The 125,619-nt window shown below is 40.1% G+C and overlaps 1 protein-coding gene and 1 pseudogene across 1 annotated transcript; one reads left to right on the top strand and one right to left on the bottom strand.

The window, feature by feature from the left end:
* The first annotated feature begins 4,091 nt into the window (after positions 1-4,091).
* On the top strand, positions 4,092-7,241 carry LOC110574992 (annotated as a pseudogene).
* A 10,522-nt stretch (positions 7,242-17,763) lies between these two features.
* SCML2 (Scm polycomb group protein like 2) lies at positions 17,764-83,777 on the bottom strand. Its single transcript, XM_021683691.1, has 11 exons — positions 83,564-83,777; positions 78,655-78,743; positions 66,952-67,195; positions 37,911-38,119; positions 33,499-33,622; positions 31,297-31,500; positions 30,411-30,593; positions 23,625-23,738; positions 22,711-22,962; positions 19,008-19,159; positions 17,764-17,933 (listed from the first exon to the last, which is right to left on the bottom strand). Exons 1-11 carry the CDS (start codon positions 83,760-83,762, stop codon positions 17,805-17,807), a joined length of 1,899 nt encoding a protein of 632 aa, XP_021539366.1. The 5' UTR covers positions 83,763-83,777; the 3' UTR covers positions 17,764-17,804.
* Positions 83,778-125,619: the final 41,842 nt, after the last annotated feature.

The following is a 125,619-nucleotide window of genomic DNA, read 5'->3' as shown; positions in this document are numbered from 1 at the left end:
CTCCTCCACCTCCCCCCCCCCCCCCCCCCCCCCCCCCCCCCCGGTAGGGTGAAGAAAGAGGCAGAAGCGAGTAGAACAGATTTGGGAAGGGCTCCTTACCCTCCTCTTCAGACATCGTGAGGCAGGGAGTCCCGCTCTGAGTGCCTTAGACTCGGCGTCTGCGCTGCGGCTGAATCGGCTGGATCACAACCGTACCCACGAGGCAACTGCAGCAGACAGAGGCGCCAAACGGAAGGCGCCCAAACCTCCCCTCCTAAGAGAAGTTTCTGCGACTGCGCAGTAGCGCCCAGAGCCCGCCGTAGGAGTACTACTGTTGGGGGGAGGGCAGAGGTGGCGCCAAGCGTGGCGCCTTGCTTCGCTCCGTTTCTATCTATATGTACACATTTTTAAGTCTGTTTCCCCCTCCCCCCAAAATGTGAACCGGTACCCACCATTGTAATTCTGCTCTTCTCAAAATGCTCCTCACACAATACTTCATAGAAAAAATGTACAGTGTCAGAATTCAGACTTTGTAATGTTTTCCGGGTTGTGTACTCATCGAGTCCAGCGCCAGCTTTGGGAACAAATCCAAAAACAATCCAACTTTTAAAATGTATCCGTAATAAGATCCACTAAATCCACGCCGCCCTGCGCTTCAGCTGTCCTACTCTCTACTTGCCGTTTTCCAAAAAGCCATGTCCTTCATCCCAACTTAAAATAATAATAGCTACAATTTACTAAGTGCTCACCACAAACCAGCCGTTTAGTATGGCTGACCTTATGTGGTCCTTAACGGCTATAACAAGTCAGTATTATTGTCCCATTTTATTTATTTATTTATTTTTTTTTTAAGACTTTATTTATTTATTTGCCAGAGAGAGATAGCGAGAGCAGGAACACAAGCAGGGGGAGTGGGAGAGGGAGAAGCAGGCTTCCCGCAGAGCAGGGAGCCCAGTGCGGGGCTCAGTCCCAGGACCCCGGGATCATGCCCTGAGCCGAAGGCAGCCGCTTAACAACTGAGCCACCCAGGCGCCCCTATTGGCCCATTTTAAAGATACAGAAACAGATGCTTAGAGAGTTCAACTTGCTCAAAACCACAAGGCTAGCAGCAGGGTTATGATTTGAACACACATACCCCACCCCACAAAGCACATGCTCACATCCCCTATATTCTTCCTCCTACTCAATTGCTTATGGAAATTTTCCACACCCTTCAAAGCTTGTTCCACACATCTATTCTTTTTTTTTTTTTAAGATTTTTTAAAACTTACTTATTTGAGAGAGAGCCCGAGTTGGGTGAGGGGCAAAAGGAGAAGCAGGCTCCAGGCTGAGCAGGGAGCCCAATTCCCACCGATTGTGGGGAGGGGGGGCTCCAGGATTATGACCTGAGCCAAAGGCAGAAGCTTTACTGACTGAGCCACCCAGGAGCCCCCCTACACACACATCTGTTCGAATAATATCTGCACCAAGACACTTTCATACAGCCCCCTGGTAAGAATGAGGAGCAGCACCATGCATTATTTATATTAAATAGCACTTCCATCACAAGGTTCTAAGAATTAAAAGTTATGAAATATAAAGCACCCAGCACAGTGCCTGGAATTCTAGTTCATTTCGCTGTGTCAGTTACACAATGACTCCTGGCACCGCATCTCCTCATCATAGGGGAAGGGTAAATTTCTTTGCTTTTGAGAAGGAAAGGTGCATTTTCTTAGGTGGAAATATACAGTTATTTCCCTGTTGTAAGGGAGTGTAAATGTGTGCAGGAGGGTGCATAAGGAAGCTGAAGACAAGAATGGATGCACTATACAGTTTATTGATATATTACCTCTCAGCCAAATTCAGCCCTTTCTCCTGCTCTGAGAAAATGGATATGGGCCCTTTAAATGTTTTCCTTTTCCCAGTAGCACAGTTGAATACTTTTCAGTAGGAAACATGGGAAAGAGAGTGTAGAAGAAACAAGTTGTGCTTCCTAGTCCCCGTTTGCTCTCTAGGCAGGCTGCTGCAGAGTGCAGCCTCCCAACCCAAACACCCACCAAACAGAGCATGTTTCCAGCACGTTCTAGAGGGTGGCTCTACAACAGGTCCCCTCAATGCTGCACCTAGTGACTTACCTCACTCAGTGAGTCAGAGTGGCGCTTTCTTGGGTGTGTCTACTCCTAGAGGTAGTAGCTCTTGTTGGTAGCTCTTATTACTATACTCTTTTGAGTTTCCTTTTTTTTCTTCCTAGCCAGTCCCGCATTACTCCAATCCTGATACACTTAATACTTCCTTATATTAAACATTCTCTGTTCAACTTACTGTGTGGTCTTTCTCTTCATCTTGGACCCAGACTGATCCACTCACCCTTTTGAGTTTCCTCTCATCAGCTACTGCTCAAGGGGAACACAAGGTCTGTTCCTACACTGTAATTAAGCATCCAACAAGATGTTCAACAACCACTTCAGTTTCATTTCCAGTCAGTCCTCTCCATTCATTCCTCTGACCCCTTTTCTCCATAGAGAGATGCAGAATGGAAGGATAGACTTTCCTACTGTCACTCCTAAGGCTAGCTCTTCTGGTCTACCTAGGCTGCATCAACCTGAGTAAGGCAAAATAGAGTGCCCAACAGGCAAGGGAGACCTGCCGGTGGTGGAGGACAAGCAATGGTGGTAGTGCCATCTACATCTTCTCACCTGACAGCTGAGTCCCACAAGCTATTGACACAGCAGTGTTTCTATCAAAACCCTGTTCAGCCATGGGAACCTGGGGTTCTTTTTTTTTTTTTTTTTTTTAACATTTATTTATTTGAGAGACAGAGCAGAGCGACAGACAGAACACAGGTTGCGGGGGGGGACAGAGGGAGAGGGACAAGCAGACGCCCCACTCAGCAAGAACCCTCATGCAGAGCTCAAGCCCAGGACTCCAAGATCATGATCTAAGCCAAAGGCAGACGCTTCAGCGACTGAGCCACCCAGGTGCCCCTGGAGTTCTAATTCTTGTAATGATGAACTGCATAATACAGAGCCACCAGGCCCCTGAGAAACAACTAAAAAAGCTGGATGAACTGTTCTTAAAATACTCTCAAGGACAACAAAAAGTTAAAACAATAAGCAGTTACTGAACTAAGAGCCCTGAAAGACCAGAAACCTAGAAAAATGTAAAAAGCTGGCAGGACTGCTTTTATTCTAAGACACTAATCTAGAAAAGTCTGAAAGAGGCCAGACTGTACTTCTGGTGACTTTGTAGGACCAGAGGCAAAAGTCAGAATCTGGGACCCACCAATGGCAGGGGGCTGGTAAAACACCCTCTCCTTGAACAGGGACCACAGTCACCCCGTCAGAGTAAAAGTGATCAAGGGGCGCCTGGGTCGCTCAGTTGGTTCAGCGACTGCCTTTGGTTCAGGTCATGATCCTGGAGTCCCGGGATCGAGCCCCACATTGAGCTCCCTGCTGAGCAAGGAGCCTACTTCTCCCTCATCCTTTGCCTGTCGCTCCTCCTGCTTGTGTTCTCTCTCTCTCAAATAAATAAATAAAACCGTTAATTTAAAAAAACAATTAAACAACAGTTAACTACACAGACTATGGTTCACTCTCATATTACCGAGGGATTTAACACACAGAGGTGCCTGGCATAAGCAAACAAAAATTCTTTGCTGTGAATATAAAATCAAGTTATTTCTACAAATGATATCTAAATAGAATATCCAGCACAAAGTAGAATATAACCAAGTTTAGGAGAAGAAAAGATGGAAGAAATAAGCAATAAAAACATCTATGCTGAGTGACAGCACCTCCTGCTGGCAGCCACTGCAACAACCACACGGCGCTCGCACACACGGTCGTCCTGACACCTGCACCTTGCTAATGACGTTGGTCCTCTGGAAGCAGCTAGTCCGTGAGCATCTTAGGACACCCGGGGGAAGGATCCAGATCGAAAGTCCCCAGGACCCCAAGTTTTCAGGAAGGCACCTCCTCACCCTTTAGGAATGGATGGAAAACCTTGTTTCAGCAAAGCCAGGGAGAGAGGCTGAACTACGAGCTGGAGGACGGACGGCAGACTCAGAGCACATGGAGCCCAAGCAACAACCGCCCCAACCGTGGTGGGGAGGAGAGAAATCCAGCAGGTGCAGGATGGTGGGGCTCTTGGAAGGCAAAAGAGAAGGATGGAAGGTGAGGTCTCAGAGAGCACGGGCCCCAGACTCGAGCCACTGCGCTCGAGGGGGGGTGGGCAAGGAGCCCCCCACGTTACAGCTGCCACGGGTCGCTCTTCTAAATGCCCGTTCTTCACCCTGGCCACACGTGGATCCACCAGGGGAGCTGCAAACACTGCTGGGGCCCACGCCTGGGCCCCAGACGTTCCCACGGCCCTGGTCAGGGGAGGCAGGGTGCTGAGCTTGACAGCGTCCAGGGGATTCCCACGGGCACCAGGCTGAGGGGCACTGCTCTGTACGCTTCGTGGGGCCAGTCCCAGGACGATTGCATTGAATTCTCGCGTCACCCGGGCAGGTTCATGTTACCAGCCTGGTTTATGGGCAGCAGGAGAGGGCAGGCCATGGCCACGGCGCAGCAAGAAGAGGGTGTGAAGTGACCGTAAATGCGACCGACGGGACCATGACCCACTCTGCCCACGAGACAGAAGGGATGCGACACTCACAGAGCAGCACTGAGCTGTGTGGTGCGCAGAACACTCTACCACTTTTATTCAGCTCTGTTAAAACGGGGGGATGGATCACAAAGCACGACTGATGACTGGATGCCACTTCAAGATGGGGACACACGGATGTGTCTGTGTGAGAGATGGAGTGTGTGCGTGTGTGCGCACGTGTGTGTGTGTGTGTGTGTGAGGGGGAGGGAGGAAGGTAAAGAAAGTGTGAGAGAGAGAGATGGAGGAGACACAGAGCTAGAGGGGGAGGTGGGGCTTCGGTGGGGGCAGAGAATAGGAAAGAGACTCGCAAGGAGTCCGTACATAGAAGCGGACACCTCCCCTTTGCTGTGTGAGTCTGACCACAGCCAGTGTGCCTTCCAGGCTGTCTGGGCCTCAGACCCCTGGGAGGCTCCTACCAGGGAGCCGTGGGGACAGCAGGGTGGCCCAGCTCCGGGGAGCAACGTGGCCACAAGCCCCCCTCTGCTCCAGGCTGACACCCTGTCCTGCCCATAGGCCACACGCTGGCCACCAGCTTCGCAAGTCAGAAGCTCTCCTCCCTTGCCTTTTTTCTGGTGGTGACGCCAGTCCCATGTTGTTTCCTGGCTGTGGTCCCAGAGTTCGGGCAACCTTGAACGTGATTCCTTCTTGCATTTTAAAGACAAAGGTGGTTGCGCTTGACTGTTTGCGGGCTATCATGAACCCAACAACTCGGGCCATCCTCAGAGGGACACCTCCTCTGACAACAGCCCGGAAAAAGGCAAAATGAAATTGCCGGAGTCGCCTCCCAAAAGAATACCTGAATGGGATTCCATCAAGGGCACTGTGCATACTGAATGATGGATTCTGTTCACTGAGAGCTCGCCCCCTACCCCCCAGTAGCTGCCAGAATGATCTGTCCAGAATGCTGGTTTGGCTGTGTGACGCCCACCCGCATTTATAATTCCTTAATTGCTTCCCACGGGCCTTAAGATACCATCCGTAGGAGACCCAAGGGCCTTCCTGTTCCAGGCCTTGTTCAGCTCCCCAAGTTCATAACGACTCCCCAGTATCCAGCCCATGTTTCAGTCTCTCAACACTTTGTGGTTTACCAGATGCCTCAAGATTACACAGCCTGGCAATGACCTGGATGGAATGAGGGAATCTGTCCCCCTTTAAGTGTGGCCCCAAGTGCTCCCGTGGTCGGCTGAGCAGGGGTTCTTGTGAAGATGGAGGATTTGAACGAGAACCAAGGCGGACAGAGGGAATGAACGCTCACAGGCAGAGCCGAGATTCTTCTTTAAAATGTGGGGTTAGCTTTACCTCACAGATAAATAAAAGGCCGGCCGCTCAAGAGCCCATGTCCCGCAGCCAGAGGGCTAAAGCCTTACGCCGATAACACGGAGGTCACATGAGGCCTGCGTGCACATTTTGCTTGGCCTGGGCTTTCATATACTTATGCCTACGTCTTACAGTTGGGAGACTTCACATGAAAATCTGCATTTCTACTTGCTTTGGAAAAGCGGGAAGATCTGTAGCATAAGACTCAAAACTTGGCATGTCCACCACTGCAAGGACCACTACTCTCCTTGGGGGCAACAGGCGGGCTCCAACCGGACACGGCCGCCTCCGTTCGCCTGTGAACACGTAGGCACTGCACCCAGCCAGCTTCTCGGTGAGGCCGCCAACCTGGCCCAGCCCCAAAGCCTGTCTGCCATCACTTTAGCCTGAAAAACAAGGTGCACAGCCTCGTGGTAGAAACGAGGCTACGTGTTGCCCGAGTCTTCCGTTTTCCTCTTCTTGGGAAAACCACCGTACCCAGCTCTCTCACCTACGGATGGTATCTTAAGGCCCGTGGGAAATGGAAAGGCCATCTCCATCTTCCAGGAGTGAGATCGCGCCAACATCAAATGGGGTGATACTGGTGCTGAGTGTGTTGTGGAGTCCACTGGGGTCTTCACCACCATGGAGAAAGCTGGGGCTCACTTGAAGGGCGGGGCCAAGAGGGTCATCATCTCTGCTACTTCTGCCGATGCCCCCATGTTTGTGATGGGTGTGAACCATGAGAAGTATGACAACTCCCTCAAGATTGTGAGCAATGCCTCCTGCACCACCACCTGCTTGGCTCCTCTGGCCAAGGTCATCCATGACAACTTCGGCATCGTGGAGGGACTCATGACCACCGTCCATGCCGTCACTGCCACCCAGAAGACCGTGGATGGCCCCTCTGGGAAGCTGTGGCGCGACGGCTGAGGGGCCGCCCAGAACATCATCCCTGCTTCCACTGGCGCTGCCAAGGCTGTGGGCAAGGTCATCCCTGAGCTGAACGGGAAGCTCACCGGCATGGCCTTCCGTGTCCGCACCCCCAGTGTGTCCGTCGTGGATCTGACCAGCCACCTGGAGAAAGCTGCCAAATACGACGACATCAAGAAGGTGGTGAAGCAGGCATCAGAGGGCCCCCTCCAGGGCATCCTGAGGTACACTGAGGACCAGGTTGTCTCCTGCGACTTTAACAGTGACACCCACTCCTCCACCTTCGATGCCGGGGCTGGCTTGCTCTCAATGACCACTTTGTCACGCTCATTTCCTGGTATGACAATAAATTTGGCTACAGCAACCGGGTGGTTGACCTTATGGTCCACATGGCCTCCAAGGAGTAAGAGCCCCCTGGACCACCAGCCCCAGCAAGAGCAAGAGGAAGAGAGGCCCTCAGCTGCTGGGGAATCCCTGCCCCAACTTATCCCCCAAAACACTGAGAATCTCACGACCTCCACTGTTTCCATCCCAGACCCCCTGAAGAAGGGGAGGGGCTTGGGGAGCCCTACCTTGTCATGTGCCATCAATAAAGTATACTGTACCCAGCCAAAAAAATAAAAAGAGGGGAACATTTGACAGAGCCAATGGAAACAGGTGTTTTATAGGAGATACCAACACCAAAAACAACTTTGACCTTCTATATTTTTATTTATTTTTAAAAGATTTATTTATTTATTTGGCAGAGCGAACACAAGCAGGGGGAGCGCAGGCAGAGGGAGAGGGAGAAGCAGGTTCCCCACTGTGCAGGGAGCCCCCTGCGGGGCTCGATCCCAGGATCCTGAGATCATGACCTGAGCTGAAGGTAGAAGCTTAACTGAGTCACCCAGGCGCCCCTATATTTTTCTTTTTAAATTCCAATTCCAAAGCATAAAACAGTGACCTCTAAATTGTAGAGAAAAATATTAGCCTGGTTCAAAAAAAAAAAAGGGCACCAGCCAGCAATCGGTTTGGAGATAAAAGATATAAATTGTCCGTAGGACATAGGACAAAGGTTAAGTGTTTACAGGTCATAGTTAGCTCTTTAAATGCTAGTTAAACACGCACACACACATGCACACAGACACGCACTCGTGCTCATGCGTGCACCCAAAACAGCAAGCCATTTCTTTAAAGCACTTGGTTTGTGTCTTAGACAAACCTTTCAGTATGTGCGTACAAGGTCAGGACTTCTTCAGTTCTCCTACAAGCCCTGTCTGCCTTTGCCCCGAGAATCCCCGGGATCACTCGTCTTTCATTACTATTCAGACATCTGTGAGATGTGTCATGGTAGTGGGGGGCGGGGGGGCATGCGTGGATTATTCAAGTACAACTATCAATAAAAATGAGTTTATTTTAAACTGGGAGATGTACTGGAAATGGGCATGTTTTTCAGAAGAAAGTTTGGTTTTGTGTTCTTTTGTTTATTCAGCCGACATTTATGTATCTCTTGTGTAGGTGATACTCTGCTAAACCCTGGGAACACAAAATAAATACGAGCGTCAGCCGTGGAAGTGCTCCCAGGGAAGAAATTTAGCGTTTCCGACATGGCCTCTGGCAGCCAGCTCTGGGAACGACAGACCGGGCGACCCAGAGGGCCAGAGAGTCGTGGGAGGTAGGAAGTGCGGGAGCTGGTGAGCTCAGAGCTGCGGGGCCGGTGGGCCAGGAGGCGGACAGTGGCCGCCACCCCGTCAGGGGCCTGGCTGCGAGGGCAGGTGACGTGCTGTCAACAACGCAGGACTGGAGAGGGCTAGATTGGCAAAGAGAAGATGGGAAGAGATTGTGTGATGAGTCGAAGATGTGCCTGGGAGCTAGCAGGTCGAGGCACCTTGAGACCACGGGATACGGAGCAGTCCCCCTTATCTGCAGCGGATACGTTCCGAGACACCCAACGGGCCCCAGAAACACTATGATTTTCCTACACATACATGTCTCTGATGAAGTTTACTTTATGAATGAGGCACAGTAAGAGATGAACAACAATAACTAATGATAAACTAGAACAATTACAACAATGTACTGTAATGACAGTTCTGTGAATGTGGTCTCTCTCTCGCTCAGAATGTCTTATCATACTGTACTCACCCTTCTCCTTCTTCCTGGGATGATGCGTCAGGATCGTCCGCTTCCAGAGCCGGGTTGACCTCGGGGACCCGAAGTCCGTGGATGTGGGGAGACGACGAGATAGATAGGCCTACTACTCAAGGAGAATGTTCAGGAAAGTAGCTGTAGCTAGAAAGGTAGGGACGATTATTGTTTTCATTGTTAGTGTCTCAGGACTATCCCCTTAACCTCTAATTTTGTGTCCCAGCCTGTAGCCTCTACTAACCTTGCTTTCTGTAATTCAGAGGGTACTTTGTACCTTAGGATGCACTCGATCTTGTTCCAGTTCCATAGATTCCTAAAAACACTGAATTCTCTTTTCCAATCTGATGTCTATCACTAATACCTTTTTCGTTATATCAGTATCTGCCCTTTAATTTTGCTTACTTATGTCAAAGGCTGAAAGATACAGTGAAGTCTTTTTTTTTCTATTGTATTTCTAGTAACTGATCCGTATGGTCTATCGGGTGTTGCTTTCTACTTGTTGATTCCGTGTCATTGGCCATCGATGCCAGGCCGTGATCTGTCGTCCCTGTACTCGAACCTCTCACCATGTAAGGACTCCTGATGCGTTGACTGCTTTTTGCCTGCAATTCTATGGTGCAGGGATCAATATTATCACTGGGCCCTACTTTTGGTTCATCTGCAGATTCCTTTCTCTCTAACCCTTTATTTTTAGTGTTGAAAGCAAATGACAAGGTGGGTAAAAGCATATACTTGTTTTGAGAATCCATCCTTGAATTTTTTTAATATGGGTGTTTAATCTGTTTATACATATCATTAAATTAAGGTGGCCTTCTGACAAGGTTATGCTTTTTTCTTATGCTTTTGCTGTTTCTGCCTTCCACTACATGGCAATGTGTTACTGCCTTTTATCTTCCACAGTGATTTGAACATGCTATGGCCTGTGTTTTTGTAATTAAACCATCATTATAAAAGCAATACGCTGCAGCCAGATCAGAAAGTAAAGATAAGCAAAATGAAATGAAACAGACCCGGCATCCCACCTACCCAGAGACGCCCACTGTAAACATGTTTGTATCTATCTTCCAAAAGGTCTTGTAGATCTGTAAACACATCTGTGTATAAACACCCAATAGACTCCTCCGGGGAAGTCATGCTACCCGTCCGCTTCTGTGACCTATTTGGATCGACATATACTGCATGCCTTTCCATGTGAATAGGTCTCCTCTACTTAATTCTGAAAATCCCCTTGTTGTGGACCCAGTCAGCCTTCTTACAGATACTTATTTTCAAACTGCCCTTTGGATATGTTTGTACCAAATTTACTTCTCATCAGCATGAATAATTAATACTGTTTTTCATCTTTGCTAATTTGATAAAAGAGGAGGAATAACATGCATCCTGTTTTCATTCGTGCTAGTTTCAACCCTAGGCAAGCTGCACGTTTCTAGGTTTTCTTAGCATTTCTCCTTAAGGATTTAATATACGATGAACTTGATTTTTTGGAACCAGTTGGGAAAGGAAGCAGTGTTCAGCAAATGATGTGGGAACCACTGATTCACCATGAGGACGAAAGGTTTTTGATAAAATGCTCACCAGATGTATTTATGATGTCTTCAAAAGAACCACAAATCTCCTAGAAGAGACACGGGTGTGCTTACAGCAGCTCAGCCCTGCTCGCTGTCGCTGGCCGCGAAAGCCCTCCGCCCTGCACACACACACACCCCCCACCCCGCCCCTCCGTCCTGCACACACACACACCCCCCACCCCGCCCCTCCGTCATCCTTCTGGTCTGGGCTAAAGCGACACCTCCTTGGGCCGTGGCTCATCCTCCGCTCCACCAGGAAAACATCATCTGGTGTATCTCCTGCCTACTTGAGTTTTGCCACACGTTGTACATTTATAAGTGACCCAGGCCTTTGGAGCTTTTTCCTGCTCTCTTCCCACATAGGCCGGAAGGTGCCTCAGGTCAGGGATCTCGCCTCTTGCCGTCCCTCTTCCCTGCCCAGGAGCCTTCCAATCATTTAGCCCCTTTCCGGGGGTGCTTCCTCCCACCTCCACTTTTTAAAGTACACGTTAGAAATACCATTGCCAGTGCGTGCTCCCTTCAGGGCTGTTCCTGCTTCGGCTTCCTCCTGCAAAGCTCTGCCTGGGGGGTCTCTGGCCCACCTCCCCGAAGAGTGGCGCTCCCCTCCGCCTCCTTCCCGACCAGGGCCGCAGTGTGCTGGCTGTTTGGGAACTGACGTAGGAGAGTGGGAAGGCAAGGGCTGGAGCGTGGCAGAAGCACGAAGGCCGCGCTTGGGGAAGTCTGAGGCCGCCCTGGGGTGTAATACACACCCAGACGTCAGAGCTGTGTGCGCGTCGGGGGCGGGGGAGGAAGTACCTGTGAACGTGGAAGTCACGGGCATTTTCTCACGGACCTCCCAGTGAGTAGAAATACTTCCCAGACTCTAGCAAACGCAGGCCTGCCCATCTTTGCTTCCAGGAGCGGTGTGCGTTTTCCTCATTTTCATTTCCTTCCAGATATTTCATCTGGAGAACAGGATATTTCATTTCCTATTCCAGATATTTAGTGGGAAGGCAAGAGCGAGGGACTCGGGGGCTGCTGGCGAAATGTCATGTTAAGCTAGATGACTGCTTGAGAATTCCAGTGTTTCACTCTCTTGGGAGCCACACTGTTCTCCAGTAACTTTCTCCCTACGGTTCCAGTGCTTGGCACTCTGTACGTAAAAACCAACCGGAAAATGACCTAAGGGCCAGGTGGCAAGTTATGGCGCTAGCTCTCATACTTGTGGAAAGGCTCAGGATGAATTTGGTACCAGGAAAAACTCAAGCTAAATTTGATTCCCGGGAGGAGGAGTCAGTGCACAAATAGGCGGGCCCTACTCCGGGTCAGGTGCCCATCCGGACACTGCTGGCCCAAGAAACGAGCTGGTGAGACTCACTGCCCTTAACGCAGAGTTCGCTCTAGTGGGGGAGACCTCCAAGGTGCCAAGGAACACGAGGTCAGCAAGGGCCTCAGCTACATTTCACCCTATTTTTGAGCTGCGCTGTCAAGTCCCCCAGACCCAGGAAGTTGCACCCATTGACCTCTTCGGACATTCTCTGTACGAGGCGCCAGGATGGCCTGGCCCAGCCGCACGCGCCTTCTTGCTCCAGAAGCCAGTCTGAAGGAGCAGCCCCTGGGGGGCACGCGCTGTGCTCGTAGCAGAGGGGAATGAGAGAGAGATGAGCAAGAAGCCACCGGGAAGCTTCTGCTGGGGCTTGATGTGCCGTAGGGCCACTTACGTCTCGGCCAAAGCAGGGTTCAGGGGCAACGGGGGCATGGACGAGCGGTTTTGCCTGTAAGAAGGAACTGCTAGCCCATGCCAGTGGATGGGACGCAAGATCCTCTGACAGGGAAAGGAGGAGGCGAGGACTAGGCGCAGTTGTGTAACCCACCCCAAGTGTGAGTGCTATGGAGAAGATCAAGCAGGGAGGGAGGGTCAGAGGAGCTGGGTGTGTGAGTGGAATGGGGGGAGGGGAGTATCCAGGAAATTGGCAGAATTCAAGGAGGTATGAATGCCTTACGTTGTGCTTTTAGGATCACGATGTATGCTTGAGACGGCTGGCTGTTTACCAAAGATCCACTTCCGGGTCTTCTTGGGCACAGACGTTGCTCATCACCATTTCAGTCTGGTGTGGCCCCGTTGTCCTAAATGAGTAACTCTTTACTGTCATCTCATATCCACTGGGTGCCCACCTCTCCTGGACTGTCGCATAGATGCCTTTTTACTGTTGGCTTCTCTTAGGCTGGATCTAAACAAGGTCCACGCGTGGCATCTGGATGACATGTCCTTAAGACTGTGTTACTCTACCATCATGGCAACTTCCTCTTTCTTCGGTGGACGCAAGGAAATTGTCAAATGACCTGCTAAATGTGATGGCTTCTGTCTAGCATCAGCTGATGCCCAAAGACAAAACAGACACTCATGGCAAGACCTTCTGCTTATGCTATCGGCTACACTTTCACATTTCAAAGGCTGGAGAACTGCGAATCTCCGGCCGATCTGATTAGATTGCTCTGTTTTAATTTGTGCTGTGGTTGTTACTAAGCTCAGACTAGCGCTGCCCTTTTCTTGCTGTCCACTGGGCTCACAGGATCAGTCTTTAGTTCTCCGTTTCTTTGCTTTATCCCTCTAAAAACGACCTGTTCAGCTTTTGAGTTAACATTTTATGTCTTAACCCACCCGCTTTTCCCCACCTCCTAACATCTATGAAATTGGCGGCATCGATGACCATGGCGTGTGATTTAAGAGGCGACCTTCCTCTCTCCTGTTTGGTCCATTAAACGATGGCTCATCTTACAGCCAGAGGCGTCTCAGATCTGATTACATAAAGGCCCCTCGCTGTGGACGTTCTACTCCTCCCTCCCAACAGTGGGCAGCTTCTCCGGGGCAGCCTTCTGAGGGAGGTAGACCCGTCAGGGTTTGAGAGGGCACACGTGACATTCTAGATCTTCCGAGTGGAAGTGGTTGGATACAGATCCAGAAGCCTCTGCAGCTGCTGGAGGGCAGGGGGCCAAGGCGAGGCAGGCAGTTCCCAGAGATCCAGGCACGCAAGGGTTGCGGGGAAGCCCCCCTCCATGGTTTCAGCCTCCTGCGTGCCTGACGTGGGGAAATCTCCAGACCACATCCAGTGGCCGCTGGCCAAATGCACGCCTGCCTTCTGCTCGGCCAAAGGCCTGTCCTGAGCAGCCACCAGAGGAAAACTGCTTCTGCTTACCTTCCACCTTCTCCCTCGCGGGGGACTCTAACCCCCACCGCTGGCAAGGGGGCCTGGGAAATGCCGCCTCCAGGCTGCACGGGGGAGAACTTAGAAAGGCTGGGGGCGGGCGGGGCGTGTCAACGCCACGCAGCGCTTCGGAACACGTCACGTGTGTCAGTCCATACATTCAACGTAAAGGAGCTTCATTTCTCTCATCTTCTCTGAATGTGAGAAGAGCGTGTAGTATATTCTTCGCCCCCCCCCCCCCCCCGCCACTGGATTGACTTCTTTCTGTGCCTCATGGAGTATATAGACCCCCACCCCCTGACATCGATGAACTTGAGCAGCGCAGGCCAGCCAAAGGCAGGTGCAAGAGTGAGGCCAAAGGTGGAGTGGGGCTTCCTGAGGCCACAGCCTGCCCCGCCTGCCCCTCGGCCCCGAGGGATTAGTTCCCCAAACGAACGAGCTTACGTAAGCGCTTTGGTTCTTCAGCTGAAGAGCGGGACACAGAATTACTGCAGTAGTAGGACACTTAGCGCTCACAGTCGCTCACACTGGCTCACGTGCTCTATCATGAGCTTCCCGAGGCTCTCCTTTCCATGAACGTTGGGTCACCTCAGTTATGGTCTAGGCAGCTGGAGGGGGGGGAGGTAGGTCGCTTATTCCTTAAAGCTCGTCTCCTGGGTTGCGAGCGCCCCTGGAGCCAGAGCAGGGGGTCCCACATGTCCAGAGTTACCTCGAGTATAGCAAGGAGAGTGGGGAAGCTCGAGCTGAGGACGTGCTCACCGTGGAGAGCTGCTTTCAAGGCGCAGTTCCAGCAACCTTCAGGAGGAAATTGGGGGAAATGGGAGGTAGAGGAAGGAACCCTGTCTGCCATGCATTGTGAACGTGGGCCCCGGGCGGCACATCCTCCATGCCCGAGAGCCCGCCCTCGTTCCCTGGATCAACGTCAGAGGACTGAGAGAGACGAGCGCGTCCCAGCATCTCACCCAGAGATGCTGTACAAACAGCCCCAGAATTCCAACCGTACTTCATTCACTCAGCCAACGGTGAATGCAACCCCTTCGTACTCGGAAGGCGGTGCTTTTCCTCGCCACGACATTGTTCCTAGTCACGAGGGTTAGCTCTTCATTTCTAGTCATATTACAGAAGGGCCTGGCTTTTTCATGCTTACAGAGGGGGCCTGGGTTTGAAAGTCTGGGAAGTCCTACTCTGGAACGCATACTCTGAAGACGTTGCAATGATCAGAAATCATGCAAAGACGAAAGCAAATGCTCCATGCGCCCGGAGGGCTGCCGGGGTCAGCTTGCAGAATTGCGCCAGCTGGTGTTGGAAGGAGGGACTGAGAGGCAAAACCCAGAGGAAAGATCATTTTAAAAGCCCGGAGAGTTCACAAGAGCCTAACGTGGCATGCTCTCTCTGGACTACAAGCTGACAAACCAGACGGGAAAGAGCAAGTGGGTCTGAATCCCCCAAGTCCCAGGCAAGCACAGTGACAGCCCCGTTCCAGCCACTAGAGCAGCAGCCCTGGAGCCTCGGCGAGGACCCTGTCGCCTCCGAATGAACTAGCAGACACGCTGCGGCAGCGGGAGGAGCTTCGGGGTTCAAAGGCATGGAGCAGAAGCTCCTGGCGTAGGGGAGAGGGGCAAGGGGTCAGATCCTGAAGGCGATGCAACCCCAATCCCGAGCCTCCGAGGCTTTTCCGCCCTGTAGGCCCGGAGAGCTGAAGGCGGCAAGGCGGTGTGGCTCCTGGCCCTCCGCCCGGGGCCCACGTTCACAATGCATGGCAGACAGGGTTCCTTCCTTCCTTTACCTCCCGACATTTCCCCCAATTTCCTCCTGAAGGTTGCTGGAACTGCGCCTTGAAAGCAGCTCTCCACGGTGAGCACGTCCTCAGCTCGAGCTTCCCCACTCTCCTTGCTATATTCGAGGTAACTCTGGACATGTGGGACCCCCTGCTCTGGCTCCAGGGGCGCTCGCAACCCAGGAGACGAGCTTTAAGGAATAAGCGACCTACGTCCCCCCCTCCACTGCCTAGACCATACCCCGGGGGTAAAAGGGCAGCCAGAACTGCGAGGCAGACGTAAGAGCTCGGGGACGGGGACGAGATATGTGGGGGGCCCTGGTCTTTTCCAGCGCGCTCGCGTCACCAATACCATTGCGAGCAACAGGTTTTGAGCACAAAGCTCACCGAACGACCTTCGTACTGCTCCCCTGGGGTCTCGTTTAGGCCCTACAAGAGATCGGCCCTTTGCTGCTAGCGATCTGCTTATCTGTAGAATGAGGGCAAGTGTTAATACTCAACTCTCTGGACGCAGAAAACCACAAACTTAGTAGAGCGTTTCTTTATCAACTCTAATAAATTCGTACATTAATGTCATGCGGTGAAAGCAAATAAAATCAAATCTGAGGCTCTGACATTATTGTGGTTTTAAAACTTTATTATATTTTAAAATCTGAAAACTGTAAAACATAGTATTCATACAAACACCTGAGGACTGTTCAACTGGGCACAGCATCTTCACACAAACAATTTGAAATAAGACCAGGCTTAAATTAGAATTTTGTCTTCTAACACAAAAGGAATAACATAGATAAAACCACCCTTTAAATAGTTGCATTCTTATATAAAGTACATTTGGTTTTCTGAGAAAGAAAATGTACATTCATGCCCCTGGTGTGTATTTTATTGGCATTTACAACAAATGGCTAAGACTTTTAGCACAGCTTCTCATAGCTTATAAACATTACACCAAACTTATACAATGTAATTACAACATATAGCACCATTTCCCCTTAAAAGTTCTAACTTTAAAAATAAAGCCCAAAATGATAAGTCAGAATTAATGCATCTTCCAAAATTTAGCAGAATAAATGGCTCAGAGCTAAGCAAATTAACTAGAAACATTGCATAGGACAGAGAGCTTCCCTGTATGAAAACCAACCTACGGATTGTTTCTTATCCCCTGAAGACAAAGCTGAGAGGTAATAGTCATAGCAATTGATGCACATATTTTTTACAGAATAAAAACCTCTAAGTATATAAATAGTTCACCATTACCTCTGTGGCGGTACAAAGTGCCATATTAAATTCAAAAAGAACAGATTTACTTGTTTGTATACCTACAGGTATAGAATAATATATAAATACAGTATAGTATCCATATGAGGAATAAACACAGACAATAAAATATCTATCTTTAAAAAATTTGGGCACAGGTGTCTTCATATAGAGATGTGAGAAATGAATGCCCAGTTAAATGTCTACACTTAGCAAAAATATGTAATGTTTTAAAATAACAGGTATATTATTGAAAAATATTTAATCAGACTCCATCCAAACCACCCTTGTAGTATAATATCTCCTGCATAAAACAACCATTCTATTTATCCTATAATTGTTCAAAAGTTATCAAAAACTGATTAAGAACACTTTATGAAAGTTTATAAGCTTGCTTTTTTTCTTTAAATATGAACAAATACAACATACAGAGAAATAATAACAAAAGGAAAATAACTTATATGGCTTTCCCTTTCTAGAGACTGGCAGGACAGGAACAGAACTTGTAGTAACAGACATAAAATATCTGGAGAAAGAGTATCTACAGCTGCATCTTTAAATTCTCTTCTAAGGATAACTCGTCACAGATTTCATTAGAGAACTTGTCAGTCCCTGATACTTCCCGCTTTGGGATTTAGCTGTTTTGGTTCTATATATAAACATTAACTTAGTGGATCCCTACATCAAAAACTAATGATGTATGGTGACTAACGTAATAAAATTAAATTAAAAAAAAACATTAACTGAAATCAAAGGTGTTTCTCTGTTTCCAGCATGAAAATACATTTGTAAATTGTACAAAGTGATAAACTGTAAACTGTAAAACAATAAAAAGACATAAAGAACTCCCAATTTGAATATGCTAATACTAACACGTAAATGGTTTTTTAAAGAAGTAGATTGGACTATCATGTTGTTCTGCAATTCTGGATATAACCTATTTTTAGAGGAACTGTCTACCAAACAAAAGCTGCTAGGGGAATTAAAATATTTTTAAATTAAAAGTTATCAGGATAACACAGAATGCTGTCCAATCTAAACTTACACATTTTTTTTTCAATTGTATTTTCCTTCTTTTAGTTTTTCAATGTAGTAACATAACTTTAATGCTGGCCCCAGCTTCAGCCCCATGTACTTCATCATCACATCACTTTTGAGTAGTAGCAGAGCCTTCCCATCAATTTCCTACAGAGAGAAAGAAATTACAATTAATAATGCATTCATATTTTGTCAAGTTATATATAAGAACATGTAAAATAGAGAGCAGTTGTACATTCTCGATATATATTCTCTGAATATGCATTTATTTCCTGAAAACTATTAAAAATATAATTTATATAGCAAGACATCATTTGATAATTTCTAAATTCACTTCAAATTTTAAGAAAAAGGAAATTTAACCCAGTATCTTTCAAAATTGGCCTAAGCACCAAACTATCTCCTTTTAAATACTGTGTGTTGAATAAAATACTACATATCTATGACAAAGGTTAGAAAGCTATGAATTGTAGAAATGAATTTCAGACGGTCATTAACTTTCTTAGAAAGGCTGGGAATATGAGGATGTCAGCATCAATGCAAACCGTAAATGTGTTATACAGTGTTGTCTTTATGTTGAAAGCTAATGAGTTAGTTGTCTGAAGCTAAACTAATTAAATGCTAAAACTAATTACCGATTTTCTTAGAATACTGAAAAGGACAGAAGATATTTGGTCACTGATTTGTTACAAAAGACTATAAACATTACTTAATAGACACAAGGCATCCTCCTAAAATTTTTTATTTCCTTAATTAACCAATTTATGTCGGAGAAGCATATTATTTGGTATTCATGAGCTCCTATTTAAAATAAAACTGCACTTAATCTTACACAGTTGCTGGATTCATTGGGCAGGACACCCTGTCACAGCTTGTGGTTACCCCCTCCTACTCACGGTCCTGGGGCCGAGCAGGGAGCAGGTGGGGAGGAGGATCCTTGTGGGAGAAGACATCTGAGAGTGGCCATGCTGAATCATCTTCTCTTGAGAACTTGAAGACTTGTAGTATTTTAGGTACTCGGGTACCCATTTAAAGCACAGATCCAGCCTCTACCATTTAAGAATCTAACTTTGGGCCAAGTAACCTTTCTCACATATGGAAAAATCAGTTGATAGGGTTCCCCCACCATCCACACTAATCAGCATCCATCCAACTGAAGGGCCTGCACAGAGGTCATTGAAAGGCATTACGGCAGGAAAACCGGATCAAAAGATACATTACATGTTGCCTGAAGAGGTCGGCGAGGGGGCCTGATATCTGAGGATCTTTATGTTTCATAAACTGTATCACTTCATCCACAGACCAGGTTGAAGGGTCCTTAGAGAAGCCTTGTTTCAGGACACTGGGGTCAGGTACAGCTATATAACTTGGAGCTTCAATGGGGGGAAAAAAGACAAATCATACTTGACCTGATCATTATCCTGAAAGAAGAGATGTTAGGTAGGGAGAAATGGTCCCATTCCTGGAACCTTCTATTAAGCACCCCAGCAAGGACCCAGGACTCCAAGTGTAGAATCCAGTGAAAGCCTAGATTAGGATGACCTGAGGATGGCTACCCAAGAGCACCCCATCTGACCTCCCCCAAACAACAAAAGCAGCTTCAGAATTTACCTTAAAGCCTCAAAAATCATAAAACAGACCGATCAATCTGAGGCCTTGTGGACCACAGGCAAAGACAGCAAAAGTTCTGGTGTTTGGGGTAAATGAGGTATCTAAGCTAACCTATTACTCTTGAATTTCTCTCAATCTCTCTCCTCTTGGTCTGTCTAGATTAGGTTTCTTTTACTAGCTAAATAGAATGGAAAGTCTCCAGATTTAGTTTTATAGTTGCTTAAATTTATTCACTTTAATCAAGGCATTTCAATAACCCCATTATGTTTGAGAACCAAATGAGTTTTACCGAATCTCTCCCATGTATTCAATATGGATAATTTTAGCATCACTTTACTCTTCAAATGCCTGTCTCTTAAGGCTTAAATGGTTATCTGAGTTTTGAAGAAAACAGGATTATTTTCTGCTTGGCTAGGTCAGAAGTAACTTTAACATTATACTGAATACCTCTCTCAAGTTTAATTGCATAGTAATAGATACTCTGGTTGAATGTTTATAGGTCAAAAAAAGAAATAATTGAGAAATAGAATTAAGCACTCATACCTCAAAAAGTTTTAGCTGTGCTGTTCACCAAGTTGTGCTGTAATTTCTTTGTGTCCAGACAAGTATTCATTTTATTCAACCAGAGCACTTGACTCTCTAAAGATAGTGTGTGATAACAGAAGTGAGTTTTGTAATTTGCCGGGAAGATCTGTTTCTTTAAACAAGGACCGTCAACACAAATTTGGTCTTTTTTGGGGTGATTTAACCAAAGATACACGTTTTCTTTCCTATCATTTGGGCTCCAGCCATTTTAGGGGCATTTTGAGTATTTACCCAGGTAAAGGGCAAAGAAAAACAGAAGATAAAAGAACTCAGAATGTAAGTTTTTTTGTGTGTAGCTCAAAAGTGTACTTATTTTCTCCTTCAATATGACAACTTTGATGTGAAACAAAAACTCTTTACTAAAACATATCTTCCCTTTCACTTGTCAGAGATAAAAATGTTGGTCATATCTACCAAGAAATGCTACTGCGCTATTTCAACCCAAATGGAAATGATGATGGTATAGACCATGCCGTGCCTAAGGCATTCTAACAATTTAGGCAGAAAAGTCTTCTCCTTTAGTTCTAAGAAAGACTTAATTTAAGATGAAAAAACTACTGGCAAAGCTAATCAAGCTAATCATACCTCTAAATAACTTTTTTGTGGGATTTCTGGTTTATGTCATCAGAATCCGGTACTGTTATATCTTAAATAACATGCAACCAGTTTTATAGATTACTACAGAAAAACTATATGCAAAGATATAATTTATGGTATAAAACTATAATTTTATATTAAAAATAAACCAACTATAAGATCATCTATGTTGGGTGCCTGGGTGGCTCAGTTGGTTAAGCGACTGCCTTCGGCTCAGGTCATGATCCTGGAGTCCCGGGATAGAGTCCCACATCGGGCTCCCTGCTCAGCGGGGATCTGCTTCTCCCTCTGGCCCTCCTCCCTCTCATGTGCTCTCTCTCATTCTCTCTCTCTCAAATAAATAAATAAAATCTTTAAAAAAAAAAAAATCATCTATGTTTAATTCATTATGGAGAAATCATTTAATTGGGCCCATACCTTCAAAACAATCAGAGAAGTTGTAAACATTAGTGTTATTCAAATAATTACATGAAATAAACTAACTATGTGAAAAATAATCGAAGTCCAGTCGTGCTTTTCTCCTGAATGGCTCTGTCTTACACTAGAGTATCAGTGTTTCTGAAATAAATAAAAGTGATTTGATTTTATCCACAACAATGTTATTGGATTTCTTTCCTATAATAAAAATGAACAATTTATTTCATTCAAATAATGGGGCAGGGCAGGAGGTTGTGAGAGCATCACCAGCCATCAGGGGTGGACTCAGCTTTAAGTAACAGTTCCAAGACCTTAAAGAAAACAATAGTAATGACACCTCTAGACAGTTTCCAAGGGAAATGCTTACCTATTCTCTGAAGATGGAAGCAGCCCAGCAGTTAAGCGTACAGCCTGGAGTCAGAGTGCCTGGATTCAAGGACTGACCCAGCCACTTTCTAGCTGGGGACCTTAGTCAAGTGACTTCTCAGATTTCTCACATGAAAATGTTTACCAGCACGTACGTCTTAAGGAATTGCTGTAAAGGCTATGTAAAATATTACATGCCTGGCACACGTCAGATAGTGATGAAGATGATGCTGATTTCTATTACCAATAAGTAATGTTATTACTATTAGTCTTTCCACTCATGGGAAGAGCAAAAGCTAGACTTCTCAAGCTCAAATACAGGCTACTTTGGCATAGTAGTATTAGTCATACATTTGAAAGTGAGGAATTCAGTATCAGGGGTAACCTTTTATAGCCTTTTGCTGAGAAGGCCTGTCTTCAAAGCTCTTATTTTGTGAAAATACCTAAAAATTCTGGGTATACTACCCCTTGATGGGATAAGCATCTACCATCAGACCCCTTGCAAATGTCATTCTGAAAGCAGAGACGATCGATCTACATGAGGTGGGAGATGGGGGGATGATATTAAACATGTCATAGCATGTATACAGCACAGTTGCCCATAGAAAACATCCACTAAGAAAAGCAATCAAGTTGGATGGCTCCTACTGCCTTCAATACTCACCTTGCCTAGATGCCTACCAGGAGAAAAAGGACAAAACACATTCCCACCCTTACCCCACCTCGGCCCACCCCTACCCCCACCCCATTCATCCTTAAAAGGGTAGAGGGTAACTATCTTTGCACATGGAAAACTATTCTGGCTCTTTCCAAATGGCAAAAGGATGCTGCCCTGTTTACACGTTATGTATTCCTGGTGGGTCTGAGGGAGTAACTGAAGATATGGAGAATGGGGAAATAGCTACCACAACAGAATACCAGAGCCCAGATCTGGGAGCCACACGCAGGCTGGAGTCAGGAAAGGTCTCAAAAGAGATAAGGAAGAGAGTACATCAGAAAGGAGAGGAAGTGCATCTTTCCCGGCCTCAGAGTCACATGAGGTTTCGGAGTCCAGACAGGATCCAGTGAAGTGATAAAGTACAATGGAACCATTAATAAGAAGTACTGATCTAAGAAGTCTATGAGAGACATGGCTGGGACCCAGATCCCCAGGGATACTTCTATGCCGCCATGAGGATCGGAGCATCTGTAGTGGCTTGACCCTGACAGTAACATAAACAGGGAGGACTCAAACTCCTCAATCTTGGCACTTTCTCCAATATGATACACTCTCAAGGGATGTTGTTGGGCAAAGAAACCTTAAAGAGAAAGAAACACGTTGGTTGAGAATCACTGTTTTTAAATATACCTTCACTTTTCCTCTGCATTTGGAATTTAACTTCATGGTGACTGCTCTTGGTAGATCTGGTCCCCACTAGTGCTGAACTTGAGGTGCCTGGCACACTTGGAGAAAAATTCCTGGAGACTGCAGTATGAGTGCTTACAGGATTTCTGCTGGTAGGGCTTAAAGAATTTGCTGGATTTAGTGATGAGTTTTTGGAATCTTCAGGAAGCTTTTCCTCTTTGGGCACGCCATTTCCCTCAGAAGACAATAGTTCTTCTACAAGAAAAAAAGACAAAGGCAATTATCTTCAGTAGACTTTATAGCTTAAACACTACTAAAAGGTCAAAACATCTCCTAATCTTCAACAGTTCACTTAAGCCATGCTATACTGAACCATAAACCTCTAACATAAAGTACGTGGCCACCCCCCTCCTTGGCATTTATAGTAATGGACACTGTCTTAAAATCCAAATTGATTCCACTATGTCACCTGTATTTCTCGTGGCAACTGTCCCCTCCCAGTCTTGCTACCAAGCCTGTGAACACCTCACTAAAGCATTCATTTTTAGGAATGCAGTTCTTCACAACCATTATAATATGATCACACAGTTGGCTTCTAACATTTGCTTACTACTTGGACACTTAAAACTTTCAGTGGAGAAAGGCACTAGGCACTAGGTTTTTCTATTCACTTTTTATCAGCTTTCAGTAATACAAAGCTGAATGGAAAATATTACTGTAATTATTTTACTTTTATCTAAGGAGAAATGACAACTGTATACTTCTGAAGGGAATGAAACTCTTGACAAAGCTGCCAAAGTAGTAGCCTAAATGCTCACCTGATTTGGGCAAATACACACCCCCACCCAAGAGCATATAGTTAAGTGGTAGTAGAGTGACTTTTCTTCCCATTCCAGGAACTTGTAAATACTATTTACCTTTGGGGGCATGCATCTTTGTTTTGGGGAGCTTAGGTGACACAGGAGCAACATAAGGTATAGGTTCCTGTGAAGACCGTTTGGGGCTTTTCTTTTCTGTTATGTCTTCTTTTACTGTTTAAAAAAAAGGTGTCTGTTATAACTAACATTCCTCAAGCATTTTCAGATCATCAGCATATAACACTTTTGTTTCTAAATCATTTGCCTACTGTAACTTCATCAGCAATTTATCAATTACTTGCTTATTTATGAATAATATGTGTTGATTTCATCCCATTAAATATTTCAGTGACATCATATTCAAGAGCTAAAAGAATTATATCCAGGCATCATTTATTCTAGGATCATCAGATATCTCTAAGTATCTCAGGAAGCAGTGAGGCAATCAATTATAATGTGTCTAAAAAGGCCTAGGAAAACTGTTCCCATGAACAAAAAAAGTTAAGAATTCAGAGAAGGAGAAGACAGTGTATAGTGGACATCTCACTTTATAGGCAACAGTCCTGGCCCAGAGCTACCCTTCCTATAACTCTACAGCTTATTATTAAACCAAATGCATTTTTACCTAAAGGACCACTCTTTAAGGCACGATCCTGAAAGTAACGACATCTCAAATTATTAATTAAACTCTAAATATCAATCAATATCTTGATTTAACCTCCAACTAAAAGGAAAAATTAAGTATAATAGAAATCTAAATAGTCTGATAATAGAACTTGCATGAGAAGATTGCAATGAGAATGTACCAAAGTCAAACTTCATCTGGTTCAAAATAGCTGTGGGCCTGGCATGCTTCTTAAGATCATCTGATAAGCAACTTTTAGCCATCTGGTTACTGATTACTAAAGAGTCTAAGAGAGCTCTTACCACTTGATTTTATTTTTAATCATGGACTACAAAAACCAATAGGCAAAACATATTTCTGTGAACGGCAAATATTTACATAATTAGGACATTTAAATTCCTATAAAGAAAAAATTGGCTTTTTTCATACTCATTTAATGATATGGAAAATTCAAATACTAATGTATAGTTTTCTACAGATGTATGTTACCTCAGAATCTTAGCAAGATCAGAAAATCTTTTACTTGTAATATTCTAATGCTTTCTTATAAAAAGTTAATGAAGCTAGTGTATGGTCTACTATCTGGGGCTGATAAAACATAAAAATGACTCTTGACTTCTGCTCCTGGGTATTGTAGTAAGCTCAGGCACGATAAACTTTTCCTGCAGAGATAACTAGAAAAAGCCAGATAATTTACAAAATACTTTAAAAGTCATCATAGAGAGGCACTGCCGGGATGACTGATTAAAGACCTGCAAAATCCACTTCTTCATAAAAATAACGAAGAGATTGGCAAAATTAATTTTTCAAAAACTCTGGACATTACAAAACCCAAAAAGCATTTGTTCAAGGAAAAAGTGGCTGAACCTCAGAAAGAACAGCAAATTCTGTGGCATTTTAGCTTCCCTACCATCATCCCCTTCACTGTTTTTGCAGCAGCTTTGCAAACCAACAGGTTCATAAGTACTGTAGCTGTGAAAGCCAGCAAATCCTAGCAGCCACTAGAGGGAACACAATGGGTTTGGAGCTCTCAAAAGGCCCTATCCCCAGAGAACCGGCACAATCTGACCAACCTTGAAACTCAATGGAAAGCTCTGATCTCAGGCCTTGTTTTATTGGACCTAAATCAGAGCCTGCTGTGTGTGAACAGTCCTATCTCTAAGGCACTGCTCAATCAAACAAGCAAACAAATCAAAAAAATCCACCGTAGTGCTTGTTTAACACTATAGCTGCCTGAGGCAGCATCATCATTTGGGGCTGATAGGAAACTGACCAAAAAGCTTTAAAAACAAACCTGGAGACTAAAATGTCCATTAGCAGACTTTGAAAACCAGAGAGATACTCCTGGGAATCTAGAAGGCCATATGCATGTGCAAGGCAGTATCCATGCCCAGGAAAGACCTAAGACCTTAATCTTTCATTTCTTGCTGACCCTGAAGCTCTGCACAAAGCAGACTTGTAAACTGCCTCCTGGGAATGTTCAAGGTAAATTCCAACACATACATGAACTCTGTGGCAAAGGATGGAGGCATTTATGGAAATCCCTGTCCAATCATTTGTTGAACACTAAGCTAAATGAGCAGACTTCAGTGTCCACATATAATAAATGAGCCCAGGAAGTCATTAGGTTAGTCCAGGTAAGTTACTATACAAAAGGACCAGCAACAACAAACCCTAGGGAAGAGGAGAAAATCTGATTTTCAGAGTTACTGCTTTACACTCTTTTAAAATGTCCAGTTTTCAATTAAAAATTAGGAGACATGCAAGAAACATAAAAGTATGGCCTATACAAAGCGGGGGAAAACAGTCAATAGAAACTGCCTCTGAGGAAGCCCAGATACTGGAGTTAGTAAACAAGGACTTTAAATCAGCAATTTTATTTATGTTCAAAAAACTAAAAAATAATAATCATGTCTAAGGAACTAAAGGAAAGTATGAGAACAAAGTCTCACCAAATAGAGACTATCAATAAAATGATAAAAAATTACAAATCGAAATTAGGACTTGAAAAGTAGTATAAATGAAATGAAAAATTCACTAGAAGGGCTCAACAGCAGAAGAAAGAATCAGCCAATTTAAAGAAAGGTCAATTGAGATTTTAAAGTCTAAGGAACAGAGAGAAAAAAGAATGAGGATAAATGAACAGACTCCAGAGACCTGCGGGATACCATCAACGACACCAAAATACACATAATGGAAGAGCTCCAGAAGGAGAAGTGACAGAGAGAAAGGGACAGAAAGAATATTTGAAAAAGTAATGGCTAAATGTTTCCCAAATTTGATAAAAAGCATTAATCTGAATATCCAAAAAACTCAACTATCTCCAACTACGTAGGGTAAATTCAAAGATAGCCACACCTAGGAAAAACACAGTCAAACTATCAAAAGCAAAAGACAAAGAGAATCTTGAAATTACCAAGCGAAAAGCAAATCATCATACAAGGGATCCTCAATAAGATTAACGACCGACTTCTCATCAGAAACTATAAAGGCTAGTAGGAAGTGGGATGATATATTCAAATTGCTAAAACAGTCAACTAAGAATTCTACATCCAACAAAACTAAACTTTAAAAAATGAAGGAGAAATAAGAAATTCTTCACAAACAAAAAGTGAGGGGCACCCTGGAGGGCTCAATTGGATGAGCCTTTGACTCTTGGTTTTGGCTCCCATCATGACCTCAGGGTTGTGGGGTCAGGCTCTGCCCTGTGGGGAGTCTGCTTGAGATTCTCTCTCTCCCTCTCCCTCTGCCCCTCCCCCTGCTCTCTCTCTCCCTAAAATAATCTTTTTTTAAAGAAGTGAGAAAATTTGGGGTGCCTGGGTGGCTCAGTCGGTTGACCATCTGCCTTCGGCTCAGGTCATGATCCTGGAGCCCTGGCACTAAGCCCCAAGTAGAGCTCTCTGCTCTGCGGGGAGCCTGCTTCTCCCTCTCCCTCTGCCTGCCGCTCCCCTGCTTGTGCTTGCTCTCTCTCTGTCAAATAAATAAAATCTTTAAAAAAAAAAAATTTTTTTTTAAAAAGGGAAAAAATTCCTCACTTGAACAGCTTACCTACAAGAAATGAAATTACATTCAATAGTAACTCAAATCCACATAAAAAAATTAAAGAGTACTGGGGTGCCTGGGTAGCTCAGTTGTTAAGCATCTGCCTTCAGCTCAGGTCATGATCCCAGGGTCCTGATTTTGAGGCCAGTGTTGGGCTCCCTGCTCAGCAGGGGAGTCTGCTTCTCCCTCTCCCTCCCTCTGCCCCTGCTCGTGTGCTCTCTCTCTCACTCACTCTTTCTCTCAAATAAATAAAACCCTTAAAAAAATTAGAGTACCAGTTAAAATATCTATGGTTAAATATTTATTATGAGAGAGAGTGTGCATGCAGGGGAGGGAGGGGTAGAGGGAGAGGGAGAAAGAAACCCAAGCAGACTCATGCTGACTGTGGAGTGTGGAACCCGACGAAGGGCTCAATCTCACAACCCTGACATCAGACCTGAGTGGAAACCAAAGTTGGATGCTTTACTGACTTTGCCACCCAGGTACCCCAAATATATTTGTCTTTATAACTCTTTTCTTCTTCTTCTTCCCTTAAAAAAACAAGTAGGGGCGCCGGGCTGGCTCAGTCAGTAGAGCATGTGACTCTTGATCTCAGGGTCATGAGTTCAAGACCCATGTTGGGAAGAAAGCTTACTTAAAATACAAAAAAATGATAATAATAAAAAAAAGGAAAAAATTACAAAATTGTATTTTGGGGCTTATAATGTATAAAATATAATTTGGCAATAAAAGAACAAAGAAGGGGGCAGGAAATAGAGCTGTAGTAGAGCAAGGTTTTTGCATAATATTAAAATTAAGTTGGTATTAATCCAAACGAGATTGTTTTAAATTAAGATATTAATTGTAATCCCCACGGCAGGCAACTACTATGAAAATAACCCCTGGACAGGAAAAAAAAAAAAAAAAAAAAACTCAAAAACTTTAGTAGAAGGAACAACAAAGGAATTAAGATAGTATACAAGAAAACATCTATTTAAAACTAGGATTCATATACAAATAAAAAAATAAAAATAGAAAAAAAAATCTATTTAAAACAAAAGAGGAAAGTTATCAAAGAAAAGAAGAAAAGACAAAAAGAAACAATAAGACCTAGAAAACAAATAACAAAATGGTAGATGTAAATCCAGCCTTATGAATGAATGAATAAATAAATACTTATTAGTAATTATATTAACTGTCCATGAGATAAACACTCCAGTAAAAAAATTAGCAGAATGGATTAAAAAAAAAAAAACCATGTTCCAATTACATAATTAACACAAAAGATACACTTTAAATTCAAATATACAAATAAGTTCAAAGGGAAAGGTGAGAAAAAATATACCATACAAACAGTACTTAAAACTGGACTGGTTTTAGTAACATCAGACGAAACAGACTAAGAAAATCCTAAGAAATTCACACATACAAAAACCCCAATGGTAAGTAACAAATTCAGCAAGATCACAGAATAAAGATTAATAATACAAAAATCAATTGCATTTCTACACACTTGCAATGAACAACCCAAAATTTAAGAAAATAATTCTATTTACAATAGTGTTAAGAACAATAAAATGTTTAGGAATGAATTTATCAAAAGAAGTGCCAGATGTGCTTTCTGAAAACTACAAAATATTATTGAAATAAATTAAGGAAGATCTAAATACATTGACATCCCATATTCATGAACTAGAAGACTCAATATTAATTTTTAAGAGATTTTATTAATTAATTAATTGATTAATTAATTTGAGGTGGGGACGGAGAGAGAACATGCAAGCAGGGGAGAAGCAGAGGGAGAAGGACAAGCAGACTCCACACTGAGCATGGAGCTGGATGCGAGGCTCAATCCCAAGACCCTGAGATCATGACCTGAGCTGAAATCAAGAGCCACTCAGATTCAATATTATTAGATGGCAATAATCCCCGAATTGATCTACAGATTGAACACAATCTCTACTAAAATTCCAGCAGAAAATGACAACTGAACTTAAAAATCATATGGAAACCCAGAATTGCCAAAACAATCTTGAAAAAGGAGAACAAAGTTGGAAAACTCATACTTCCTAATTTCAAAAGTTACTACAAAAAGCTACAGTAATCAAGATACTGTGGTACTGGGGTGCCTGGGTGGCTCAGTTGGCTAAGTGTCTGCCTTTGGCTCAGGTCATGATCCCAGGGTCCCATTCTCCCTGCTTGTGCTCTCTCTCTCTCTCTGTCAAATAAATAAATAAAATCTTAAAAAAAAAAAAAAAAAAAAGGATAGTGTGGTAGTGCCATGAGGATTGACATACAGATCAATGAAATACAAAGTCCAGAAATAAATCCATATATTTACAGCCAACTGATTTTTCACAAGGGTGCCAAGACAAGTCAATAGGGAAAGAGTAGTCTTTTCAACAAATGGTGCTGGGACAATTAGATATCCACATGTGTAAGAATGAAACTGGACCCTTATCTCACTGTATATAGAAAAATTCAAAATAGACCAATAACCTAAAATATAACAGCTAAAACTATAAAATTCTTAGGAGTAAACATAGGAGTAAATCTTTGTGAAACTGTATTAAGGAATATTTTCTTAGGTATGACACCAAAAGTACAAGAAACAAAAGAAAAAATAGGTAAACTGGACTTCACTGCAATTAAAAACTTTTGTGCTTCAAAGGACACCATCAAGAAAGTGAAAAGACAACCTACAGAATGGAAGAAAATATACGCAAAGGATATTTCTGATACGGAACTTGTATCCAGAATATACAAAGAACTCTTTATATGAACAAATATAAATATAATATATGAGGAACAAATATATTTCATTTCTATGTAATAAAAAGATGAAGAACCCAATTAAAAATAGACAAAGGATTTAGATAGACATTTCTCCAAAGAACATCTACAAATAGCCAATAAGCACATGAAAAGATGCTTAACAACCTCAGCCATTAGGGAAATGCACATCAAACCACAGGATACTTTCAGGTTTTGATTCTCAAGTTCATTATGAATATAAGAAATTACTTGCCCACTTTGAATGAACAAAAACAACTATATATTATACATGTCTAATTAGTTCATGGTGGCTAAAATGTTTACTTTGAGGAGAACATGAGGAAAAACTAAATTACACAAGATTCTCGCGTTAATTATAAAATATAAAATAGAAGCACAGTACAAAATTTTACATTTTCTCTCACCTGATTTATTTTTATCATGCTCTGCAGGATTAGGAGTAGTACCTTTGTAAGAGCTAAAAGGCTGGCTACTCAGAAGGTTATCACACTGCAAGCTGTGGCATAAAGTCTCAAGAAAGCGAAGAGCAAATGATGCACTATTCACTGGAGGGAGCTGGATAGAGTGAGTTTCCCCATCAAAGGAAGCTATTGGGGGGAAAAGAGATGTCAGTTAGCTCATAGAAAGATAAAACTACAACATCAAAAAAAGCCATCAATTTAGGAAATGTATTATAAATCTAAGTCGTAGTTTTTGTAATTTATAAAGGAATATTCTTAAATTATAAAGGCCCCTCTCAAACACAACAGCCTACATTGGTAAAGGCATTCTCATTTACAAAGTATTCCCAAGGCAAACAACAAGGGCAGCAGCAGCAACCCAGCAATCTCTACCACTTCCTGCTACTCCGAGCATTCTGTGGGTATAAACATAGTAACTGATCAATCATGAAAGCCAGTTGGATCTTATCTCATTAGCAGTTCTTGAGTCACATTTTCATTTAGAGCTTCCTATAGATCAGTCTGTTTTCTAAAAACATTAAAATATATTATCAACCAAGGTATTTTGTCTATAGTGAGCTTAATACAGCATGTAAAAAAATCTTTTACCTCAATTTACAGTATGACTCTGACCATTGTCTATTTTGAACGTAAAGTTAAACTTTCCCACAGTTAAAAATCTATAAATAGGTATTATTATAAATATTCTATTAATGTAAGTATGTCAGTATTATAAGTAGTTAATAGACTATAAATACTATAAAATAATCTATATATTATAAAATCCTTGCCGTTTTAAAATAAAATCAAATTTGTAAGAAGAGCTGAATAAAGGGTTAGTTGAGCATACCAGTTATCACTTCTCCTCCACGATGATCTGGCTTAAGAAATCCAAAAACAGTCTTACTTTGAATGGCACAATCCACACAGGCCTGCACGGTCCTCCGGAGCACCACATTCACGGGGCCCGGGCCAAAGTGGTCAGGCAGCTGCTGGATTTTCTTCTGATCCAGGTGAGGGCCACAGTTTCCATGTTTGTTTACATAGACACAGACTAGAGGAAACGTGTGTATATAAATACAACAATCAGATTGGTTAAAAGCAACATAAACATTACATAATTACTATATCCCACTAGCCACACTTTACTCAGAGACCCAAATATAGTTAATATCAACAATCACTTCTGCTACCTAAAAATATGTATGCAAATATATTTTCACATTTGTATAAAGACCTTAAATCTAGAAATAATCCAAATGCCTAGTCAGCTTTCTAGAATTTTGCCTAGAATAATTATAATAAAAACTATCCAACTTTTAGTAGCATCACAATTCTTCACACATTCCCACATCATGTAAAATGGTATAAAGATAAATATTTTCACCTTTTAACTGTACACACAGTGTAAGAATTTTCTTTCAAAACTGATCATGTGAATACACTTCTTGGACTGAATTTATTTTAAATCACCAACACTGCACCTTCATTGTATTTTCTAAAGTAACCAAGTAATTTAAGATACATGCCACACAGTAAGTTCTAATGACCTAATTTTTTTTCATTAACTTAAGGAAAATAAAAATGTTCTTTATATACATGCCAAGGTTCACTGAAGAAAATTAAAAAATAACGCTTTCCTTAGTATAATAAAAGCATATGACTTAGAAGCAAATCATCTATAATCACACAAATGTCATGTTTCCATAATATTTCTTCAGAGAATCAATAAATATAAATCAACATACAATGTAACAATATGAGAGTACATTATTACCAAGCATAAAATATACTGTTCCCCTAAATCAAGAAGCACGTTATTTTTATCCATTACCTAATTTATATTGCCAAATTTTACATATACATGGTCTATATTCAGTATAATAAAAACCCATTAATCTCACTTTCACTATGTTGAAATATATAATTCAACCTTGTGGCAATAGCCAAAGGAAGGATGGACTCTGTCACAGAAATGAAACAGCTATTAAAAACTCAACCGGGGGGTGCCTGGGTGGCATAGTCAGTTGGGCGTCCGACTCCTGGTTTCGGCTCAGGTTGTGATCTTGGGATCGTGAATTGGGCTCCGCACTAAGCGCAGAGTCTGCTTGAGAATCTCTCTCCCTCTCCCTCTGCCCCTCCTGCTCATGCTCTCTCTCTCTCTCTCTCTAAAATAAGTAATAAATCTTTTAAAAAAAATAAAAATCCATGGTGCTGATGGGATGGACAAAGTCCTACTGAACACAAGTGAAGCTAAACAAAGATTTCAATGTTTTATCTCCTTTGCGTTATACTTATTTAGCTAGTCTCTCCTGCCAACAGACTAAAAATCAGAAATAATAAACTGACAAAATGAAGTATGTTACAATAATCCTTTAAGTGATTTCTATTTCAAAAAAAATAATTTATTTTTAATCAGGAAAGGGAAATTGGGAAGAAAAGTCTAAGGAACAGAAGAGTATAAGAAAGACAAAACTAGGAGAAAAAGCAATGGTACATGCTTTAAAAAATAGGAAGGCAACAAGAAAACATAGAAGAGATGACAAATAAAAGGGGGATTTGTTCGGTCTAGGTTTGTGTCATTTCATACTCTTCACATAACAGAGAATAATTTAAAGTCATCACGCCCCTTGACAGGAAAGGATCTTTCAAGATTTTAAAAGACATTTTAAAAAGATTTGAAGTAGCTTTAAAAGTACATACAAGACAAAAAGACATTGTGAAATAAGATAAAGGGAAAACAAAATAGATTTGACAATGGTGTAAATTTTGTAAATCTTACTAAGCTGGATAAAATACTTTAAGAGTAGTGAATTTTCAAGTGACTTGTATATTTAAACAGTTTTTCCTTAACATCAAAATGAACAACCAGAATTTCAAAATACTTTAATATGAAAAATGCTAAGAAAAAACCAAAAACGTGTCTTATCATCTTTTTTCCTCTTATTTTATTGCTCAAATTTCAAAGACACTAAAATAACACAGAGTAAAAGATTAGTAATTTTATACCCTAATACCCTATACTATACCCTAATACCCTATACTAATTTACCTGTTGACATCACTATTTTAGATGTGCCAGGAGCAGCATCCTTATCATATGAAACACGACGGTCTCTGGCCAGAGATTTTATAGAAGCTGAAGATGTAGAACACAAAACAGGAAAATATTTTTCCTGTAAAAAAAAAAAAAAGCACAAGTATATATTACACATTTTTAAAAATTTTTAGATAAGGAGGTCAGAAAATTATCGGTCAGTGGTCACAAATGATCAGCTGTCAGAAGTCCTTGGGGTTGGAAGCCCCTGTGTGTGTCACAAATTACAGTACTTTACAAACTGCGCTCCTCAGAGGGGTCCATGAGCTGGTCAGGTGGGAGAAAAAGAGACCAAGAGTATGGGATTCCCAGCATTACCCCTCCTCCAACTGGTCACACCTTAGCCGAATGGCTCACTCTGTAAAACTTGTTTTTATTTTCTGAGGTTCCCTGCACGGCAAGTTTTTTTCACACTGCTAAAGTAAAGTCTGCAAATGCAATCCAGCAACACATCAAATGGGGGTGGGGAACCTCAACAAGGCAGAGGATGGACTTTGCCTTTACAAAGCAGTCACTCATCTGGCTTTTACTACATCTGGCCTGCATTTCTCCATATTATATACAATTTTGACAAAATTACATGTGCTTTGCTAAAGCCCATATAAAATTATGCCTACTGTATATAAGAACCAAATGTCTTCCGGGCATTGTTAAGTATCACTAGTGTTTTATTATTTTCTATCAATTCTTGGGATTTTCTTGGAGCTACCTTCAAACACAGCTCTCCAAAGTCAGAGAAGGGGGTCTTGTACCTAGAAAAGGTAATAATAGGGGATATTTTAAAAGCAGGGACAAAGGAGGATAAAATAGGATAACATTCATTGTTGTATTTCCTTATTTGTTTAATGACTGTCACTTGGGTTCACTGTATTCTAGTAAATCATGTTATTTTTTAAGTACTGAATTATAATTATTATGTTGATATATTCTCATTCTTTCAGTATTTTAAAAATCGGAAATCTGAATCCTTTGACTTAAAACATACCAAGATAGTATGCTTGTATTAACACTGTAAATCGAATAAAGGTACATTTATTTGAAAAATGTGCTTCTCTACCTCTAGAATCCTTAATGGGGGGGCATATGTGGACAGTTGACTCTAAGAATAATTCGTACTCTAGTTCAAAGACTTCCTAAATAATTAAACTATGGGGGCACCTGGGTGGCTCAGTCGGGTAAGTGTCTACCTTTGGCTCAGGTCATGATCCCGGGGTCCTGGAATCAAGCCCTGTGTCAGGCTCCCTGCTTCTCCCTCTCCCTCTCCTCTTCCCCCCTCCATGCCCCCCTCTGCTCCTGCTCACTCTCTCTCTCATATAAATAAAATCTTAAAAAAAATAATTAAACTATGGTGTGACAGTACTGAAAAAGGGATATAGGTAATTGCATGAGAATCTTCATCTTTTCATGATGAAATAATAAAGCTAATAAGATGGTAAATTAAAATTCTTCCTTTGAGGGGTGCCTGGGTGGCTCGGTCGTTGAGTGTCTGCCTTCGGCTCAGGTCATGATCCCAGGGTCCTGGGATCGAGCCCCGCATTGGGCTCCCTGCTCGGCGGGAAGCCTGCTTCTCCCTCTCCCACTCCCCCTGCTTGTGTTCCCTCTCTCGCTGTGTCTCTGTCAAATAAATAAATAAAATCTTTAAAAAAAAAGAAAATTCTTCCTTTGAAACAAAAAATAGTTTATTATCCAAAAAAAATTATAGAACCTGTCCCTTGCCCCACCCTACCACCTTATAAACAATATTTTCAAAAACACCTTTTTAAAATTGTCAAATTAGCACTGGAACTATTTGAAAATAAAGGAGTGAAGAGAAACTTTATGGAGTTATATCTTCATCATTATGCCAACTAATCACAAAGACTTTTTTCAGCAGCTGGAAAATACACATTAAAAATATGCATCAGGGGCACCTGGGTGGCAGAGTCAGTTGAGCCTCTGACTCTTGGCTTCAGCTCAGGTTGTGAGCTCAGGGTCATGAGATCAAGCCCCAAGTCCCGCTCCATGCTCAGCGCAGAGTCTGCCTTGGACTCTGTCCTTCTCCCTCTGCCCCTCCCCACTGTGCTCTCTCTCCCTCTCAAAGAAATAAACCTTAAAAAAAAAAAAAAATGCATCAATGACATCCTTGATACATTCTAGTTTTCAAAATGCTTATTTAAAATAAAGCACTATTTCCTCTTAAATATCACAACTTTCCTTAATTTTATGCAATTTATTTTGAATTTGAAAATTTTAATCTAATGATTTATATTAGAATAACCTGCTTATTTGATTTTTTCAATGTTTATGATTTTATATTTGAAATATATTCAGTTATTGACTTAATTTTTATTTAAAATTTTTGAATGCTTTTTGAAATAAAAATACCAACATTAATTTAAGCATTTTAAAATCAGGGGCGCCTGGGTGGCTCAGTCAGTGAGCGTCTGCCTTCGGCTCGGGTCATGATCCCGGAGTCCTGGGATCGAGCCCCACATCGGGCTCCCTGTTCGGCGGGGAGCCTGCTTCTCCTTCTCCCTCTGCCGCACCCTCTGCCACTTCCCCTGCTTGTGCTTTCTTGCTCTCTGTCTCAAATATTTGAGAGAGAGACATAGCGAGAGAGGGAACACAAGCAGGGGGGAGTGGGAGACGTTCAACGACTGAGCCACCCAGGCACCCCAATAAATAAGATCTTTTAAAAGAAAAAAAAAAGAATAAATAAATAAAAAATAAAATAAAAATGGCATTGTCATTTTGCTCCATTCTGTAAACATTAGTTGAAACGAAACAGAAATGTTATATATATTGATATCAGATGGCTGCACTCAGAAATGTTTATTACTGCTAAAATTTAATTTAGTTCTAATAAGATCTAAGAAGATTCTATGTCTTTATGTTAAGAATAAATCTCTTGTGGGGTCCCTGGGTGGTACAGTCGGTTAAGCATCTGACTCTTGGTTTCAGCTCAGGTCATGATCTCAGGGTTGGGCTCCAAGCTCAGTGAGGAGTCTGCTGAAGTTTCCTCTCTCCCTCTCCCTCCGCCCCTCCCCCTGCTTGCTCAGTTTCTCTCTCTCTTTCTCTGCCTCTAAAATAAATAAATAAATCTCAAAATATATATCTTTAAAAAAAAAAAAAAGAAAGAATACATCTCTTGTAGAACAGATACATTTGGGTCTTTTTAAAATCCATTTTTATAATCTCTGTCTTTTAATTGGAAAATTTAGTCCACCAACTTTTAAAGTAATTACTAATATATTTGGGTCTGGGTATACCCTTTATTATTTCTTTTCTATTTGTCTCCTCTGTGTTTTATTCCTCTATTCCTCCTTTCCTTTTTTTTTTTTTTTTTTGTTTTCAATTACTTGTTGAATATTCTTTAGAATTCCATTTTAGTTTTCCTACTGGCTTTTTAGCTATACTTCTCTGCATTTGTGTTTTTACAATATGCCCTGGGGATTACACTGTATAACCCACATAGTTAATATTGTACTACTTAACATAAAATGTTGAAATCTTGCAATGACAGAAATCCATATCCCCTACTCAAAGCCTTTATACTCTGTTATAATGTATTACATCATGTTATGTATTGATGTTATGTAATGATGTATTACATCATGCCATATATATTACATTACCCCACAAGACCATATTATAATTATTGCTTTAGTCACATTATTATAAAGAAATTAAGAAGAAAAAAAGCAAAAAACAAATCATTCACATTTACCCAGAGATAAACTTCCTTCAGCATTTCTTACAGTGCTTATCTGCCAGTGTGGAATTCTCTAAGTATGCTTTTATCTGAAAAAGTCCTTAGTTCACCCTCACCCTTGAAGAGTATTTTTGCCAGATATAGAATTTTGTGTAACATGCCTACCTCCTGTGCGTACTGCCCCCAACCACAGTGTGTCTGCTTCCATTCAAGCTCCAGTATCTTCAAGTAGTTGTTTTTTCTATTATTTCCAGGTTTTAAAGTTGTTTTCTTTGGGGGAGTCAGTTAGGTAGCCTAGCATCATTGAATTTATCCCTTTGATTCCCCTTTCCACCCGCTTTATTGAGGTATAATTTATGTACAGTAAAACTCACTTCACATTCATTTCTAAAATGTACTGACTTTTAAATAAATTGGCCTGAACATAAATATACCCAAACAGTATGTCCAATGTGGTTTTGAAAAAGTTGAACACTATTCAAAGTTTTAAGTTTACCCAAGAAAAGAAATACCAATCTTGATAGCTAGCTATGTGGACTTTAAAAAGCTTTATATATGCTCTTTGTACAGTACATTCCTAAAGGGCCTCATCATACTCTTAGTAAATCCTAAACTCTATGTTATAAATAAGGCATTGCAGAGACCTCTAATACAAATTAGGAAGAGATTAACTAACCTTTTTTGGGCCTTTTTTCCTTGGTGTAAGACTTTTAACAGCACTTCCCTTCTTAGGGACTGAAGTCTGTGCAGGTGGTTTAGTGCGACCTGATTTCCTGATCTGCTGTGTTGGTAGTATTACAGCAGTTTTCTGTGGAGACTGCATTGAACGTTGGGTTGCTTTGGAAAGAGAAGACTGTGTTTTTGCTATATTCTTTGTAACAGGCACTGAGGAAAAAAAAAACACAACACAAAAATAAAACTAAAGTAAATGACACTGGTATTCTCTTCTTAGGACTCTAAAGAAATTTAACTCAACCGTTAAAAATATTCCAAAGGTTATTAATTAAAAACCACTTAAAATAAAAGTACCATTTAAAATGAAGTTTCAGAGGGCACCTGAGTGGTTCAATCAGTTAAGTGTCTGACTCTTGATTTCAGCTCAGATCATGATCTGAGGGGTCATGAGATCAAGCCCCACATTGAGCTCCATGCTCAGCAAGAGTCTGCTTGAGATTCTCTCTCCCTCTGCCCCTCCCCCCACTCACACATGTGTGCCCTCTCCCTCTCCCACTAAATAAATAAAATCTAAATACATACATACATACATACATACATACATACATACATAAAATGAAGTTTTAGGTATTTAAGATTTCAGATTATCAGCAAGTAGTCGAATTCTCCAGAAAAAAATAAAGAGGTTTTTATAAGACAAACCAGTAACTTCAAACTTAGCATAGTGAAAATTTCTAGCAATTTACTTTTTGTCTGCTTCTCCTATTTTTAGTTCTTAGCACAGAAAAGAGTTTTCCCTTCAGAAAATACCATGCCAAAATATCTAACCATGCCATATGCAGGAATCACTTTACCCATCAATATAGAAAAACACAGCAAAACAGCTATCAACTCCTAGTTCATCTTTCAGAGGCCAGAGGAATTCCCTGCACTTGATTTTTAATGGCTCAAGCACATTACGTTACTATATGTATGTCTAGTAATAAAGCTTCATATACTACAATACAGACTCTACATTAACATTGTCATGGAAGGACCATTATCACACCCAAGTAAGCCCTATCCAGACAGTATGAGCATGTCAAATGAAGTTACCTGCCAGGTTACTTTTGTCTATGTTCACAGTCAAGTAAAAAGAGATGTTTTTAGTATTAATCTCTTAATAATTTTATTACAAAAACATGAATTTGACATAGTAAGAAGTACTAATTTCAAAAATTCTTTACAGGAAGAGCTGTGTAAGTAAAACATTTATACATTTATGCAAAACTCAACTGTTTTTATTTTGAGGGCTTCATTTTACAACTTGAAACTAATCTATCACTTTGCTCCTCCCATACTCCAGGACTATGTATAAATCTGACCTTCGACAGAGAATACCACATCTTCCCTGCAGCCTTTTTATCTACCTTCTGTCACTTGCCAAACCAAGAGGAGGGAACAGCCTTCTCTCGGCTGCCAGGGCAAAGGGAAGACCACTTAACTGCCACCATCACTTCCCCTGCTTATTTACAGTAATTCATGTACTTACCCCAGTCTCCTTACCTCTTTACCATCATCTACCTCATACTCCACACTCACTTCTGCTTTCTTCAGTAACTCCAGTGACCTAATTCACACTGTTTCTTCTTACACAGTCTCCCTGTCATCATCTTCAGTAATTTAAACATCATAATCTGATGCTTCATCATTCTGACCTCATCACCAAGAGTTCAGCCCCTCCCTAAAATGGTTATACTTAGCTATTTCTGGAATTCTTCTATCTCCAAGACAACCACTGTGCCACCTTTACCTCCAATTTTCTTACCTGTCATCTTTGCTTCATACAAAGATGAAGCAAAGATGACCATGCTTTTTATGCTCATTATGAGCTCTAGCCACAAACCCTCTCCATTTTCATTCAATCTATTAACTTTCTTCTGGCTTTGCTTTACTCCTTATCAACCTCCTATCCACTTCTACCAATACCCCTCTAACTAGTATCCCTTACTTTATCACCCCTTGATCTTTGATCATGTCTAGCATGTTGGCTCCCATCTTTGAGGCACACTATCATTTGCTTTCTTGGTCTTGAGCTACAGAACAAGGGTCAGCAATCTTTTTCTATAAGGGCCAGAGAGTAAGTATTTCAGGCTTTGAAGCCCGCATATAGTCTCCAACACACATTCTTCTTTGTTTGCTTGGTTTTCTTAAATCGTTTATGAATATAAAAACCATTCTTGGGCGCCTGGGTGGCTCAGTTGGTTAAGCGACTGTCTTCGGCTCAGGTCATGATCCTGGAGTCCCGGGATCGAGTCCCACATCGGGCTCCCTGCTCAGCAGGGGGTCTGCTTCTCCCTCTGACCCTCCTCCCTCTCATGTTCTCTGTCTCTCATTCTCTCTCTCGCAAATAAATAAAATCTTAAAAAAAAAAAAAAACATTCTTACCTCACAGGCTACATGGGCTGGATGTGGCTGGCCCTTGGATTGTAGTTTGCAACTCTTGCTTTGGAACATTAGAGTATTACTGATTGCTATAAAATCCACACTAACCTCAATTGGGGTGTCACTGCTGCAACTCACTAATTTCCAAGTATGTTCCACAGCAGAATGTTTTTCCCTGTTAAAAGTTTCCATCTCCTTCTCACTCTATTCCATTCAGCAAATGATTATGGGAAGATTAAAGGGTATCTTTGGGAGTGACCATAACCATACCATTTCTCCATTTTAAAATGCTGTTAGTTTCATTCATTTTCATCTCTTCCTCTTGCATCAAATGAAAAGTTTTGTCTCTACTCTTCTAAGTCCAATCAATCCCCTTTACTTACGTCCTAATAACTATCTTCTTTGGTTCCTCTGGGACATTATGGTTTCAATGTCCTCCTCTCTCTTCATGGTATTTAGTCACTTGATTCCCAACTCCTTGCTCTCTCTTACAACCCTCATAAACCCTTTATTTTGAAGTTAGCTCTCCTAGTTTCTGGTATACTTTCAAGCCCTTGCATGAATCTCCTTCTATTCACTACCAAAATACCAAGAAGAAGCACCTATACTTGATACTTCAATTTCCTTATTATTCTGTGTTTCCTTAGCCCCCTGTAATAAGCTTTTCTTCTTCCAAATATATTTTAAAGAAATTATTTCCCAGGTCAGTAATGACACTTTCCTAGTTATAAATCCAAATAAATCCTCACTGTCTTGACTAATCTATTCATCTCCACACTTCTGGTCTCCACCTCTGAATACATGGCATGAAGCAAAGGAAACAGATTGGGCTTTAGACCTGAGTTTAAATTCTTGCGCCAGGTTGGTTTAAGACAGAACCTAGGAGAATAGAAGGTCCTCAAAAAATACTTACTGAATGAACAAAAACTATTTTCAACCTGCAAGCCAATGTTATTCCTCTAAAACCAGTATATTCTATATATAATATGTAATTAAGTTATAACGAATAGAACAGTAACTTTGTGGAACATGGCAAATGTAATGAAATCATTATTTGATTTAAGAATTTTGGCGTTTTAAAATTTAAAATTTGGCATTTGAAATTAATAAACCATGGGACACAAACACTTGAGCTACAGCTTCAAATATTCCCCTAAAATGTAATATTGTATGACAATAAGAGCTCCTTAATTCATGGTATATACACATGTATGAGCAAAATAAGAAAAAAGCATTATAAAAAATTTTATGTATGAAAAGAAATTTTCACTTTAGAAAGCAAGCTTTTTTTTTTTAATTTTATTATGTTATGTTAGTCACCATACAATACATCATTAGTTTTTGAGAAAGCAAGCTTTTCAAAGGCAAATACTCAGTTTCATTTACTGCCATATCCCCAGCACCTAGAACAAAATACTTTTTCAACTATTTTAACTAAAGAGGAAAGAGTAATCATCCAATATATTAGACATCAAAATTAACGTATATACATTATACATGTATTTATCTCCATAAAGCAATCATATAACATATACACCATGTTGAAACTCAATATTAAGTATTAATTAAATTATTTCCAATACAAAATAAATTTGTTTAAATGTTAAGGTTCAGATTATATATAGCACTATAACCATGTGTTCATAGTGGCCATGAAGTGAGTAAAAACCTTTTTGAAAAAAGTATGTGAAATATATAGAAGGATATACTAACCATCTTTAATAAAAATTTTTATGTGAATACCTAACACAAAACCTACCTGGTTCTTCAGCTTATCTTCAGATAGAACAGAGAATGTTCAGCTAAGAAAAATATCCAGGAGATGAGAAGTTAGTGAATTGTGGAAATGCAAAAGAAATTAATAAATCTTGGGAAATGATCAGAAGGCAGTAAATAAAGTCAAGAGGAGGCCTGGAAGCCTGGAATGGGGGGAACTGAAGAAAGGAAACAGATGTCAATATTTATTGGCTACCCATTACGTGCTAGGCACTTATATATATCTGCTATCCCATGTAATCCACCCAAACGTCCTATGAGGTAGGTATCATTTCCCCCACTTCGTACATGAGGAGACTTAGGCTCTGTGAGGTTAGATAATTTAGCCAAGATCACCCATTTGGCTAAGAGAGTTTGGTCTCCTAAGTGCATGCTTTTTCTAATATGCTGCCTTGCTTTCTGTCCTCTAGCAAAAAAAGGCTATTAAAATTCACTCCCCTGAGTCAGAGTGCACATGTTTACAAAAAGGGGGTGAGGGGGACAAAAGACAACCTTGTGAATTCCTATGTGATATTTCACTAGAGAGTCTATAGGTGCTCTCTGACTTTGATTTTTTTAAAAAACCAGAAGTAGAGGCATACTTACAAAGACAAAACATTAACAGGTACAGACAAAAACATGCTGGTAAAACTTTTCATGCCTGGGGATTTAACCTTATTTAATATTTATTTCCAAATAGCACTCATTAAATATACATTTCTGCTGACACACGAAGATGCTTTATTATTGAAAGATAGTGCTTGCCTTCTCTGAATTGTGAAAAGACAGCTGCACATACAATTACCAAAGAAAAGGAAATACACTTAGAAATGAACAGCAACTTCCTAGTTCCAGCTATTGTTACACATGTGCTGGTTTAGCTTACACATGGCTGACTTGAACCTAAACAAAAACGGATCAGAGATATAAATTAATATGTATCTTGCTTTTGATCTAAAAAGACTTAAGAGGTATGGTTGCTTAGTGTTCTCCAGATTTTCCATCCACCAGTTACTCAATACTTAGTGTGTACTTTTTACCAGCCTAGGCAACTGAGGAAATCCAGAAGAAATAAATATGGTCCCAGTCATATAGTTCATGTTTCCCATGAGTATAATTGTGGATCCATAAAATTCCTATTTCCTTAAGTAGAAAGATGATACAGGATTTCCTTCTCCTCAAATAGACTGAATGCTATATGACAAGAAGAGCAGAAATTACTATAAAAACAGATTCCTTGAATTTGAGCCAGAAATAAAATCAAATTCTAAATAGCCAAAAACAGAAAAGTAAGATATGGTCTGGAGAAACCAAAGTCATAAAAAAGAAAAATCTGGCACTGTAAACATTTGACTTTGGACCTTTTTCAGGGTTAGAAATTCTTTGCAAGTCATCTTCCTTGTTCTTAAAACTACATGTACAATTAAACTATCATTTATACTAAAAGCTTTCATACTGCTAACTACAAACCCAAGGAAACAATATAAACCTCAACTGTAAAAAAAAAATACAGAGGTATCAATAGAGATAGTTACACTTACACTATCATTATCCAAGGTACTTGAGGCCTGGTATTCACAAAAGCTCAGTTGAGGTGCCCAGTACCTTTATCTGGAATTTTGCTCCCTGACTCACTGAGCTCACAATGCCACAAACTGACTGGTCATGGGCCACAGTAAGAGCAAAGGGGAGGTAAGTCAGCTGCAAACCCCCTGATCTTCCTTCATTCACTCCTGCTGCCATCCCAGGCCATCACCCTGGCCTCCCTGACCGGGGTTTCAGATTCTGCCACATTTGTTCTCTCTTCTCTCCCAACCTGTATCACAGGAGCCGCCCATCCCATCCCAGAAGCCCAACCTTGTTTCAGAAACTAAATGTTCATAACAGCCAGAGTCTGCTTTTCCTCTGAAATTTTGAATCCCCAAGGACTCTTCTTGTCACATTAAGAGTTACCTTTCCCTTTCCATAAGCATGCTGAGAGTCTTTTATTTTTTTTTAAACATTTAACATCAAATGGGTTTTTTGTTGTTTGTTTTTTAAAGATTTTATTCATTTATTTCAGAGAGAGAACATGAGTAGGGAGAGGGGAGAGAGACAGAAGGGGAGGGAGAGGGAAAGGGAGAGAGTCCCAAGCAGACTCCATGCCAAACTCAGAGCCCGACACGGGCCTTGATCCCACAACCCTGAGATCATGACCTGAGCAGAAACCAAGAGTCTGATGCTTAATCGACTGAGCCACCCAGGTATCCGTGAACCTCAATTAAGCTAAGAAAAACTCTTAAAGGAAACCACAGGGGGTAGTTCCTAGTGGAAAGGAAAACAAGGAAGCATGTTCCTGACAACACAGGAGGCATTTGGAAGCCAGAAGCCAGCTGAGGACTATGAATCTTCTCAGAAGAAGCAGGGTAAAGATCAGATGGACATGGGACTCTGGTACCAACTACTCATTATACCTATTCCTTTCTCTGCTTCTCATTATCTAGGGCAGGGACGCTGCTTCCAGATTAATTAGGTTCAAATCCAGATTTACCACATAATAACTATGAGACCTTAGGCAAATTCTTTAAATTCAGCATGTGGCACATGGTAAATACATTCAATAAATGTTAACTGTTAAGTAGCAGCAGCATCACCACCACCACCAGCCCTGTCGCTATTCTCACTCACCCTTCCCAGGCTCTGCGGGTGCTCCTGGCCCTCTTTTATCAATGGATAGGTTATTGGGGAAACCTTGTTGTCGATGCCTAACGAATGCAAGAAAAAATTTCCTCCAAGGAAGGAACTCCTGTTTACCTACATTCTATCTAGCTAATACCTTCACTCCTTCCTTTCACGACCAAACTTCTTGAAAGACTAGCACGTTCACTATTACGGCCATTTTCTTATTTTTCAACCCTCTGCAATTACACTTCCAGACAACTCTTTTTAGGGAACCTCTGGGTGCTAAGGTCACCCACAAACTCCTAACAGCACTAAACACTTTCGATAATGTCTTCTTTTTTAAATTCTTTATTGGCTCTCATACAGCCACTCTCTCCTGGTCTTCCTTCTACTTGTCACTTTTCCTGTGGTGTTCCCCGGGATTAGCCACCTTCTCCCTACCCCCACCTCAGTTTTGAGTGCTTTAAGTTTACTCCCTTCATTTTAGCTACTGCCTACATATAATAATGATTGCCAAACTGCTTGCTCTTACGTTCTGCTGCCCACTTAAGTATTCATAAGCCACCTCCCACTCATCATAAGCCTCTCTCAAGTTTCAGAGCTGTGTTTTCAATGGCCAACTAGATAATCTAAATAGGCATCTCTTGGGACACCTGGGGGGCTCAGTTGGTTAAGCATCTGACTCTTGGTTTCGGTTCAGGTCATGATCTCATGGGTCCTGGGACTGAGCCCTGCATTGAACTCTGCCCTCAGTGGGGAGTCTGCTTCAAGATTCTTTCCCTCTGCCCTTCCCCCAACTCATGGGTGCATGTTCTCCTTCTCTCAAATATATAAATAAACCTTTAAATAGGCATCTCTGACTCAACATGTCCAAAACCAAAATTCATCATGCTTATCCATGATATGCTCTATCTTGAACGACATTACCTTTTACACCCAATTATCAAAAGTCAGAAATCTTGAAGACATCTTCGTACTCTTCCTCCATCCACATGTCTAACCAAGGCTACCTAAGTATTTCCTAGGTGTATTCTTCTTTATGCCCATGAAATGACTTGGTTCAGATTCTCATGACTTCTCACATAAGCTATAACACTAGCCTCTAAATTGGCATTCCTGGCTGCCCTTTCCAATCCATACTCGATAGCACATAATCATGATCTTTCTTTTTTTTTTTTTTTAAAGATTTATTTATTTATTTATTTGAGAGAGAGAGAATGAGAGAGAGCAAGCACATGAGAGGGGGGAGGGTCAGAGGGAGAAGCAGACTCCCTGCCGAGCAGGGAGCCCAATGCGGGACTCGATCCAGGGACTCCAGGATCATGACCTGAGCCGAAGGCAGTCGCTTAACCAACTGAGCCACCCAGGCGCCCAATCATGATCTTTCTAAAATACAAACTATATGTGGGGCACCTGGCTGGCTCAGTCTGAAGAGCATGTGACTCTTGATCTCAGGGTTGTGAGTTTGAGCTCCATGTGGGGCATAGAGATTACTTAAATAAATAAAAAACTTAAAAAGAAATCCAAACTGTATGTCAGTTTTCCTCTTAAAAATCTTCAGGGACGCCTAAGTAGCTCAGTCAGTTAAGCATCCAACTCTTCGTTTTGGCTCAGGTCATGATCTCATGAGTTATGAGATCGAGCCCCGCATCAGGCTTCACTCTCAGCAGGGAGTCTGCTTGAAAATTCTCTCACTCTACCCCTCCTCCCACTTGCACATGGTCTCTCTCTCTCTCTCTCTCTCTCTCACTCACTCAAATAAATAAATCTTCAGTGATGCCACAATATCCATAGGCTAAAATCTAAACTCCTTGGCCTGGTGTCCAAGGCCCTCTACATATCTTCACAGCCTCATCTCCTCTATTCTCCAACTATCATTATAGATTCAGCCATAATCATCTGTTTCAGGTACCCTGGCTGGCTTTGCAGAAGTTGATCCAAGCCTTCCCTCCCTTGTCAATGGCTTACCTACTATACGTTTGAAACTCTGCTCAATTATCAGCACTGCAAAATTCTAGCACTAAATTCCCAGGCACGCCGTAGGACCTAAGGCTCATAAACTGCACATACTGCATGCATCTCTGGCAGCACAGATATTACAGCATCTTATCTTTACTTACGTATCTATCTGTCCCACCACACTGTGAATTCCTTTAGGGGAAGGAACTATGTAAGTTCGAACCGTTATTATACCTCCAATATCTGGTCTAATGCCTGCCACATAATGGGCATCCAATAAATGTTTGTTAAATGAATAAATGTTTAATATCCAAGTTTTGTCTGTGGTCATATATTCCCACAGAAACAGTGCAGGTAGTTTATGCATTAAATAGCCACCATGGCTTGATGACAACATTTCACAATTTTCTTGGAAAAATATGCTTCACCTCAACAAAGTAGGTTACAGAAGGAACACACCTCAACCTAATAAAGGCCATATATGAAAAACCCACAGCTAACATACACAATGGTGAAAAACTGAGAGCTTTTCCCTAAGATAAGGATGTCCACTCTTACCACTTTTATTCAACATAGTACTGGTAATCCTAGCTACAGCTATCACACAACAACAACAAAAAATAAAAGGCATCCAAATTGGTAAGGAAGTAGTAAAACTTTCACTGTTTGCATATGACATGATAGTATAAATAAAAACCCTAAAGACTCCACCAAAATACTACTAGAACTGACAAATGAATGCAGTAAGGTCATAGAATACACAATCAATGTACAGAAATCCATTGCATTTCTATACACTAAAAATGAAGTAGCAAAAAGAGAAATTAAGAAAACAATCCCAGGGCGCCTGGGTGGCTCAGTTGGTTAAGCGACTGCCTTCGGCTCAGGTCATGATCCTGGAGTCCCGGGATCGAGTCCCGCATCGGGCTCCCTGCTCGGCAGGGAGTCTGCTTCTCCCTCTGACCCTCCTCCCTCTCATGCTCTCTGTCTCTCATTCGCTCTGTCTCAAATAAATAAATAAAATCTTAAAAAAAAAAAAGATGGTTCACTTTAAAAAAAAAAAAGAAAACAATCCCATTTACAATTGCCCCCAAAATAATAAATTCCTAGGAATAAACTTAGCCAAGGAGGTGAAAAACCTGTACTCTGGAAACTATAAAATACTGATAAAAGAAACTGAAGATGACACAAACAAATAGAAAGACAGTCCACGCTCATGGATTGGGAAAACCAGTATTGTTAAAATATCCATACTACCCAAAGCAATCCACAGATTTAATACAATCCCTATCAAAATACCAACAGCATTTTCCACAAAACTAGACCAAATAATCCTAAAATTTATATGGAACCACAAAAGACCCCGAACAGCCAAAACAATTTTGAAAAAGAAGAACAGGGGCGCCTGGGTGGCTCAGTCGTTAAGCATCTGCCTTCGGCTCTGGTCATGATCCCAGGGTCCTGGGATCAAGCCCCACATCGGGCTCCCTGCTTGGCGGGAAGCCTGCTTCTCCCTCTCCCACTCCCCCTGCTTGTGTTCCTGCTCTCTCTCTGTCAAATAAATAAATAAAATCCTTAAAAGAAAAAGAACAGAACTAACTGGAAGTGTCACAACCACAGATTTCAAGATATACTACAAAGCTGTAGCAATCAAAATAGTATGGTACTGGCAAAAAAATAAACACATAAATCAATGGAACAGAGTAGAGAGCCCAGAAATAAAACCACAATTATGTGGTCAATTAATCTTCAGCAAAGAAGGCAAGAATATGCAATGGGAAAAAGACAGTCTCTTCTACAAATGGTGCTGGGAAAACTGGACAGCTACATGCAAAATAATGAAACTAAAAAAAAAAGAAGAATGAAACTAGACTGCTTTCTTATACAGTACACAAAAATAAACTCAAAATGGATTAAAGATCTAAATCTGACATTTAAAACCATAAAAATCCCAGAGGAGAGCACAGGCAGTAATTTCTCTGATACTGACCATAGCAAATATTTTTTAGATTTGTCTCCTGAGGCAAGAAAACAAAAGCAAAATTAAACTATTGGGACTACATCAAAATAAAAAGCTTCTACATAACAAAGGAAACAATCAACAAAACGAAAGGCAACTGAATGGGAGAAGATATATGTAAATGACATATCTGGTAAGGGGTTAGTATACAAAATATATAAAGAACTTACACAACTCAACACCCCCAAAAACACAAATAATCCAATTAAAAAATGGGCAGAAGATATGAACAGGCATTTCTCCAAAGAAGACATACAAATGGCCAACAGACACATGAAAAGATGCTCACCATCACTCACTATCAGGAAAATGCAAATCAAAACCACAACGAGATATCACCACACACCTGTCAGAATGGCTAAATACAAAAACACAAGAGACAACAAGTGTTGGTGAGGATATGGAGAAATAAAAACTGCTATGCACTGTTGGTGGTAATGCAAACTGGTACAGCCACTCTGGAAGACAGTATGGAGGTTCCTCAAAAAATTAAAAATATAATTACCATAGGATCCAATAATTCCACTATTGGGCATTTATTCAAAAAATACAAAAACACTAATTCAAAAAAATATATGCACCCTTATGTTTACTGCAGCATTATTTACAATAGCCAAATTATAGAACCAACTCAAGTGTCTACTGATAGATGAATGGATAAAGATGATGTGATACACACACACACACACACACACACACACACATATATATAATGGAATATTACTCAGCCATAAAAAAGAAAGAGATCTTGCCATCTGTGACAACATGGATGGATCTAGAGAGTATAAGGCTAAGTGAAATAAGTCAGTAAGAGAAAGACAAATACCATATGATTTCACACATGTGGAACTTAAGAAACAAAACAAACAAAAAAGAGACAAACCAAAAAACAGACTCTTAACTATAGAGAACAAATTGATGGTTACCAGAGAGGAGATGGGTGGGGGGATGGGTGAAATAGGTGAAGGGGATTAAGAGTTCACTTATGGTGGTGAGCACTGAGTAATGTACAGAATTGTTGAATCACTATATTGTACACCTGAAACTAATATAACATGGTATATGGTATAAAAAAAAAAGCTTCAAATACTAATCAACTTAAAAATCAACTTCGAGGATACACTCTATGAACCATGAGAGACTACGGACTCTGAGAAACAAACTGAGGGTTCTAGAGGGGAGGCGGGTGGGGGGATGGGTTAGCCTGGTGATGGGTATTAAAGAGGGCAAGTACTGAATGGAGCACTGGGTGTTATACGCCAACAATGAATCATGGAACACTACATCAAAAACTAATGATGTAATGTATGGTGATTAACATAATAATAATAAAAAATAAATAAATGAAGGATTTCAAATCAAAATCACAATTTGGGGGCACGTGGGTGGCTCAGTCAGTTAAGCATCTGCCTTCGGCTCAGGTCATGATCCCAAGGTCCTGGGATCAAGCCCTGCATCGGGCTCCCTGCTCAGCAGGGAGTCTACTTCTCCCTCTCCCTCTGCCCCTCCCTCTGCCACCTCAGGCTCTCTCTCGCTCTCACTCTCTCTCAAATAAATAAATAAATCTTAAAAAAAATCACAATTTGGTACCATTTTACACCCACTAAGATGCCTATTAAAAAGGAAAATAGTAAGTGCTGACAGAGATACGGAAAAATTGTAACCCCCATACATTGCTGGTGGGAATGTAAACTGATGCAGCTGCTGGGAAACAGTTTGGCAGTACCAGAAAAAGTTAAACATAGAATTAACATATGAACCAGCAATTCCATTCCTAGGTATATACCCCAAATAAATGAAAACAGGGACTCTAACAAGTACATGTACAGGGATGTTCACAGCAGTATTATTCACAGAAGCCAAAGGGTGAAAACAGCCCAAATGTACATCAATGAATAAATGGATAAACAAATGTGTTATACATGCATACAATGGAAATATTTTTCATCCATAAAAGAGAATGAAGTATTGATACCTGAAATGGCATGAATGAATCTTGAAAACATTATACTAAGTGAAAGAAGCCAGACACAAAATCACATACTGTATGATTCAATTTACATGAAATATCTAGAATAGGTAAATCTATAAAACAAAATACAGGTTAGTGGTTACCAGGGGCAACAGGGAAGAGAGAACGGGAAGCAACTACTCAGTGGGTACAGGGTTTCCTTTTAGGTTGAAGAAAATGTTTTGAAATTAGATAAAGGTTGTAGCTGCACAACATTATGCATGTACTAAGTGACCCTAAATTGTGCATTTTAAAATGGCTAATTTTATGTTGTGTGAATTTCACCTCATTTGAAAAAACAACACTGGGGGGAAAAAGGAAATGTGTATACTTCAAATGGGCCAGAGACTTTGCATATATTATTAAAATTTGTGTTTGTAATTTTGTAAAGCAAATATTATCTCCATTTTACATATAAAGAAATAGAGGCTCAGTGCGATAAGTAACATCTTTAAAAAAAAAAGATTTTATTTATTTATCTGAGAGAGAGAGAGAGAGAGCGCACAAGCAGGGGGAGAGGCAGAGATAGAGCTGAGCAGGGAGCCCGATGTGGGACTCGATCCCAGGACCCCGAGATCATGACCTGAGCCGAAGGCAGACACTTAACCAACTGAGTCACCCAGGCACCCTAAATAAATAAAATCTTAAAAAAATTTAAAAAATTAAAAATAAAGAAATGAGATTCAAATTCAGGACTGTCTCACCCAAAAGCCCATGCTCTTTGCTGAAACTGAATACTATTTTTAATTAGTGAGGGGAAATAATGAAAGGACATGTCTTTCAATTAAAATATTTTCTTCTATAAACTTAGCAAAACAAAATGCAGGATTAAATAGTTGGGTAAACATTTCTTCAGGTTCATATTTGAGGGAGCTTATGTGTAAACCACAAATAAAAATATCTAAAGTACTACTAAAAACAAATTATCAACATGCCCTTGATAATCCAATGTTTAGGGGCTTTCCTTTTTTTCAATTCTCTTGGCTAAATAAACCCTTAAGAAAAAAAAATTGCATCAAATATTGGAGGAGTACCTTCTTTACTCTAAATTTTCTTGGGAATTTTCTCAAAATCAAACATTTATAATCTGAACACATTTTATGTCTATTATTTACTAGAATAACAGAGTAAGAATACTTAAGTAGATAGGACCAAACCAATACAATTCTGTATACACAGAACAGAATACAACATATGCTTCTGAAGACATCCTCAGCTGGTCTCAATGACTACTGGCAATTAATTAACATTTCTGATTTTTTTTTTTTTTTTTAAGATTTTATTTATTTGTGAGAGAGAGAATGAGAGACAGAGAGCATGAGAGGGAGGAGGGTCAGAGGGAGAAGCAGACTCCCCGCTGAGCAGGGAGCCCGACGCGGGACTCGATCCCGGGACTCCAGGATCATGACCTGAGCCGAAGGCAGTCGCTTAACCAACTGAGCCACCCAGGCGCCCCCATTTCTGATTTTTTAATTAAAATATTCTGAGGTTTATATACCGAAATATTAGCAGATGGCAAGAATACAAGCAATTTTTAGATTTTACTCTGATCACTTATCTTTGTTTTCTGAATGTTCTACAGTACCAATTTTGTCATTAAAAATATAAAATGCCCCAACAAAGATAAACCTAGCCACTTTTTTGAATAACAGAACAAGTCATATCCCTAAAGAAAACAATTATTCAACATAAGCATTATAATATTTTATTTTGATAAAAAGCCATACAACTTGTAGAGGCATACATGAATCCACTAAAAGTAACAGTAGAGACACCCATGCAGGCTCACTGCATACTGGCAGTGATCTTTAGAATCTGCACCTGTCTCCAGCAGTTTCAGAATTAAAGAGTAGATACCCTCAGTAGCACAGGCTGACTCAGCAGAATGTAATTGTAAAAGCATCTCTATTGCCCAGGCAGTTGACCAGTAGAGACACGTGGTCTGTACTTCCATTCATAGTAGCAGGGGTACTCTTGGTCTTGGTCAGACCCCACAGGTATTTGCTTATCACTCTTCCTTTTATCATTACTTAAAGACCTCTAAGATACTTTTTCACTTTTCTCACTTTTCCTACCGTGCCCAAAACAAGTATAAGAGTTCTTTTTGAGACCGGCCCCACCATTTCATTTTAAAAGTTTGTTTCACAACTAATCATTACATGGAAAAAGGATGGCAAACACTGGAAAAGTTACAACGGAAAACAAGGTCTCCAATTTTTAGTGGTAGCTGTCCCCAGTTTTTATGGAAATGGCACCTGTCTTCGTATTTTAACCCTTGTTGGACCTATTCTAACTTGAATGTTCTGCCCAGTTCCTTGCTCATTTACTAAAAAGAGATGGTTTAGTTGGCATGGTTGGCGTCCAATAGTGTGAACAAGTCCAGCCCTGTTGCCTTGGCTCCTCCATTGTCCTTCCTGAGTTTCGTTGATGACCCAAGTAGGTTTCCCTCTCAAAACCAAGAGCCACAGTTTTACAATATTAAAAATGCTTTAAACATATAATAAGAGGTAATTCCCACATATAAAAAATAAATAAACCATTTACTCACAAAAGTAGAGATCTCATTTAGAAGAGCTTGCTTTGGGGGTCTGACAGAGCATCCCCATTTGGGAAATGCTGCTATGTCTTTTCTAGGAGGTTTTAAAAATTACATCTGGATAACTAAACCAAAACCAATATACTGAAAGGCTTTTGTAGCTTTGATTTGCTCTCATCTCCCCCATTTCAATACAGGGCTTGGAGATCTAAGATAAACAGATTCAAAAAGAGAGAAGAAACTCTTCATACACCTTATAAAATATATCTTAACCTGCATAGAGTATTCGATCTTAAGGTTACTGAAAACTTGTAAAAATGCTACTGGGAAAAATATCCCAAATGCAATTAAAAGGTTAAAGGATAGCTCACTAACTTAAACAAAATACAAAAAGCTACTTATCTCCGTACCTAAATGACACTGCCTTTTTTCTTGGCATACATGCTAAATTAAAATAAAATCTAGTGGAATTTATAAGGTTTTTCCTAACCTGTTATATAATTATATAAGTATTCAGTCTAGAAAGGAAATCAAAAAAAAGGCAAGCAGCAGCTAGAAATCACAATTAAAATTTAGAAGGGTTTTAAGAGTGTTCTTTTAACAATACTTGCTGATCACAGATGCTTTGTAAACCGCTCCCTTCAGCTTCATGGGGGGTGCTTCCCATGAAGACCATTATATTTCACAATTGCTACTCCTATCTATCTGCTCACTTCAAAAGAAACCAAGGTTTTGGTTACAGTGACATTAAAGAAGATGACAATTTCCAAAACCTGTAATATTTTCAGAAGAAAGTTCACATGAAAAGAAGTAACTTCAGCTGTTTTAGGCCAATTCATAACTCCTCTAACAATTCTGAGCTTTTAAAAGCCACTCAATTTTTAAATCATAGCATCTTTTTTCTTACCAAATGACTTCTCTAGAGTGATTTCCATTATGCTGTTAAAAAAAAAATCATAGCAGTCACTGCTATAATTTCCACAAAACATATTAAATGTATTGACACAATATTTAATTAGTAAAATGTTATCTGCATTTCTGTATCATAAAAATACTTCTAATAAGTCTCATATAACACTAATGAAAAATCATGTCATATTCCTCAAGGCTATAGAAAAATATTTGACAATGTTCTTCATCACAAACTGGAGATTTAAATCGTCAATTTTGACTTACAATAGGGTTGTCTCTTTTTATTTTAAACCATTTTTATACTAGAAATAACTAAAGACTAACTTTTCTCTTGTACCATATAACAGTTTTTAGAAATGACTGATCAAATAATAGTACCAACAATTTCGATAGTTAATATTTAGAACAAAAAAGAATTTTTTTGAGATAACAGAAATGATTGGGATATTTAGTATACAAAAGCTAACAAAGCAGACAGTGAATTTCTTTAACCATACTTCAACTACAATATAAAGAAACTTTTGGGGTAATTCCTACCTTTAGAAATATTCCAGAGAAACAAGCTGTTGCTAGATTTACCATTAAGGTGACTTAGGTTCCACTTGATAGCCTTTCTCCTTTACCAGAAATAAAAGTGCCTTTCTGGAGAAAGCGAGTTAACAACAAAGCCCATGTTGCCAGAGCAAGCCTGGATTTCTAGCAAATGGGGATGAAGCTATTTGCATTTGTTGGTTTAAGGGGAGGAGGCATAGGAGGAGGGACTAAGAAGACTGTTAAAGTAATTCACATATTGTCTATGGGCTGTATGGACAGTGACCATCAGTCACCTACTCAAACTTCCTTCAGTCCTGCCTTCAGAGAAGAACCAAAGGTTACCCTGGGTCAGAGAATCTGGAAAGATAATAGAAGACATGCAAAATCTAACTGCTAACCCATTGCATCTATAGACAAAGTTATCCCCGTTGGACCACATGTCCTAAAACCAAGACATTTCAAAAGTCTCAAAAGAACTTGTTAAAATATATCACAGAATAGAAACAAGAAAGACGCTCCAGGCTCTGCTTGCAATTATTGCAGTATTTAGCTGAAATACTCAAAACAGAGAAAGGACATTTGTTGGGGTTTTTTTTCCCAAGATACTTCTTTGCATCACAATAGCCGTCTCATTTGCACAAGCAAAACATTTGTTCCAAGCTGTTAGTACGAAAAAGAAAATATCAGCTGTTTTAAATTTCATGGCTTTTGAGTGAATAATTTGGGTGATAGCATTTCTATTTCCTTTATACCAAACAAGAAGAATACTAAATAAACTAAGTATACTAGTCTGTATTTTACCATAAGCTACACTAAGGGCAAAAATCTAAACAAATGCTTAAGTGTTCATTCAGAAGCTTTCTGGTGGGACTGACACACCTTGAACTTTTTACAGCCTTAATTATATGTATCTCTGTTTCTTTTGACCCACTATAACATAAAGGAAAAATGCTGCTTTATGTGGTTTTTACTAAACATACACAGTCCTATAAAAGAGGAAAAAAATTGGTAAAGATACGTCCTAAAAACTATAAAATCTTAATTTTAAAACTTAGAGAAAGGTGAAGCCCAAGTTACAGAATCTACCACATACAACTCTATGCACATCTGCACAAAAAGCAAAAGCAGCCATAATTTCTTGTTTCTTAAAAAAAAAAGAGAATGAGGTGGGGGTGGGGAAGAGAGCACTTGTTTGCTCAATGGAAGCTTTGAAATGCTTCTCAAAAGACTAACTTTGAAACGGTTCAATAGGAAAATGCTACATGGGAAGGGCTTTACAAAATAAGATCACCATATAAAATGACGAGTTATATTTTTTTAAAACGATCAAAAGTTTAGATTTTAAAACCCACACTCCTATTTTCTTACACTCCTAAAATTTTAATCAAAAAATCCCTAAACCATATATATACACACCATGTACACACCACGTACACACACACACCCCCCACAAAATAAACCAGCATTCAAAGCAGCAGCTAACAGTGCCCAAGATAATCACATTTAAAATCTGTTCAACACATTTTACTTTAATCTTAAGAAGAAAGTTCCTATTCATACAATTTATGTCTGAATTACCAACAAAGAAAATCTAATATGCCAGTTCTATCAAATATCATCAAAAGTGTTTTACAAAGTTGTGAAAGAAATGCCATGTTACCACTGAGTTCCTCCTAGAAATTAAAGCTTTTTCTGTGAGAGTTGGGGGGGGCAGGAAACCCAATAGTTAAAGGATTTTATCAAGAAATGAGTTAAGATAGTCACTGATAGGCTATAGTACCACTAGAGAGGAATGCTTCCTGATTCTAGGTTTTCCCCTCCTCCACAGTTCCCTCTGGACCAGAGGAATTCCTCTAAACCCTTGGGATCCTGCAACTTTATACTCCAAGCATCTGGAAGTTTGCTGCCCTCCTTCCTGGTCTGTATGGTCACAACTGCTTAAAAAATTAGGCTATAAGATGACACTTCACACCAGTGTAGGTCATTAATTTATAATCAATAATGCATAAATCTGAAGCTAAGTTAAATAAAACTAATTCACTAATGTTTTAGAAATTATGTAAGTTCAAAGTTTAATATTCATAGTTAACTTTAAAAGTACTTAAGTGCCTCTATAAAGCCAGGTAGAATGGTTTACAACGTGGCAATTTATATTTTTAAAAAAACAACTTTGAATTTCCCACAGTATGAGAAAAAAGTTAATATTAGGGCAAATTTTTATAAGAATCCTCTGCTTCTGGGAACGCCTGGGTGGCTCAGACGGTTAATCGGCTGCCTTTGGATCAGGTCATGATCTCAGGGTCCTGGGATAGAGCCCCACAGGGAGCCCACAGGGAGCTGGCTTCTCTCTCTCCCTCTGCACCCCCCACCCACGTGCTCTCTCAAATAAATAAATAAAATCTTAAAAAAAAAAAAAGAAAGAATCCTCTGCTTCTGAGTACTTCCAATTTCTCAAGACTAGACACCTACATTTACTGTGTTTATAAATAAAATAGTAACCTATTTGTTTAGAAGCTTTCCCAAATAAAGGAAAAATTTAAATATTAAATAAAAAAAATCACACATTGCCTTTAAAATACTGGTAGTTCCAGTTCTGATTCTAAGTTGCTGGATTTCAGGTCTTGCTCTTTCATGTATTAAATATGTGGACTTTAATGAGATGACTGGCTATAAATCCTATAACTATATGTGCCAGAGACAAAAGAAGGGCAATGTGAGAATAAATCAATAGCTTACAGAACATTCTTAAATTTCTATTATTTTTTTCAGAGAGAACCAAGATACAAAATACAAAGGAGGTGGGGAACAAGTTGAAACAAAAAAACAGCAAGAACAGATAAATTCGTCAAGAAGAAAAAATCTACAATGGGCCTTGTTTTAGTTTACTTGACTCAGCCTTCTTTAAGTTGTCAAGGACATAGTAGCACACATACTTCTTTCCTCTTTCTCACCAGATACCCTGTACAGGTCTCCAGAATAAATCTGATGAGCAGTGACAGCACCAATCAGAGGTGAAGGGCTTTGAAAGATTGTAGGGTCATAACAAGGGCCAAGAAAGGAAAACCTAAATAAACAAGAGAAAAAAAAAGCCACATAGCTTGCTGAATTTTCTACCCAAGGTACGTTTCCCAGTGGATTTTTCTACCAATGATAAGCATGAAAAGAACTTGGCTGTTTCTGATTATAGAAGTGTTAACACAGGGAGAAAAAAAAATTTGTTAGTCTAAGTTTTAAAGTATATTAAACTTTACTACTATTCTTGAAAAAAAAAAGCCAGTAAAGCTTAAATAAGTAGTTTTTTTAATGTAAAGTCAAATCAAGTGGCATTCATGGATGCCTCATTACATTTCTTTAAGAAACTATGAAAGTTAATTATCTTTAGTCATTAGGTATTTAAAAAAGCTTTAAGTGTTATATCTTAAAAAAATGTTGGAAAAGCAGTTATATAAAGGTCGAAAACCAAACATTTCCAGTGTGTTTAAGAAATATTCAAAAGTTGAACAAAAACAATACAGATTTTTAAAAATTTATGAAATTCCATTATTTGTGTGCCTTTTAAAATTATTTAGCTAAGACCCTTACTTTAGACCCTTAAATTATTTAATATTCAAGTCAATAAAATTAATATTTCTGCACATTTTTAAAGACCATAAATAACATTAGAAAGCAAATGACTGAGAAAAAAGTTTTTACTTTTATGACACCACACACCATACACAAAAATAAACCCAAAATGGATTAAAGACCTAAATGTGAGACCCGAAACCATAAAAATCCCAGAGGGGCGCACAGGCAGTAATTTCTTTAGCAACATCTTTCTAGATATGTCTCATGAGGCAAGGGAAATAAAAGCAAAAAAAACTATTGGGACTACATCAAAATAAAAAGCTTCTACACAACAAAGGAAACAATCAACAAAACTAAAAGACAACCTACAGAATGGAAGAAGGTATTTGCAAATGACATATTCAATATAGGGTTAGTATCCAAAATATATAAAGAACTGATACAACTCAACACCCCAAAAAACAAATAATCCAATTAAAAAATGGGCAGAAGATATGAACAGGCATTTCTCCAAAGAAGACATGCAGATGGCCAACACACACATGAAAAGATGCTCAATACCACTTATTATCAGGGAAGTGCAAATCAAAACCACAATGAGATATCACCACACACCTGTCAGAATGGCTAAAATCAAAAACACAAGAGACAAGAAGAGTTGATAAGGATGTGGAGAAAAAGGAACCGTTGTGCACTGTTGGTGGAAATGCAAACTGGTGTAGCCACTCTGGAAGACAGTATGGAGGTTCCTCAAAAAGTTAAAAATAGAACTACTCTATGATCTAGTAACCGCACTACTGAGTACTTGCCCCAAAAATACAAACACACTAACTCAAAAGGATACATGCACCTTATGTTTATTGCAGCATTATTTGCAATAACCAGATTATGGAAGCAAACCAAGTATCCACTAACAGATAAATGGATAAAGATGTGGTGTATACACACACACAGGAATATTATTCAGCCATAAAAAAAAGAACAAAATCTTGCCATTTACAACAACATGGATGGAGCTAGAGAGTAAAATGCTAAGTGAAATAAGTCAGAGAAAGACAAATACCATATGATTCACTCATATGTGGATTTAAGGAATAAAACAAATGAGCAAAGGAAAGAGAGACAAACCAAGAAACAGACTCTTAACTATAAAGAACAAACTGATGGCTACCAGAGGGAATGGGTGAAATAGGTGAAGGGGATTAAGAGTACACTTATAATGCGGGCACCTGGGTGGCTCAGTCAATTAAGCATCTGACTTTGGCTCAGATCGTGACCTCAGGGTCCTGGGATCAAGTCCTGCATCAGGCTCCTCACTCAGTGGGAAGTCTGCTTATCCCTCTCCCTCTGCCCCTCCCCGCTCATGCTCTGTTTCTCTCTCAAATAAAATCTTTAAAATAAAAAAATAATTTTAACAAAAGAGTACACTTATCATGATAAGCACTAAATAATGTATGGAATTGTTGGATCACTATATTATACACCTGAAACCAATATAACACTTTATATTAACTATAGTGGAATTTGAAAAAAAGCAAATGACTAAGTTTTTACTTTTTTTTTTACTTTTTTGACATTTATTGCTATGTGTAATAAATGAAGCACTCAAAACAAATCAACACAAAAGGTAACAATAAGAAAAAAGCAGGAAAAGGGAATTAGCAGGAAAATTATAAAGGGATATTAATAGCCACGGTATATGGAAAAAAAAAATCCAACCTCACTAATAATCTAAGAAATGAAAATTTTAAAAACTTTTTTTAAAGATTTCATTTGTTTGTCAGAGAGAAAGCGCGTGTGCACGAGCCGGGGGCGCAGCAGGCAGAGGGAGAAGCAGGCTCCCCGCAGAGCAAGGAGCCCAATGCGAACTTGAACCCAGGACCCTGGGATCATGACCTGAGCCAAAGGCAGACGCTTAACCAACTGAGCCACCCAGGCGTCCCTTAAAAACATTTTTTTAATTAACAGAAATAATAAGATAATGCCCAAAGTTGACCAGAGAAGGTAAAAACCACTTTCACTCTCCTCTGAGGGGAATGGAAATGGGTATTACTTTCTGAAAGACAGTTTGTCAGCCTTAGAAACATATCCCCTAACCCAGCAAACTTAGTCTATGGAAATAATTAGAGATATGCAAAGATATATTCATCATATCATCTATGTCAAACAAAATAGAAGTGTGGCTAAATTATGGTACAGCCATGTAATGTAATACAACACAGAAATATAATTTTGTAGGGATATATTTTACATGGGAACACAATCACAGTGTATTATGAAAAAGTAGGTAAGAAACCAGAATATGCAGAATAATCCCTTTCAAAATAAAATTAATTATTTTAAAGTACAAATGTAACCTACAGCATGTTCTTGTTTAAAAGAAAAAAAAAAGCCACAGGGACACCTGGGTGGCTCAGTCGTTAAGCGTCTGCCTTCGGCTCGGGTCATAATCCCAGGGTCCTGGGATCAAGTCCCATATCAGGCTCCTTGCTCAGCGAGGAGCCTGTTTCTCCCTCTGCCTGCCGTTTCCCCTGCTTGTGCTTGCTTTCTCTCTTTCGTTCTCTCTCTCTGGCAAATAAATAAATAATAAAATCTTAAAAAATTTAATTAAAAAATTTTTTTAAAAGCCACAGATAAAAGCAAAAGTTCCCTTTACCACTCAACACCCCTTCCCAGATATAATTACTACTAAAGATTTGATATATAGCCTTTCAGATCTTTTCTATGTATGAATATACATACATCTATAGTTACACATAGAAATACATTATTTGTTTTGACTTAATAGTATTATACTGTATGTATTTTGAGGGGTTGCTTTTTTCACTTAACACATCTTGGAAAGCTTTCTTAGTAAACAGGAATCCTCTCATTCTTCTAAATCGTTCTATATTATTCTAAAGAATAACTATGCCACAACTTATTTCAACATTTCTCTTGATTTGGCCATGTGTGTTCTAAAGCTATATGTATAAGACAAAAAGAAGAAAAAGCAGTACAAAGCCAAGTACAGATCAAACTATTTGTCATGGTTACCTCTGCATGCTTTCCTGAATTTTTTGCTTTGAGCATTTATTACTTTTTTCTATTAGAGAAAAACTGTTATATTAAAATAATGAAAAATAATTTTAAAGTATTATGATTTTAGAATATATCACATTACATCTAAGAAATGATATTTTTATATTATAGCTGTCATTTAATGAATGATTATTGGCTAAAGTAAATGTTTTCTCTACTCAAAGAGTATTTCACCTTGTATAATAAGTACAGCAATAACCCTATTAATCCATGTAATGAATAAGCAATGCTTGGAAAAAAGTAAAAATGAATCATTTATGAAATATCTTTGGGTGAGTATCAACTAACAATCTTTAACCATACTTTTCCCAGAATCCTAAGATTCTTCTGGGGACTTCTGTGAATCTTTACAAAACAGAATGTGGCAACAGGGGGCACATCTTTGTTTCTACTCTAAAGCTTCCAAATTCTACTTTCACATGGTTTGGATTATTTGTATTCATAAAGCAGTCATGAGAAGTGCTTTATAATGTCAAATCATTTGTGCCGTTTGAAATCCTTATTGATGATAAAACAGTTAAAATGTAATATAAAACATTTAAAGTTTTTCACACATAAAAATAAACAAATCATCATTTGTATATATGTGGTTCTGCCAAGATATCAAGATTCAACAAAATCCACACCTAGAAGTATCAGAGTAAAACTGCAGAACACCAATATGAAATATTAAAGTAGCTAGAGAAAAAATATTAAAGTAGCTAGAGAAAAAAATATTAAAGTAGCTAGAGAAAACATTAAAGTAGCTAGAGAAAAAAATGACAGATCAGAGGAAAAATAATTAGATTGACAGTTGAATTCTCAATAGCAATGGAAACCAAAAGGTAAAAGAATGATATCTTCAATGTACTGAAAGAAAATGCCTGTCAATCTAGAATTCTACATCCAGAGAAAATGTCTTTCAAGGGAGGAGTTGAAATAATGACATATTCAGATGAATGTAAACTGAGAGGGCATGCCACTAGCAGACCCCCTCACTAAAGAAAAATCTGAAGGATCTATCTCAGACAGAAGAGAATTAATCCCAGATGAAAGGTTTGAGATGCTAAGAAGGAATAAACACGTTGAATATGTTGGTGAATCTCAACAAATACTGACTATATGAACAATAATAATAGCTAGGAGGATTCCTAAAAGATATAACTAATTAAAATATACAACAGTGGAGTGCCCAGGTGGCTCAGTTGGTTGGGTGTCCAACTCTTGATTTTGGCTCAGGTCATGATCTCAGGGTTCTTTTAAGATTTTTTTTTTTTTTTTTTTTATTCGACACAGAGAGACAGAGCAAGAGAGGGAACACAATCATGGGGAGTGGGAGAGGGAGAAGCAGGCTTCCCGCGGAGCAAGGAGCCCGACGCGGGGCTCGATCCCAGGAGTCTGGGATCATGGCCTGAGCCAAAGGCAGACGCTTAACGACTGAGCCACCCAGGTGCCCCCATGATCTCAGGGTTCTAAGATTCAGGCCCGCATCGGGCTCCATGTTGGGCATGGAGCCTGCTTAAGAATCTCTCTCTCCCTCTGCCCCTCCCACACCTCAAAATAAATAAATAAAATAAAAGAAAATATACAACAGTAACAACATGAATGTGAAGGGGATAAATGGGCAGAGTGTTCTAAGTTCCCTTTATTGTCTTAGTACAGAATAAAGATATTGATCAATTTCAGACTTCCATTAAGTCAAGAAAGCATGTTAAAATTTTTAGAGTACTAAAAGAACAGAAAATATAATGTATACCTTCCAACCAAGAAGAGGGGAAAAATGGAATAAGAAAAAATAACCCCAAAAGGACAAGAAAGGAAAATAAAACAGAAAAGGCAGGACAAATAAAAAGCTCAAAATAAGGTGGCATACTGAAAACCAAATATGTCTGTAATCACAATAAATATAAATAGATTTTAAAAGCTCCAGTTAAAAGACAGACTGGCTGACTAGCCAAAAAATCAAAATCCTACTCTTTACAAGAAATTCAACTTTTTAGACAAGACTAGGTAAATGTTGAACATTAGAACCAGAGAGGCCAAGAACACCAACCAAACAAAAGCTGGTATAGCTATATATAGCTAATAGCAAATATAAAATAAAGCAGATTTTAAGGTTAAAAAAAAAAAAGCCACCATAAAGAGGGTTACTACAGAAGGTTCAATCAACCAGGACACTATAGTAGTTCAAAATTTGTACACACCTGATAACGTACCCACAAAACAGATAAAGCATAAAGTAAACACTAGAAGAACTACAAGCAAAAACAAACTTATAATCATAATGGAACCTACAGGGGAAAAACAATTTGAGTAACACCAAACTTCTCAAAAGAAACCCTGGAAGCCAGAAGGAAGTTGCACTACATTTTACAAGTGCTTAAAGAAAAGAACTGTCAACACCGAATTCTATATCCAGCAACTATCCTTCAAGAATGAAGGGAAAATAAAAACATTCTTGGATGATGGAAAACTAAGAATTTGTTGCCAGATGACCTACCCTAAAAGAATGACTAAAAGAAGTTCTCTAAAACAGAGAGGAAATGATGATAAAAGGAATCTGAAAATCAGGAAGAAAGAACTGAAATGGCAAAATGTGGGTAAATACTTCTGAATTTTCTAATTATGTTTAACAGTTGAACAAAAATTTTAACACTAATTCATTCTCAATGAATGTAAATATTTAAGAAAATATTATGAATGATGGAGGCTAAAGGGATATAAATTGAAGTAAGGTTTCTAAATTTCACTTTAACTTGTGAAATGTCTAGTGGGGTAAAGGACAGAGGAGGTGGATCTCAGAAAGTATCCATGAAACCACATTTTTAAAAAAATGCTCTGCATCTATTTATTCAGCTCTCTAAATCTGGCTTTTCAAAGTAGTCTAGTAACCATGCTTTTACTTAAGATCACTAATGAGCTCTCCTCTCAACGTTTATGCTGTACTATCTTTCATCTCCTGTTGTTAGGGAAACCAACCTAGTAACTCTCCTACATTTACGTATACTTTTTCTCTTGATTTCTATCTTCTACTCATCCCTTATTTTTGTGTTTCTCAAAGTCTGGGCCTCAAACCATGTGCAATGGAAACACCAGAGCCCCACTCCAGACCTACTGATTCAGAACCCCTGGGTATGAGTTCCAGGGCATCAGCTTTTGAAAAAGTCCCCCCTCCCCCCGAGATGATTCAAGTGTGAGAATTGTTTTAAATATTCACCCACAAGGTTCTGTCCTTGGTCCTTTTCTACTTCTACCTGTTACACATGCAAAATTAAAGCCACACCCAAAACTTCCCCCACTTACTGCTATCAATTGGATGTGTAAGCTGCCTACCATCCACCCCTCCACCAGACAGCACCTATAATCCTACCTGACACACAGAATATTTATTTGAATGAGCATGATGGCTCTCAAACCTGCTTTGTCAACTAAGACCTATCTCTTTTGGGCTCCATACCTGCATGTGCAGCTATCCAATGGACATGTTCACCTGGTATCTTAAAGTTACCCTGAATTAGTTAGGATTAAATTCAGCTAACAGTAACAGAAAAACCTAAAAGAATAATGGTTTATATAACATAGAAGTTTATTTCTCTCAAATAACAGTCTGAAACAGGCCAGTATGAAAATTCTGCTCCACAAAATTCTCAGGGATTTTGGCTTATTTCTGCTTTTCACTCCACTATACCTAGAATATGGTCCCCATTTCATTGTTCAAGATGGAACTCCACCCAAAACAAGCACATAACTAGCATCAGGATAGAAGCAGGAAGAAGCAAGACAGAAGGGTACATTCATCTCTAATATACTTCCTATAAGTAGAACATACTAGCTCTACTTTTATCCCGTTGACCAGGACTTAGTCTCATGGCCATATATAACTGCTAGGGAGGCTGTAAATATAGCCTTCATGGTAGGCAGCTGAATTGTGTTACTAAGAAAAAAAGGGATACCAGATAGTGTAAAACAACAGCATTCTTGGTCATGCATTCCAAAGTCATCATGTTCCAAACTGAACTACCTCGTTTTCAGGGTAAACTGTGCGATTTTATACCTTTGTGAAGTGTCCACCCTACCTTTATCTCTATTCTGCCTGGCAAACTCCTTCTCTCTTAATACATCATGTGTCTTTCTGTTAAGCATTCCTTTACCCAACCGATTTTCCCTCCAGCCTAAACAAACTGGATGTCTTTGGGCCACTTTCGTATCTAGCACACGTCTCTATTTTTGCACTGCTGATTCTGTATATATATGTATTTTTTTTTTAAAGTCTATTCTTCCATTTATCCCTCTAACTCCTTGAGGGCAGAGACTGCCTTAGTATCATACACACATAGATCTGGAGCATATTAAATTTTACAAAAATCAGCCATTATTATCTACTTCCTAGAATTATGGCAGCAGGCAACTGGTAAAATACGTCCCTAATAAAAAGGACATCACGGTATGTAGTACTGTAATATAATGGAATGTGTTAAAGTCCCAAATCAAAAAAGAAAGCAGTTACAAGAATATGGCTGTATGCTTTTATCTAGCCACTGCTCTCATCTTACACACATTACTTACACATTTTCTACACTCATTTTTTTTTCTGGTATAAATAAATTTTAGTTGGATAAATTTTAAGTATGTTTACATTTGATTCTACTAATAAGTTTATATTTAACTTAAGCCAATGATTAGGTTCTATGCTTAGATCCCACTTAAGTTTCAGCAGTTATTCCATCACAGAAGACCAGGTTAGGCATGTCTAAGCTCTTGGAAGACACCTAAGGAACCTCAATATTTTGATGATTTTTTTCTGAAAGAAAATATCTAGATGATCATAGAATTCAACTTTAGGAAGCACAGCATTACAACTGATAAATACCTGACTATAATAACATGTTAATCTATGATGGTTTCCATAGTCTAAAATTTTCACTGACATGGGCGCCTGGGTGGCTGTCGGTTGAATGTCCAACTCTTGACTTCAGCTCAGGTCATGATCTCAGGGTTATGAAATCGAGTCCCATGTTGGGCTCAGAGCTAGGCGGGGAATCTGCTTGAGATTCTCTCCCTCAGCCCCTTCCCCAACTCATGCGCACGTTCTCTCTCAAATAAATAAATCTTTTTAAAAAATAAAGTAAAATTTTCACTGATGGGTAGATTTTACTTAAGACTATCAAACTATCAATTTAACTTGAAAAAACTGACCAAAATTGTGCAAAACACATATATAACAGTTGTTACACCTTACCATTTAAAAACTACCTTTGAGATATAAACAATGGAATACTATGTATAATTTTAAATTGAATATCAACTATAAAGATAGCTAAGCACCCCAAAATGCTTTCAGTAACAAGACTTCAAAGGTCCAAGTGTGACTTGTAGCTTGCCCATATTCTCCAATGTGGACTGTCAATTCAGATTATGATGCTGAGTTGGCCCTCAAAAATTCTAATCATTGCCGTCTTCTACCTTCAGTTCTCTAGCCTAGGCAGTGCCCTCCCTGTTCTGTCTGCTGTTCCAGCTGAGCAAGAAATCCTAACCTCAATGCCAATAGCAGTTAGATCTAACTTTAATAAAATAAAAGAACATGTAGTTACTTATTATCTTACCATGAGTTCCAGGTGGTTGTAATACATCTCCTGTCAGGCGACACCACCCAACTGGGAAAATATCTCGACAATCGTACTTGCACCAGTAATCAAAAGCTCCACTCCAGCCATCAAATGTGATATAAACTTCATCTCCTCTAACATCTCCAATAGTTGCAGGGCAGATCAGATAAGGGTTCTTTTTGTCTATAGCTTCAAGTTTCATTCCCACTTTAAAATTATTTAGAGGTGGCTTTGGTGGTTCCTACCAAAACATTTTAAAAAAAAGTTTTTTGTTAAGATGTAATAAGAAGCATTTGTTCAACTGTATCTCACAACTTTTAGCAACCAAAAATTAAACTCCACGTTTATCAATTAAATACAGGAGAAAACAGTTCTCAGAAGTCTCTCTGAAACTCTGCTCTACATCTCACTTACTCTGGAGCAGAGCCAAGAACCTGGACGGAAACAAAACCAGACTGATAGTAATTCATTCATTCATCTAAGAAATATGTGTTATATAGTATGTACCAGAAATTTAGAATTAGTGAACAAAAAATAACAAAGATCCCGGCTCTGGTGGAGCTTACCTTCTAGTGGTGGGTGGTAGTAGTGGTTGGGTGCGGGTAAGGGAAAAAGAGAGAAGCAATCAACAAGAAATTTTAAGAGAGGGAATCAAACAAACCTAATAAATGTATAAATTATAGGGTATGTTGAAAGCTGGTAAGTCCAAAGAGAACGAACAGCAGCATATATTATCTAAAAAAACAAAAAAAAGAAACCACCTCCAAGTATAAAATGCAGACACAAGAACATGAAAGTCATATAGTCTGGGGTCATTTATGATATCCAATCCAGAAACCAATATTAAAAAAGCATCCTTTAGTTATAAACATCTAAAGCATGCAAATGCTAACAGGATTCTTAAAAGCCTAAGTGCTATGTTAAAAGCAACACCTTTTCTTTCAATTTGCTTTTTATCCTAGTAAATAGCACCATCATCAGCCCAGTCATCCAAGCCAGAAGCCTGGAAATAGTCCTAGACCAGGGGTTATCAGCCCAACTAAACATCAAAATTACTTGGGGCCACACCCCCAGGATATTGATTTAATTGGTCTGGGGTGGGGCCCAGGCATCAGCACATTTTAATTCCCCAGGTGATCCTAATGTGCATCCAAGGCTGAGAACCACTGCGCTAGACACATCCTTTTCCCGCAACACTCACATTCAAAGACCAAGACCTGCCAATTCTATCCCTTAGATTCCTAGGATAACAACATTAAAAGTTAACCTTCAATCATTTAGTATAAGCCAGGCACTGTTCTAAATGTTTTCCATATATTTAATTCTCACAACTCTATAAAGTCAATGCAATTATTATCCCCATTTTATAGATGATAAAACTGATGCACAATTGCCTAAGAATATACCAGAAGTATCAGAGCTAGATTTTAAACGTAGGCTGACAACTCCTTGGAACATCCTACCACATTCACCTGCTTGGACAACTCCAACTGATCCACTTCAAAGCCCAGCTCTCCTGGTCTCTTTAAGGCTTCCCCGGCCAACTCCTGCCCACTCCTACACCCCCTCAAAGGAGGTGCTCTTGCCTTCAACTGCAAAAGTACTCTTGAAATGTGTTTACTCCTCTGAGGCTCAGGGATTCTCAAAAGCAGATATATCTTATTCATATTGTTATTTCCAGCAGAGTACTCAACAACAAGATCTTTTTTAAAAAAAAAAAACAAAACGAATTAACCAAGTAATCACCTGAAGAACAGTAAACAAGCTTTCAACTAATTCTTTCACCAAGATACAATCTAAAAACATACTGGTGGGTTGATTCCTTTTTTAAAATGCCCCCTTTAAACCCATCTCACTGTCCTTACTTTTCCAGTGATATCCTTTATACCCTTGAAGTCTTAAAGTTCCTTAATTATTAGTCTTCAAAGTCCTTTTAATTACATAATCTTAATTTGGTTCTTAAAAACCACCCAAAAGTCAGCAGGGCAAAAGTTAGCTTGATCAAAGATCACAGTTATTTGATAAACAAGTAGCTGGTAAGAAGCAGACTTACTGCCACTTCATGAAGGGGCTAAAGGTCAACTAATTGTTACTACATATGGCAGGAGAAAAGGGAGGAGGATTTGACAAAAGAAAACTTTGGCAGTTGATAAACTTGTGCTGCACATTCACAGAATGGAGGAAATATTCAAGGCACACATAAGGTTCCTAGGACCTTACACTATCATATAACCAAATAAGAATAAGACTTTCTGTAGCAAAGCAAACTAAATTCAAATGGCAAGACACATTTTCTGCTACAAAATAGAATTAAGACAGGAATGAGCAGGAAAGAAAATTTTAAGATTCATGGGCGCCTGGGTGGCTCAATTGGTTAAGAGACTGCCTTCGGCTCAGGTCATGATCCTGGAGTCCCGGGATCGAGTCCCGCATCAGGCTCCCCGCTGAGCGGGGAGCTTCTCCCTCTGACCCTCCCCCCTCTCATGTGCTCTCTCATTCTCTCTTTCTCAAATAAATAAATAAAATCTTTAAAAAAAAAAATTTTAAGATTCAAACTCTAATCTAAAAAGATAACCCAAATGTAACAGTATGTCATCAATAACACTATTAGCTGACAAGTAAAAAAAAAAACAGACAATGATTATGGACAAAATGCAATTTATTCTCTAAGATTTTCATACTGTTTATTAATTCTTCTAAATTTCATGAATACTCTACCAAAGTTACTTACATCAGTATAGCCATACAAACATATATTAACAGAGCTCTGGAAGAAAACAAATATATTGATTTTTAAAAAACCAAAGGAACTGCTCCTTTTTCATAAATAAATGAAAGGGTTTTATCTCAAAACAAGCTACCTCCAGATTTAGATAATTGGCAAATGGTTCCCTCTGCTGTCCACAAAAGGTAATGATATAAAGTAGCTTTTAAAAATGTTTTTAAAGAATGTTTTATATGTCATCATCAGTTCTTGAATGACTTCCTAAACACAAAGATATAATGTGTAGGGGCGCCTGGCTGGCTCAGTCGGTAGAGCATGCAACTCCTGATCTTGGGGTACTGAGTTCAAGCCCAACGTTAGGTGGAGAGCTTACTTAAAAAAAATATAGATAGATAGATAGATAGATAGATAGATAGATAGATAGATAGATAGATAGATAGATAGATCTATATATATATGGTAGTAAAGAACGCTCTTTTAACCCCTCTCCTTGCCTACCTACCTACAATATGCTTCTCCTTAAAGGCTATTTCTTTTCATATCCCACAGACTCTGAGGCCAAGTGTGAGCATTATCTGCATTACCCCTCCGCTTGCAATATTCTTACCCTTGTAACCTCATGGTTCCTTCTCTCTCTTTCTTCAGATCTTCACTCCAATGGCATCTTCTCAGCAAGACCTTCCTGGCCAACCTATCTAAAATGTCACTCTCCCTCTTCCTTAGCAGTTACAACCATCAAACATAATATAGATTTTATTTATTTTGCATGGTTTATTATGCATTTCCCCAGCCAGAAGGCAAGCTCCATAAGGACAGGAGCTCTTTCACTGCTTTGTTTATGGCTGTATTCCCAGAGTCTACTCCTGACCACAGACTCCTATCCTTAACTTCTACTTCCTTACTTTTAATCAACTACTTCTTTGACCTCATCAAAAATTCTAGTCCTTTAAGCTTCATTTATTTATTCACAAATATTTACAAAGTGCCTACTAATGTCAGACACTACTGAAGGCTCCTGATATACATTAAGTAGCAAAATAGACAAAAACCCCCCCCTTGTGGTATTCACATGCTTAGTAAAGAGAAAGATGAGAAACACCATAACATAAGCAAAATATATTCTATGTTAAAAATGATAAGTGCTGGGGCGCCTGGGTGGCTCAGTCGTTAAGCGTCTGCCTTCGGCTCAGGTCATGATCCCAGGGTCCTGGGATCGAGCCCCGCGTCGGGCTCCCTGCTCCGCGGGAAGCCTGTTTCTCCCTCTCCCTCTCCCCCTGCTTGTGATCCTGCTCTCACTGTGTCTCTCTCTGTCAAATAAATAAATAAAATCTTAAAAAAAAAAAAAAAAGATAAGTGCTATGCAAAAAAAGAAAGTAAAGCAGAGCAAGGGCAATCCAGAGAAAAATGTAAGGGTGGGGTTGTGCAAAACTTTAAATAGGGTGAGGAGCCTGGATGGTGCAGTCGGTTAAGCGGGACCAACTCTTGGTTTCAGCTTAGGTCCTGAGACTGAGCCCTGTGATGGGCACCCCACCCCCTGGCACATGCATGCGCAGGAGCTCTCTCTCTCTCTCTCTAATAAAATCTTTGAAAATAATAATAAATAAATCTTAAAAAGAAACACTTTATTTTTTTTAAGATTTTACTTATCTGAGAGAAAGAGGGAGAGAGAGGTGAGGGGTAGTGCACGAGTGGCGGGGGGAGGACAGAGAAAGGGAGAAGCAGACTCCCTGCTCGGCAGGGAGCCCAATATGGGGCTCGATCCCAGGACTCTGGGATCATGACCTAGCCGATGGCAGATGCTTAACCGACTGAGCCACCCAGGGGCCCCAAAAAGAAATACTTTAAATAGGGTAATGAGAACAAGCCTCATATGGAAGGTGACATGTGAACAGAACCCTAAAGGTGATTATTAACCACGCAGTTACCTACAGGAAGAGTATTCCAGGCAGAGAGAATAGCCAGGGCCAAGGCCCTAAAGCAGGCGATGTGTCCACATGTTCAAAGAACAAGGAAGTGAGTGTGGCTACAATTTAGTATGCAAGTGAGAGAGCAGTAGGAAACAAGGTTAGAGAGATAATGAGGGGTCGTATGGAGAGCCATGGAGGCCACTATAAGGACTCTGAGTTTTACTCTGAGTAAAATGGTGAGCCCCTGGACAATTTTGAGCAGAGAAGTGATATAATCTCATTTATGTTTTAAAAGGAATATTCTGGTTACTGTGTTGACTACAAACTGTAAGGTTATAAATAAAGAGGTCAATGAGGAGGCTACTGAAGTCATCTAGGTGAGAGATAAAAGCAACTTGTACCAGCTGATAGCAAGAGAGATGTCAAGAAGTAGCTGGATTTTGAATATATTTTGAAGGTAATGCCCATAGGATTTCCTTATGGACTGGATGTAGTGTGTGAAAGAAATAATCACCAAGGTTTTTGGCCTGAGCAATTGGAATAACAGTTACCACTCCTCGAGATGGGAAAGGCTGCAGGCAGAAGTCTGAGATGTCTATTGGACATCCAAGTGGGGATGTTGAGTGGATATTCAAGTCTGAGTTGGGAACAAAAAGTCTGAATTGGAAATACCGATTTGAAAGTCATCTGCATATAAACTGTATTTAAAGCCAGGAATTAGATGAGATCACCAAGGAATTAATACAGATCAGAGTTTCTCAACGTTGGCACTATTGCCATTTGGAGTCAGAACATTCTGTTGTGGGGGCTGTTCTGTGCACTGTAGGATATTTAGCAGTGTCCCTGGTCTCTACCCACTAGATGTAAGTAGCACCCCCCCCCACACACACACAGTTGTGATGAACAAAAATGTCCCCATATATTGCCAAATGTCTCGTGCGGGGCAAATCGCCCCCCTTCCCAGTTGAGAACCACCGATAGAGATAAAAAAGTGAAGGGGACCAAATACTCTAACATTCTATAAAATTCTTTCACATCCAGGTTACAGAGCATCATGTCACCCAAAATCGACTTATCCCGCTGTCATTTTATTATCTCCAAACCTTAATTCAAGATCACCATGGGATGCCTGGGTGGTTCAGTCGGTTAAGTGTCTGACTCTTGATTTTGGCTTAGGTTGTGATCTCAGGGTCACAAGATGAAGCCCCGCATCAGGCTCCACACTGAGGATGGAGTCTGCTTGAGATGGTCTCTCTCCCTCTGTCCCTCCCCCCGCCCCGCTTGTGCTCTAAATAAATAAATAAATAAATAAAATTTTAAAAAAAAAAAAGATCACCATCCACTTTACCTATTTATACTTAGTTGCTGAACACTGCTGGAGAAAAGTCCCACATGTTTATTATATGTAGTACCATTTATTTAGTGTTCATCCTTAGCTGAATCCTCCAAAATATTGTCATGTGTCCCTAGGCCAATCTTTTTCCCATCTCATACAGCTGTTGTTCCATTTACCATTCATTTTAAGACAAATTTTATGTATCCTCATTATATGTTTATTATTTTGTTAACTTTCTTCTCAACCAGAGAGTAAGTTCTCTACCCCAGTGCTGGAACACAGCAGACATTCAATCTATGTATGAATCCTTCCCTCCAGCCTTTGTCAGTTGCCTATTTCACAGAGTAAACTGAGGCTATCAGGAATGAACTCTTATCGATATTCTGCCCCCAAAACTACAAATTTAACTCTACCTGAGGACACTTTTCACCTGGTCGTTAGTTCTTGCTAATGTAACCAATAAACTTCCTATCCACCAAATAGTCAAGAATCAGCTTTCCTCTCAACCGACCTTTATTAAGTACCTGATATAGCTACTTATACATCATAAAGGTGAGTGGGTATTTCTCAAGGTTCTAGCCTTGATACTCTCCTCTTCTCCTTCTAGGTATTCTCTCTAGACTAGCTTTTTCATTCTCAAGGCTTCCATCGTTACCATTTAAACTAAAAACTGCCATATCCACATACCCAAGCCAAACCTTGTTTTTAAGTTCTGAACACTTTACTTCCAACAGTCTGCTAGTAGTCATCCCTCCTCAAATTTCCGAGAGGCCCCCTGACATGTCCCAAACAAAACCCATTTTCTCCCTCTATATGTATTCATCTTTCTGTATTCTCCAACCTTTCTTCATTTAACAAACAAGTATGTTCCAAGACCTATGATAGACACCGAGAATACAAAGACATTAACTGTTCAAAAGGAACTCATAGTCTAGGAAGAGACAATGAAAATAATAATATAATCCAATTCCTATAAAGATTGAGATATGCGCAAGGTGCTAAAGAAGCATAAGAATAGAAAGGGGGAATTAGGGAAGATACATTGGAGGATTTAATGCCTAACTAGAAACTTAGCGTTAACCAGAGACAACCAGCTCAAAAAAGGATCATGGTATCAACAGGCTATCAGAAACAATTTAGAACATAAAATACAAAGCAAGGAGTGGCAGCCATAATCCAGATCATACAGCACCTTAAAGGCCATATTAACAAACTTACACTTCATCCTGAGTGCAACTGGGAACTTCAAGAGTTTTAAGCAAGTGAATGATGTGGTTAAGGCTCCTGTATCAGATATTTCTGGCAGTTGTGTGGAAGGATGAAGGTTAGAGGCAGTTACAAGGCTAGCTGAACAGTTCAGGCAAGAGGAAAGCCTGCACAAGGGGCAGTGGTGGTAAGGTTAGAAAGAGACATGAGAAAAAATAATTAGGAAGCTAAGTGGGTGGGCCTTCCTAATTAAATGGATATTCAGAGGCCACGGTCAAGAAGGAGTAGTGATTTAAAATGGCTCTTGGCAAAGTTTCAAGCTTGGCTGAAAGAGCACCCACAAATCAATGAGTAAGAACAGAAATCCAACAGAAAAACAGGCAAAGGCTATAATCAGGTAATCCACAGAAAAATAAAAGGCCATTAAACACATTTTAAAAGCTCAGTTTCACTGGTAATCAGTTCAGTGCAAATTACAGCAATGAGATACCATCCCCACCCCCAACTCCCCCAGAAAAAGATAAATAAAATTTTTAAAGATCAATGATATTTGATGCTAGTGAAAGTGTAGGAATAGAAACATCTATACAATAATAGTGGAGCATAGCTTGAAACACCTGTTGGGGTTGCAATTTAATAGTATATATCAACACTTAAAGCACACATTCCCTTTGAGCCAAAAATTCTACTTCTACAAATACAGCCTTCACACTTATAAAGAAACCTCTAGATTACAGATGACTTAAACAAGAATATGGACACAACCTAAACATCCATCCTTAGGGACAGATTAAACCAATTATGGTAATCCCTACCACAGACTAGTACAACACAACCTAAAATACATATGAAGCAAAATGGAAAGGTTTCCAGAATACACATATTTTAAGGGTAAAAATAAATCACAGAACAATATTCACAATATATTCAAATTTATGTTTAAAAAAATGAAAGCCCATATATGTCTGTGAATGCACAGAAAAAAGTCTAGGAGAACACAAATAAAACTTCTATTTGGAGAGAAGAGGGTGGAAAGGAGGAAAGGATGGGACAGATAAAAAGACACGCATTTTTTACTCTAGCTAAGTGCGTATTTTGATATCCTCTCTCCAAACATGAATTACTTTCATAATTTTTAAAAATGAAAAACATAATGTGTGTGACATGTGGCATGTAACTAGCTAACAAAGCAATCTGATAATAAGTAAAATAAATCCAATGGCTTTTCTAAAGCCACAGCCCAAGCTAATAGTGTTTAATAAAGACTACTACTAAACATCTCTTTTGTTACTATTCTCACATATGCTTTACACATTGCCCAAAGGGCCTGTGTCCCTTGCTGGGAGGTGGAAGGGCAAACCCACTTTCAGGCACTCTTGCTACTCAAAGTGGCACTCAAAGAATTTTTCTTTGCAATGCAAGAATCACATTAATTGATGTTTTACACATCCTTATGTCTTTAAGGTTCTCCAAAACCTTTTAAAACCTTAGCCAAAGCAGTCTTGAAAAAGAAGAACAAAGCTGGAAGTATCATAATCTCAGATTTCAAGATATACTATAAAGTTGTAGTAATCAAAACAGTATGGTACAGGCCAAAAATAGACACATAGATCAATGGAACAGAGTCCAGAAATAAACCCACACTTACATGGTCAACTGATTCACAACAATGGGGAAAAGACAGTCTCTTCAACAAATGGTGCTGGGAAAACTGGACAGCTACACGCTAAGCAACAGAACTGGACCACTTTGTTACACAAAAACAAACTTGAAATGGATTAAGAACCTAAATGTGGGGGCGCCTGGGTGGCTCAGTCGGTTAAGCATCTGCCTTCAGCTCAAGTCATGATCCCGGGGTCCCGGGATGGAGCCCCACATCTGGCTCCCTGCTCAGTGGGAGTCTGCTTCTCCCTTTGTCCCTGACCCTGCTTGTGCTCTCTCTCGTTCTGTCTCTCAAATAAATAAATAAAATCTTAAAAAAACAAAAAACAAGAAACCTAAATGTGAGATCAGAAACCATAAAATTCCTAGAAGAAAATACAGGCAGTAATTTCTTTGACATTGGCCACAGAAACATTTTTTCTATGTGTCTCTGTTTTTCTATCTTTCTACTTTTCTATATGCCTCCTCTGGAAAGGGAAATAAAAGCAAAATTAAACCATTGGGACTACACCAAAATAAAAAGCTTCTGCACAGCAAAGGAAACCATCAACAAAACAAAAAGGCAACCTACTGAATGGGAGAAGGTATCTGCAAATGATATATCTGATAAGGGGTTAATATTCAAAATATATAAAGAACTTAGAGAACTCAACACCAAAAAATGAAATAATCTGATTTTAAAAAATGGGCAGAGAACCTGAATAGCCATTTTTCCAAAGAAGACATCCAGATGGCCAACAGACACATGAAAAGATGCTCAACATCACTCATCATCAGGGAAATGCAAATCAAAGCCACAGCGAGATATCACTTCACACCTGTCGGAATGGCTAAAGTCAAAAAGACAAGAAATAACAAATGTTGGCGAGGATATGGAGAAAAAGGAACCCTGGTGCACTGTTGGTGAGAATGCAAACTGGTGCAGCCACTGCGGAAACCAGTATGGAGATTCCTCAAGAAATTAAAAATAGAATTACCCTATGATCCAGTAATTCCACTACCGGGTATTTACCCAAAGAAAATGAAAACACTAATTTGAAAAGATAAATGCACCCCTATGTTTACTGCAGTATTATATACAATAGCCAAAATATGGAAGCAACCATCCATATGGATGGAAGTGTCCATCCATAAATGAATGGATAAAGATGTGGTATATATACATATATATACAATGGAATATTAGCCATGAGAAAGAGATCTTGCCATTTGCAACAACACGGATGGACCTAGAGAGTAAAATGCTAAGTGAAATAAGTCAGTCAGAGAAAGACAAATACCATATGATTTCACTCATGTGGAATTTAAGAAACAAAACAAAGAAAAAAGAGACAAACAATAAAACAGACTCTTAAATAGAGAACAAACTGGTAGTTGCCAGAGGGGAGGTGAGTGGGGAGAAGGGTAAAATAGATAAAGGGGATTAAGAGTCCACTTACCTTGAGATAAGCACTGAGAAATGTATAGAATTGTTGAATCCCTTTTTTAAAAAAAACTACAATATTTACCATTCTTGACATAAATAACTGTAATAAAATTTAAGTGACTGAAAAAAGAATCAGGGCAGAGGGTGAGAAAGAAATATTTTGACCCGTAATTTAACTAAAACTTGGCTTTTATTCACTGTTTCTTAACATAGTGTACTCTTTCAACATTTTCTCAAGAGCATAAACTATCTTCGGAATTTTCCCTCTTTGTTATATAACAAATATTTCCTTATAACAAATGCTTTCTGATGACTGTTTTTAACATTCTTTTACTTCTGAAACCAAATCTCTCTAAGTAACTTTCAAGTGGTTTTTTGGCCCATCATCATTTTCTCCAATGTCGAAGGATGACTAATACAGCAAAGTGAGGGGAAGCTTCACTTCTGAAGGTAAATAAAAAATAGCAATGAATATGTGCTTCCAGTAGAGCACTCCTTTCATATCTAGGGTGAAGAAAGAGGGTACAAATTCATTTTGACTAGTGGGTGATTATAACTGAGACTTTTTTATGACTTGCTGTTATGGGCTGAAGCGTGTCCCCACCCCTGCCATATTCATATTTAAATCCTAACCCCAGTACCTCAGAATGTGATTTCATTTGGAGACAGGGTCTTTAAAGAGGTAATTAAGTTAAAATGAGGTCATCAGGGTGGGCCCTAATCCAATGACTGGTATCCTCATAAGAGGAGGAAAGGAAGACCCAGACACACAGATCATGTGAAGACACAAAGAGAAGACAGCCATTTACAAGTCAAGGAGAGAGGCCTCAAAAGAAACTAAGCCCGCTGATACCTTGATCTTGGACTTCTAGCATCCAGAGCGGTAAGAAAATAAGTTTCTGTTGTTTAAGTCACTGTAATGAACTGAATGATGTCCTCCCAAATTCATAAATTGAAGCCCTAATCCCCAATGTCATTGTATTCAGAGATAGGGCCCTTAAGGAGGTAATAAAGGTTAAGTGAGGTCATAAGGGTCAAGTCCTAACCCAAAAGGACTAGTGTCCTTGTAAGAGGAAGAGAAACCAGAGATACCTCTCCTTCCCCACAGGCACAGAGAAGAGGCCATGTGAGGACACAGCAAAAAGGCGGCCATCTATAAGCCGAGGAACGAGGCCTCACTAGAAACCAACCCTGATGGCACTTCGATTTTGGACTCAGAGCTCCCAGGATTGTGAAAAAATAATTTTCTATTGTTTAAGCCACCCAGTCTGTGGTACTTTGTAAGGGCAGCTCTAGCAGATTAATACACGTGTCAATCCAGTAATTTAAAAAGAATTTTTTTTTTCCATATCGGAGAAGACAAAGCATTTCAGTGCCCCTATTAAAACAACAAAACTACAGCCCAGGTGACGGAAGCTTTTTATAACATCTTTCTTACCTTCTTAAAGAATGTCGCAGGTGCCATTTCAGATCCATTCAGTGTTCGTAAGAGGAACATTGGCCAAGATGACGCATTCATCTGATACCCTATTTCATAAAATAAATCAGCGTGAAAAAGTCTCCCTGTGACATTACAGCAAGTTGGTAGAAAAAAGAGGTTTTGTTTACCATTCTTCTCCAGAGAATGACTTTCTTATTGAGAAACTAAGGACATAGCTAAGAGAAGCAGATGCACCCTCCAATCAGTTCTACTGTACGCACTGTACTACTTGGCAGCAATGCTACAGTAGGGGTAGAAACTCTCATTTTAGAGAAGCCACTAGCTAGAGGTCACCAACATACATGTATGTACATTAGGAATGGGCCATAATACTAGGGGTGATCCAAGCCAAAACCCACAAGAGCTTCCAGTCCCCACCAAGAGCCACACAAGCACAGCAAAGGCTGCACAAGACTTCCAGCCCTTCTTTTTCCTTAGAGTCCCTGCCGCCTTCTTTCCTTTCAGAAAGACAGTTTCTTGTGAAACTCAGCAAACGTACACTTATGATGCATTTCACTGTATATAAATTTCACCTCAAAATTTAAAAAAAACTGTAAATAAACACTGAACTCTAGTTAATGATATGCATGCTAAAGTATTGAGGGGAAATGTACTAACATCAAAAACTTCCTCTGAAATACATTTAAAAATAAGATGGATTGATGAATCGATAGAAAGGCAGATAGATAAGGGATAAAGCAAGCATGTAAAATGACAATGGCAGAACCTAGGTGATGGGTATGTGGGTGTTCACTGTAAAATATTTTCACCTTTTCTGTATGTTTGAACTTTTTCATACAATGTTAGGAAAAAAGATAGCTCTCACTTTAGCAATCTTTACACACACTAAACAAGATCTTCTCTTAGAATTTGTATCAGATGAAATCAAAATACACTCAACAGGTGTCTTTTTTAGAGATCTCATCAATTAATAGTGAATATCACAGCATCTGGCACATGCAACAGGGGGTAGAGGTCTGCTAGTTGTATTGCTTTATTGCAATCCGTTTCATGCAACACTTGCCTGCACTGATGCCAGAATTAAAGAGAACTTGCCAGCATTCCTGATGGATACATGCATTAAGATAGGGAGGCACACGAATCACTGGCAATCACTGCCAATATGTCCATCAGTAGGATTAACCATGCAAAAAAGTTCAGACAGAAAGTCATCCTATAATAATCCTATACCAAAATCCCCTTAATCTGAGGGGGGAAAAATTGGGGGAAGAAGAGGATTTATTATATACTCCCTTATAATAAGTCAGTATTATTAGTGATATCTAATAAATAATCATCCACAAAATGGATGTGCCACACTGTGGTTAGAATATTGCATAAAAATAATTCTCTGGTCCTTATGCCTTTCTCTTAACCCCCATCTTATCCTATTACATCATGTAATCATCATCATTGCTATCATCATCATCATCTTAATTTGACATTTTTCTTATTTCTTTAATTGCCTAGGGGCACCTAGGTGGCTCAGTCGGTTAAGCAGCTGCCTTCAGCTCAGGTCATGATCCCAGGGTCCTGGAATCGAGCCCTGCATTGGGCTCTCTGTTCAGCGGGGAGCCTGCTTCTCCCTCTCCCTCTGCCTGCTGCTTCCCCTGCTTGTACTCTCTCACTGTCTGTCAAATAAATAAATAAAATCTTTAAAAAAAAAAATCTTTAATTGCCTGAAGTCAAACATCGATTAAAAGGCCAAAAATAGATGAAAGTGCACATAAAAACTCAAACACAGATAAAACTAATCTACAATGTTAGGAAGTCTAGACAGTGGTACCTTTGGGAATGGGAGGTTTATGACGGGATCAGCAGGAGTGGGGCTTCTGGGGTGCTGATAATATTCTGTTTCTTGATTTGGGTGATGGTTATATGGATGTGTTCATTTATAAGCTGTACACTTACAAACTGTATACTTTTCTGTTTGCATGCTAAAACTTTAAAAAAGCTTTTAAATAATAACCTTTAAGGTTTAAATAACCTTTTAAAAAAGAAAACCAAGTAAGTTGTGTTATAAAATGGAAACTGAACTATTCAAAGCACCTAATGAGCAAATTGGCAAAAATAGTCTATTTTTAATATGTACTATCAAAACATATATTAATCAGCACGTACTGCTATGTATTTCATATTTTTAATTAAAAAACTCTAAAAGTCATTTGAAAAAAGAATTATCATAAATCTGGCTATGTGTTTGAAATGTTGGCAATCACGGCAGTTATGCTTCCTTTAAACAAAATTCCAAAAACATATTATCATTTGTAAACAAATCAAATCCAAACAGGGAAGCACTATGCCTCAGGTTTACACTTCTGTCTCTTACAGAATTCTGTAGGATATAAGAGATATTTAAAACATAAATGATATGAAGAAAGAAAAGAAGGTAAAAGGCAGAAAAGACACACACCCTAAACCACCTTCTTGGAATAACACATCTCTAATTAGTTATTTTTTAATATTTTAAACCAAATTAGGAATAATTAACAATTAGAGCAAGAAAAGTATAAAAATATATTGCTAAAAGAGTGGTAATTATTAATATCTTAAATTTTGGGTTCTGAGGAAATTTTTAACTATAGTAGGAAACAAAAAGAAATCCATTCTCTCATTGTGCTTTACACTAGAGAATTTTCATTTTCAGCATTGTAAAGAAGAAACCAAAACTAATATCTACCATTCACTCAAGACTATAGAAGTAATAGGGACGCCTGGGTGGCTCAGTTGGTTAAGCATCTGCCTTCAGCTCAGGTCATGATCCTGATCCCGGAGTCCCAGGATCAAGCCCCGCATCGCATTGGGCTCCCTGCTCAGTGGAGAGTCTGCTTCTCCCTCTGCCCCTCACCCCGCCCTCATGGTCTCTCTCAAATAAATAAAATCTTAAAAAAAAAAAAGAAGACTGTAGAAGTAATAAAGGAAATCACTTATTTTCTACAGAATAACAGAGTCCATCTAAAAATATTTTGGGGGGCCAGGCTTTTTTTTTTTAAGATTTTATTTATTTATTTGAAGAAGAGAGAGAGAGCACAAGCAGGGGGAGCAGTAAGCTGAGGGAGAGGGAAAAGCAGGGAGAGGGAGGAATAGGCAGAGGGAGAAGGGCAGGGAGCCTAATGCAGGGCTCAATCCCAGGACCACCCCCACCCCACCCACCCACCCACCCCACCCCCGCCCACATCATAACCTGAGTCAAAGGCGGATGCTTAACTGACTGAGCCACCCAGGTGCCCCCAGGGGTTTTGTTTTTTTTAAAGATTTATTTATTTGGGGGGGGAGTGCACATGAGCACAGGAGGGAGGGGCAAAGGGAAAGGGAGAAAGAGTCTCAAGCAGACTCTGAGCTGAGAACAGAGCCCAACGTAGGGCTCTATCTCATGACCCTCAGATCACAACCTGAGCTGAAACCAGCAGTTGTATGCTTAACCAACTGTGCCACCCAGGCACCCCCGGAGTACATCTGAATATTAAGAGAGAACAGGGATGGGGCGCCTGGGTGGCTCAGATGGTTAAGCGTCTGCCTTCGGCTCAGGTCATGATCCCAGGGTCCTGGGATCGAGCCCCGCACCGGGCTCCCTGCTCAGCGGGGAGTCTGCTTCTCCCTCTGCCTGTCACTCCCCCTGCTTGTACTCTCCCTCTCTCTCTCCCTCTGGCAAATAAATAAATAAAATCTTTTAAAAAGAGAGAGAGAGAGAGAACAGGGATGCCTGGGTGGCACAGTTGGATTTTTGGTTTCCTCCAGGGTTGTGGTCTTGGGGTCGTGGGGGTCGTGGGATCGAGTCCTGTGTCAGGCTCTGCACCGAATGCTGAGTCTATAAAGTTTCTCTCCCTCTCCCTCTACCCCTCCCTGCCTTGTGCACACACGCTCTTTCTCTCTTTAAAATAAATAAATAAATCTTTTAAAAATAAATAAATATTAAGAGAGAACAAATTTGCCCGAAACTGGAGTCACATACTTTTTAGCTTTCAAAAACTTGGTCAAAATTGAGAGTTTTGTACTTAAAAACCTTTGCTCATAAAGTTCCATCAATCTCCTTTTCAAAGATCTAAAGGTACTGACCCCTACCCCTCACTATGATTTCTTCTCATTGTAGTTATAATGAAACTTCCAAGTTTGAAACTGGGGTCTGGATGTGGAATCATACCCTTCACCTGGGCTCCCTGCCATGCCAAAAATGCTGAATGGCTCAACAGACAATAATGTGGGAGGAAGTGACTCAGTAAGAAATGCTACAAACTTCTCCCCCAGAAGAGTTTCTGAATCTGCATGTGTGACCCAGTAGAGCTGCTTCTGACATTTCAAGTTTGAAGACAGCATGTGTCTTGCCCTGGAGTGGAGAACCTTCAGCACACATATGCCACATGTGTACTGACACGAAACTCTGTAACATATGGTACTGAGTTGATCTCTCATACATTCCCCACAATAACCATCTATTTGCAAAAATGCCTGCAAGAGATTTCTAAAAGGCTACTTCAGGGGCATATGGCTGGCTTGGTCAGTAGAGCAAGCGACTTGATCCTGGGGTTGTGAGTTCGAGCCCCACATTGGGTGTAAAGATTACTTAAAAATCAAATCTGGGGCGCCTGGGTGGCTCAGCTGGTTAGGCAGCCGACTCTTGATTTCGGCTCAGTCCTGATCTTGGGTCATGAGATCAAGGCCCACATGGGGCTTGATGCTCTGTGCAGAGCTCCCTCCCCCTCTGCCCCTCCCCCTGCTCACACACGCTCTCTCTCTCAAATAAAAAATAAAACCTTTAAAAAAGTAAAATAAAATCTTAAAAATAAATAAATAAAAGGCCACTTGAAACTTTTTCTACTGAATATTACATTAATAAGAATATGTTACTTTAAAATTTGTTTATCCTTACCCAGTGGAGGCTGAAGTAAGTCCCCTTCCTTTTCACATGTCCCAATAGGCTGTATGTCTGGAGAATCGACAAGTCTCCAAAAATCATTTCTGTTGTCACTACCATCCAGTCTTAAACGTAGCCTGGCACCAGTAATTCCAACAACCGTGGCTATACAGATTGAAGTCATATTGCGAGGGTCATGGGCTTCCAATTTCATACCAACTTTGAAGTCATTAGCTGGTGGAACCTTGGACTGTACATGTTACATATGTGTGTGTGTGTGCACACACACATACACACACACACACACACAAATAAAGTTTTGTTAAAATGCATCAACTGTAAGAAAAACAAACGGTCAATTATGTTACCAGAATACCTGTGAAATGTTTTAAGTAACAGTCATAGCAGATGGTGAGCAAAAGAACTATAAGGGTCAAGGAAAAGATCTTCTCCAAACCCTTTCCTTGGCTTGACATGCAGCATAAAAACACTGCCCATTGCTGGTCTTATTCCTTTGTCCACTTCCAGGCAACCCAAATACAGCCTATAAAATGTACCCTTAGTGGCTTTCTAAAATAAGAATCTGATTAGGCCATTCCCCTTGAAATAAACCAACTGGCAGCTCACCACTGCCTAAGTCCAAGTCCTCAATACAGTTTAAGAGCCCCCACACCTTTAACCTTATTCCCACACTATCACCTCTACCCACTTTGTCCTCCAGCCACTCTATGCTATCCCTCAATACTCAGGTTCTTTGTACATCCATGTGCCTTTGCTTTGGATGTTCTCTCTGCCTGGAATATCCTTCCCCTCATTCCAACCATCTCAGATATCACCTCTTCTGTGAGCACTCCCAGTACAGAGTTATCATACTTTTCATAATTAATTATTTACATGTCTGTCTTTCCCTCCAGATGGACAATCATAAGGGCTTAGTATACCTGACACAGAGCAAATTCTTAATGAATGAATGCAAATAAACCATCTGGCCCTTAAGTGGCATTACCACAATCCCATTATCTCCTCACACTGCTAGAACCTAACAATCACACAGACATCCCTCAACAAATTAACAGTTCACATTAATATATACAACATCTATACAATTTTGGCATACCTGTCTGAAACAATCTGAAGGGGCACTCAAAGATCCAGTCTCTTTCAAGTAATTTTCCCAGTGGAAATCATCTGAAAAAAATATATATATACACAAAATAGGGGGTTTTTCAGTATATATATGTATACTAACTTTTAGGAGTAAAATGGGACTTTAGTTCCATATCTCGTTTAAAAAGGACTTCCTAAAGAGCAGATTCAAATTTCCTGATCTGCATTTGATTACCAGCATAGAAATAAAAAGACAACTTTCTGATAATAATGGCTCTGATATAATTACACTCCAGATCTTCTCCATGTAATGAGGAATTAGCACAATGATTCTAAAAATGTAGACTCTAAGAACAACTAAAGGATTTTTTTTATAGAGTAATAGCAAATTCTACTCATCTGTCTCTAATATAAATTTATTCAAGACATGTGTATACTCGGGGTGCCTGGGTGGCTCAGTCGTTAAGCGTCTGCCTTCAGCTCAGGTCATGATCCCAGGGTCCTCGGATTGAGCCCCGCATTGGGCTCCCTGCTCAGTGGGAAGCCTTCTTCTCCCTCTCCCACTTCCCCTGCTTGTGTTCCCTCTCTCGTTGTGTCTCTCTCTGTCAAATAAATAAATAAAATCTTAAAAAAAAAAAAAAAGAGGGCGCCTGGGTGGCTCAGTTGGTTAAGCGACTGCCTTCGGCTCAGGTCATGATCCTGGAGTCCCTGGATCGAGTCCCACATCGGGCTCCCTGCTCGGCGGGGAGTCTGCTTCTCCCTCGGACCCTCCCCCCTCTCATGTGCTTGCTCTCTCTCATTCTCTCTCTCTCAAATAAATAAATAAAATCTTAAAAAAAAAAAAAAGACATGTGTATACTCAAGACCATTTCATCCCATTAATGTGAAGCCACTTCTTTTTTTCATGGAGAACTAAAGGTGTTTAGGTATGTGGTCTAACAGAATCTTACCTCTGCAATGCTTTATGGAAAGAAAAAAATCTGAGAACCAGAGTTGTTTCTCAATTGACTATTAGATCTCCATACATGGTATCAAGAATATGGTGGCAGAACAAAGCAGTAAACCAGTCATCAGAACAGTCATGATATGAATTATTTTAATGATCTATATTTTCTACAAATGCTTACTGTCCCTTCTCTCACTCAGTCTTCATGATGTATTACAATGGTATTGAAGGTCATAAAGGTATTGAAGGTACTTTGCCTGGCTTGCACCCTTCAATTCAGTGTTCCAGTCAGACTGCCAAGACACTGAGAAAATGACTTGATAGCAGTATCAAAGGTACTATTAATTCATACAAAGCTTTTTTGTTTTTTTTAAAGATTTATTTATTTATTTTAGACAGAGCGAGAGAGAGAGAGAGCACGAGCATGTGCGGGCGTGTGTGCAAGGAGAGGCAAAGGGGAGAGAGAAGCAGACTCCCGGCTGAGTGGGGAGCCCATGTGGGGCTCAATCCCAAAACCCCAAGATCATGACCTGAGCCAAAATCAAGAGTCAGACGCTTAACCAACTGAGCCACCCAGGCGCCCCATAATTCATACAAAGTTTAATTCTCATCAACCACCTATGCTCTTGTTTAATTTCCTCACACTTACTGGGTTTGACAGATTCCCTTCCTGGGGGAATCCGAATTACCAGCCTCTTACACATCCTTCCAAGGATGGAATACTTATACACACATACACATACACCCAAATGGAGTGCTGCTAAATGATTCACAACCAGCTTTCCAGAATATACAAATAAAAAGCCTGACTGGTAGTGTTTGCAGATTTCTATGGTATAAATACTACCACCATGGCTGATCACAAGGTGACAGGGTGAAGTCGCCAACTACAAAGCTGGGAAGAGATGTGCACAAGTGGCTCTCCCAAGCTGGTGTGAGCCAGCTTCAGCATACCACTGTTATGTGTGTTTATGCATTTATATGTGTATGTACACATATTACATATGGCATTAAGCATGTCATACATAACACTGTGCACCCTGCTTTTTATAACAATAAATCTAAGAGATTATTCCATTTAAAAAAAATACTGGGTTTAATTCTGCTTGTAGATATGAAGCTAGCACTACCACAGTGCTTAATGGCATGCAGCAGAATGTCAAGATTATGGGCTCTGAGGTCGAACCTGCCTTCTTCCAGTCTGGCTCTGCTTCTTCCAAGCTATGTGACCTAAGCAAGCCATTTCAGTTTCTCAGCCTCAGTTCCTACAAGATGAGGAAAAGTAATACATACGGCACAAGGTATTTTGAGAATTAAGTGTTGAAGCATACATATGTCACTCAATAAAAAGCATGATTATTCTAAAACTAAAAGTCATACTTGTGCCTCAATTTATTAACACTGGATAGCTTTGTCAAAAGTGAAAACTGGGGGACACCTGGGTGGCTCAGTCATTAAGCGTCTGCCTTGGGCTCAGGTCATGATCCCAGGGTCCTGGGATCAAGCCCCGCATCGGGCTCCCTGATCTGTGGGAAGCCTGCCTCTCCCTCTCCCACTCCCCCTGCTTGTGTTCCCTCTCTCACTGTGTCTCTCTCTGTCAAATAAATAAATAAAATCTTTAAAAAAAAAAAGTGAAAACTGGGGTGCCTAGGTGGCTTAGTCGGTTAAACATCTGCCTTCAGCTCAGGTCATGATCTCAGGGTTCTGGGATCAAGCCCCACATTGGGCTCCCTGATCAGTGAGGAATCTGCTTCTCCCTCTCCCTCTGCCTCTCCCCCTGGCTCATGCTCTCTCCCTCTCTATCTCTCTCTGTCAAATAAATAAATAAAATCTTAAAAAAAAAAAAAAAAAGTGAAAACCGAGGGCGCCTGGCTGGCTCAGTCCATAGAGTGTGGGACTCTTGATCTCAGGGTCGTGAGTTCAAGCCCCACAGTGGGCATGGAGCTTACTTAAAATAAAAAATTTTTAGATATATATTTTGGGGGGCCGCGCCTGGGTGGCTCATTCAGTTAAGCATCTGCCTTCGGCTCAGGACATGATCTCAGGGTCCTGGGATAGAGCCCCACATCAAGCTCCCTGCTCAGCAGGGAGTCTGCTTCTCTCTCTCTCCCTCTCCCTCTGTGTGTGCTCTCTCTCTCTCTCTCTAGCTCTATCTCTCAAATAAATAAATAAAATCTTTAAAAATAAATAAATAAAAGTGAAAATGGAGATCCATGGTTCCAAAATTAACTGACCAGGATATTTCAGTGACCTCCTAAGACTAACCTGACAATCAGGAAACCCAAGGTTCTAACTGAAGCTCTACCATCATATGACCTTGGAGAGCATTAAAAAAAGAAGAAAACAGGGGCACCTGGGCGGCTCAGTTCGTTAAGCATCCGACTCTTGGTTTTCGCTCAGGTCATGATCTCAGGGTCATGGGATCGAGCCCTGTGTTGGACTCCATGCTCAGCATGGAGTCTGTTTGGGATTCTCTCCCTCTCCCTCTGCCCCTACCCCCGCTTGCTCTCTCAAATAAAATGTATAAATATTTTCTTAAACCAGGGGTGCGTGGATGGCTCAGTCAGTTAAGCATCTGACTCTGGATTTCAGTTCAGGTCATGATCGGAGTTGTGGGATCAAGCCCCACATCGGGCTCCACACTTAGTGGGGAGTCTGCTGAAGGATTCTCTCTCCTCCCCTCTCCCTCTGCCCACCCCCCCCGCTCATGTCTCTTTCTCTCTCTCTCAAATAAACAAATCTTAAAAAAAATAAAAAGAAGAACGAAACACGAGTGGAGGGGAAAATCTGACTATGGCATCATTAAGGAGCCAACATCCCAGGAAGAAAGAAGCGTAAGTTGAAGATAATGACAGGGAAACTAAAATCATTTCACAATAATACCTCAAATAAACCAGCTACATTTATAAAATTTTTCAGTAACACTAGAAAAAAATTCATTTAACACTATTTTTTAAATATTTTATCACCATTTGTGTCTGAATGGGCTATAATTTGAGCTAGCAAATCCTTTATACCAGTATTCTGCAATATGATCATTTTCTATCACATTGCTAGCTAATGACCCCATGTAGCATTTAACCATTGGAGCCTTAACTTTTTTTCTTTATTCTTAAGGCAATATTTTCAGCCCCCAAAGCTGTTCAGTTTGGCTGCCCACGTGCTGAGACCCTACCAATAACATAGGGAAACACACATAGCAACAGGCTTTACTTAGATTTAGATTTGCTTAAATTTAGATTTGACATATCTTCAATAATACCACAGCTGGAATTCCTGAGCAGGAGCCAAAATAGTCAGAAAGTCTTACCCAAACCTGAGGACCCAGTCTGCCTATGCATCTTATCCTCATGGACAAACTGGAGCAGGGGAATGTTATTCTCCCTCAGAAAAGAGGCCTGGCAACTGACAGGTTTGTTCATGAGACAGTTGTACACATATAACCATGTGATCTGATTGTTATTTGCACATGTCCGTGGTCCTTCTTGTTTGCCTTGTACTCTATTCTAATCCATACATTAGCCCAAACACCTTTTGACAAACTGAACATAATCTATATGAGCCACCTTGGTCTTCTCCAGAGTAAATCAGAATCCTAATGTCTCCCAGCAGTGCTAGGCTTGGGTTCAGAGGCTCTGTAAAGAAGATGGGCAAAATATCTAGAGTTGGAAGCTTCTCAGCTGAATGATCAGCACCTACTACTTCAGAGCAATTATCACAACTATAACTGGGGATTTGTTTAATGTCAATGTTGCCCCCTAAGTTCAAAGAGGGCAGGAATCATGTTTGTCTTATTCATCACTGGTTTTCCATAAAAGGTTGCCAGTATGTGCCAGGCACTGTCCTAGGTACTGTGGACACAGCAGTTAATAGAACAGACAAAAGTCCTGGCTCTCTTGGAGCTCACCTTCTAATGGTCACTGATTTCTAAGATGAGATGTTAGGGTCAGGGCCCTGAGAAATATCTGCAGATGTCTGTAAATTTGATTAAGTAATCTCATTTTTTCCATCAAGTTTGAGAATTTTGAAAAGTTACTAGTTTCAATCTTTAAGAATATATTTTTTTAATTTCTTTTTATGAAATGTCCAGAATAGCAAATCTATAAAGACAGAAAGTACATAAGTGGTTGCCTAGAGCTGAGGGAAGGAAGAGGCATTGGGGAAAAACAGGGAGTGACTACTAACTGGATATAGGATTTCTTTTTAGGATGATGAAAATGTTCTAAAACTGATTGTGGTGATAGCTGCACAAGTCTGTGAATATACCAAGAACCAATGAATTGTGTACTTTAAATGGGTGAATTCTATGGTATGTGAATTATATCTCAATAAAATGGTTATATTAAAAAAATAAAACAGAGACGAATTTGTAGGGATGAGGAAAAACATTTTAACCTAATGGCCTCCCTTTCCTTGGAGGGTTTTGGGGGTTGGAGGGAATTGCTGAAGAACAAATAAGGTCAATGGAAAAGAGAGCTAAGGAAGCACTGGAGGCTGAGCCACAGTGAGGAAGAAGAATGATTCCATGTGGATTACCGCTATAGGCAATCTTCCTGTAGGAACAGAAAGTCATAGGTGAACTACCCCAAGAGTGGGGCTGGCAGGACAGGTACAACAGAAAAACAAGGGGCAAAAGGTTTGCCTGGAAAACTCTGATAAACACAGTAAGTTTGTTATAGTTATTTTTTTATTCAGCTTTTTGTGTGCATATGACTAATTTTTTTGTTTTCCTTAAAAGCAGGTAGAGATCCTATCTCCTGAGTCTCTGATGCAGTGCTATACACTTGCTGTCCACAATAAGGAACTTAAAACATGAATTAATAACTCATGGTTAATAAACATTTACTGAACATTTACTGTATGCCTAGGCATTATATTAGATGCTTTACATTCATTTTCTTTATTTAATTCCAACAGTCCCATGAAGTAAGTAGTATCATCCTTGTGCTACCGAGAAGAAAAAAGAGACTAAGAACATTGAGTAATTTGCCCAAGGTCAAAAAGCCGGTAAAGAATGAGGCCAGGATTCTAGAACAGGTCTGTCAGACCTCCCAATGCCTAAGCTTTTATCCAATGAACTATCTTTTGACCATCAAAAAATGGATTTTCACATTGACTCTAATATTAGAAGAGTTTTTATTAATCAAATTATCATTTTTAATTGGTAATAAATGGTAATTATTAACTAAGTATCTTTAATTTGGCAAAAACTGCATTGAAATGCATGATTTTTTCTACTTTAATCCCTTACCAATTTATCTCTAAAATAAAACCAAAGTAAAATTTTCAAAATAAAATCTTTTACCTTTCCTATTGCTCAGGTTTTACATTTACAGGAGTTTACTATACATAGACTATACCAAAAGCAATAAGAGTTCATACCAACACTGAGTGAAGAGAAAAATATATTGTACTGAACTATTTTAAAACCTACCATTTTGCACAGAAGATGTACCTGAGTGAGGAGCTTTCTCTTGATTCTCCTTCTTGGCATCCATTGAATCTAAAAAATGAAAGAAAATAGTGAGCAACGCTGGAAGGCCATAGCAAAAGTCTAAAAGAGCTCTTAGAAAACCTATAAACTAGGGTGCCTGGGTGACTCAGTCGGGTGACTGTCTGACTCTCGGTTTGGCTCAGGTCATGATCTCATGGGTCATGGAGTAGAGCCCTGCATCAGGCTCCGTGCTCAGCAGGGAGTCTGCTTGAGATTCTCTCCCTCTGTCCCTCCCCCCACTCATGCTCACTCTCTTTTTCTCTCTAAAATAAATAAATTAATCTTAAAAAAAAAAAGAAAACCTACAAACTAAAACTATTTTCTAATAGGACCCAGTTTTAATTTTATAATTAATATCCTTATTTTCTGCACAGGATTTCACTTTCTAACATACTACGTATCTTACAATTTGCCCATTTATTTTGTCTATTGTATGTCTCATTCCACTCAAATGTAAGCTCCAAAAGGGAGCTTATCCCCTTCTCTCCCCCTCTATAAAATTAAAAAAAAAAAAAGAAATAAACCGCATGCTTTTAAGAGTTTAAAACGTAAGAGGGAAATTGGAATACATGTAATTCAATAGACAATGTAATAGGCAGAGATTTTTCTCTGTGCCAAGCTGAGGAGCTCCAATAGCACTAGACCTTGTGACTTTACAAATCTAAGACATTATTTTGTCCATATATATATATATATATACACACACACACATATATACACACACATCTTAAAGGACTCATTTTTTAAAATTAATCATAATACTGTTATTATGCTGAAAAAAATTAACCATAATTCCTTAATAACATCAAATAAGCAGTCAGTGTTCATATTTCCCCAAATGTCTTATTTTAACTGTGTGAATCAGGACCCAAATAAAGTCCATATATAGCAATGGATAATAAGTGTCGTCAGTCTCTTTTGATACTTATAGGCTCCTCCTCCTCCTCTTTTTTTTCCCCCCTTCCTCTGGATTTTTTTTTTGCTCATGATACCAGTTTAGTTTCACAGTCTGGATTGTGCTGACTAGCTCCTATGATGCTGGGTTCTGGTCCTTATCTTTTCTCTAAATATAAGCTATTAGTGGGGCACCTGGGTGGCTCAGCCAGTTAAGCATCTGCCTTCGGCTCAAGTGATGATCCCAGGCTCCTAGGATCGAGCCCCACATCAAGCTTCTTGCTCAGCAGGGAGCCTGCTTGTCCCTCTCCCTCTGCCTGCCACTCCCCCTGTTTGTGCTCTCTCTCTCTCTGACAAATAAATAAAATCTTAAATAAATAAATAAATAAAAGATATTAGTGTGTTGAGCTTAATCAGATTCAGGTTTGGCTTTTTTTTTAAAGATTTTATTTATTTATTTGAGAGAGAGAATGAGATAGAGAGACCATGAGAGTGGGGTGGGTCAGGGGGAGAAGCAGACTCCCTGCTGAGCAGGGAGCCCGATGTGGGACTCGATCCCAGGACTCCAGGATCATGACCTGAGCCGAAGGCAGTCGCTTAACCAACTGAGCCACCCAGGCGCCCAGGTTTGGCTTTTTTGAGGGGAGGAGAGAAGAAGGTGACTTCACAGGTGGTGTTGTGTACTTCTCACAAGAGGCTCCTAATATCTAGTTCTTTCTCTTTTTGTGATACGAACAGCCACAGATGGCTATTGCTTAGATCCATTAGTCCATTAGTGGTTACAAAATGGAGGTATTCTAGGGCGCCTGGGTGGCTCAGTTGGTTGGGTGACTGCCTTCGGCTCAGGTCATGATCCTGGAGTCCCGGGATTGAGTCCCACATCTGGTTCCCTGCTCAGCAGGGAGTCTGCTTCTCCCTCTGACCCTCCCCCCTCTCATGTGCTCTCGCTCTCTCATTCTCTCTCTCAAATAAAGAAAGAAAGAAAGAAAGAAAAAACAAAACAAAATGGAGGTATTCTAATTTTATCATCCTGTCTTTATTAGCCAGAAAACTTGTATAGAAAGAAACCTCCCGGGCGCCTGGGTGGCTCAGTCGGTTAAGCGACTGCCTTCAGCTCAGGTCATGATCCTGGAGTTCCGGGATCAAGTCCCGCATCGGGCTCCCTGCTCAGTGGGGAGTCTGCTTCTCCCTCTGACCCTCCTCCCTCTTGTGCTCTCTCTCTCTCATTCTCTCTCTCACAAATAAATAAATAAAATCTTTAAAAAAAAAAAAAAAGGAAGAAACCTCCCCTCTTCAATCATTCAATTACCTGAGGTACAAATCACATAGGAAAGTCTCAAGCAACACTTCATTCTTTTCCTTTACTTTCTAATTTTCAAAATAATGAGCTGGATCCCAAGCATTCTCCAGATACCAGTAAGTTTTGTTCTGCTGTGTCATTATGAACTCATGAATTTAACCATACTTAACGTGTTGCCAATCTAGCACTGTTTTACTCTTATTGATACCCAAATCGTCAAATGACAAGCTTCTCGAAGAATGAATGATACCAGGTATCATTTTCAGGTAACAATTTAAGGTAACAGATCTACTTTCTGGTTATGACTCAGTGCCTCTTCAAGATGTGTGAACATTTGAGATGGATATATAAATTGCTTTCTATTTAAATGATTTGACTAGTACAAAGAAAGTACACACATATTTACTAAATAGTTCCACAGTAAGATTTTCTAATAGGAAAGAAAGTAAAACTGTAAAGGCATTGCTCCTGCTCTAGAGAAGCTGAGAATCTAGTTACAGAGACTACACTAAACACTTGACAAAACTGGGAATAGCAGAGGACAACATTCAGCAGTCAGCCACAGAAAAGCTCCTAAGAGACACAGGACTTGAACTGGATCTTGAAGGAAGAATATGATTTAGGATGGCAAAGGTGTGCAGGATGTATTATAGAAAAGAAAATACAGTTGACCCTTGAGTAACATGGAAGTTAGGGGTACCCATCACCTTCAGTCGAAAATCCACAAATAACTTTTGACTACCCAAAATCTTAAGTACTAATAATCCAGAAATGGTTCACTTGAGAGTTTTTTCAAATTGTCACAAATCTCCAAAAAATTTCCCAATATATTTATAAGAAAAAAATCCACATATAAGTGGACCCATGCAATTCAAACCCATGTTGTTCAAAGGTCAACTACACAACTCAAAAGAGAGAGTGCAAATGAGTGTGGCATATTCAAGGCAAGGTGAGCAGACTTCTCACTAAAGCAAGACAAGGTGAAGCTTATTTGTTTGTTTGTTTGTTTGTTTATGGGGGTGCGCAAAGGAAGAGAGAGAATCTTAAGCAGGTTCCATGCCCAGCACAGAACCCAACATGGAGCTTGATCTCATGACCCTGAGCCAAAATCAAGAGTCAGTCGTTTAGCCGACTAAGCCACCCAGGCACGCCAGGATGAAGCATTTTTTAACCAATCATATTAGAGTTAGAAGATTTGGATTCTGATTTTAACTTTGTCACAGATTGTTGTATGACCTGTTCACTTAAACTTCCTGTCAGTTTTCTCACTTATAAAACTTGGAAGAAGGGGCGCCTGGGTGGCTCAGTCGGTTAAGCATCTGCCTTTGGCTCAGGTCATGATCCCAGGGTCCTGGGATGGAGACCCGCATCATCGGGCTCCCTGCTCAGCGGGGGGCCTGCTTCTCCCTCTCCCTCTGCTGTTCCTCCTGCTGTTCTCTCTCTTTCTCTCTGTCTCTCTCTGTCAAATGAATAAATAAAATCTTTAAAAAAAAAACTAGTAAGGAAAAACATAATTATCTTTAATAGCTATTCAGTTCTGAAATTCCAATTCTAAGCACTTAACATCTCTTATGACTATTTCTAAAAGGACTTTTTTTCAAAAGTTCAGTCTACTAGAAGGTACTCATCCCAAATGAATAAAAATATCATCACGTTTAGGAATTAAATCTTACCTTCGTTCACTGTTTGCCCCATGGTATTCTTTTCTGGTACTCTTTCCTACAAGGAGAAAGATCAATTAATGCCTTTTAGCATATTTCTGAAGGGCATTATTATTAGAAATCAGTTATAGATTTAGATCATTTTAATTTATTTCCCTTTAATAAAAAATAAGTTCAGTAGATTAGTAGTTGGCAGGGGCTGGGGAAAGAGGGACTAGGGGAGCGACTACTAATGGGTATGGGTAAGGGGTCTCTTTTTTAGGGTGATGAAAATATTCTGGAATTAAATAGTGGTGATAGTTATACAACCTTGTGAATACACTAAAAACAACTGAATTATAACACTTTAAAAGGGTGAATTTTATGGCTAAATGAATTAAAAGGAGCAGATGGTAAATTGGTAGAGTTGGGATTCAATCTGAGGCCTATCCCAAAACCCACTTGAGCCCATATTATGGAGAGATGGAAGAATCATGACTGTGTTAGTAAAACTTGTAAGAACTGCAAGAGTCAAGTCTAACAAGACAATTACTTGTTCAAAGATCTGTGTATTGTGAGCCATTAATTCATTCATTAATTCAAACTTTTCCTGCATGTCCTCAATATGCCAGGCAATCTACAACAAAGATAAATAATACACTGTCCTTGCCCTCCAACAGCTCCATCCAGGAGCTATGAATAAAAAACACAATATGAGTGCTATAGAAGAGGTATGTACACAGAAATATTTAATATGGCAATTGGATATCCATCTCCCATTACTCTGTGTGCCTGTGGTCAGAACATGATAATGTGTATAACGGAAGATAATTTGTTATTTCAAGAAGCCCATGGAGAACACATTCATTAAGCCACCCAGAACGCCTTCTGCATCTCTGACTCAACAGACTTAAACTCAAGCATCATCTCCTCAAAATTTGCTCCTTCTGACATTTTTGTTTCTCCTACCGACACACTACTCTTCCAGGTACTTGGGATTTAAAACCCCAGGTATGACTGAATGTGTGAAGTTCTCTTCTTTCACTCACACATTCAATCAGTAGCCAACATGCACTCTCTCATTTCTCTTTCCCCTGGCACTAACTGGTTTATACGCTCATTAGCTCCTGCCTGGTCTAATACCATAGTCGCCTAACTCATTTTGCCACAAGAGTCTTTCCCCACCACAACCTACCCAATACCTGTCAGATACGGACTAAGCTGCTTTCTTGCCAAATCAGCTACCTGCTTCAGTGATTTCACTGACTACTGAATTGAACAAAAAATCTTCTGCTGGGCCTATTTAAGGTCCCTCACAATTTCAAAGCCACCTGACATCTACCGCCTACAGCTATACTGTGGCCTAGTTCAAAACTCATCATGTTGTTCCATCTGCATGGGATACCCTTTCTTCTGCTGCTTCTTGAAATCCTAGCCATCCTTTAAGACCAAACATAAATCCCACCTCTTTCTTAAAGCTTTTCTTGTTCCTTTCTATATCACCACCATCTGTTTCCAGATGTGATATAGTCATGTATTTAACAAATATTTACAGAATTCCTATATGCTTGGTGCTGTGTAGACAGAAGATACACAATCTACTACAAAAGACCTTAGAAATCTAGTGAGAGAGACTTATTAACAACTAATTATCGAACAAAGAATAAAATACAAGCTCTATTAAGAGAGGTAAAAGTGGTGCTCTGTGCAAAGACAAAAACACAATTAACTGGGAATATAAAAGAAGCCTTTTCAAAAGAAGTGGCACTTGAACTGGTCCTTTAAAGATGAGTATTTCAATGAGCAGAGAAGACAAAGAGAGGAATTTCAGGCTGAAGATACAAAATGAGTGGACACTGAAGAGGCTCCTGCCTCCTCTACTTGATTATGAAATGCTAGACTTGCCCAGGTTCCTTCTGGGCTCTTATTTCCCTCTACAGTCTCTCAGGGCCCATGCCTTCAGAAGCCACCCATACAGAGATGATTCACAAAGCATTACCCCCCCTTCTGAGACATCAGCCCTGAAAGTCAGATTGGAATAATCAAATGAATTAAATATTCAATACCACTGTGAGTGAGGATGTTTTCAATTAAAGACCATAGCCGAGTGGCTAAAGAAAAAGACAAAGTGAGGGTGCCTGGGTGGCTCAGTCAGTTAAGCCTCTGCCTTCAGCTCAGGTCATGGTCCCAGGGTCCTGGGATTGAGCCCTGCATTGGGCTCCCTGCTCAGTGGGAAGCCTGCTTCTCCCTCTCCGTTTGCCCCCCACCCCACTCGTGCTCTCTCTCTCTCTATCTCAAATAAATAAAATCTTAAAAAAATAAATTTAAAAAGAAAAGAAAAGACAGTATTTGAAATATATAAAGGGTGCTGAATCCAAGCAGAAAGTAAAGGGAGATGAGCTGTAATCCAGGTAGGGAGTGAAGGCACTTACCAACTCTAATCAGAGAGCAAAAAGTTGTGAATTACATTAAGTTCCTCTACTATACAAAAGGGGCTCAGTTGAAAAACTGAGGGATGGGTCACACATAAAAGGTATACCCAGGTTCCTATGCCCTTCTTTCAAATCTCTAAACTATAACTGAATTCTTGATCTCAACTGTTATCATTTGCTCCCATTAGTTGAGGAAGTAATCTTATAATCCTAGGAGGTGAAGATATATGTACAGAGATGATTAAAAGTAAATCTTTGAAGACCTAAATAAGTAAATCCATGTACCATGCACACAAGTTGGAAGATTTCTTAAATAGGCATAAAATTGCACAAGCCATAAAAGAAAATATTAATAAACTGGATTTAATAATTTATCCAAAGGCAATATTTAATGAAGATAGAGTGGTATTGGCATAAGAATTGACATACTGACCAATGGAACAGAATAGAGTCCCAAAAGATGCACATATATATACATATGGTGAATAGATTTTTTTTTTTTTTAATTTATTTGACAGAGAGACAGAGAGAGAGCACAAGTAGGCAGAGCAGCAGGCAGAGGGAGAGGGAGAAGCAGGCTCTCCGCTGAGCAAGGAGCCAGACATGGGCTTGATCCCAGGACCCTGGGATCGTGACCTGAGCCGAAGGCAGCCGCCCAACAACTGAGCCACCCAGGCACCCCGTGAATAGATTTTCAACACAAGGGCCAAGGTAATTTAATGGAGAAAGGATAGTTTTGGGGTTTTTTCTTTTTCCAACAAATAGTACTAGAACATCTCCATGTACCAAAAAAAAAAAGACAAACACTTATCTCAGAAGTTAATACACAAAAATTACCTCAAAAAAAGATCATAAATTTAATGTAAAGCCTGCAACTATAAAATTTCTAGAAGAAAACACAGAGACCTTGTGACTCTAAATTAAGCTATGACTTCTTTTTTTTTTTTTTTTTTTTTTAATTTTTTGACAGAGAGAGAGACAGCGAGAGAGGGAACACAAGCAGGGGGAGTGGGAGAGGGAGAAGCAGGCTTCCCGCTGAGCAAGGAGCCCGATGTGGGGCTCGATCCCAGGACTCTGGGATCATGACCTGAGCCGAAGGCAGACGCTTAACGACTGAGCCACCCAGGTGCCCCTAAGCTATGACTTCTTAAATATGACACAAAGAAGCACAACACATCAGAGAAAAAACTGATACACTGGACTTTATCAAAACTAACAACTGCTCTTCAAATGATACTGTTAAGAAAAGGATAAGCCACAGAATAGGAGAAAATACTTGCAAAATATGTATCTGATAAAAGATCCGCATCCAGAATATATAAAGAACTCTTACAACTCAATTTTTAAAAGGCAAACAGCCCAATAAAAACATAATTGGCAAAAGATTTGGACGATCACTTTGCTAAAGAAGATACACAAATGGCCTGTTAAGCATGTGAAAAGATGTTCAACATCATTAGTATTTGGGGAAGCACAAATTAAAACCACAATGAGATACAACTACATAAAATGGCTAAAATGAAAAAGAATGACAATACCAAATGTTGATGAAGATATGGAACAATTAGAACTCTCATATGCTGCTGATGGGTATAAAATAATTTTTTAAAAGATTTTATTTATTTGAGAGAGAGTAAAAGAGAGAGCAAGCAAGCATGAGTGGAGAGGGGCCGAGGGAAAGGGAGAAACAAGCTCCCAGCTGAGTGCTGAGCCCAACGTGGGGCTCAATCCCAGGACTCCAGGATCATGACCTAAGCCACTCAGGTGCCCCTAAAATAAGTATTTCTATAAAAAAAGAACTTTCTTAGAGTTAAATGCAATGCAAATATTCTTAACTTCAAAACCAATGCTTTGGAATCCAAACCACTTATTTTAAGGTAGACCCACAGACCAAGGAATAAAATAAATACTATTTATCCCCAGATAAAGACAGGAAGAATTCCAGATCCCTTTAGTTTGAGATTAGCCATATTAGATAAGATCAACTCTTTCAGAGTTTGGAAACTTTTCCTTTTCAATTATCATAGTCACTCAGCACCAGTGCGCAGATGTATCTCTTGTGAATTCCAAAGTCATGCCAAAATAAAGCCTTCAATACACAAAAAGAACTCAAACTGTTTATGAGTGCATGAGTCAGTGACTCAATAAGCTTTCCCTTTCAGCCCTCATGGTGTTAAAGTGCAGTGAGTTGTTTGAAGACACCATTCAGACTCTTTTTTTTTTTTTTTAAGATTTTATTTATTTATTTGAGAGAGAGAATGAGAGAGAGAGCATGAGACGGGTGAGGGTCAGAGGGCGAAGGAGACTCCCTGCTGAGCAGGGAGCCCGATGAGGGACTCGATCCCGGGACTCCAGGATCATGACCTGAGCCGAAGGCAGTCGCTTAACCAACTGAGCCACCCAGGCGCCCCAGACTCTTAACTATAGAGAATAAACTGAAGGTTACCAGAGGGGAGGTGGGTAGGGGCGATGGGTGAAATAGGTGATGGGGATTAAGGAATGCATTTGTCATGATGAGCACTGAGTGATGTATGGAACTGTTGAATCACTATAAAATATTTGTTTTCAAATATTCTGAAATTCATATATTTCCTTGGTTTGTTTTTCTCTCCTGACTCTCCCCAATATTTCTACTATCGAAGGTTTATATTTGGCATATGCAAATGTGTAAATTCTTTTTTTCTTTTTCTTTTTTGGGGGGGTGCCTGGGTGGCTCAGTTGATTAAGCAACTGCCTTCGGCTCAGGTCATGATCCCAGAGTCCTGGGACCGAGCCCCGTGGCGGGGGGCAGGGGGTCCCTGCTCAGCGGAGAGTCTGCTTCTCCTCTCCCTCTGCCCCTTTCCACCACTTGAGCTCTTTCTTTCTTTCTCTCTCTCTCTCTCTCTCTCTCTCGCTTGAGCGCACTCTCCCTCAAATAAATAAATAGAATCTTTAAAAAAAAAAAAAGGAGAGCGCACCGCGGGGCGGGGGGGGGGGGGGGTTAGGGGGGGAAAGAGGGGGGGGGGGGAGGAAAATTAAAAGGGGCCCCACCCCCGGAGCAGACCCCAATGCAGGACTCAATCTGAGGAAACTCTGAAATCAAGAGTAGGATGTTCAACTGACTGAGCCATCCAGACACCACACAAATGTGTAAATTCTCAATCTAGGCACTAGATGTAAAATCAAGCGAATGCTTAAACTTACTTTTTTTAAAAATATATATTTTTTTAATTATAAGACAGATAAGAAAAGGGGGAAAAAAATCACCTATAACCCTACCATCAAACAATACCTGCTGTTAACCATCTGGTATATATCCTTTCAATTGTTAAAAATCACATACGTAAATCCATATATAATATACATTTGAACCACTTTTAAATATACACTTTCCAAATTCCATATATCAATAATCTTCTAATAAAATTCTGCCCATATGATAATTCATAAAGGCAATATTTTTAGCTAAAATAAAAACTGGACAATAATAAATGCCTTTTAAAAGTTCATGCCTTGGGCGCCTGGGTGGCTCAGTTGGTTAAGCGACTGCCTTCAGCTCGGGTCATGATCCTGGAGCCCCTGAATCGAGTCCCACATTGGGCTCCCTGCTCGGCGGGGAGTCTGCTTCTCCCTCTGACCCTCCCCCCTCTCATGTGTTCTCTCTCATTCTCTCTCTCTCAAATAAATAAATAAAAAATCTTAAAAAAAAAAAAAGTTCATGCCTTGGGGCGCCTGGGTGGCTCAGTCGGTGAAGCGTCTGCCTTCAGCTCAGGTCATGATCTCAGGGCCCTGGGGTTGAGCCCTGCGTCAGGCTCCCTGCTCAGCAGGGAGTCTGCTTCTCCCTCTCTCCACTCATGTGCTCTCTGTCTCTCTCAAATAAATAAATAAAATCTTAAAAAAAAAAAAAGTTCATGTCTTAAGGAAAAACTCCACTATTCTCAAGATTAACACTCAAAATAGGAGAAAAATTAGTGCTTATTTTGTAATCTAAAAAGTGATAAACACCAGGACACCTGGGTGGCTCAGTAGGTTAAGCTTCCAACTCTGAATTTCAGCTCAGATCAGGATCTCTGGGTCATGAGATCAAGCCCCGCATCAGGTTCTACACTGTGGGTAGAGCCTGCCTAAGATTCTCTCTTTCCTTCTCCTTCTGCCCCGCCCCTTAAAAAAAAAAGTGATAAACACCAAGTTAGATGAAAATACATTTACTAGGGCATTGGGTTAATTTTTAAGTTTATGACATATTTATCAAACATTTTTAATATTGTTTGATCACCAAAACTTTTCACCATTTCTATATAATTGTTTTGTCCTATACCATGCTATTTTTAAGAAGGATTAGTAGTTCCAGTATAAAAACATACTTACAGAAGGATGGGGCTTTTATTATTAAAAAGAGCAAATAGGGGTGCCTGAGTGGCTCAGCTGGTTAAGCAACCAACTCTTGATTTTGGCTCAGGTCATGATCTCGGGGTCGTGAGATCCAGCCCTGTATTGGGCTCTGCGCTGGGCGCGGGGCCTGCTTGGGATTCTCCCTCCCTCTGCCCCTCCCCACCCCTAAAAAAAAAAAAAAGAGCAAATAAAAATGTACTAGTTGGAAAAAAATTAGTACTCAACCTGAATGATTAATTTCTCTCTGGTCTATGTAAGTTTCACACAAGATAAAAATACAAATTCAATGGAAAAAATAAACATTTTCCTAGGGCTGAGTACTAGGAGGAATATGTACAGATCTTGATGTAAAGAAATGCTGGTTAATTTAATACAAACTATCTTTGAGTATAATTTGAGAAAACATAAAAGTTCTATTGTCCATCTTAAAATGCCCCAGCATTACACTATAATTCACCTACATCTTTCGTCACAATACAAAGGTAGAGATTATAGAAGCCAAAGGAACAGACCATGATCTACTGGTAAATACTGCTAGCATTAACTCATAGTTAAATTCCCAGTGCCTCAAATAAAGATATGCCGTGGAGCTAAGAACATATCTATATGACTTACATACCAGATATGAAGATAGCACAGCTGCTGTCTTTCTGGAAAAAATTAAGAGCCTAACATTCTTTTAGAAATAAAAACGCATCTCACACAGTTGTCGTCTGCACAGGAAACAACAGAAAAGCTTAATTTTGCTCTCAATATACTTTGAACTGCTTCAGCACTTTTAAGAGAGACTCAAATAAGACTCCCAAAGTAGCTCTCCATGTTACATGAGAGAGAAAATTTGGGCAAGGAAAAAAAAATTAAAAGCTTTGTTTTGTTTTTGCCAGCATACAGAGAAGTTGCTTCACTAAATGCATATAAGGAGCAACTTCACTGTGCTAAAAAAAATTTTTTTTCAAATATAAATCAGCCAAAAGAAAAGTATTAGGATAGCACTATTTTTTTTCAAAGATTTCATTTATTCATTTCAGAGAGAGAGAGAGAGCACACAAGTATGAGTGGGGGGAGGGGCAGAGGGAGAAACAGACACCCTGCTGAGCAGGAAGCCAGATGCAGGGCTCCATCCCAGGGTCCTGGGATCATGACCTGAGCAGAAGGCAGATGCTTAACCAACTGAGCCACCCAGGCACCCCTGGTTAGCACTATTTTATAAGTGTCTGACACTGACATTTCCTTTACCAACATACCACAGCTACACTAAATCTAGTTGCTGTATCTAGCAAACTTTGAACAAGCATTGATATTCTGGGACCTTTTACAAAACCATTTGTTTTGAAGACTGTAATTTGTTATAGAATTAAGAGCTGAGAAGAGATCAACAAATGCTTTGAAAATCCCTGCACTGTCTTCAGCCATTTCTCAGTATGATTAAACAATGATTAATAGTGGAATTATTTTTTTTAATTAATTATTTTTTTATTTTTAAAAGATTTTATTTATTTATTTGACAGAGAGAGAGAGAACACAAGCAGGCAGAGGGAGAGGGAGAAGCAGGCTCCCTGCTGAGCAGGGAGCCCGACGTGGGGCTCGATCCCAGGACCCTGGGATCATGACCTGAGCTAAAGGCAGACACTTAACCAACTAAGCCATCCAGGCACCCCAATAGTAGAATTATTAAACCTAAAATTCCCATTGATCTTACATGATTCTGGAGAAAATTCTAGGGTTTTTTTTTTTCTTCTTTGAGAAAGACAAAGTTTTAAAGAACTATTTGGCAAGTTAATGGGTCTATAATTCTAAGATTACAGGGCCTTTCCATTACTTGTTTGTTTCAGGTTGTTGGTTTTGCTTTTCCATTTTTCTTTTTTTTTGGTTTTGTTTTGAAGGTAAGGTAATACACCTTGAGTCTCTTATTAGAGACCACTATGTGAAAAGTCAATAAGGGTAAACATTTTGACAAGGACAGGAACTTAACAAGTCTGACAAGGAAGGAATCTCCCAGGGCCCTTTTCAACTTTAAGCCATTGGTCAGATGTTATAAAATGGATGGAATTATATAGAATCTCAACCTAAGAAGGTATAAAAATAAACAAAATACAGCTGAAGAAGATAAGGTTGTTCCTGCACCAAGAGCAAAATTTGCTGCATATTTCCCAGACAGAAGTCCCACAGGTGGGAATACATAATGTCCAAACTTAAGCATTTATTATTAGACTTGTTCGCTGAACCTCCATTTGGCAGATATTAAAATCCACATTTTTTTAAAGAGTAAAGTGACCTTAAATTGAGACAACATCAAAGTTTTATCGGTGTAGAAAAGATTCTCTACTATATTATACATTTACCAGACTAACCTTTTCCTGGTAACTAAGATTTTGGTAATAAACAAAACAACACTCAAAACAAAAAGAGATGCTCGGATACTTTACTTTTTGCAATCTGACCACTACCTTCCTTCTTTTCCCACAACTGCTTTCCAAAACCCTAATTACTTCCCAGGGATCAGACCCCATTTCAGTGTTTCAGCCCTTATTCTCTTGACACTTCAGGAGTGATAGGTCACCCCTCATTCCAGACACTTCTCTTCTAAGCCTCAGGTTCTGATTGTCCTACCTCTATTATCCCTCTGTGTCTACTTCCTCCTCCTGTCCTAGCCATTTATCTTCTCTATTCTCTAGTCAGTCTCTTTCTCTAGATTCTAGTAATTTTAGAGTCTAGAATCTCATTCTATTCCATGGTGATGCAACATCCCTATGTGGATGACTCCTACATCAGCATCTCTAGTTTCAATCTCTCTCCAAAATTTCTAGTCTAGCCAATTGAACATCTGTCTAAATGCCTCACAACTACTTCAAACATTACATATTTAAGAAATCAAACTCTTGGGGCACCTGGGTGGCTCAGTCGTTAAGCGTCTGCCTTCGGCTCGGGTTATGATCCCAGAGTCCTGGAATCGATTCCCGCATCGGGCTCCCTGCTCAGCCAGGAGCCTGCTTCTCCCTCTCCCACTCCCCCTGCTTGTGATCTCTCTCTCACTGTGTCTCTCTCTGTCAAATAAATAAAATCTTTAAAAAAAAAAAAAGTAAAAAAAGAAATCAAACTCTTTTGCCTTCCAAAATAAGTGACTCTTCCTCTGCTTCCTTTTTTAATAAGCATTACTAATACCCAATCTTTCTGAATTAGAAGTCATCTTTGATTCTCTTCTTCCTTTGTCCAGTATCTTATCAATTACCAAGTTCTGCTGATCCTTGAAGATCAGAAAGCTGGTAGTGAAAGAAAAATGATTCAAACCTAAGTCTGTTAAGACTCCAAAAAGACAGGGTTTCAATACACTGTCCATGCTTTGAAAGGGAAAAGGAGACACACCATGCACTTTGGATAGAGTGGATCCATGAGGCATTAGAAAGTAAAAATTATGGTCCCTAGGGTCTAATGATGATAGTGATGAAAATGGTAATAATAAATACTATGAGTTGTCACCTACTGAACTCTTGCTAAATGTCTGGTACCCTACTAGGGCCTTTATATACATTTTTTCTATCTAAAGCCTATTACAAGCCTGGAGGGTTGTTACTGTTATTAATGTCCATTTGAAAGTTAAGAATATTGAGGCTCAAAGATCTGCACAAGATCACCCAGTTAGATTGGACATAGGTCCTTGAATGCTTAACCATTTTACTAGAATTTCTTCTGTTGTGTTTGTGTACATGTTTTATCTCCCCTGGTGGAAATAAGCTTTTAGGGGCAGTATTATGCCGGGTTCATCTTTGTATTCTCCATTGTCTATCCACAGTGTCTTTCATAATGTAGGGCCCCTAAAATGTTTGCTAAATGAGTAAATGTAATCTGCTATGCTACTGGCTACTTATACCTAAACCATATAGTCCCAGGACATTGTGGTTTTAAAAATATTGGGGGGGGAAGGGGGCTGGCTGTCACTGTTGTTCTTCTCTGTTCCTTCCTGCAATGTTCAATCTGCTATGGTTTAATTTACACAAGTCTAGGTCAACAGGCCAAGGAGAAAAATTCTGTGAGATCTGAGACAGTCCCCTACTCCTCACATCATCCTCCTTCCCAACATCTGAAAAACCTTTAATTTTTTACTCTGAATTTGATTTCTAGGATGTTTGAGGTCTCAAAAAGACAGGCCCCCAGTGTAAATTGGTCACTACTGTAAGTGTTTTTTTTGGGGGGGAGGAGAACAGCTAGGAATATATGCTGTACCAGAATTCAGTTTATAAATTCAAATCACATTACAATTGGAACTAAAACACATGCTTTAAACCAATATTCACATACACAAAAAGGAAAAGACACTGTTACTACACACAAAATAACTTGGTTGCATAAATATTTCATTATATTCCCTTGAGTATATCAATAGTATAAGAAGTTTCAAGGCCAGGAGAGGTTCACAGATATGCTTGCTGGTAGTTTTAAAGAAAATGTTGGAATAAGTGATAAAGTTATACACATACATAATTCACCAGAAAATATTAATGAAATAGCATAAGTAGAACTTTTTTTTCTTTTTTAGTCTATCTTGTTATAAAGACACTGTTTTTAAAATTGAATAACAAACAAAAAAGCTCTTCTTTGCTGCCCAGTCAATATGTAAGAGGATGATAGGGAAGCCTGAGTTAACTGCATTAAGATAGCACCTTTAAGTTTTTCATTTTGACTTGAAAATAGTTATTACTTTGGTTGCAAAAAGTACTTCACATTTCTACCTAAATGCAAAAACTAATACTGATTTAAGTGAAATACATTATAGCTATATATTTTCCTTTGACAAAGAGCAGCTGGCTCTTTTAACTTTTTTAATTTTTTTTTTGCTTCTGGTAATAGTGATCATCCTAATAGAGGATAGGAAAAATGTACATATCCATCATATAGCCATATATAACTTGTTGGAATTGGACGTGATTCATTACTTAAGGATCGCACAAACACCTACTCAATTCACTCAAGTAAATAATCAAATTTCCCATTTTCTGATATATCTATAAAAGTAATCAGGAAAAAAAACCTCTGAATTCTAATGTTGCAATTACCTTTAAAACTAAAATTCCATCTCTGAATTGTGAATAATCAATATTAAGAATGAACATTTTTGATAGTGAGGATTTATCAAATCTAACCTCCTGGAGGAAATTAAGGTTTCTAGAGGAACAATTTTAATTATGCTTTAGTAAAATCTACCCCAAAAAGTTAGAAATTCATCTTTTTCTGTATCAAAACAAACCCAAGAAGAAAATAACTATTTTTAAGAATTTTTAATTTATCTCAAAAATTATAGCTTACAAGTTGAAATAATTACTTGCAATTTTAAAATAATTTATCTGAAAGCTATGTATTTACTTAAGTATGTTATGTCAGAAAACAGATAAATGATAGACAAGTCAAGGGTTGCCAAGATCCCAGTTTATAGTTGTAAATTCCTAAGGTTTTAAAGCATAGCCACAGGCTAATTGCCCAAAGACCTGCTGCCCACCGACATTTGCGGAGGACTGAAGTTAATAGCAGGGCATGTCAATTTACTACAGGCAGCTCTCGGTGCGACATTTTGACAAAAGAACTGGGTCAGGTTACAGCCTGTTCCTATTATCACAGCAGTCTAGATTTATGGTTTCTAACACCAGCCCTACAAGAAATAATGGAAATGATGACAACAACAATCCCTGCTAGACAACAGACTACAGAAAAGCATGCAATAAACCACAGTCTGAAGTGACCAGAAAACTAAACATCCCTGACAACACTTAAAACGTGAGGCAGGTGTCAGTAAATTATTCATTTAAGCATTTCTAGAACCTCTCAAAATCTCAACCCCAAAAAATCTCAAATCAGAGTTTCTAATCTAAAACAAAGCAATATTTAAAGGTACTTACCAGTATAGAGTACTGCATTTTAATTCTTTTAATAACTACCAAAGATAATGTGTTTCATTTGAACAGATTTATGAAGCTCTACCAAATCAATAAAAAATAAAGATAATACTGATATTTTTCAAATAACATTAAAGTATATTGAGAAATACTCCAAATAATACTTTAAATCTTTCAAATGGAAGAAAAAAGACAACAGTTTCACAGCAAAAAGCACATGTTTACAACTGTACAGAGAAGCAAGATAACAGAAAAAACACATGTGATTCAATCACAACTTTAAATACATAAGCAAAATCTTAAACTAAGAATGATGAAAGGTGAGAAAAGTGACCAAATGATAAAGAAAATAAGAACTCTCTCAATACACATACTAAATTTAAAAGATCATGTCAAGGTTACAAGGTACATACCAAGCAAATGAAGCTGTTTATGACTGGAATTCTGCACCAGTTAATCCTTATGAGAAACGGAGGGTGAGAAAAATCAAATATGTATTCTAAAGACAAAAAGCAAAGAGAGTCCCACCAACTTTTCCCTGAGAAAAGAAAGTATCCTAAAGGTATGCCCTAGAATTGCAATATATCTGCCCCTTCTGAAGTTTACAATGGCACATTACCACAAAAGGTGGGCACTCTCTTTCCGCTCTTACAACAATTTGCTCCTATAAACTTAGGAAGGGGCAGAGCCACAGCCATAAACACAGGTCACAAGTAGTAGGTAGTCAAATGCTATCTTCAAATGCTTCCCACCTCTTTACTCATAAAAAAAGCTTATTCTTTTTTTTTTTTCTCCTTGGTTAAATAAGAAATTCATCTAGCTTAGGGAGATGAGTATGAAATTAAATGGAACAGCACCATCATATAAACTGCTTAAAGGATTCTCAAATATTTCACTTTTCACGCAACAAGATATCCTCATTTTTTACGTCAAAACCTTTCCACCACATGCCCAAAAAATGAAAGTAGGGGAAGGTTTAGGGATATATGTTTAGTAGAAACCATTTAGCATAAAAATCACTCCTATTATTATTTCCAAGGTGGCCAAGGTTTACTTAGACAACATAAAGACAAAATAAGCAAAAACGCCTTACTCATAAAAAGCAAAGAATATATATATGCACATTCCAAATCTTGGATGGCTTCTAAAATTTTTTTTTAAGTTATCCGGCTTTAAGAACCATCACCTCTGTATCTTTTTTAAAATGAGATGTTATCACTATAGTAAAGGCATCTCTATACTTCGAGTAACCAAAGCCCAAACTAGTTAGAGCCTTGGAACACTTACCACTAAATTATACCAACCCATTCTAACATAAGATAAACAGCAGTGGTTTCTTTCAACTATTTCCCTAAGACAAAAGGATCACAAATATTAAGACCCCAACCCAGGGAAGGGTGAACTTTTTCTTTCAAAATCATCAACATCAGCCATTTTCAAAATTTCCAGGTTTTTGGTTCCTGAAATTAACTACCACTTCAAATCCTAAGATATTATGTAGTAATTTTCAGACATCAATAATGTTCTTAAAATTCTTAGGGGTGCTTGATTTGCTCACTCCAAGCTACAAAACATCTCCTGGCAATGCCAGACCTATATTCACAACCACAGCCTCACAGCTCTAACACTGATGGCTGGCAGAGCTCACTTTGTTCTTATCTTGTGTATCCTAAAAACCAGGAATATGACTATGAGGAGACAATGAAACTCCCAGAGAGGTGAACTAAAAGAGAAAATGACCTCAGATTTCCATTCACAGCTGGAACCAGAATAGAGCTGGCATAAAGGGGAAAAGGGGAGCGGAAAGGGTAACCTGGCAAAAAAAAAAAGACTTAGAGGCAACTAATAACTCAAATAGCAGAGGATCCCTTGCATCCTCCAGTGTTCCAGTTACTAAAGTTACAACAGTCATTTCTATTAACCCAAAGAGAGGGACAATAAAATATTCAAGTGAAATTTTCCTCCTCCTCCCTCTGCCCCCACCCCACCAAGAGCACAAACTAAAATTGGGATTTGGATTTTCCTTAAATGGAACAAGGGGCTACGTCATTTTCATTCAAAAGACTTGGTATTTACTCAGCCTTTTCAAGGCACTTCACTATCATCAATTATTTCTCGGTGAGGCAGCGCAGGATTACCCTGACCATTTCACTGATGCGGAAACAGACACCAACAGCAAAGGGAACAGGGGCAGGAAGAGGGGAGATAGGAAGCATCTGGGGGGAACAGGCACGCAGCTAAAAAGGAACAAACCCAAAAGAAAATGAGAGTCACATCTGGCTTATAGCTGGCCACCATAACCCTTATTATTTTTTAGCTCAGAGATTTTTGAAACATTTTGAAAAAAGAAAGTGCTCTAAATTATGAGTCAGTTAATATTTAGTTACAAACTAAACTACTTACTTGGTCATAGAAGCAAAGTTGTTTAGCATTAAAAAAAAAACCCTCAATCTCCAGAGCACATAGAGATTTCAATTTATACCAATAATTCATTTTTCTTCCCAAGCCTAATCCATATGTTTATCTGTCTGACCTAGAAAATAATCTCATAAAAATGTATAGCTTTCAACCCAAGTAAGAAATAATTCACAGTTACACCCAGAATTTTGTTTAGAGAATTATAAACAAAACACCGATTCCCTGAATTTGCCCTTGAAATAAAATAACTACTTGTTTTACATTCATATTGATTTTCTTAGCTATAACTTGGAAATTTTCAGGAATAAATTACTGATGGGCAGCCTTAAACATCTAGAAGCCAACATTCACAGCCTCTGAGTAAATGCACCTTGAACTAAACTCCATACTACAGACAGCACAGGCACTTCAAAAAGATGTACTGATTGAAACAAAAAGACTGACCAGTTGCCTCATGAGAAAAACTGATACCACCTCTTTAAGACTGACTCCAATGATTTTTGTAAATATCATGACATCATTAGCTTTAAAGCAACCTCACACATAATGTAGTTCAGTTACATTAATCTTTTTTTTCCAAACAATTTCAAAACAAATCAGGTTCTCTAAAGGAAACAGGTACACACCCTTAAGCTTATAAGGTTGTGTGATATATATGCTATCCATTCAAAAGTTCCAAAGCTGTTTTAAATGTGTTTAAGTTTTTGAAAAGATCTTTCAGATTGTTTTGAAGACTATGGATAAAACTATAGCCAAACAAATACAAAGCATCAGGTGAGTGCTCATAAATTCACTCCTTTCTCAAAGTTCCAACTGGACTTTTTTCCAAAAGCTTATTTTCACCTTCCTCCCATTAAATATACAAAACCAAAGACTGAAAAAAAAATTCATCCCTGGAAATACATTATTTAATGAGTACCTAAGAAAAAGAATGGCAAGAAAGGCAAAATAGTGATTACTGAAGAACATTCCCAAGCACTGCTTTTGAAAAGAATCAAATGAATCTATGAACTATTGTTATAATACAAATGCTTGTCATAGGAAGTTGTATTCCATAAATGATATACATCTTATAATACTGTTTCCCCAAAACAGAAACATGAATAGCTCTGGGAGCCTTAAAAATGCAGCAGCATCCGCAGTTGTTTTGGTAAAGAAAACTATCCCTGATAATTTTGTAAATCATATGATCAAAGTCTCCACTTTCCCTGCCTTACCTTCCCCCTACTAACAGATCCACTCACTTTCCAGAGATATCCTAAAGTCACCTTAACACATAATTCATAAAAGCTGATCTAAATCTTCAAGATAAAAGCTAATTTCAAATTATAATCACACTTGGTAATGAATGACAAATGTTTTACAACCCTTAAAAACATCAATAGTCTTAAACGGGGATTTGTAACTACCGGTGCTGGCCAAACGTTTGGGGGCCGGAGAAGGGGGCAAATTACAGACCTCAAAGCTATGTATAACCTCAAGGTGCAAAATCTATTAAATTCGCCTGCTCGCTCTCTGGCGATTTGGCGATTTACACCAGTATGCAGCACAACCACTAGTCAGGTGGAAAAAGCAAGACCGCTGTTCCTTAAAGGCACCACTGGTCCCTAGACCAGGTCACGCCGCGAGAGCACAGCGGCCGCCCTGCAGCTCCTCGGGAGAGTTGGAGCTCCCTTCTCCGCCCCCCCCCCCACACACACACACGCAAGGAGGGCCGCGCCCTCCCGCCCCACTTCTCCCCGGCGGGCGAGCCACCGGTGCCCCCCTCCCCAACCGTCCAGAGCCCCGGGGCGCGTGTCCGATGGGCACCTGGCACCGGGACCGAACCCGCGCTCCGCCATAGGCGCATCCTTCCCGGCTAACGTTTCCCTCCCAAACTCCAAAAGTTATCTCACAACTCCCCGGAAGGCAACCGGGCGGGCTTCAGCCCAGACCACTCAAAGTCATCACTGCTCCTCAGCCCCACCGCCCACCGGCGCTGCCCCGGGGCCCCAGCTCGGCCCCCCAGCCCAGCTCCACCCACAGCAAGAGGATGCTCAGGAGGGTGCTGTCCGTGCTTTGGGCCAGGGGGCGGCTAGAGAGCGACACAGCAACCAAACGCCGCGCAAGGGATGGGCCCGTGACCAGCGACGGGGCCCCGGGGGAATGCGAGGGGCTGCGCAAAAGCAGCTGTGGGGCGTCGCGGAGGGCGCTAGGTGGGGCAGGGGAGCCCTGGCCTCTGGGGTGAGGCTGCCAAAGGTGGGCCACGGGGGTGCGGGGCCGAGCTAAGGCCGGACCCCGCGGAGCGGTAAGGGGGCGTTACTCGCGCGGGACGCGCCGCGGAGGGCTCCCGGCCACCCGCCCGCCCTCGGACAACGACCAGAGACCGGATGCCACGGCTCCGCCTCTCTGCTCCTCACGGGGCCCAGAGTCGCCACGCACCTCGGGTCTCGTCGGCGAAAGGAGCGAAATTGTCACACTGGTCCCGCGAGCCGGTACCGGTCTTCACACCGCCGCCGCCATGTTTGAGAAGCCGCGCGCGGAGCCGCGCATGCCCCGCAACCGCCGCCACCGCCCCGCCCCCGCCCCGGCTGGCCCGCGTGCCCTGCGGTCGCCGCAAGCACGCCCTATGACCGCTGCCGCGTGCGGGGCCCGAGCTGGGGGCGCCGCCGGAAGGCAGTGTGAGCGGCGGCGGGCGACGAGACGCTGCAAGCCCAGGAAAGCCCTTGGTAGTTTTCCTCCATCCTCCCCTCACCATCTACCCTCCCGCCAAAAAAGAAGCCAGTCGCAGCCCAAGCACCCAAAACTGTGATGGGCCCCCAAATGAGACCCCGGGGTCCGCGTCAAGTTCCATTGCGGGAACTCGCTCCCCTTGGCCATCGCCTTTGACTCTTTGGTCACGCCACCGAAAAGGCGGGCGCTTGCCTAGGAACTGAAGCAAGTTCGATGAGCAAGGAAAATGCAACTCTTTAGAGCAGCTTGAGCAAAGCCACTCCTTCGCGGGTTGCAGCATATTCCTTGAAACGTTGTTTTTTTTGTTTTTTTGTTTTTTTTCCAGGGGTTTTTGCCACGCATTCCCCTCCAGCTCCACATTCTGAATTTAGTTGTTCCTCTAAACCCAGGCTTGAGCTAACGGGACTAGGTTAACCCGGAGGGGAAAATAATTTGCTCACTGGTTTGACAGTGCTTGGGAGCGTCCTCGAGAATGCATTTTGGGGTCTCCTCTGCTGTATCTTCCTCGCCCGGGGGCAAGCTGTTGTGCAGGTGGAGGTCGCACCGAGGGGAAGGGGGCGGTCGTAAAAATAACCCTGAAACAGCCCACGAGTCTCCCCGCACAAAATGTAGCAAACAGAAAACCCGAGAAAAACATCCCATCCCTCGTTGTGAGGTTGGGTATAAGCAGATTTAAAACTTTTGTTTGAAAAATAATACAATGTGCTGTGTTAGCGAAAAGTAACCCATTGGCAGGCCTTCTCTCTCCAACTCTGAATAGCTGGATGTAGGTTTTTCATTTGTGATCGCCTTAACTTAGTATATAGGGCATACTGTATTTTTAAAATCATAATTAGGAAATTGAAGCCTAAAACTAAAAAACAAAACAAACAAAAAAACGCGGAATATATCCATTTTTCACAATACAGAAATTATTTTCATACAGGACCTTTGCAATATTAAACGAAGGCCAAATTAAAGTTGTTTTTATTGTATCTAGGTATTGAGGAATGGCACAAAATCAAACTGCCGAAATAAACGTTAGTGCAAATTTCATAAAAACTTTACAGCGAAACAGAAAACCTAGGCCACTGTTATGCAAATATTAAAGAGAGATTTGGCCATATCGATTGTATAATATATACCATGTAGAAGAGAATGTTGAAATGGTCCAAGATGAAGGTTCAAAAATGTTTTCGAAAGCCAGAAAGGTATCCTCAATTAACAGGTTAAATCTAAGCAGACCCTTAGTATGGGGCTACAGCAGGGCTTGGAGGGATGCAGGGACTGAAATTTTTAATTACTGGCCATTGTCTTTCTAATCTTGATGCAATGGAAATACTGGAAATTCATCTCTACATTCTGTATTAGAAAGACTTGGGTTGTCACTTACGCATCTTTTACATCTATGGACTCTTTATCAAGTTGTAGAAATACTACTCTGATTGTTAAATTGCCTGACAGGCACCTCATCTACTTCCCATATTCCTGTTTTTAATATGGAATTACTGAAGCCCTTTCTCTAAAAACATACATCGCGTTATCTATATTAGAACATCTTATCAGTAACTACGTTCATGAAAGCATTTATAGAAGTGTGACTCTGTTACATTAAATATGAGTTATTGATAATGATGACAGCTACCATGTGCTGAGAACCTGCTAGTCTCTTTAGATACATAATTGTCAATTTTCATCATATTCTTTCACAAAGTAGTTATGAGGTAGGTGCCCTTATTCCCAATTTATAGATGAGGAAATAGAGTATTAAATAGCAAATAAGTGGCAGAATCAGCTTCTGAACATACATATACCCAAACCTTTCCTATCCCTTTTACCCTGTCCTGAATCATATATTTTCATTGTAGACTTTGTGTATAAGCATTTAATAATAATTCTTTTATGTACTTATACTCTGCTTTTCCTTTTCCCGCTTTGCCAAAATAAACTTGAGACTGCTTTTTAATGCTGTTAGCATAGGTCAGAATATCACTGTTTCTTTTACATCATATGGAAGCACCTTGAACATAGTAGGAATTTGGTAAATATTTGTTAAATGACTGAATGGATGAACGAATACTTACTATTATGACATTCAATTAATTTTGCCTGGGGGCGCCTGGGTGGCTCAGTCTTTAAGCGTCTGCCTTCAGCTCAGGTCATGATCCCAGGGTCTTGGGATTGAGCCCCGCATCGGGGTCCTTGCTCTGCGGGAAGCCTGCTTCTCCTTCTCCCCCTGCTTGCGTTCCCTCTCTCGCTGTGTCTCTCTCTGTCAAATAAATAAACAAAATCTTTTAAAAAAAAATTTTGCCTGAAAAACATGAAAAGGAGACTACCTCAACTGAAAGAATAAGAACTAAGGCTGGTAAAATCCAAATTTTCATGATTATTTTTCAAGTCTCAGATTTGTTTCTGTCCATTTGCTCCTATAGTTCTGACTCAGCCCAGAAACTGTGACAACCTTAAAAAAGATACGTCATCCTCACCTGCCCCAATCCAATGCAAAATACTTGTGTCACAAGTGTGTTTGATAACTTCCTTTTGTACCTTTCTTTAGAATTGAATATTAGTCCATCAGAATAAAAAGATGGTCTTCTTTCCTAGATAAGCAAAATTTAATCTAGATTTCCATCAGCACACATGTCTGTATTGAAACGGTATTACTTGCAGAGGTAAAGTTAATGTTTCAGGATGATTAGTGAAGACTCCCTCTAGTTTTCCCACTTCATGCACCCCTTTCTCCCTAAAACACAGAAGCCTCACTAAACCTGGCAGAGGTTAGAGATCCGAGGTATTCCTGGTAAACTCACCAGTCATATTTTCACTTTAGTGGAAAAAATCCATATAGTAGGTACTAAATAACAAATTAATATAGTAACTAAGTTGACAAACATCTTCAGATCCTTGTTTCTAACAAATTGCCCTTTTTCCCCTATTAAACCAAGAACACATATCAGTAAGATATAAACTGTTTCTAGTATTGCTGTTGATGGTTATATTAAACCTCTTTTCCTAACTGCGAAGTAGTAACTTCCTTGGAAAAATATCAAGAGAGACTCTAGTCTAACAAGAAGACTGTCTTGTCAAAGGACAAAGCTCTATCAGGAAGTCTGAACTCTTGTCTTGAATTCCAACTCTATCATCCACTACTTAGATTTCTTAAGAATCTTTCCATGCCTCAGCTTTTTTTCATTTTAAAACTAAGGTAAATAGAATCTGTCACACTTACTTCACAGATGAGAAAGTCCTATTCAAATCTATCAGAAAACAAAACCATGGCCTTTCCTTAATGGATTCCACATTTTTAAAAAAGATTTTATTTATTTATTTGTCAGACAGAGAGAGAGCAAGCACAAGCAGGGGGAGCTGCAGGCAGAGGGAGAAGCAGGCTCCCTGCTGAGCAAGGAGCCCAATGCAGGACTCAATCCCAGGGCCCTGGGATCATGACCAGAGCTGAAGGCAGACGCCCAACCGACTGAGCCAACCAGGCATCCTGATCCCACATTAAAAAAAAAAACAAAACATAAATTAGTCTTTTCGGTTTTTTTTTTAAAGATTTTATTTATTTATTTGACAGAGAAAGAGAGAGCGAGAGCAGGAACACAAGCAGAAGGAGTGGGAGAGGGAGAAGCAGACTCCCCGCTGAGCAGGGAGCCTGATGTGGGGCTCGATCCCAGGACCCTGGGATCATGACCTGAGCCAAAGGCAGATGCTCAACGACTGAGCCACCCAGGTGCCCCCATAAATTAGTCTTTTACCAACAAAATGTATGAAATTTAAGCCGACTTTGGCCAAGTCAAGTATTTTATATGCTGTGAAAACTGGCATAAACTCAATGAACATTATAAACTACACTTGGCCATTATTACATTCACTCAGTCCTTCATTCAAACACCAAACATTTTTTGAATGCTTGTTGTATGTGGCTCTGCTAGAGGTGAGGATACCAAAATGTCTAAGACAAATTCAACACTCCAGGATCTTACACCCAGTCCAAAGAGGAGAGAGAGAGAGTGCTCACAGAGATTTTAAGATGTTCAAAAGTAGGGTCTCTTATCACACCTTTCATCATATCAAACATTTTTACTTTTTTAAAGATTTATTTATTTGAGAGAGAGAGAGAGGGTGCGGCAGAGGGGCATAGAGGGAGAGAAGCAGACTCCCCGCTGAGCCCGATCCCACCACCCTGAGATCATGACCTGAGCTGAAACCAAGAGTTGGACACTTAACCGACTGAGCCACCCGGGTGCCCCTCATCGTAAACATTTTTTTAGATGTCCCCATATAATATTGTATAACTAGATGAATGAAACTGTAGCTGGTCAGCTGACAGAAAGTCCTTTGCACATTTAATTAAAACATTTACTAATTTTGATTTTACACGTTCTGTGCTGGCTATTCTGCATTTGAGCCATCCTCCACCCCATGAATTTTTACCCTTCTTTGCCTTATTCTGTGCCCCAGGGGACTTAACCTTCAGTAGTGTATCACTCTCTACAGCTGGTTTGGCCAATGGCAGGTACCATCAGGAGTAATGGAAGTCACGTATATGGCAGGGGGTTAGGGGAGGGCGCAGTTCTTTCCCAAGCACTTCCTGCCTAGGATCTCCGTCTGCCGGTAGCAGCGGCTTCATGACAGCTCTGGGCAAAGGCTTCCCTTTCCAGGGTTGTCCTCACTGGGTCTTCAGTAAGTGGGAGGAACAGGTACAGCTTCCAGCTTCCAGTTTTCCCTAATCCCTGGGCAACTTCAGCATCCCTTGTTAGTTCCCTTAAACCTCCCCACACCTCTGTAAATAATTCATTCAATTCTCTTCAAAATCACATGTGACTGTACTTTCTGTTCCTGCTGGGACCATTATTGAAATGCTTCTCTTTTCATATATCAAGCCGATCAATTAAGAGGATAGGGTAGGGTCTTCAAACATTTCTGTAAGCCCTTTGAGAATTTATATTCAGGGCACTGTGTAGGGCGCCTGGGTGGCTCAGTCAGGTAAGCCTCTGCCTTCCCCCCTCAGGTCATGATCCCAGGGTCCGGGGATCCAGTCCTGTGTTGGGCTCCCTGCTCAACGGGGAGTCTGCTTCTCCCTCTCCCTCTGCCCCTCCCCTGTCTCATGCTCTCTTGCGCGCGCATGTGTTCTCTCTAATAAATAAAATCTTTAAAAAAAAATTATTTTAATAAAAAAAAACAAGTATGGTATTGTCCTGGGCTTTTTTTTTTCCAACTGAACTTTAACCTACATGCAATAAAGTGCACAAATCATAAATGTACAACTCAATTAAGTTTTACACAGGTATGCACCTATGTACACAGAGACATCAAGGTATAATTTTCAGCACCCCAGAAAATCTTACAAATCCTCCCAGTCAAGAACACCCTCCACCACCAAGTAACTATTATTCTGGCTTCTATCATTATAGATTAGTTTTGCCTGTTCTTGGATATCTTATCAATGGACTTAAACAGTACATCCTCTTTTGCGTCTAGCTTCTTTCACTTCATGGCATGTCTCCAAGATTCACCCCTGTTGTTGAAGCATCACCCTCATACTTACCAAGTCTTGCAGACAATTTTGCTGTCTTCTCTTTTCCACAGGCTGTTCTTGATTAAAGCCACTGTAATTTCTCTTACAATTATTGTCTCCTCTTCCTTATGATGAGTTCTCTTTAAGGCAGTAGTTGGGCCTCCAGTTATATTAAAACTTATTATTTCGATAGTGAAAGCTTTGCTTTCTTCGAAGTCAAGGGCAGGTTTCACCTCATACATGTGCCAGGCACTGTGTAGGTAAACTATTGACCCTTCTCTTTTGGGTCCGCTCTCTAAATACAGTTTTGTAAACCAACACGGTAGTTGGGGAGACAAATATTTAGAGACCCTTTGCATTGCACGTATTCCATAGATTTGCGCAGTTGGGTTTTGTTTGTTGTTTGCCCCTGCCTTGCCAAAAACACACAGGTAAAAACTAAAGCAAACAACCAAGAGAAATTGATTGGAAAAGTTGAAAGGCAAAGTAACACAGGTAATAATGGATATAGCAGGCAATGGTATCTGACAAAAGGAAGGGTATAATTAGGGGAGTGTGAGTTCAAGAGAACTGGAAAAATGGTGGCTAGAAGTGGTCACCTACCCACCCTTGAAGGCCAAGGTGACTGGGAGCCTAAGAGGTAGCACACAGCATTTTTTTGCCCTGTGAAGCATGCAATGTCCTTTGCTCCTTGACCGGTTCAATTCACTCGTTCTGTTCTTTTGTGCATACTGCTATCTTTGCTGGTTTACCTCTTCTACTTCCCTGGGGCCTCACACCATTCATTCCCCTTCTATCCCTTATCTTTCCTGGGCTGGCCTCCTTAGGTCTTCTTGAGTCCCAGGGCCACCTTGATAAATGGCCCCTCTCACTACTGGTCCTAATAATACTTGCACTCTGGCTGTGTTACCACTCCTAGTACAGCTTGGATTTCACCAACCTAGGTCTTCGGAAGTCTTTTAAGTCATAATACTTAGACTTAACTATTTTTTTTTCTTATGTGTATATGTGTGTTTAATTTTTTAAATACACAAAAGTAGGGGTGCCTGGCTGGCTCAATCAGTAGAGCATGCAACTCTTGATCTCAGGGTTGTGAGTTTGAGCCCCCTGTTGGGTGTAGAGATTACTTAAATATAAAATCTTCAAAAATAGGGGCGCCTGGGTGGCTCAGTTGGTTAAGCATCTGCCTTTGGCTCAGGTCATGATCCCAGGCACCTGGGATCGAGTCCCACATCGGTCTCCCTGATCAGTGGGGAGTCTGTTTCTCCCTCTGCTTGCCACTCCCCCTGCTTGTCCTCGTTCTCTCTCTGTATCTCTCTGTCAAATAAATAAATAATAAATAAATAATCTTTCAAAAAAATCTTCAAAAATAAAGGGGCACCTGGGTGGCTCAGTCAGTTAAGTGTCCGACTCTTGATTTCAGCTCAGGTCACAATCCCAGGGTCATGAGATCGAGCCCTGTCCTCACTGGGCATGGAGCCTGCTTGAGATTCTCTCTCTTCCTCTCCCTCTGCCCCTCCCCCCACTCACGCTCTTTCTCCCTCTAAAATAAATAAATAAAATCTTTTAAAAATAAATTAGGGGTGCCTGGGTGGCTCAGTCATTAAGCGTCTGCCTTCAGCTCAGGTTGTGATCCCAGGATCCTGGGATCGAGCTCCACATCGGGCTCCCTGCTCAGCGGGAAGCCTGCTTCTCCCTCTCCCACTCCCCCTGCTTGGGTTCCCTCTCTCGCTGTGTCTCTCTCTGTCAAATAAATAAAATCTTTAAAAAAATAAAAAATAAAAATAAATTAAATAAATACACAAAAGTAGAGTAGTATAATGGACCCTATGCACCCATCACTCAGCACCCACAATTATGGCCAGTCCTGCCTCATCCAAACCCCTCTGTAATCTACCCTGACCCCTATTATTTTGAAACAAATTCTAGACATCGTATCATTTATTTTGTAAATATTTAGTTGTCTATCACTAAAAGATGACTCTTCAGGGGCACCTGGGTGGCTCAGTCAGTTAAGCATCTGACTCTGGGTTTCAGCTCAGGTCATGTTCTCTCAGGGTCATGAGATTGGGCCCCACACGGTGCTCCGAGCTGAGTGTGGAGTCTGCTTGGGATTCTCTCTCCCTCTCCTCCCCGCCCCCCTGCTCATGTGCATGTGCACAGCCTCTCTTTCAAAAAAAACTTTTAAAAATAATAACAGTTGACTCTCTTTATAACATAACTGTATTACTGTTCTATTGCTGCTATGACAAATTACCACAAACTTATCGGATTAAAACAACAGAAGTTTAGGGGTGCCTGGCTGGCTCAGTCAGTGGAGTATGTGACTCTTGATCTCGGGGTTGTGAGTTCAAGCCCCCCATTAGGTGTAGAGATTATTTAAAAATAAAATCTTTTTGGAGCACCTGGGTGGCTCCGTCAGTTAAGGGTCCTGGAATCGAGCCCCGTGTTGGGTTTCCTGCTCGGTGGGGAGCCTGCTTCTCCCTCTCCCACTCCCCCTTGCTTGTGCTCTGTCTCTCTCAAATAAATAAATAAGATCTTTAAAAAAATAAAATCTTTTAAAACCAGATTTTTTTTAAAAGATCTTATTTATTTGAGAGAGAGAGAGAGAGTGCGTGAGCACACAAGCAGGGGGGAGGGGCAGCGGGAGAGGATTCTGGGATCATGACCTGAGCCAAAGGCAGATGCTTATCCGACAGAGCCACCCAAGCGCCCCTAAAACCTTTTAAGATTCATTTATTTGAGAGAGCTTGAGTGAGTGGTGGGAGGGGCAGAAGGAGAGAGAGAGAAATCCTCAAGCAGACTCCCCACTGAGTGCGGAGACTGACGAGGGGCTGGATCCCAGGACGGAGATCATGACTGAAGCCGAAAACAGGAGTCAACTGCTCAACCAACTGAGCCACCCAGGTGCCCCCAAAGTAAAATCTTTAAACAAAACAAAACAAAGAAAACCCCCAGTAGTTTATTACATTATAGTTCCAAAGGTCAGAAGTCCAAAATGGGTAGGCAGGGCTGTGTTCTTTTTGGAGGCTCTAGAGGAGAATCAGTTTCCTTGCCTTTTCTAGCTTTAGACACCACCTGCATTCTTTGGCTTGTGGTTGCTTCCTCCATCTTCAAAGCCAGCAGTATAGCATCTTCCAATCCCCCACTCTCTCACTCTAACCTTTGCTTCACTTGTCACATCTCCTCTGACTCTGACTCTCCTAACCCCTCTTTCTTTCATAAGGACCCTGTGATTATACTGGACACACCTGGGTAATCCAAATAATTTCCCCATTCAAGATCCTTAATCACATCAGCAAAGTCCCTTTTGCCACATATTCACAGGTTCCAAGGATTAGGATGTAAGGCAAAGGCATTATCCTGTCTACCATAATACCATAATTAAAAATAATTAGATTTCAATACATAATTAGAAACAATTTCTCAACATCATTAAATATCCATGCACTATTCAAATTTCCAATTGTCCCATAAAATATCATGTATCTTTTTACACCTTAGGTAAGACAAAAAAAAAAGGATGCAAATAAGGTCCACACACTGCGACTGAATGATAGGGCTTTGAGGTCTTTTTTAATCGATAGATTCCTCCTCCATCTCTTTTTTTTCCTTGCAATTTATTAGTTGAAGAATCTTGGTTTCCCATGGTCTAGACTTTGCTAATTGCATCCCCATAGTTTAATGTGTTACTCTGTCCCTTATATTTCCTATAGATTGGTAATTTAAAGCTTGGTAAGATTCAAGTTCTATTTTTTTTTTTTTCCCCTGCAAGACTGCTTCCTGGGTAGTACATACTGTGCCCTTCCATCAGGAGGCACATAATGCCTGGTTGTCTCTCATTTTATGATATCAGCAGATGTTGATGTGCAGTGCCTCAATCTTTTAGGTCAGCAGTTCTCAAAGTGTGGTCCTCAGACCAGCAGTATCTACTTCACCTGGAAACGTGTCAGAAATGCCAAGTCTCGGGGGCGCATGGGTGGCTCAGTCAGTTGGGCATCTGCCTTTGGCTCGGGTCATGATCTCGGGGTCCTGGGATTGAGCCCCACATCGGGCTCCCTGCTCAGTGGGGAGTCTGCTTCTTCCTCTGCCTCTGCCCCTCTCTCCGCTCATGCTCTCTGTCTCTCTCTCCCTCTCTCTCTCAAATAAATAAATAAAATCTTAAAAAACAAAACAAAAAAACAGACTGACTGAACCAGAAATGTTGAAGTGGAGGCTAGCAATCTGAATTTTAACAAGTCCTCTAGGGGGTTTTGATGCAGGTTAAAGTTTGGGAAGCCTCACTGTTAGTTCATCAAGGGCCAAAGCGGGTATTTAAGACTGACATTAACGCAAAAGGGTTTAGGCAAAATAAAGAACAACCTCCAGAAGAAAGTAAGACCATGCTCAAAAGAGGCAGCTAGAAGAGCAAACATATTTTAAAGTAATTCAAAAGGCGTAAATGTGGAACCAACACTGCTTCATTGAAAAACACACATTAGAAGAACCAAACTCACAAATAGAACACATTGGTGGTTGTGGAGCAGGGAGCAGGGGAGGCTGAAATGGATGAAGGTGGTCAAAAGGCGCACACTTCCAGTTATAAGATAAACAAGTCTTGGAGATGTAATGTACAGTGTACTGACTATGGTTACTAATACTATATTGTATATTTGAAAGTTGCTACGAGAGCAGATCTTAAAAGTTCACAACACAAGAAAAAAATTTTTATAGCTATATGTGGTGATGGAGGCTAACTACACTTATTGTGGCAATCATTTCGCAATATATACAAATACCGAATCTTTATGTTGTACACCTGAGACTAATATAACATCGTATGTCAATTATACCTCAATAAAAAGAAAAAGAAAACAAAAGACTGAGAAACATTGGTCTAAATCCCTGAAAAAACAAAACAAACACAATAGAGAAACTCAAAAAGAAAGGCTTACTCTTTTAAAATATTTTAAATTACTTCTTTGAAATAAGAGGGTAAATTAAGAATGCTTTAGAATCTACACAGTCTCTCGTCAAGATTTTTTAAAACGGAGAACAATAATGTTGAGTTAATGAACAAGTGGATGGAAAGACTAAAAGGCAATACTTTGGGCACTGTGGCATTCACAGGCTTGAATTCAGAAAGATACAACCACAATTCAAATTATTCTGCACAGGTTTTATAGCAGTTCCTCTATTTCCAACATACACGGTTTCTGAATAGAGAATAATAGAAAAAGCATGGGGAGTCAGGGGATCTGGATTAAATTCGGCTCTGCCCCTCTCTGGGACTGTGACTAATTTAAAGTGCCCTGGACTGTACAGTGAGTGGAAAACAACCCCACCAGCCAGCCATAGCCCCTCTCAGGCTGGTCCAGACCACCTGCCTAAAGCCAGCATCTGGCATCATGATGCATCTACGCAACACCTTGCACGTTAATTTCTCATTCAGGCCAGAAGTATTTACTGAGCCTACTACATGCCAGGTCCTGGGCTAGAAGCATAGAGTCTGCAGACAAATAAACAAGCGATCTCAAGGGTAAGGGCTATCAGTGAGGGTAACACATTGATTATAGGCACCAATGGGTATTCATTTGTTGAGCAAACGGACCCTTACATGTGTATGTAAATGAATAAAAATAACCCTTCACACAAAATCCTGCAAACGTTGACTATAGGACACAGTGAAATCAGACGAGCTAACATGAAATTCACTTAGAGAACATTTTCCTCCTTTTCTTAAAGAAGTTCTTTAGCTCCTGGCTTCTGGAAATTTCCACCCAACTCTTCTTCATACTCTCAGCAAGTTGTCTTTCCAAACCTTGCCTCTAGGCATCTAGAGGGAGGAAGTCAGTCAACCACATGGTCTAAAGCCTGGGGTCCAGCAGGTCTTGAATAGCATGGTGCTCTCAATGGCCTCTCTTCTCCCGTCTAGTGCCAGGAACCTCAACCCAGGTGCCTGAGAAAAGAAGATGGAAAGTTGTGGTTTTGTTAGGATGCTCTGTGTAAACCCAGTGTGCAAAACCTTTTTTATTATATAGTGTCAACTAGGAAAGGGGGAAAAAAAATATACCAAGCCTAAGTCTGCAAGCTTCCAAAGCACGACACAACACATTAAAGGTTTAGTGTCAGGAACAATCAGGTCCTTGTCGTCTACCCTTTTGCTAGCACAGTTTCCACAAATAACAGGCAAGCTCTAAATTTTCATAAAACATCTTGGCAAGTGCAGGATGGGCCAGCTTTCTGGCGGTCTCTCTAAGGAAATGACTGCAAATGTTTTTTGGTGTGAACAGCCTTAAGTATTTTAAATCCTTGGTAAATAGAGTTGCCAACAGTCCCAAATATGTTTTACTAGTTCTGAATTGGACATTCAGGATGATTTTAGGGGGAGTTTTTTTCAACAACAAATATTTCAATAAATGAGTTATCCTAATTCCCTTTCTTAAATGTTGATGACTCTGGGAGACTTTGTAAATGAGAAACAAATTTTAGTAGCCAAATTGCAAAGGCTGAGATAAATAGAAATTTCCTAGAAAGACAACATGGCTATTGAGGCTTCCAGGAATAATATACACCCACAGTTTTTACTCTATGAGAATACTGATTTCTAAATCAAAGTTTTGAGTAACGAGCATAACTTCACTAACCTGAAATGATTCTAGACTTCTTTTAGCAAGTTATCCTGAAGAATGTTTGTTCTAAATTTGGCCAAAATGGTAGCCACTAGCCACATGTAGCTATTTCAATTTCAATTTCAATTAATTAAAATGAAATAAAATGTAAAATTCAGTCCCTTAGTCATATTAGCCTCATTTCAGTGCTGTACAACTATATGTGACTAGTGGCTGTGGTACTGGACAGTGTAGAACATTTCTATCTCAAAGGAAGTCATACTGAACAAAATTGTTCTAAATCCTTACTACTCAAAGGGTGGACTAGCAGCTTCAGCAGCATCCAAGTGCTTGTTAAAAACACAGAATCTCATGCCCCCCACAAACCCACTTCATCAGAATCTTCATTTTAACAAGAGGCTCAGACGATTTGTGGGCATATGAAAGTTTGAGAAGCACTGGTCTAAATCAGTGTTTTCCAAACTGGCTTGATCTTAAGAATCACCTAGAGCACTCATTAATCATTCAGAGTCCAGGGTCCTGCCCTCGACCTACTAAATATGACTCTTCAGAGCAGGTATATGGAAATCTGTATGTTAAACAAGCACTCTAGGTGATTCTTATTACCCTGGAATTGGGCATTGATATGTTTTTAAAACTCCCCAGGATTCTGATGGGCAGCCAAAGTTAAGCACCACTGCTATAAATGATTTCATCTCAAAACTGCTTCTGGTCTTGGGACGCCTAGGTGGCTCAGTTGGTTGGGCGACTGCCTTTGGCTC

This window comes from Neomonachus schauinslandi, chromosome X (genome assembly GCF_002201575.2).
Source record: "Neomonachus schauinslandi chromosome X, ASM220157v2, whole genome shotgun sequence".
Lineage (NCBI taxonomy): Eukaryota > Metazoa > Chordata > Mammalia > Carnivora > Phocidae > Neomonachus > Neomonachus schauinslandi.
This window is presented reverse-complemented; position numbering and strand designations above follow the sequence as displayed.

Coding starts and splice junctions, on each gene's coding strand:
- SCML2 (XM_021683691.1), bottom strand. CDS start 83,762: ATGAAATTGGAAGCCCATGACCCTCGCAATATGACTTCAATCTGTATA. Junction 33,623..37,910: donor GGAAAAAAGGCCCAAAAAAG/GTTAGTTAATCT, acceptor TTTTTTTTACAG/GAAAAATATTTTCCTGTTTT. Junction 23,739..30,410: donor GCATGATAAAAATAAATCAG/GTGAGAGAAAAT, acceptor TTTTTTAAACAG/TAAAAGAAGACATAACAGAA.